Below are 144,179 nucleotides of genomic sequence, written 5' to 3' on the forward strand. Positions count from 1 at the left end.
CGTGAAACCCACAATTTAGTGAACGACTCTCAATCTATCTATTCTTCTTTTTACACGAGATATCGCCATTGAGCTAGGAGTGAAATCCACATCTAAATGGCAAATCTCAAATTTCAAATTCTAGTGGACCCTCGTCAACATGTCGAAATTTAAATTTTGACCCGACGAGTACCAACCACACTTAGGATACGAAATCGTCAAGATAGGGGTGAAACCCGCACCTTGTCGACTAGTTCCACTCCTTGATTTTTTTCATAAATCCCGCCAAGTCTCGAAACTTCGATTGATTTGGGACATGTAGTAACCGGAAGGGTAAATACCGTTAACCGACTTGTCGGCGAGAGTATTTTACCTATTAGGCCAAAGCATGCTCCTCAAATTCAAAAGACTTTTCGACCACTTTGGTTAGTCAAAGTTCCGTTTGGAACACTCCAAACTTTGGTCAAACATGTGTTTCTATTGTTCATTTTATACGATGCAATCTTTCAACCTCGAGTTTACCTTTGATTTCTCTTTTCACACGCACAACATATCGAACCTTTTCGATACATTTATATATGCATGATTTTCATATAATTTAAATTCATATTCCTTGTAACAACTAGTGGAGAGGTATCATCGAGATTGGAGTGACTTCCTTACCTTGACGATTGACTCCACCCCTATTCCCTTAAAACGACCTCACCAACGAGTTAGGGGTGATTCCCTTACTTAGGTGACCGTTACCCAAAACTTCTCTTTCAAAATATTTTATTATGCAAACCCGATCATGTTTTATACCTAAATCATTTATCATTATTCAAAATACCTACTTATACCGATTTCAAAATACATTGTTTATCAAACGTACTTCTTATTCTACCATCCATTTTCACTCAAATCATATACACAAGATTCTTAATCATGTCTTTACCGTTTTACTACATGAATTTCCAAACCTTACGAAATGCTACCTATCAATTTAATCGGTCTAATGAATCTCTTGCCCATGAACTTCACATCTGATTTATTAACTGAAACACGTTCACATTATATCATCATACTAGAGACTTCCACTCTTAATCGAAATCAAACTAAACTTTCTCAATTACTTATAAGACCTCATAGATGTTATATGACCGTTTACCAAATACTCTTTCCAACATCAATAAATCCTTTGTTAAAATTATTTTTAAACAATCACTAAGTTCTTTTACTAAATTTCTTTTCTTTTCTAAGGGTCGACGTTTTCACAAGAACTTTCAAAGTCCAAAATTTTCATGTTTTGATGCAAATGAAACAAACCCGTTATTTAAAAAAAAAAAAAAAAAAAAAAAAAAAAAAAAAAAACCTTCTCTACAACGCTTAACTCGTCATCCAAATTTCAAAACACGTGGGCTAGAAGACTTCATGGGGACCGACAATTTTCAACATACGTGAACTCCTTTTTTTTTAAACAAAAGTAGCATTTCAATCATTACAAAATACGTTAAGCATGACCAATGAGTACTTTATGTTCCTTTACATATACAAACTATATTCTACCTTTCAAACCAAGCTCAATCTAATTTTGATTCGGCAAACTCAACGTTTTGTTTAAACAACTATACATGCACATCATCATACACATTTTAGTCGATATCTCGCGATAACATCATTTATATCGTTCGTATCTACATACTTAACCTTTTTTTTTTCTCCGCAATGTCTCAACGTACACCATATACGCAATATTTATTTTTCATACCTACACCTATGTTCATACGTTTTATGCTTGTACTCATACACATACTACTTATACGTTTTACGCTTCTGCTTGTACACATACTACTTACATGTTTTATGTTTATGCTCATACATACATGCGTATTCATACTTAAACTTATGCTCATACTTTCATCCTTACTCATGATTCGTACATTCGTACCTATACGCGAGCGTAATCCGAGGGATTCGCTTACGTGGGTCCCATACATGCTTAAACATAAACATGCTTACATACGACATTCTTCTATGTACACATTCTTATTTTCAAATTCATGTATACCTTGATTCATACATAACTAGTACAAGCTATGTGGATCATGCGACAATCAGTATAATCGCGGGTGCACACGGGATTATAGTGATAGGCGTATGAGAACCATAGAGTGTACTACTGTGTATGGTAAGACACGGAACGTAACATGACCCCGAGTAACGAAACGGACGTAATGTGGTTAAAACATGGTGGATACGCCGCTGGTACTTCCTATATATAAGTGTTTTCACCATGTTACCAAACTTTCGTAAAACGTGCCATGAGAAATTCAGTGTGTTGCAGACCTTTTGGACCTAATACAACTTCACGCAACTCACAAACGCATTATATCCGATTATTCATGACGAGACTTCATCCTTAACACACTACGTTCATCTATCCAACACTTATGCTATTCACATACTTGTACTCTTTAAGAGCCATTCGTTCATTCTATACTCGTATTATTTTATACAAAACTCGTTCGCAATCCAGCTTGTTTAAACATTTGAGTCCTAACTTACCTCATTACCTATAAAATAGCCTCCCTATTCTTGATTCTTGTGTAACTATACTTAGTATCTCTCTATTGCTTTATTTAAAGTAACAAACCTTTTCGTCCCTCTCAATAAACAGGTTTTACGAAAGTATGATTTTTTTATACTATCCTTAAAAACTTCCCCTTGCAAATCTACCTTGATGTTCTCCAAAATTTGGTACTTTTCAAAACTTTCAAACTTCCCAAGTTTCAATTCTTAATGATCACCTTTATGCCAAAAACTCTTTCAAGCCTTCCTCTTGAATAAATTTCGGGACGAAATTTCCTAAAGGAGGGGAGACTGTAACGCCCTGCGTTTTCAAACTTCCTACATTTAGAAACCTTACGTGAAATTCTAACTTTGGAAATCTTGTGTTCTTATAACCATTCTTTCATTGTAATCGTTGTAAAATACGGAACTTGCTTCGTAAATAAAACTTGTACGTTACACTTTTTACCTAGTTAAATCATGTTTTATTTCATATTTCACCTTGTTACAAGTTAGGGGAAACATTGTTGCATATTATTACACAACTTAACTAACAAAATTACTCATTATAATGTTTTAAAAAAATAAAAAAATAAAGAAATATGGCAGCCCAAATTCAGCCAAATTCAGCCCCATATAGTTGGGTTTTGTGGGCTAGTTTCAAGGTGTAACCCCTTCTAAACACTTCCAAAGCCCAACCCATTGAAACCCTAATCCTTCCCCCTATAAATACCACTTATAACCAGCCTCCATACCACTTTTGCAACCCTAAAAACTCACAAAACATCCACCAAACCGTAGCTGAAAGTAAGGGTTCGAGTAGATTGACACCCCTTCACGAAAATGGGCATAACTCACTCAATTCTTATCCGATTCACTCGATTCTTTTTCCTACTTGCTTGTATAATCATGGGGTTCGATTCCTAGACTTCTCCTTGGAGAAATCAGACCTGGAAATGCCCCGAAATAGTCCATAAACTTTCTGTTTGTTTTTATGTTCATCAAAAACTTGTTTAAACCTATGCAACTTGTGTCTAACACATCTCATACCTATGTCCTAATGCTTACAACTTATCCCATGGTTGGTTAAGCTTAAAAACAAGGTTGAGACATTTAAAATCAGAGGATTAAACCTCATAAACTTGGTGTTTTGTTTAGGGTTTTTAACCCACAAGTCATGTCAAACATTGTCTTTGATACATGAGTGATTATGGAACAACTTGGGTTGTCCAAACATACAATCCTCACATGATTTGATGATTTCTCTTAGTTAGTGTGTATATTTCTTATTCTTTATTGTATGTTCATGACCCTCCTTGGTTGTTTTTTTTACATCAAGTGTAGTGGTGAACACATAGAGGTGCCTAAATGGAAGACTTGATCTTCCTACCTCCTACATGACTTCTATGACATTTAGAGGTACCAAAATGAAGATTTTAATCTTCTACCTCATGCTTGAACTATTGGACATATATTATATAACCTAAATATATTATTCGAATAATCGAATCTTTGATGATGAACTAGTGTTCATATGTCGGGGTACTAGATTACATCATCCTAGACTATGATAACTTGTCACGATTCTAATGGAACCTTGTTCCATGAAAACATCTAAACTCCTTCGAGTTTCCTAGTGTCAAGAACAAGCATCATATGTACTAAATGATTATTTTCCATGTTATTCTCATATCTTATTTTTATGTTGTTTTAAACACCGAATCTCGACTCTAAACATACTTGAACCTTAACCCTTATACATTCGGACTCTAAATCTCTACTCGTCAACAACTGGATAATCGGAAAACATATGCAAACTTTGTGAGTATACTCGTATTTCCCCCTTTTTACTTTTACCACTTTTGGGGTGTAACATGTTTACCTATTAACTTACACATGAACACTTTGTTAAACACATGAACGTTCCTATAACATGCTTGTATACGTGATGACTTGATACGTTAAACTTGGGTTATTCTTATGTGTTGAACTTATCATTAACTTCGTACGAGCCAAACCTTGACATATGTAGCGCTATAGGATTAACGACCCGCCCGTAAACTTGAGGTTATGTCTTGAGCATATTGCGTTTTCTTGGTTTGATATGTTAGACACATGCCATGTTTAAATGTTTATCTTGAATCACATGCTTGCTATGAGGAATTGTTCAAACTTATCTTTTGCTATGTACGTATCAAACTTGTATACTCGCCTTTGCTTTTGCATTGAACTTTATTTTAAACATGTTACAGGTTGAGGACGATGATGCTATGAAATGAAGTAGCGTTGATGCCTAGATACACATATAGACGTTAGGGTTTAAAATGTTGTATCAAAATTTTGTTATGTTATCATGTTGTTATGTTAAACTTGTCGTATTTGAATTTCTTGTAATGTTGACTATTTGAAGTTATGAAATGAAATGAAATTTGGATTTTCTAAATATTGTCACAAATAGCGTTATGATGTCTCTAGCAATCTTCACACTTCGTCTCATCCCGATGTTTCCGCCATTGGTTGGGGTGTGACATAGGAAAAATATCAGAGTTTAGAAACACCGGATTTTATTTAAATGGATGGAATAAATTCCAATTTTTACAAAGGTAGCTTTTAATGAAAACAATATTTCTTAAGTTGATTTAATTAATAAAATAAGCCACTTTTTGAAGTCTTTTAGTGCCGGATCCAATCCTTACTCCAATCTACTGTAATTACCTGAAACGCGTTTTAAAAAGGTTTTGTCAGCGGGAAATACTGAGTGAATCATTCATTTTACTGAAAACGACACATTTTATTGTAATTCACAGTGTTAAGATCTTTTACAATGTTTCTGATATCAACCAACTACCCACAGTACTTTACCACTCGACCCATTGGCCCACCTGTCCAATGGTGTCTGTGATTATGGTCATATCACCCAATGGCTGCCCCAATGGTGACGATTATCAAGTAAAGTGCACAATACCCCACATACCGGTTGTAACTTGGTGATTACATAAACTTAATCACTGTAAGTTATAATTCTGAAAATAATTTGGAGTATTGTAAAACAGTTAACGACTCACAAACTATGAGAAAAGAGTTTATAAAAGAGGAATAACTCACTAATCATCATGCAGGATTGAGTTAACAAACTTCTTGATTCTACTTTTCCTGATAATTAAGCATGCACTTTATTATTCTGGATCTTCTGATGATTTAATAGTTTGTTTGATTGTAAGGGTGTAGTTGGGAGTATTTTTGGTAATTAAATACATAGTTTAACAGAATGGAATACGTATTGGTGTAAAACCCAAATCAAACCTTAACGGTAGTCATGAGATTCGAACCTTAACGAATTTCACAAAAACCGGGTTAATGATCAATACAGCTTTTACGATAACTCACGAGATCAAATTTCACAACGAAGGACAAAGTGCGATACTTAAATTCATTCATCGAATTAACGACGAACGACAAAGTATAACCCTAATGTGGGCGGCACTTAAACATTCTTTGGATATATTGATCGCTCGGAAAATGAATCGTAATAGCGATTGAGTGATTATTGGTTAGAACACCAACGTATAGAGAGAAGAAGAAAAGAAATGAGCAAAGAAAAATGAATCCTAAGCTTCTTATTTATAGCAAGCAGGCAAGCACCTCAATTCATATTCTGTGGGATAAGTTGACGTGCCTACCTACCTGCTTGACGTGCTAGCTAGCTTGCTTATATATATTAATTCAGCTGCTTCACTCGTTTTTCTTGCATAACTTTTAAAATATAACGTTTTATAAAACGACGAATATGTCTTTAGAACAAGCATATTTTTATCTATGTTTTAACCTAAGTTTCATTAAAAACGGAGTAAGGAAAAAAAATAATATATTTTATTATTAATATTAAACGTTCTTATACGACCCCATATATATCTATTTTTAATAGACCTTACTTAGCTTAATTAATCTTGTTAGCTTAATTAATATTGATTAACTGATTAGTTAATCATACTAAACTTAATTAGGGTTTCCTTATTGCATAATTATCATACTAAATATTAATTTTAGTGAGGGTTGTTACACATAGTTACCAACCATTAATACTCAAAGACTAAAATAGAAATTTACTCTAACCCGGATTACCAGTGTTTTGAAACCTGGACCGGACTGACTGTTCGGACTGGGAACCGGAGGTTGGGCCGGTCCGAGTCATGGTATCGGACCAGAGATGCATTGAACCGGAGGTTGAACTGGCGAACCCGCGGTTGGACCGAGAAACCGGCTTTAAAAAAGTTGGACCCGTTTAGTTATATATTTTCAAATTTACCAAATTAATTTTTATAATATATACGACCCCCCTCGATTCTTACATCTGGTCAAGGAGACCGGTTCGACGTCTGTCCGGTTCTGAAAACATTACTAATTACTCTATTCCTAACTTTTACGCCACTTTGTCTGCCACGTTGTTTTAACAATGATCAATAGATGTGTGTAAAACTGTGGGAATTCATAGCGTTTAATATAGATCTGGGTCATATTGTTTACCATTTCTTGTTCATATAATATATTATATGAATGATTTTATTCTTGATTTGTTAGCTAAATAGCTTCATTATATATATTTGTTGTGTAAAAATGTGGCCATTTATAACGTTTTAATAATGGATGTGTGTAAAACTGTGAGGATTATTACGTGGATCTAGGTCATATACGTTACCATTTCTTGTTCATGTCTTCATCTAAATGATTTTATTCTTGATTTGTTAACTAAATAGCTTCATATTCTATATTTAAGTTTGTTGCTTAATCAATTGCAACATTATGGCTTGGAATATGTGGAATATGAATCCTTTTGATAGGTTTAATATTGATTAACTCGTAGAGAATGTGTTCTTAAGACTGGACTTCTTAGACCTTTTTAATATGAAAAAAAAGTTGTCAACGTTTTGAAAATTTCAAAATGGGTGACAATTTTATGAGAAGGTGTAATCAAGAAGGGCATAGTATGATTTGGAATTTCACCTACTTTTCTTCGGATGCGAATGGGTTTGAAGTTGAACATTGGATATTAGCCATACGAGAGAGCGATGGGTGAATTAGAAAGATTTATACTAAATTTTGGTACAATGGAACTTGATTTAATTGATGTTTGGGGGAGTGTGTTTGTATTCCATCATTTAAGAACTGGGTGTTAACCTGGGTAATCAGAATTCAACTGCTAAAGCAGCAGATTAGTCAACTCTGGTCCACTAATTGAATATGCAGAACAGAACACAGAGGAGAATCTGGACAATCGACTCTTTTTATTTGATTAAACTAAAAACAATTACAAAATCAAAATGCTAAGGAACACGTATTTAAAGTAACCAAACTTGCGCAACAAGTGTCCTAAGGTAATCAAGAAATCAAATCACATACCAACTACGACTCCTAGTAAAAATAATAATTAAACACAACTAATTATTAATTACACTTAAGACCCTAGACTATTGATCTCCACTAGACCGTCCCTTAGAATCAGGCCGAACCACCCTAGCCTTTAATCAATTAGCTATCTAGAATCAGTATTGAATTTTTCACACTAGGGAGGGGTTTAATCTTTATAATCTATGGATAGACTTTAGAATCTATATTCTATGTGAGTTTTAATTTGGGACTTCCGCATTTGTACAGAAAGGAATAAGATGGCTGGGCATATGAATGACGACTTAAGAAACGTATTCACTTATGTACATGATGACGTTCCGCGGGTGGGGCTGAGACCAAGGGACCTGATAAAACTTCAGTTTATGAGTCATTCAGTTGTTCGGAATCTTTACTTCCAGACTCGTGATATCTCAAGGCTGGTCAATAGTTTAACCGCTCAACAAACTACCCATCTGGTATGGTGAGTTATGTTGGGTGAGCCATTTTTCGTTACACAACAGAAGGTCTGTCCACATGGAGAGAATAACAGACGGTGTTATGTGCGGTGATAGATATTGGGATCATTTTCTACAAGCTCAAGAAAAAGATATCCGGGACTAGGGTTGACACAAGGCATGTTCAACGCCATGCAGGGTATTTGGTTTTGTTAGAGTGGGGCACCTTCAAGATGTGTAATTGTGGTCTCAAATCATCCAAAGTGTAAGGTTCTTTGTGATAGAACGCAACCTGGAAGGAGGGTATGAGCTTTTGTCCGAAGTGTCTGAGAACATGATCCCGATAGAAAATAGGATTTATAGTTGCTACTACTTAAGAGAGTTTAATGAGATAGTAACATTGAGCATGAAGCTTTAACTGTTGGATGATGGGCTAGATCGTCGACAAGCTTTGATAAATAGGTACACAATCGCACTTAATACATGGGAATCCCATCTTGTCGATGTTACCCCCTTGAAGATCAGTTGTGGGCTGATTGTGACTTATTGGTACCAATGCAACGCAACGGAAAATTTTTGTCTAAGACTTTTTCTGAATAGGAACGCCTTTCAAACTAAGGTTCCACCAATTCCAATTGTGTCATTGCCAAAATACCTGAGAAAACATACTAAAAAGTGTAGATACAATGGTTGGTGAGTTCAGAAAGTTTCAAGATGCAAATTTAAAACAATTTTCCTTTTTAAAATATTTAAGCAAGATTTCGTCTCACAAAAAACTTCCCTTTCTAAAGCTTTTATTAAATTTAGTTTAACTAAGAATGTAAATTAATAAACCAAACTGTTTTAATCAATATACTAATAATCATTTAACTAAACAAACTCAATACGATTATAAATCTTTTCCTTGGAATTCTCGTAAGACATCCCTTGGATTATTTTAGAAAGTTTTATAAATCATTTCCCATAAATCCTTGAAAGGCATTCCCCAAAATAATTGAAAAACTTTGTAAGTCATTCCCTATTGTGCAAAAATCTTGGCACTCCTATCAAAATAAGTTTTCCATTATATCATAGGCAAATTATATACCAAAATTTCACATTAAGACCCTTAGGCAAGTTTACTACATGAAACTTCCTTTTGAAAACAAAGGCAAATATTATAAAAAAAAACAATATACTTTCTTGTTTTTTTTTTTCACAAAAAGTCCATTAACACAACTTTTGAATGTTAAAGTCCCTTTACTTATTAATTTTGAACAAAACTAAGATTTTTTTGAAAAACATAACTTTACATCGGTATGTGTCCGGTTGGTTTGCATACGTGGTCATTATTAAACACCAAAAACTCAGACATTTAATCAAAACTATATTATTTACATCGATTACTAATTCATCTTACTATAAGATTTTGTTAATTAGACCGAGCTCACTTTCATGTTCAACAAATTAAAAAAAAAAATTATGAAAAACAAATGTGGTTGAATTGGCTTCAGTTATCACCAACAATGGCAACTTTTCCATTGACATGGCACTTTGTCGATCAACATTTAGATCCGTATGAGCTTTTTATTTGTCTCAAACAGATGTAAAAATTATATTTTCCATTTACGATTTGCTTTCAATTTCTTGCTACCATTTCATCACAGGGAAACTACAGACGCTTAGCCAATTTCTTTGCTATCAATTAATGCGATTTCATTCTCGTGGAATCTTCACCACATGAACTATGACTTGCAGTTTCTTTCGAGTCGAGGTTTGAGACTAACAAAGACGAAGATTGAAGGAAACCTATCAAGAATCTATAAGCCATTTCCTTCACTTTTTTTCCTCTATTTCCTTTGTAGATGAATAGATGATTACGTTGTTTGGTTTGCTCTAGGTATAGATAACTTAGTCAAAGTGAAACTAGATGCCAAACTAAACATTTTTTCATCCTTAAAAAATACCATGTATGCAATCTCATTGGACACACCGGTTTCTAGTTTTGTTTTTCAAAAAACTCTCATTTTTGTTCAAAATTAACAAGTAAAGGGACTTTAAATTCAAAAGTTGGGTTAAGAGACTTTTGTGAGAAAACCAAGAAAGTATATTCGTTTTTATGGTATTTGCCCTAAAAACAAAGGCAAAGTTAAGCGCAGATTCCCTTTATTAACTTTTAGACCAAAAACTTTTCCTGATTTCCTTAAAAATGAAATTATATAATATCACACATTTGACTAACATGATAACTCTAGACCAACGTGTGACATCATAACTAGCTAAGAATACGATATATGTTAACAACCAAAAGTCCATAATCAAAACGAAACATAACCTTCTTCCCAACATTTCCTTTCCAAATATATTCCCTCGTACCTGTATTTGCCCTAAAAACAAAGGCAAAGTTAAGCGCAGATTCCCTTTATTAACTTTTAGACCAAAAACTTTTCCTGATTTCCTTAAAAACAAAATTATATAATATCACACATTTGACTAACATGATAACTCTAGACCAACGTGTGACATCATAACTAGCTAAGAATACGATATATGTTAACAACCAAAAGTCCATAATCAAAACGAAACATAACCTTCTTCCCAACATTTCCTTTCCAAATATATTCCCTCGTACCTTCTTCCCAACATTTCCTTTCCAAAGTTAAGCGCAGATTCCCTTTATTAACTTTTAGACCAAAAACTTTTCATGATTTCCTTAAAAACGAAATTATATAATATCACACATTTGACTAATATGATAACTCTAGACCAACGTGTGACATCATAACTAGCTAAGAATACGATATATGTTAACAACCAAAAGTCCATAATCAAAACGAAACATAACCTTCTTCCCAACATTTCCTTTCCAAATATATTCCCTCGTTTTTTTTTCCACCAGCGCTGTGGGTTGTCAAACCCGATAGCTCTATACCCTGTGCCCTACATCGAGTCTAATGATTATGCTGGCGGGGAATTCTCAAAAAAACATCCTCGAAATGATAAAATAACACCTTACTCAAGGCCAACATAGGTTAGACCTTTTTCGTTGTCCAATAATCATGTTTATTTTAAAACAAACGTGTTTTCCTCCAATACATAAATAAAACCTTCTTTAAAATGGGGTCGTGAAAACTCACGAGTAAAACATAGTATATTCACTATAACTTAATATAAGCATGTTTCTTCCCCAAAAGTTCAAAACAGTAAAATGGGGCTGCGAAACTTACCTTGAAATTCCTTAGCAATTCAAGTCCAATACTTGGACTAACCGGCCTCCTTTGTGAGAAAATAGTTTTTTTCCCAAAGACTTGTGTAGAGGTCCTCAAACCCCCGATCTTCACATGTATGGAAAGAAAACTTCAAAACGAGCTCGTTGGAATTTGGTCGGAATGTCGCCAAAGTTGGTATATCTTCTCAACCTCTTCGAATTAGGGAACATAGACCTTACCATAGTGTTTAGAATGTCAAACTTAGTGGGAAAGGGGTATACTTCGCTGAAAAACGACTACCGAAAACTCGCCGGAAAAAATCACCGGACCACCACCGGACCATTGCCAGAGGTTGGCCGGATTCTTGTTTTAGGGAGAGAAGTGAGAAAGAGTTGGGAGGTAGAGAAAGATATGAGAAAATGATAAGGATGAAAGAATGTGGAGGGGGTATTTATAGGTGATTATTGGGTTGTGGGCTTGGGCTTATGGGGTAGGCTCATAGAGTAGCTCGTTGCTCAATATCTCGTACACTACTTCGTTTCAGTATGTTCTCGCATAAGAATTCTTGTTTTCTCGAGCAGATTACAATGCAAATTATTTTATAATTTGAAATAGTTGTTTTTTATACTCGAAATAATAATATTTTTGCCAAGATGGGATTAAACGTCGCGCGCACTCACGTTGCACGTTTAAATTGCGTAGGTTGATTTGCTTGTAGATTCTTATCGTTGCAACACTTCGAAAGTTACTGTATCTTATGAAAATACTTTTTCAATAACATATAAATATTTATTATGATTTAGCCTGCGAATTCTTGCAATCCCATGCATGGTGTCGCTTACATGTGCGCTCGGAAACACTGCGTTAGAGATGAGATTTTTCCCCAAATACCCGCAACCGTACTGTACCCATACACACTCGTACCGATTTTGGGTATTCGGTACATGTATCAGTATTCCGTTTTATTGATTTCGGTATTCGGGCTTTTCAGTTTTGATACGTGTAAAATTGATACTGGCACCAAATTTAACTACAAATGAATTTGATATTAACTTTTATTTTTTTATTATGGTACACGTATCGATTTTAACTATTTGGTACCCGTATTGTATTACTATTCGTACTGATTTTACCATATTAGTACCTGTACTTTAATGGTACTCGTACTAGTTTTACCTATTTAATACCCATATGAGTGATTAAAAAATAGAAAAAAAATTGTACCAAATTGGGTATTGTACCGAAATTCAGATACCAATACCCGTACCGTACCATAATGATCAGTACGGTATTCGATGCCTAGTTTTGTTCAAATCAGTACGGGTACGGGTATTGTACCGATCTCATCCCAGCGTTGTGTATCGCCTGCGCTTGCATAAATCTTACGCCCTGAGACCAAAACCCCTTCTGTTATTACGCATAAATTAATTGTTCAAATAATATACAAGAACGAATCATGAGCGTATTATTTGTCTGACATCGGCCCATTTAACTGTTCAAACACGTACTAGTAACTCTTAAAACCACTAGACGTGTTTTACAACTTACGAAACAGGATTCTTAGTCTTTAAAAGACTTAGTTACTTTAAACGAGCCAAAAATACATTATGTCATCAAATAAGTTTATGTTATGATCCGAAATAGGGCTGGTATATCAGGTTAACCCGATCTGTTAAGACACGAACACGATAAGACACGAACCCGAAACACGTAAACATGAACACGACACGAAATTTTATCGTGTCAAATTTTTGAAACACGAACACGAACCTGTTAATAAACAGGTTACACGAAACGACCTGTTAAGACACGAAAAAAATTACCAGCGCATCATACGACCTGTTTAGGACACGAACACGACCTGTTAAGACACGAACACGAGCCATTTAAGACATGAACACAACCAAATTGGGAATGGTGGTGTTTACGAGAGAGATTTAAAAAATTAGGGTTTGGATTATGGAAAAAGAACCACGTGTTTTTGTGTATAATTCATCCCGAGCCCCACGACTGATGACCCTATGTCCACACCCACATATAATATATTTTTTTTAATTTTTAATTATTAAGATGTAACTAGCGGGTCTTAACAGGTTAACGGGTTTTAACCTGTTTAGACACGAAATCTGTTAAGGTCTTATCGTGTCGACCTGCTTTAGACATGAAACCTGTTAAAGTCAAACATGAAACATGATAACTTCGTGTAGGTTCATGTTGTGTTATCGTGTTCGTGGCAGAATTGCCAGCCCTAATCCGAAATTTATCTGATTCTTGCCTGGTGTCACATGGTAAGTGGTAACAAAAGTACTTTCCTTTTAATGTTTTTGTTGAAGTAGACAAGGTAAAATAGTAATACTTTGATTTTGTCATACTGATTGCATGCTTGATGTAGGGGTGTGCACGGTTCGGTTCGGTTATTAGCATTATCCGTAACCGTAACCGAAGTTATCGGTTAATCGGTTTGGTTAATTCAGTTAATTTGTCGGTTTTCGGTTCGGTTCGGTTAATTTTCGGCTAATAACCAATTCAAACAAGGGCTAATTTTTGTTTGCTTAGAAATACATGTAATGGAGGTATAAATACATGAAATAGATGTATAAATACATGAAATAGGTGTATAAATAAATGAAATGAAGGTATAAATAAATGAAATGAAGGCATAAATAAATGAAATAGAGGTATTATTACATGAAATAAAAGTATAAAACATGAAATACATGAAATAGAGGTATAAAAGCAAGAAATACATAAAAAAACAAATGATTTGGTTCGGTTCAGTTAATTTTGGTTAACCGATGGTAAAAAATATCCGTTAACCGACTTTCGGTTAATTCGGTTTCGGTTAATTTCGGTTCGGTTTTGTCGGTTTTCGGTTCCGTTTTGGTTATTGCACACCCCTACTTGATGTTATTGGTTTTGAACTTTGTAGTTTATGTCGTTGCTATTGAAGTTTGTGGTTTTGTTGTATGCTGATGCTGCTCTGGTTTTGTACGTGTTGAAGCTTTAAAATACAAGCTTAGTAGTATTGCTAATTGGCAGGATTGCTAAAATGGTGGAGACAACATGTTGCATAGCTCAACTTCTATTTGTGTCAAATTCCACATTGGGAGAAGTTCAATGACTATTTAGCGAGCTACACAAGACCAGCACTGAAATCACCTTGTGTTTTTTCTCTAACTGGCCAAATGATGTTTTCTCAGTCTCTCACAGGATAATTAATGCACAGAACCTCTTATATTATTAAATTTGACACACTAATTATTTATAGAAAAATCGACCCAACCCGTTTACCCACATGTAGTGGAGCATAAATCGGGTTTTCTGAATACCCGGAACCGGGTTCAGGTACGATCGGGTTCTACAAAATCAGGTATTGACAATACCCGGGTCGGGTCCCGGTCCGGGTTTTATATAAAAAATGTATACCTTATATACCCGGGTTCGGGTCGGGTTTTCAACAACCGGGTTTTATAATACCCTATTTTCGGGTTTGGGTAGGGTCGGGTATGGATCAGGTTGGGTTCGGATTTGGTTCGGGTATGCGTCGGGTGTTCATTTTTTTTGGATAAATCATAGAAATATAAAATGCAAAACCTTTTTATTTCATAAAACATAGAAATACATGACACCTAAATAATCATTGAACCGGATCGAATATGATGATGAACATAAATAGCTTCGAATAACTTGATCGTCTTCGTTTATTGTTCGTCATCAAAGACCCCTTTTATAGGGTATAGAGATACAATGTAAACCAAACAAATGATCACAATACACTTTCTAACGGCTATATAGCCGTTACCAAGGTACAAAACTCGAAAACACACAAAACAAAAAAAAACGAAAAAGCCTGAACTGGGTAATGGGAAACCCTGACCGGGTATTGAAAAAACCCGGTTCCGGGTTCGGGTTTTATAACAGAATTGCATACCCAACCCCTACCCTATGGGTAGGGTCGGGTGCGGGTATAAAAAACCCGGGTTTTATAATACCCGATTCCGGGTTTTATTTTCGGGTCCGGGTCCGGGTTCAGGTTTTTTGTGCACCACTACCCACATGTACCAAAAATACCTATGATCTATTACCCATGAGCCAGTGGCGGAACTAGAACATTAATTCAGGGGTATCCAAAAAAAAAAAAATTATCGTGCAATCATACAATATTAAAAGAAACAACAATACATAAAATAAAGTAAAACAAATACCTAATAGATTTTTCCTCTTCTTTTTTTCATAGCTTGAAATCGTTCCATCACATCGTCGTCTTTTACTTCACTTAATAAATCCTTTTCGACCACACAAACCATAGCATTGTTCAAGAATTCCGAACCGATTCGATTGCGTAAATCCGTCTTCACAAGCTTCAATTTCGAAAACTAATCAAAGTTTCAAACTGAAAGTCTGAATCAATCAACTAACAAACCTAATCAAACTTTAATATTCATAAAACTAATCAAACTATCAAAGATGAAAGAATCAAAGTGAAACAATCAACAAACAAACCTGCAAATCTGCGAGACTGTTCGAGTGTTCTGTGTTTGTGTTCGACAATAGCAAATCTGTGAGACTGACTTCAAGGGTTCTGTCATTTCTGTGTTCGTGTTCGACAACAGCAAATCCGAGTTCCAACTTCGTGGCTTCGAGTTCGACAACAGTAGTTCAGCCAATTCTGTTCCGCCTGTCGTGACCTTTGATTATCCCTGCATTCAATATGCCGCCCAATGCACTGTTGGGTTATTATTTTGTTATTTGGGTTAACTAGTATTGGGCTATCATTTGATTATTTTGGCAACATAATCAGAATAAATTGGGCTTAATTTCAGTTTGTAATTTTTTAGGGGTGTCATAGTAAAATTGTTGAGGGGTATCCTTAGTATAAAAAAAGAAAAAAAAATTTTACACTACCGGATAAAAGTTGAGCCGTAGCCCGGGCTACGCCTCGGACTACACTAGGTCCGCCCCTGCCATGAGCCCGACCCACTTGGCAAACCCAAAAGAACTTTTTAAACTGACTTTTTTTTATAGGAAGAGAAAGTCATTTTTGAGAAGTCTGACTTTTTGAGCTGCTTATAACTTTTCAAAAGATTTAAATGCCTGGATGGTCCCTGTGGTTTTGTAAAATAACACCTATAGTCCCAACTTTTGGAAATTACACTGGTGGTCACTGTGGTTTGACAGTTTGTTACTCGGATAGTCCCTGGAGTGAATGGGGGTTAGTTTTCTCTGTTTTATTTACCTATTGATTTTAGAGTTAAATACTTGGTTGGTCCCTGTGATCTGCAAAAATTGCAAACTTGGTCCCAATGGTTTACTAATTACACGCGTGGTCCCAAAACTTGTCAAAAATGAACTCGCTTGGTCCCCTGCTCTAACATCAGTTAGATTTCTCAGTTAACACACCTCATGTGCATGTCACATGAGGTAATCTTGTGTGAATTTACTTATTTACCCTTAAAGATAAAAAAATATAAATTATTATATTATAAAACCTATCTGGGCCTACTATTCTCTCTTAAAAGACTCTTATCTTTCTCTCTATCCTCTATCTCTCTTTGTTCCAGCAATCACCACCTCTACCTACCACCACCATCATTATCACCACTACCACCATTGCCACCGCATTTCCAATGGAGCCTACTGCAGGTGAAATTGTAGCCATGGCTTGTTGAATATGTTTTGATTATCTATACTAATCTTACCTAAATGAATGCAACTAAAGAACTTGTTGACAAACACAATGTGAAAGCCATTTTGGGAGCTCATACATGGGAAGAAGCACCTGCAATAGCCGAGGTTATCAACGAATCTCATAACAAAATCTCGTTTTTTCTCTCTTTAGCTGGCACAACTCCCCTGCACAATCCACGCAGATGAAAGCAGTGACTGCAATATTACACTCATGGAGCATAAGCTTAGTTACTCTCACATACGAAAGCTCACATCTAGCCTCCGGTTCAGCAGCAATCATCTCTTATCTCTCTAAAGCATTGCGGCAAACAGGGGTACACTAACCCACATCTTACCACTCACATTCGGTTCACATTCTGTAAGTGCAGAGCTTGAGATACTCAAGAGACAACAACGTAAAGTCTTCGTAATACATACATCTCTGGAACTGGCGGTTAGCTTGTTTCAGACAGCTAACAAAATGGAAGTGAATGGAGATGGTTATCTATGGATTGCAACCAGGTATGAGGTGGAGGAGATGAGATGGTGGTGGTGGTTTGGGGAAGATGAAGAAGGGGGTGGGGTGGGACCAACACCATGTATTTAACTTCTCTTTTTATAATTTTTAGAGTAAACTGCCATTTTGGTCCCTGTGGTTTGGTCACTTTTGCCACTTTAGTCCAAAACTCAAACCTTTTGCATCTGGGTCCCTGTGGTTTCAGTTTTATTGCCATTTTGGTCCAAAAATGAAATCAGGTCATATTTGTCTTATAAAATCCTGCTATTTTGTCTTTTTCCGTAGGGGCAAAATGGTCATTTCTTTTTTATAAATAAATACCAGATTTTATAAGACAGATATGACCTGATTTGCCCTTTAGGAAAAGGACAAAATTGCAGGATTTTATAAGACAAATATGACCTGATTTCATTTTTGGACCAAAATGGCAATAAAACTGAAACCACAGGGACCCAGATGCAAAAAGTTTGAGTTTTGGACTAAAGTGGCAAAAGTGACCAAACCACAGGGACCAAAATGGCAGTTTACTCTAATTTTTATAATGGGCTGGACTGAAATGACGAAATTACCCTCATGTGCCAAGCACATTGGGTGTTTTAACAGAGATATTTAACTGATGTTAGGGCTAGGGACCAAGTGAGTTAATTTTTGACAAGTTTTAGGATCACGCGTGTAATTAGTAAACCACTAGGAGCAAGTTTGCAATTTTTGCAAACCACAGGGACCAACCAAGCATTTAACTCTTGCTTTTATTAAAATATAAAAAATTATACACACATATATATAAACACTCACAAAAACACACACACACACACACTCTCTCTCTCTCTCTCTGAAAAAAAAACCCACCACCACCTACCGTCGCCAGGACCATCATCACTGCCACCACCCTCACACCACCATCCAACCTCATTCACTCTCTATTCCCTTCTGCATAAATACCTAAAAATCTTCCCATCGTTACCGCACCGGATCCAACCCCTAAACAACACAATGGCGAGAGTAGATCTCGACGGAAACGTCATAAAACCATTGACGATATGCATGATCAGTGTCGGATGATTCATCAGCTCGTATTTGTGCGAGAAGTTAATGTCGGAGACGCCACACGCGGTGTTGGCTATTGATGTGTATAATGATAAGATCAAGCATCTGCTTGAACCGGACTCGATTCCGTGGAATGGACGTATTCAGTTTCATCGGTGTAAAATTAAGAATGATTCTCGCCTTGAAGGACTCATTAAGTGCTCCGATCTGGTAATTTGTTTGTTGTTTGTTCTTGATTTGTTGTTTTGCAGTGAATATATTGTTGTTTAGGTGTTTTATTAGTCAATTGCATGATTAAGTTGGTTGATAGTTGAGGATTTGTTAATGTTAGTTTATTCTGGTAATTAGTTCATCATTTGTTTCTGATGAGTTGTTATAGAGTAGATATTTTGTTGTTTCAGTGTTCTTCTGAAATGTTTGTGTTCGTTTGGAAGCATGTTTTATTAGTTAGTTGCATGATTAAGTAATTTACACTGTGTTCCAGAGTTTACTAACGGAAGGAAAGGAAAGGAAACAGAAAGAAAGTAAAAATATTTTGTGTTCCAGAGTTTCATTTAAGGAAGGAAAAGAAAGGAAAATAAAACATGTCGTGTTCCCGAGTTTCATTTAAGGAAGGAAAAGAAAGGAAATGACAGGAAAACTAGGCTAAATTCTTTAATTTTTCTTTCCTTCCGATTTGGGAGGAAGCGGTGGGAAAGTCATCTTTTTTTTTTCCTTTCTCGTCCTTTCCTTTCTCACTTTTTCTTTCTTTTCTTATCCCTCGTTAAGTTAACTCGGGAACAGAGCGTTACCAGGTGGTGGTGTGAGGGTGGTGGCAGATAGTGGTGCTGGTGATGGTAGGTGGTGGTGGGGCTTTTCCTAAGAGAGAGAGATAAAGAGCGAGTCAGAGTGTGCTTGTGTTTTTTTATATTTTAATAAAAACAAGGGGTAAATAAGTAATTTTAGATGGACTTAACAGAGAAAATTAACCCCCATCCACTTCAGGGACTATCCGAGTAACAAACTGTCAAACCATAGGGAGCGCCGATGTAATTTCCAAAAGTTAAGAACTATAGGTGTTATTTTACAAAACCATAGGGACTATTCGTGCATTTCCTTTTCAAAAACAAAATTACCAAATTACCCCACACACACATTTGCCCTACGCATATCTGCTGTTACTTTTCTCCACAGCCACCAACATTTGTTCTCCACAGCGACCCAGAATCGTACAGTCTCAGTTCCGGCTGCCAGTTCCGGTCATCGCTTTCACGTCCCCTGCTCAGGTCAGATTGTTTGTTTGATTTGTTTAATTTGTTCAATTTCTGCTGTTTCTGTTGATTGTTCAATTCGTCACTGGTAGATCGTTTAATTGCTGTTACATCATACATCATGTTTCTGTAGATCATCAATTTGTTCATATGCTATCACTGGTATTTCGGCACAGGGAGATAATTGCTCATCACTTGCCTCCTCTATACATTAACGACGAGTATCATTCAAATATTGTTTTCTAAATTCGAGCTGTGAGACAAATTTACTTATAATATAAACTGGTGCCAGCGTCAGTGATCTTATCTGTCCGCGAGAAAGCTTTTGGATAACTCTTACAGAATTGTAAGTTGAAGTGATGACAACACATGATGTTTCTGTTGTGGGATTGAATGGTTATTCAGATGCTATTAACTCTTACAGAATTGTAAGTTGAGACTCCGTGTATCATGTATGTGTTAGATTGAGACTCCGTTTTTTAATCTGATGAAATACATTTAGATTAGGATTGTTGATCTTGTATAGTTGTATATGTATCAGATAATGGATGCATACCGCACAAATGTTGCTTATAAAAGAATGTCCCTTTTAGGGCATGTTTGGCTAAGCTTTTCAAAGTAACTTATTGACTTATTGGCTTAATCAAAAAGCCAATAAGTCATTTTAGTGTTTGGCAAATTGAAAAGTGCTTTTGAAAATGGCTTTTTGTGACTTCTTGGCCAGCTTATAACTTTTCAAGCTTCAAATTACCAATATACCCCTTATTTACCCTCTTATATCATGTAAGCTAAGCCAAACACTTTTTAAAAAACAACTTATTGACTTATTGGTTTTTCCCACCCCATAAGCTAATCCAAACACTTTTTTTAAAAACTCCTTTTCAAAAAGTCATTTTAACAAAAAGTTCTTTTTGAGTTAAATAAGCTTAGCCAAACAAGCCCTTAGGTCTCTATGTTAATTTTTCTAGCTTTACTTTTGTTTTCGATGAATCTCTGTTCGTAGTGATGATGATGAAACTACCTTATTTTTGCGTTAGTTATCTGCTTCATAGGTGCTCTAATTATAATTAAATATAACGTGCTTCGTTGTGTATTTTTGTGACATCTTGCTTATGTTGATAAACCATCAGTTAAGTTGTGCATGCATCAATTGCTCGTGTCTTGTCAAATGCGGTTATAAATCGTATTGTTATTATTTTTATTATTTTTTATTTTATTTTTACAAATTTGAATGGATATCAATGTTTGGATTATTGATTTCAGTTGAAGTAACATTCTCAATGAAGAAGAAGTTGCAAAAGGAAGCGCTTTCCGCTTGTTCTGCTGCTGTAGCCACCTCCACAGTTGACCTTAAAACCGTGATCCACGACCATGCTCTGTTCTTTGACAAACTAGTCGAATTAATCCCCGCAAAGTTCTACCTTCCAGTCGATGAAGATTCGAAACCCTGGTTTCAAGGTCTCAGCAAAGACAAAAAAGCATCTCTTAAACAACAAACGCGTGAAAACATCAAGAAATCCCGCCGTGATCGTCTGGACCCCGAGAAATCACAAACCACGACCCTGGATCTTCTAAAGAAAAGCATCAGTAAGGACACAAACGAAGATAAGGATTCAGACGAAGAGGACGACGATGACGAAGAGGAAGAAATTGAAATCAAAGTGAAACCGGTATCGGAGTTTGACGGTGAAACCAGTAACAGTCACAAGTCGGTTACATATGAGGAGTTGCAACAGAGACTGCATCATAAGCTTGAAATGCTTCGCGCGAACCGAGGCCAGGGGAAACGAACAATGATAATGAACGAGGTTAGAAAAAGGGATAATTATACCGACAAGAAACGTAAACGGGAAGATAAAGACAGTGGTAGTAACAATAGAGATGCCAGTGGTAGTGGTAAGGGAAAGGGTAAGATCGAGGCCGATTATGAATTCGGGAAAGTGAAATTGGGAGATGAAGATGGAAACAGGAAGAAAGCGAAAAAGGCTTCGAAACTGAAAGAGTTGGAGAAAGCGAAGAAGCTGCAGGAAGCGAAGAAAGAAAATGTTGTGGTGGCTACAAAGCATTCGTGGAAGGCTGCGACGGAAAAGGCGATGGGAGTGAAGGTTCATGATGACCCGAAGTTGTTGAAGAGGAGTTTGCAGAAGGAGAAGAAGAGGCGGGAAAAGAGTGCGGGGAAGTGGAAGGATAGGGTGGAGACGCAAGAGAAGATGAGGGAAGAGAAGCAGGCGAAGAGAAGAGGGAATATAGAAGAGAGGGCTAACCAGAAGAAAGCGAGGAAGATTGCTAAGAGAGAGAAGAAGCTCATGAGGCCTGGGTTTGAAGGCCGAAAAGAAGGATATATCGGTGAAAAAAGTGGTTAAAAGGTGCTAAATTTTTATCCTTGTTTGGAATTTTCTTTGTATTTTGCTTTAACCTTGGAATTTTTAAGTTGATTTTGATGATGGGAATTACATTAGTAGAGTGTGATCTAAAGCTATACGTTCTTGAAGTCGGACGTTTTTCAAGGTAGCCTGATTATAATGCTTTTTTGAATGAATTCGGGGCACACAATAGGCTGAGTTTCTTCAATCATAAATGTCTGTAACTCTTTTCATACGATCTCGAATTTGTAGAATTTTGAATTCCGATTGCTAGAAGTGTTTTATAATCGTTCATTCTTTTTATTTCTCCAGAATTTTGAACGTGGGTTACTGGTAGTTATCTTTCCATTCTATATGTGATCGCTTTTTATCGTTGAAGAAAGACGGTGGAAAGCTTAGGGCTCAGTGTGCAAAGTCGATGAAATTCAAGGATGGATACATGGTATCATCTGGTCAGCCGGTCAAAGAGTATATTGACTCTGCTGTCAGACATGTGCGACAGGTTTAGGAATTGACTTTACGCTTTTTAGATGTTTTTGGCTGACATTTTCAAGGATTACCTGAATTTGTTAATATCAAGCCGGGTGTTCTTGGTATCAAGGTTAAGATCATGCTTGACTGCGACCCAATTGGCAAGCTTGGGCCCAAGACACCGCTGCCCGACAATGTTGTAATTCATATGCCTAAGGACGATGTGGCCGCACTTCCACCCAAAGAAGTTGAAGAATACAGGCCACCACTTGTGCTTGGTGATGAGCCCTTGCCCATGCCGGTATCAGTCTAAATCTATGGTGGTCCAAAGACTTCCTAAGTTTTGGAAGATAAATTTTGGTTATCTTGTTGAATTTGCTTAGACAACACTTTTCTTTCTGGAACTAGTTCAAGCAGGTTTTGTTACTTTGGAGTGATATTGTTAGGTTTTTTTTTATTGAATTTTAATGGTTAATTATGAGTTAATTATTGTTTTCATCCCTTTGGTTTATCAAAAACCACTACTTCATTTCATTAGTTTAAAAATTGCGATTTCAGTCCATGTGGTTTCACTTTCGTAACCATTTCAGTCCACCTCGTAACTATTTCAGTCCCTGTACTTAACAGAATAATGGATTGAAATGTTTACGAAAGTGAAACCACATGGACTGAAATGGTTACGAAAGTGAAACCACAAGGACTGAAATCACAATTTTTAAACTAATGGACTAAAATAGTGATTTTTGACAAACCACAGGGACGAAAACAGTAATTAACTCTTAATTATATTTCAATTCTGGTTATTCTATTCCAAAGTTGTATTAAATTTGGAGCGATTTTTGTAAGGGTTTTTTTTTTTTTTTTTTTTAATTGAATTCTAATGCATAAACAGAAAAACCGTGGTTATTTCATTATAAAACTACAAATAAAAAACCAAACCAAGTCTGTAGTGACGGAACATTTGAACAAGTGGTTGTGCTCGGTAAAGACTGTCCGGGTTAAGTCATGGTCATTGATCTATTTTACTGACCAGAATCTGGTCTGCAACCTCTTTGAAATCTCAATCTAAAATGTTGACAAGGCACTTGATGCAAATGTTATAGGTTTGGTCATTCTTGTTAGGCTACATGTTGCCGGTTGGTTGGCGTCCCATGCTACCTCACCCGGTGATAAACACCAAAACGCCATAGTTAAATGTGGGCGCCAAGAGGGGAGGTGTTACCCTAACAGTCATGATAGATGGGGCCCATGTGCATTGTAATCCTTCAACTAGGAGTACTTTCGTTATTAAGAAATACATGAATGAAAAATATCAAGTCTCAAATTATCCTATATATTTAAAACACAATCTTGTGAATAGTCTTTTGTTGGCTTTTTTTTCCCTATACCCTTTTTAAGTGTGTGTATATATATCCATTTTCTTCAAAGTTAGTTAGATTATTGATCATGGTGGAGTGGTTTTGTCGTTGTATGTGTTTCGAAGAGACTCAAGTTCAAATCATGGGGTCTTTTTTTTCCATTTTATGCTTGTAGTGTAATTTTGTGTCCAAACTAAAGATTATACCGTGCTCATCCCTACCGTATCGTACCGAGCATTTTCGGTGCCGGTACCTGATTTCCATGATTTTCGGGATCGGTACTTTTGGTGCCATTATCGGTATCGAGCTCATCCAGATTTTAACGTGTTAGTACCATAACAACTGAACTGAAAACAACCAAATTTCCAACGTGTATGACGTGTGGGTACTACTATTATATATTAGATTATTTAAAATCGTTTTTTTTGTGACGGAGTGACTATCGCTACTACGTCATTTTTATCTGTGTTTTGATATTCAGTATCTGCTTGCTCTTGTCGGCACACGTTTTGCAGACACTGGATCCCCGCCGCAACGCGCGGGCGAAAATAACTAGTTCTCTTAAAATTTAATCTTGTTTCTCTCTATTTTCTTCCTCTGTTCTGTTGTATCAAGCAATGACAATACGAACGGAGACGTTAATGGTTATGTTCTGTAACTTCAGAACAGGATTCGGCCTACTCAACAAACATTGATTGATAGTCATTTCTAAATCTTTAAATCATTTCACGCGAGAACACACAAAACAACAATCTTTTAAGTCTTGTTTAAAATCTACTGGATTTAGAGGGAATACAGAACTTAGACGGTGATCAAGTTCAATTCTTGTTTTTGCCTCAACTCGTTAACACTTGGAGCTTACCAAGTAGTAAGCTTAACATGCATCACAATCATACTTGTGAACATTCGTAAGAGGATAGCTCATCCATTGCTTGGCCACAAGCGTTTACGAAAGCCTTTTGTACACGCGTATGGTGGAGGAATGCCTCAACACTTCAAGTGAATATGTAGAAATTCGAAGGGCGACTGTTACCTTAAGGCGTGAGGTCGAAGACACCTACTAGTGGTTAGAGAACACTGCTTTTAAACAGAAAACATTTAGAGCGCGTCCCACATCGGAGGAATGGTGAAGTTATAAGAGAGAATTCCACTATTTAAAGCAAAGCAGGTAGGTTGTTGAAAGACACGCAGCCACACAGTGAGTACAAAGCGAACTATTCTTTCGCCTTTTACTAAAGAATACCGTGTGCTCGCTGCTTTTAAGTGGCATATGCCTATTTTTGGAGAGTCCCTTTTTATTAAAGGGCTCCAACCAATTTTTTAGTTTAAAGTTTATTTATATTATGCAAGACTTTTATTATGTTTGTAGTTTTTGATGATTGAATTTATCAAACTGGCTATAATGATAAGCCATGAATAGCAAATCAGTCACTATGTTCACGAAATCATTCGTTGCACCCGTCAATATAGTTTTGCCAATGACGAGTAACTGAACCGGTTGATCGGTTTGGGTTTTATAAAACTCAATAACCCAATTTTCGGTTTGGATTTTGAATTAAAAATAAAAATAAAAAAATAAATAAAAAAATCCATTCACCAAAAGAAGGATTCCTTCGCACCCGGTGAAAATTTAATGGTATCAATTTGATTTGTTACGTTACCGGTACTGACTTTGCCTAAAAGAATATCGACACGTGTTTCACATCGATCGTAAGCCATAAAAACTGATACCGGTTCCAATAATACCAATACCAGTACAGATGATTGGTTCGTCATAGTACCGGTACGTTATTGCCGTACCGGGTTCAAACCCTAACCCGATTTGTGCACCTCTAGTGATACCACGCTAACTAACAATGGTGACTAGATTTATTATTATATTTCACCAGACATTTGAAGAGTTTCCTTTGTTCCTTTTTGTTATTTTTATTTCTTTATTTTGTCGAAATAGATTTAATCCTTAATTCCTAAGACATTTGAAGAGTTTTCTTTGTTCCTTTTTGTTATTTTTATTTCTTTATTTTGTTAAAATAGATTTAACCCTTAATTCGCCAGTAGATCATCGATCATCGATATAAATTTATCCTCTTTCTCAATATGGATTAGTGAGTAGAGAAAAAGCCTGAAATAACTATTGTATTAAGATAACAATCTTATATGCTTGATAATAATAAGTTCGAATACATTCTTGATATTTAATGTTGACCAAACTTTTAAACAATAATATTCATGATTCTACAAAAATAAACAAGCTCCCGATACCATAAACATGTATGACAATTTGAAATTTCACTATCTTCATCTAAACTCCAACCCCTCTTTTCAAAACGAATGGCGTGGTCTCGTTCTTGGCATTTTGTGTTGACTTTTTTCAAAGTAATCCGATTGTTAATCTACATTCGACTTAATATCGTATCAACTTTATCTCTACAGTCCCGCACATTCCAATGCCTTGCTCTTGAATATTTCATGGAATTCAAAAGTTTTAATCCTTCTTGACTCAGTTGATCCCCGCCTAAAAGAAGAATCATTCCGTACACATATGTCGCCTCTAAATGTCCCATCTCAACTGCCATTTTCAAAAGCTCTAGCCCAAATTTGACGTTAACTTCCTTAAAATACTCAATCTGTAAAAAAAAAAATCATTGTAGCTAATTAAAAGTTTGAATGATGATATTAATCAAAGAGTGTAAGATTAGAAGTGGGTTGTCGTCTTTGTACATCGAATTTTACACAACCCTAAACATATATAAATACTTTTAATTAGTCTTACCATTTCTTGTCTGAATAGTGACTCGGGATTTCCTTTTTTAAAGCAGTGAGTTAAGAAAGAATACTCTCTTTGACTTGGTTTAAACCAGTGAGGAACTGAAAATTTGTCGAGTGAAATATGTTGAAAGATATAGTCATCTTTTGTAGATTCCAGAAATTCCTTGCAACTGTATAACAACAAAATTAACTGGTTAAAATAGACAAAGAGATTAAAGCTAATACTTAAAATCGAGATAGCATAAAGAGAGTTAACGTAAAATTTGGAATGTCACGGAACGTAACTAAGACTTTTCCAAAGTAAATTGAAGTCCTTTCGAGTCAGGGAAACGTGCTTTGGCCTAATAGGAAAATACCCTCGTCAAGAAGCGATTAATGGTATTTACCTTTTCAGTTACTACACGTCTCTAGTCGATTGAAAGTTGAAACTTTGGCGAGGTTGAAAATCGAAGAGTGGGACTAGTTATCAAGATGCGGGTGTCACCCCTAACTTGATAACATCGTGCCCTAGTGTGGTTGGTACTTATCGAACGAATCAAGATATAATCTCGAGTTGTTGATAAGGATCCATTAGATTATGAAATGAAAATTTCCATTAAGATATGTGTAACGACTCGCCCAAAAATATCCCAGAACGCTCCGTAAGTGGAAACCCGAACCCCTGAAACCCTAATGTACATGAAAAACCAAGAAAATCAAGTTTTAGGCGGGCCGCGTAAAAGTAAACATAGGTTTACGCGGGCCGCGTCAACTTAAAATCATTCCGGATAAATAAGAAGGCTTCACACGGGCCGCGTAAAACCCATATTTTTGCTATAAATAGCCTGGACATCGAGCTTTCATTCTGTGTCGAAATCTCATTCTTAAAACGCCTCTATTCTGCTAAATTCGAATTTCCGCATAGGGAAACGCTGCTAGAATACTTAATAGCTAAGTAAACTTAATAGTTAAATAAACTTAGCAGTTAAGTTAGCTGAGTAGATTAATTAATCTGTTAATTAAGTTAAGTATGATTAATTAATCAGTTAATCAAGATTAATTCAGTTAATCAGGATTAATTAAGTTATTCAAGATTAATTAAGTTAAGCGAGATTAATTAAAAATCTAAGTAAGTTATTTAGTTAAATGGATAAGTAAACTTAATAGTTAAGGAAACTTAAGGAAACTTAATGGTTAAGGAAACTTAATGGTTAAGGAAACTTCCTAGCTAAGGAATGAATCTACCTTACCTATAAATAAGAAGCTTAGGATTCATTTTCCTTTGTTCATTTCTTCTATTCTTCTCTCTATACGTTGGTGTTCTAACCAATAATCACCAAAGCGATATTCCGTCCGATCGAGTCAGGAACCAACTAACGAATGCCAAAGTGTTGTACTTTGTGAATTTCGGTAAACGGAATCCGAAGTGCTATACTTTGTGAGTTCAATAAATGGATGCCAAAGTACTATCTGAATAAGACTATACTTTGTGAAGTTCGTTAAGGTTCGAATCTCGTGATCATCGTTAGGTTTGATATGGTTTTACACAAATACGTATTCCATTCTGTTAAACTATATGTTTAACCATCAGAATACTCCCAACTATACACTTACAATCAAAATGGATGCTTAATCATCAAAAGATCCAAAATAATAAAGTATATGCTTAATTAATGGAAGGAGTAGAATCAAGAAGCTTGTTAACCCAATACTGCATGCTTATAATGTGAGTCATTCTCTTTTTATCAACTGTTTTACAATACTCCAAATTATTTTCCAAAGTTATAATTACAGGGATTAAGTCTTTGTAGTCTTCAATTACAGCCGGTATGTGGGGTATTGTGCACATTACTACTGTTTTTATCATTTTAGGCGAGCGTGCCTAAATCATGATATACGTCACTTTTGGATGAACGGACCCAACAGTGATATGACCATAGTCACAGAAACGAGTCGAGTGACAAATACTGTGGGTAGTTGGTTGACATATAAACATTGTAATCGCTCTTACTACTGTGGATTATAACAATGTGTCATTTTATCAAACTGAATGATTCACTCAGTATTTTCTGCTGACAAAACCTTTTTAAAACGCGTTTTAGGCAATTACAGTAGATCGGAATAAGAGTTGGATACGGCACCAACAAGACTTACAGAAGTGGCTCATTTTATTAATTAAATTAAATTAAGAATTATCATTTTATGTATTCGGGTTTATCCCATATTAAAAGCTACCTTTGTAAAACATGGGTTTTATCCCATCTATTTAATAAATAAAAATCCGGTGTTTTCTAAACTCTGATAATTTTCCTAACTCACGGTCCTGATGAAATTTCCGCTGCAATGTTTTCAAAAATAACCACCGGTACCACTTGGCTGTTCGCGGCGCTCGATTCCGACCAGGGTGGAGTCGGGGGCCGTGACAATATGGATATCACTCCTGGCTTGATGGCGAATTTCATGCAAAATAACATGTAAGCGGATTGAAGGTCATCACCAAATGTGGGAATCACCCCTATTTTGGTGAATCATTTCGATTGTGAAATGAGAGTGTCTTCAAGTCTTCAAGTGTATATTGTGTTTACCTTAGGAAAGACATGTATATTAAAGACCAAAGAGAATATATAAGAAACAAGTAAGAGAGAATGCAAGTAGTTTTAAAGTACACACAAGAAAATGTTCCTAAACTATAGACTAGGTCAGAAGCATAGCAACTTTTCCTAATTCCCTATAGTTATGGATCTGATACCAATCTGTCACACCCCAACCAATGACGGAAACATCGGAGTGAGACGAAAACAAGATTGCTCGTAGCATCATAACACTAATAGTGACAATATTTAATTAATCAAAATTTCATAAATGTTAAAAGGAATACATTGTTCAACAAGATAAATACACCAAATTGTAGCAACATCACAAAACATAAATAATTGTTTATTTCATTAAGGAGAGGATCTATGTCCACCCTAATTGTGTTTCTTCATGTCATCATCTATCAACCTGCAACATGTATTAAAATATGATCAACAAAAATGTTGGTGAGTTTACAAGTTTGATACATAGCATAATAGAGAAAACGTTGAACTGTGCTCATATCCAACATGATAAATGTTTATCCTGTTACTAACATACTACACAAGTGTAAGCTATATGTCAAACCAGAGTTTAACGCAATCATGATTACCCAACATTGTCGAATCAAATAGGGTGTAATGGTGTTTTACTTAACAATACCACTAGAATACGGGCAGGGCGTTAGTCCTATAGCGCTATAATTGTTAAGGTAGGCTTGCAAAGTTAATGAGCATATAGACACGTGTAAACATAGCATGCGAGATTAACAAGTATCAACAAGTCTCATGTTTAATTGTGGATAGAGTGTGATTTGAAATATGTTTAATAGTGTTGCGTGTTTTTGTATAATCGTACATGTTGCACCCAAATTGTATAAAATTGAAAATGGGATCGAGTATACTCACAGTTTTGCGTAGATTTCCACGAAAACCGAGAGTGGATTAGACAAGAGCTGGTACACCGAAGTCACCCTGAAAAGGGTAAACGAAGGTGTGAGTATTCTGATGTGAATAGGTTCGGATCAGACTTAGTTATACAAAAAAATAAGAAACAAAACAAGTAACAGACCCTGCGTGCGAAAGGGGAGTCCTTTCGTGCGAATGGCAGTAGCCATTTGTACGAATGGGATCCATTCGTGCGACTGGTCTGTTTAAGCGAGGACTCGTGCGTAAAATTTGTTTGTAAACTGTTTTAACACAATGTAGTAACAATAGTTGTTATACAAAATGAAACAGAAAGTAAAATAGCCAAACAGTCAAGTAAGGACAACCCAGGTGTGCCAACTCAACATAGAAGGTGTGAACCAAGTGTTGGAGGCTGGACGGGGTCAACTTACTATGTGAGTAGCAAACTGTTTGGTGAACTGGAGTCGAACAAAAATGAAATAAAAAACGAAAGCACATGAAAACAGTCCCCTTTCGTGCGAAGGGGTTGCCCTTTCACACGAAGGGTATTGCCTATCGTGCGAAAGGTGCCAATTGTTGAAAAGCGTTTTTTATCCATCCCAAAACAGATCATTTCTTGGTGAAAATTAACCCTAACGCAAACCCACAACTATGGACTGAGTTGTGAGTCTGGTTGGTACCAAATTCCACCAAGTTTGTAATAGAAAATAAAATGAAAATGAAAGAACAAGTTTAAATCAAAGTTTATAATGTTTGAATCTCATTTGTGTTGAGGTTTCAATATCAGTTTACCAAGCAAACTCGTGAGAACCATCCGTGAGATATATTCAAACAATAGGTTTTGTAAAATTTAAAGAAACGAAGTTAAAATGCAAGAAAGTGTAAAAAAAATGAAAGAAAGAGATAGAAATTATACTGAAATGGTTTTGATCGCAAAGAGAGCTTTAGAGCGTTTGGGAGTAATTATGAGCGACTGGGAGGGGGAAATGAGTGAAGTAGCGTGCTTATTTATATCCTTAGGGTGAGTTTGGGGCGAGAGGGAGTTTCAGGCGATTGGAGGCTTGGGGCGACAGGCCCTTTCACACGAAAGGGAGGTCGTTTCGTGCAAAGGGTACTTCCCTTCCTCTCGAAGGTCCAAGTTTGATTAATTTGCGTGTTTTAGCCGGTTTTACGTGTAATAAGCCTAAATGTGTATTGTACAAGAATAAAACTTGTATAATGGTGTTTAACATTGATTTTGAGTATGAACATGTAGACAAGTATATAACATAAACATGAATAAAATGCATGAATTTCATTATGATCAATAGTCTCGGATTACAAAGTGAAAGGAAATAGAAAACAATACCAGTACAAGTTTCCAAAAATAGAATTTACAACAATACTTCCTAAATAAGGAAAGTACAAAAATGCGAAGCGTTACACTCGCTCTTCTATTTGTTTATTATCAAATGTTAGGGTTTAAGTACACTGGTGTCTCGTGCTGCTTTTAATCAGACCGAACCACCCTAGCCTTTAATCAATTAGCTATCCAGAATCAATATTGATTTTTTTCACACTAGGGAGGGGTTTACTCTTTATAATCTATGGATAGACTTTAGAATCTATATTCGATGTGAGTTTCAAATTAATAGGACTCCTGCATTTATACATAAGGACTAAGATGGTTGAGCATATGAATGACGACTTAAGAAGCGTATTCACATATGTGCATGATGATGTTCCACGGATGGGGTTGAGGCCAAGGGACCTAATAACACTTCAGTTTATGACTCATTCGGTTGTTCAGAATCTTTACTTTCAGACTCGTGATATCTCAAGGTTGGTCAACAGTTTAGCCGCTCAACAAACCGCCCATCCGGTATGGTGAGTTATGTTGGGTGAGCCATTTTTAGATACACAACAGAAGGTCTGTCCACATGGAGAGAATCGCAGACGGTGTTATGTTCGATGATAGATTTTAGGATCAATTTCTACAAGCTCTAGAAAGAGATATCCAGGACTAGGGTTGACACAAGGCATGTTCAATGCATTAAAGGGTATTTGGTTCCGTTAGAGATGAGGCACCTTCAAGATGTCTAATTGTGGTCTCAAATCATCCAAAGTGTAAGGTTCTTTGTGATAGAACGCAACCTGGAAGGAGGGTATGAGTTTTTGTCCAAAGTTTTTGAGTTAATGATCTCAATAGAAATAGGATTTATAGTTGCTACTACTTAAGAGAGTTTGATGGGATGGTAACGTTGAGCATGAAGATTTAACTATCGGATCATGAGCTAGATCGTCGACAAGCTTTGATATATAGGTACACGATCACACCTAATACCTGGGAATCCCCATCTTGTCGATGTTGAAGCTATCTATGGTGCCACATTCAGTCGCAAGTTGAAGATCAAGTCTGATGTTACCCCGTGAAGATCAGTTGTGGGTTGATCGTGACCTATTGGTACCAATTCAACGCAACGAAAAATTTTCGTCTAAGACTTTTTCTGAATCAGAACGCCTTTCAAACTAAGGTTCCACCTATTCCAATAGTACCATTCCCAAAATACCTGAGAAAACATACTAAAAAGTGTCAATACAAGGGTTGGTGAGTTCACAAAGTTTCGAAATGCAAATTTAAAACAACTTTCCTTTTTAAAATATTTAAGCAAGATTCCGTCCCACAATAAACTTCCCTTTCTAAAGCTTTTATAAATCCTTCCCTTGGAATTCTCGTGAGAAATTCCTTGGATTATTTTATAAAGTTATATAAGTCTTTTCCCATGAATTCTTGAAAGGCATCCCCAAAATAATTATAATTGGAATACTTTGTAAATCATTCTCTAAGAATATTTGTGCAAAAATCCTGACACTCCTATCAAAATGAGTTTTCCTTTATATCATAGGCAAATTATATACCAAAATTTTCCGATTAAGACCCTTAGGCAAGTTTACTACATGAAACTTCCTTTTGCAAACAAAGGCAAATATCATAAAAAACCAATATACTTTCTTGTTTTCTCACAAAAGTCCATTAACATAACTTTTGAATATTAAAGTCCCGTTACTTGTTAATTTTTGAACAAAACTAAGATTATTTAAAAGAAAAAAACATAACTTTACATCACAATATGTCCGGTTGGTTTGCATACGTGGTCATTATTAAACACCAAAAACTCAGACTTTTAGTCAAAACTATATTATTTACATCTATAACTAATTCATCTTACTATAAGATTTTGTTAATCAGACCAAACTCACTTTCATGTTCAACGCATTAAAAAAATTATGACAAATAATTGTGGTTGAATTGGCTTCAATTATCACCAACAATGGCAACTTCTCCATCGACATGGCACTTTGTCGATCAACATTCAGACCCGTATGAGCTCTTTATTCGTCTTAAACAGATGTACAAAATATATTTTCTGTTTACGATTTGCTTTCAATTTCTTGCTACCATTTCATCACAGAGAAACTACAGACTCTTAGCAAATTCTTGCCATCAATTTATACGATTTCATTCTCGTGGAATCTTCACTACATGAACTATGACTTGTAGTTTCTTTTGAGTCAAGGTTTGAGACAAACAAAGAAGAAGATTGAAGGCAACCTATCAAGAATCTATAAGCCATTTCATTTACTTTTTTCCTCCATTTCCATTTCCTAGGTATAGATAACTTAGTCAAAGTGAAACTAGATGCCAAACTAAACATTTTTTCATCCTTAACAAATGGCCACGTATGCAAACTCATCGGACACACCGGTTTCTAGTTTTGATTTTCAAAAAACTCTCAGTTTTGTTCAAAATTAACATGTAAAAGGACTTTAAATTCAAAAGTTGGGTTAAGAGACCTTTGTGAGAAAAACAAGAAAATATATTCGTTTTTTTATGGTATTTGCCCTAGAAACAAAGGCAAAGTTAAGCGCAGATTCCCTTTATTAACTTTTAGACAAAAACCTTTTCCCGATTTCCTTAAAAACGAAATCATCAAATATCACACATTTGACAAACTTGATAACCCTAGACCAACGTGTGACATCATAACTAGCTAAGTATACGATATATATTATACTACCAAAACTCCATATCAAAATGAAACATAACCTTCTCCCCAAAATTTCCTTTCCAAATATATTCTCACGTCTTTTTTCCACCAGCGCGGCTAGTCACAAGAGTGGGTTGTCAACCCGATAGATCTATACCATGTGCCCTAGACCGAGTCTAATGATTGTGCTGGCAGGGAATACTCTGGAAAACATCCTCGAAAGGATAAAATAACACCTTACTCAAGGCCAACATAGGTTACACCTTTTCGTTGTTCAATTATCATGTCTATTATAAAACAAACGTGTTTTCCTCCAGTACATAAATAAAACCTTATTTAAAATGGGGTTGTGAAAACTCACTAAGTAAAACATAGTATATTCACTATAACTTAATATGAGCATGTTTCTTCCCCACAAGTTAAAAACAGTAAAATGGGGCTGCGAAACTCACCTAGAAATCCTCGTGCATAGCTTGCAATTCGAGTCCAATACTTGGACTAACCGACCTCCTTCGTCAGAAAATAGTTTTTCCCAAAAACTTGTGTAGAGGTCATCAAACCCCCGATATTCACATGCATGGATAGAAAACTTCAAAACGAGCTCGCTGGAATTTGGTCGAAATGTCACCGAAGTTGCTAGATATTCTCAACTGCTCCAAATTAGAGAAAATATACCTCACCATAGTGTTCAGAATTTCAAACTTAGTGGGAAAGGGGTATACTTCGCTGAAAAACGGCTACCGAAAACTTGCCGGAAAAAGTCACCGGACCACCACCGGACCATTGCCAGAGATTAGCCGGATTCTTGTTTTGGAGAGAGAAGTAAGAAAGAGTTGGGAGGTAGATAGAGAGAGATGTGAGAAAATGAATAAGGATGAAAGAATGGGGAAGGGGTATTTATGGGTGATTATTGGGTTGTGGGCTTGGGCTTATGGGGTAGGCTCATAGAGTAGCTTGTTGCTCAATATCTCGTACACTACTCTGTTTCAGCCTGTTCTCGCATCAAAATTCTTGTTTTCTCAAGCAGATTATAATGCAAATTATTTTATAACTAGTGGTATTCCCAGCGCTCCGCGCGGGCTTTCGGTCGGTATCAGTTTGGTTTAGTTCGTCAAAGTATATGTATGATTCCGGCACTCAATATAGCAAGCAAAGATACATGCACGTCTGGAAAACCAAAAAAAATACTATAGCTTATTGGGATACGTCAGAAAAACCATATTAACAAATACTCCACCATTAACGATGTTCTTCAGACGGCAGCGGTTTAGTTCGTCATGGTAAAGAACAACTATACAGACACGTTCGAATTACACTTTTATCGAATAAAAGACAAAATATAAGCATGTCGTAAAGGTATATCGTTTAAGAAAAAAGAAATGCTTAAAAGCAATATAAATAATAATAACAATAATAATAAAATAGTTGAATACTAAAAAGAAAGAAATAAATGTAACAATCATTGTTCATGTAGTTCAATCTTATTATAGTATATAAAGTCGAATTTATATCGAAAAGCATTAGAAAGTTGAGGGGGCAAAAAAAATTTAAGGAATCAAATGTAACTACCATACACTGTCCGGTAAACAAATGCTAACCAAATAAGGAAAAAAACTTAAAACAAAAACTAATAAAAAAGAATCCAAAAATTTATTGTAAAAAAATAAATAAATAAAATCACTCACATAAAGGACAAAAGAAAGGTACTATTCATCAACTTGTTATGAATTAATATATATAAAGAATATGAAATAGTTGTTTTTATACTCAAAATAATAATATTTTTGCCAAGATAGGATTAAACGTCGCGCGCACTCACGTTGCATGTTTAAACTGCGTAGGTTGATTCGCTTGCAGATTCTTATCGTTGCAACGCACTGAAAGTTATTGTATCTTATAAAAAATACTTTTTCAATAACACATAACTATTTATTATGATTAACCCACGAATTCTTGGTATCCCATGCACGGTGTCGCTTACATGTGCGCTCGGAAACATTGCGTTAGAGATGAGATTTTTTCCCCAAATACCCGTACCCGTACGGTACCCATACACACTCATATCGATTTTGGGTATTCAGTACGTGTATCGGCACTTTGTTTTATTGATTTCGGTATTCGGTACTTTTAGTATTGATACAGGTAAAAATGGTACAAGCACCGAATTTAATTATGAATGAATTTGTTATTAACTTTTATTTTTTTATTATGGTATACGTAACGATTTTACCTATTTGGTACCCGTATTGTATTACTATTCGTACCGATTTTACATTATTAGTACATGTACTTTAATGATACTCGTACCAGTTTTACCTATTTAGTACCCATATGAGTGATTAAAAGATACAAAAAAAAAACAAAATTGTACCAAATCGGGTATTGATTAAAAGATAGAAAAAAAAATTGTACTAAATCGGGTATTGTACCGAAATACAGATACCAATTCTTGTACCGTACCATAATGACCGGTACGGTATTCGGTGCCCAGTTTTGTTCAAATTCAGTACGGGTACTGTACCGATCTCATCCCTGCACTGCATATCGCCTGCGCTTGCATGAATCTAACGCCCAAAGACCAAAACTCCTTCCATCATTACGCATAAATTAATTATTCAAATAATATACATGAGAAAATCATGAGCGTATAACTTGTCTGACATCGGCCCGTTTAACAGTTCAAACATGTACCAGTAACTCTTAAAACCACTAGACGTGTTTTACAACTTACGAAACGGGATTCTTAGTCTTTAAAAGACTTAGGGGTTGTTTGATGACTTCTGAATGGTTTAAGTGCTGAATCAGTAAGAGGTCTGAATCATTAAGTGCTAAACCAGTAAGATGTCTGAACCATTAAGAGCCAGTATAATGCTTAACCGTTCAGAGGCAAATGTCTGACCAATTCAGATTAGAGGTCTTAATCATTCAGACTCAGTATAATACCTAACCATTCAGAGGCAAATGTCTGAACCATTCAGACATCTGCTCGCGAAACAAACAGTCTGAACCATTAAGTGTTGTACTAGTAAGAGGTCTGAACCATTAAAAAACTCGTTAAGAGGTAAACAAACAGCCCCTTAGTTACTTAAAACAAGCCAAAAATACATTATATCATCTAGATTAAGTTTATGTTATGATCCGAAATTTATCCGATTCTTGCCTGGTGTCTGTCTGATAACAAAAGTACTTTCCTGTTTTATTGTTTCTGTTGAAGTAGACTTGCTAAACTGTACTTTGATTTTGTCCTTGTTGCATGCTTGATGTTGTTGGTCTTGAACTTTGTAGTTTTGCTTTATGTTGTTGCTATTGAACTAGGGTGGACATATAGTACAAGTAATCTATGCTTAGGCCTAGGGGCTTCAAGAATATAGGGCCCCAACTTAAAAGAAAATTAATATGCTAACTATAAATGTTAGTGTAAACTTATTGTTTTAGATTTGTTTGATTTCTTATACAAGTAAACCGCTCTCTGTTATAGCTGTGCTCTTCTTGCTTGGTTCCAAGTATGGATAAAGAAGTATCGTTTGTAACAATCAAAGAAGGAAAAGGGCCCCAAGATTTTATTTCGCCTTGAACCTCCAAAAAGGTTGGAACGGCCCTGTATTGAACTATGTGGTTTTGCTGTATGCATGCTGCTCTTCTGGTTTTGTACCTGTTGAAGCTTTAAAATACAAGCTTAGTAGTAAAGTATTGCTAATTGGCAGGATTGCAAATGATGGAGACAACATGTTGCATAGCTCAACTTCTATTTGAGTCAAATTCCACATTGAGAGAAGCTCAATGACTAGATAGCTACACAAGACCAACATTGAAATCACGTTGTGTTTTATCTCTAACTAGTCAAATCAGTGGCAGACTTATAGTGTTAATAGGGGTAGCACGGGCTACTCTTCAACCCCGTCTTCGTAGTGTAAAAATACCCCTTAACTCCATTTCCGTAGTGTAAAAATACCCCTCAACTCTGTTTCTGTTATATAAAGGATACCCCTGATCCTTAAAAAAAACTAGGATACCCCTAACTTTTTAGGCTAGTTCCGCCACTAAGTCAGATGGGTGATGTTTTATCCGTCTCTCATAGAATTAAACGGGTTAACAGAAACAAAATGTATTATCAATTCATAGAACCTCTTATATTATTAACTAGTAAAATTCCTAGAAGCAAATAAAATGGTTCATTAACTAGACAAACATTGCAAAAATGTAATAAAAAACATAACATCAAATACATCAATATCAGTATCACTCACTTTAAACCTGAACCAAATACATATAAATGAACATAAAAACAAATCATAGAACCCAAAAAGAGTTTCAGTTACTCAACATTAACAGCAGTCTTGCTTCCAGCCAAATGATGAAGAAGCACACCCGCCGCAACGCTAACATTCAAACTTTCAACCGCAACAAAAGACTGAGGGTCTACATCTTCTAACCCTGCACTCAAATGTACCGGAATATTCCCAGGAATTTTAACTAATTGAGTACAAGACCGCTCAACCAGCGGTCGCAAACCCGTGCCCTCGCTCCCCAACACAAGGATTGTGGGCGCACCGGTCACCACCTCGTTTATATCCACGGCTCGTGAAGAAACCGAACCACCGAGAACCCTCCAACCGTTTTCAGCTGAAGAAACCAAAAACTGCATCATGTTCTTACACGAACGAAGCTCGGTTAGCTCAAGTGAACCGGCACTCGCTTTACTTACAACCCCACTAAGCGGTGCGGAATTCTTTGCACAAAGTACAACCCCCGATGCACCGAAAAAGTATGCCGACCGGATAATCGCACCCAGGTTTTGTGGGTCCATAACTTCATCTAACGCCAACCAAAGTCCGGCTCCTTCGTTTTCCACTACGCGATCCAGTTGACGTATGTTCACCATTTCCAACGGTGAAGCGTCGAGAACCAAACCCTGATGCGGTCGGTTATCCGCAAACATGTTAAGATCGTGTTTTGATATCTCTTTCGTTGTCAGTCCTATTTTATCGGCAAGCTTCAAGACTTTTTCGAACGCTTTCTTGTCCTTTTTCTTTTTATTGTTTCCGGTTAAATCAATACCTTCTTGAACATACAAAACATAAAACTCTCTTCGGTTCGCTGATAACGCAGCTAACACAGGACCGACACCATACACGCATTCACCTATCATTTTCGGTACGCTAGATTCGCTAGCTTCTTTCCATACTTTCCTGCCCCAATTATCTTGCCGGTTAAATCTATCGTTGCGTTCCACACCCGCAACCTTATCAAACCTATCGAACCGCTCTTGAACCTTATACCACTTCGGGTTATCCGTTTCTTCACTTTCGATATCCGATTCATCATCCGATACATTCCTTCTTTCTCGATACGCACTCCGTTCATCAAATCGCCTACCCCTTCCGTTACTCTCAACACCATTTCTCGAAAACTTTTCCGCCGATTCTTCCCAAGAAGACCGATTAACTTTTCTCGGCGCCAACTCATCTTCCGAGACCTTACTTTGTTTAAAATCCTTTCTCCTAACCTTCTCCCTACCACTTTTCGTAAACCGCTCAGCCGATTCCCCCCACGAAGATCGTCTCGTTACCGATTTTTCAACCTCTTTTACTTCACCATCTTTATTTCTAGCTAACCAAGGAAGAGACTTCACAGACTCACTACCTTCAACCGCTTTACGCGAATACGAAAAAGTCGAAAAATTTCTACGTTTTAAGTAAACCCCATTTGAAAAGCATTCATCTTTCTTCCCAACATGTTGATTTATACCAACTGAACCTAATAACTGACAATACTCTTGTGTGTTTTCAATGAATCCAATTGGGCTAGTTCTAAATGTTCTAACCCTAGAACAGCAAATGGGTTTTCCCCGATTTGAAGTGGGTAGCAATTGTGAGGGTTTAGGGTTTATGTAGAGCTTTAAAAGGCATTTGGGTTGTTGCGAAGAGGCTCTAACAATTGGGATTGCATGACACTTTGTGAAATTACAGTACATGTTAACAGCAGCAATTAAACGAGCTATACACAGAGGATGAGATTAACCTGATTGAAGAAGAGTGACGAGTCTTCTACTCTGGGGTTGTGAGGATTTGGGCTCAATCTGAATCCGCCATGAATGGGTCTTCGAAATAGCTTCGTAAGGATAAGTTGCGCGGTATGTCACTGTTACGGTGTGTTCCCGAGTTAAAAATCCCTCCCCTTCCCTCCCCTCCCCTCCCCTCCCCTCCATGTCTTTCCAAATTGGAAAGACTATTTTCAGGCAAAAAAAACCCCATTTTCCCTCCCCTCCCCCTGTTAAGTGGATCTCTGGAACACCATTTTCCCTCCCCTCCCCTCCCCTCCCCCTGTTAAGTAGATCTCTGGAACACAGTGTTAGGGTTTATTCAACCAATCCGTAAAGAGGGTTGATACGACCGAAACCCGACACGAAAAAACAGGTGTGGGTTGACTAGCACGACTCATTTAAATAAATATAAGTTGGGCTCGGATTGACCTGTTAACCCGTTAAATATATAGGAAAAAAAAGTATTTTTTTTTTCAGTTTCTGCTTTACATGGTTACTTATAATATTAGTTTTGAGACATTATATTTTTTACTTGTTACACTCATATCCACCATTAAATATGTTATTGATACCCTGCTTAAAACCAAACAACGCGTGTATAATTCGTAAACTTGTATGGCTCGTTAAAAATACGAGTTAAACGGGTCGTGTTTGGAGTGACCTGAATTTATATGTTTGCGGGTTAGGGTGGAAATATTTGACCCGAATAATAATATGGGTCGGTTTGGGTTGAATATATCAATCCACCAACACGCAACTCGTCAACTCATCAATCCAACTCGATTGACACCCCTAGTATCAAATTCTCTTTATTCAGCCCGTTATGAAAACTATGATTTTTTCTTCTACTTATACTCACCATCAGCATATTTAAAACAGAGATAAGCTTTAAAGAAGAGTAAATTGCTATTTTAGTCCTTGAGTTTTGTCCAAATTTGCCAGTTTAGTCCAAATAGTTTTTTTTGTGCATCTGGGTCCTGACTTTTACATTTTGTTGCCATTTTGATCACTTTGCCTAACTCCATCCAAAAACTCCATCTTTAACCAGGGGTATTTTGGGGATTTTCATTTTAAATGTTTTTAATTGCCATTTTGATCCAATTCAAAAAATCAAAAAAAATCCAAAAAATAAAAAAAAATTCCAAAAAATAATAAAAATTCTAAATGATTGAAAATTGATTTAAATGCACAAGGCATAAATATTTTTATTAACTTGGGATATTTATAAGATATAAACTTGTGAACGAATTACATGCACTCATATCTCTGGTGGCCCGGGATCTGCTGTCCGGGCTAGAGATTAAATGACACACCACATTAAAGAGTTATACACGTCGGGTGTACGCCTACACCCCGTGCTCTGGTCGTGGCCATCTCGTAAGATAATGCCAAGGATATCCGGGACACGGTCAATAACCCCCCAAAGCCTTTAAGTAAGACAAGACTGTTTAAACGAAGTCGCACAAGCTATTCAAGACTGTACACCCATAAGGCGCAGGACTTGTGCGCCCGATCAAGCGGTATTTTAAATACCGTACCCCAAGCCCGTATAGGGAAATTAAGTCAAAATGTATTTACCTGAGCAAGTATAAGTCACAATCGGTAAGTGTGGTAGCTTTTACTGGGCCTCCTAATCTGGAACAAAGGTTTATAATTAACCTATTAGATTCCTAACGGGTCTTTTATTTAAACCTAAGCTTTGACCGGTTAGCTTTAAGAGTGATACGGTTTACGCATGATTAAGCGAAAGACCGGATAGAATGTGATTTAGACCCGACAAGTTTGAATACTTGTATAATATGGGTATACTAAATACATTCTGGATTTTGAGACAAAAATGATAACGTTTGACCCGTTTCGGTCAATTTACGCAAACTAGTTACGTAAACCGAACCGAACGCAATAAGGGCGATACGGGTAGAAAAATGATTCAAATGCAAGTTCCCTGATATAATATGCTTAAAATATGATATTATATCAGTAAGTTATGTTCTATATTGCCCGGAATAATTTTAAACTCATTTTATGCCTTAGAAGGGCATTTTGGTCATTTAAAAGATACTAAAAGAGTAAAATTAGGAATCTGAGTTTCGGGTCTGGTTCAAACAGTAAATATACTTAATATAACATATTATATCAGTAGGGTATGACCCATATATCAAATTTATCATTTAAACCAAACTATGCACCGTAGGGGTATTTTAGTAATTTCACAAGGGCTAAAATGCCAAAACTGGAAATCTGAGTTCATATACTTATACTTACTGTTATTATATGAAAATATGCTAAACAAGTAGGTATAAGTCTTATATGTTTAAAAATGGGTATAACGCTTACTATGCGCTTAAAATGCTAAAAATGCGATTTAAGGGCGTTTTCGGGTTTTCACGATAAATCTGAGATTTTTATATTTCCAGAATACTTAAAATAATTTATTTAACTTATAAAATCAGTAGAAAAAGGTTTCGGGTCAAAAGAATGTGTAAAACTCATTTTATGGCTTAAACGGTCAAAACCGACATAACCCGAAATAACTAGGCGATCTAGGATCCGTTCAGCCAAAAATTAATTAAAAATCATCAAAATTCCCAGAATATTATAACACATCAGTTGGTAAAAAGTTTTGTACCAAAACGTGGCCAGAAATGGGTTATACGCGAAAAGGACCGTTTATGTAAATTTATAATATAGTTTTACGCTAATGGCCATAACTCACAATCTGGACCATCAACTGATCCGAAATTTTCGGTGCAAGTTTATATATTAGAAATAAAGATTTCTACTCTTTCACTTTTCCAAAAATCACGTTTTATATCAAAAAGGGCAAAATAGTCGACTTTATACATAAATCGGAAACATGCATTCGAATCGGCTAAGCATAGACTTAATCAACAAAAATTCCAGAAAGTTTAACCAAAATAAAATGGTCAAAAATGCTTTCCAATACAGATCTCGAACATGCATGTGCGAATCCGAATCGATAGTCTACGAGATGATCGTTTTACAAGACTTTCGGTTCCGATTCGTGTCTATACTATATATTGTCGAGTTGATGATGGTAAAACACATTCTTATATGTATTATAAGTTATTTATGATGATCAATCAGATTGCATGTCTAATATATTAACATTCAAGCTTATTTTTGCAAAAATCGCTTCTGTTGACTTTTTAGAAACATGTTTGACTCGACAATTAGCATGCATATAGTGGGATTCAGATAGTACCCTTTAGAGGGTTTGTTTCCCACATAAATACCAACATATATCAGGTTTCAATTCGAGAAATGACTGAAAGAAATCCGTTTAATCAGAAAGTCAAAGCTTAAGAACAAACAGTTTGACTTTTAGCAATAATCAAAGTAAGAACGGATTAGAGAACGAATTGGAAGCTTACAGAGGTCCTATAGGTGCTTAGTGAACACTAAAAATCGGCCTTGTTGATCAGATTAGCTCCAGGAAGTCTGCCTTGAAGGTTCTTGCAAATGAGAGCTTCTTGGTCAATTGCAAATGTCCAAGAATGAGATGAAAATCTGATTTAAAGCTGGAAATCCATGGTTACTGCTTGCCTAGCCATGCATGGCATTTGATTGGAGCAAAAGGAGGCGAGAACCAGCTGTTTATCACTCAAATTCGGACCCAATTCGACCCAATTCGCATTTTCTGTCGCTGGCAGCCCCACGCGGCCCGCTTGGGTCAGACCAGGCGGGTCGCCTGACCCCTGATCAGCCAAACTTGCTTTCATTTTGGCAGCTTTAGTCCCTGAACTTGCGCGCGATGTTTCGGCTGCTTAATATGACCCGTAAACCCCCAAACTTGGTTTTTAAGAACCTTGGGACATTTACCAACATGGTAATGTCCTCGGATAACTTTGCGCTCAACCGAAAAGCCATGAAATTCGACGTTGACGCATTTAGTCCCTTAAGTACGGTTTTGGCCATAACTTTCTCATACGTTGACGAAACTTCATGAAATTTTAACCACATATTCTAGTGAGTATATTTTAGCTTCTCAAAGCTTCGGGTCTGCCAAAAGTTCACTCAGAGGTATAAATTAAACATGTTGACACTTTTAGCCCCTATAGTTGAAATACTTCACTTTTGTGCAATTTCCGCGTCGTATGATCCATGAACCATCCGTTTAAGGTTATGAACATTATGTAGGGTTATCATAGAGCCTATTTATCCATTGTTGACACTTTGGACCCTTACGTTCCATAGTTTTCACTGTTTGTCACTTTTAGTCCCTCTAAAGTATGTTTTCACATAACGGAACCTTATGACACGTGTCAAGACATTATTGGACGAATTTTTTTTTCGAGGTGTTACATCCTCACCCCCTTAAAAGAAATCTCGACCCCGAGATTTATTCAAACAAATGGGGATATTTTTCCTTCATCGTGGATTCCACTTCCCACGTATATTCGGGACCTCTACGGGCATCCCACTTGACCTTAACAATAGGCACGTGCTTCCTTCGAAGCTTCTTTACCTGTCGATCCTCAATCGACAAAGGTTTTTCTATGAATTTCAAACTTTCGTCTATGTGTATATCTGTATGCGGTATAACCAGTGATTCGTCAGCGAAACACTTCTTCAAATTACAGATGTGGAACACATTATGAATAGCGCTAAGCTCTTCAGGCAAGTTTAACTTATAAGCAACTGACCCGATATGTTCGATAACCTCGAAAGGTCCTATGTATCTTGGGCTTAGCTTGCCTTTCTTTCCAAATCGCATTACACCTTTCCAAGGTGATACCTTAAGCAACACTTTATCACCTACATCGAAGTGAAAGTCTTTGCGCTTAGGATCCGCATAACTTTTCTGCCTATCCCTGGCAGCTTTCAAACGATCACGGATCTGAACGATCTTGTCTGTCGTCTCGAAGACGATATCTGGTCCAGACAACTGGACGTCCCCAACTTCTGCCCAACAAATGGGCGATCTACACTTTCTACCGTATAGGGCCTCAAAAGGCGCAGTCTTTATGCTGGAATGGTAGCTATTGTTGTAGGAGAATTCAATCAGTGGTAGGTTCTTATCCCAACTACCACCTAAGTCGATCGCACATGCACGAAGCATGTCCTCCAAAGTTTGAATCGTACGCTCACTCTGACCATCAGTCTGAGGATGATAGGCCGTACTAAAATTCAAACGAGTGCCCAACGATTGTTGGAAACTCTTCCAAAAATGCGACGTATACCTCGTATCTTTATCAGAGATAATAGATACAGGTATACCATGCAATGCTACAATCTTATCGACGTATAATTGGGCTAACATATCTGAGCTATACGTCTCCTTGATGGGTAGAAAATGAGCTGACTTAGTCAGTCTATCTACTATGACCCATATGGTATCATTCCCCTTTTTCGTCTTTGGCAACTTGGTGATAAAATCCATTGTCACCATTTCCCATTTCCACTTGGGAATTTCAGGTTGCTGAAGCAAACCTGACGGCTTCTGATGCTCAGCCTTGACTTGCGCACAAGTCAAACATTTGGCCACATACTCGGCTACGGACTTTTTCAAACCAATCCACCAGTAGTTGGATTTCAAATCCTGGTACATCTTATCAGCTCCAGGATGAACGGAATATTTAGAGCTGTGGGCTTCCTGGAGGATAACATCCCGCAGTCCTCCATATACTGGAACCCATATTCGTCCGTTTAGTCGTAGCATTCCATCTTTGTCGTAGGATAACTGCTCCTCAGTTACTCCTAATTTTTCTTCAGGATAGTTAGCTTCCAGCACAGCCTCCTTCTGTGCAGCTAACACCCTTTCATTCAAATTATTTCTTATTTCAATGCGCTTGGCATTGATTCTGATCGGTTTAACCCTTTCTTTTCTGCTTAAGGCGTCGGCAACCACATTAGCCTTGCCTGGATGGTATCTTATTTCGCAATCATAATCATTTAAAGTTTCCATCCATCGCCTTTGTCGCATGTTCAATTCCTTCTGATTGAACAAGTGCTGAAGACTCTTGTGATCCGAATAAATTATACACTTGGTTCCATACAAGTAGTGTCTCCATAGCTTCAAAGCAAATACAACCGCACCCAGTTCCAAATCGTGGGTGGTGTAGTTTTTCTCGTGCACCTTGAGCTGTCGAGAAGCGTAGGCAATGACCTTGCCTTTCTGCATGAGTACACAGCCCATGCCAGTATGTGATGCGTCACAGTACACCACAAATTCCTCTATACCATCGGGCAATGTCAACACTGGCGCATTGCTCAGCTCCTTCTTCAGAATATCGAAGGATTCCTGCTGCTTAGGGCCCCAATCGAACTTAATCTTCTTACGGGTCAACGAGGTTAGGGGCACAACAATTCTTGAGAAGTTCTCGATAAATCGCCTATAATATCCTGCCAATCCGAGGAAACTGCGAATCTCAGTAGGCGTCTTCGGCTCCTGCCAATTCATGACTGCTTCGACTTTAGCGGGATCTACTTGGATACCACGCTCGCTTACTACATGTCCAAGGAACTGGACTTCTCGAAGCCAAAATTCACACTTCGAAAATTTGGCATAAAGCTTCTCCTGATGCAGAAGTTTGAGAATACAACGAAGGTGTTTCTCATGGTCAGCTTGGCTCTTCGAGTAGATAAGGATGTCGTCAATAAAGACGATGACGAATTTATCTAGATAGGGCTTGCAGACACGGTTCATGAGATCCATGAATGCGGCTGGTGCGTTAGTGAGCCCAAAAGGCATCACTAGGAACTCGTAATGTCCATAACGAGTCCTAAACGCTGTCTTGTGCACATCTTCTTCTTTGACTTTCAACTGATGATAACCTGACCTGAGGTCAATCTTTGAGAAGTAGCTTGCTCCTTGCAGCTGATCGAACAGGTCGTCGATCCTGGGTAACGGATACCTATTCTTGACAGTGACCTTATTAAGCTCACGGTAATTGATGCACAGACGCATAGAACCATCCTTCTTCTTAACGAACAAGATTGGCGCTCCCCAAGGAGATGAGCTAGGTCTAATAAAACCTTTAGCTAGCAAATCATCCAACTGCGTCCTCAACTCCTTCATCTCCGTTGGTGCCAATCTGTATGGTGCTCTTGCTACAGGCGCAGCGCCTGGAATGATATCTATCCGAAACTCCACTTGCCTATCCGGTGGCAAACCGGGTAGCTCTTCAGGAAATATTTCAGGATATTCCGAGATAACGGGAATATCCTCAATCTTCGGCTTCGGCTCATCAATGGTGACTTGTGCCATATAAATGACACATCCTTTCTGCATGCATCTGGATGCCTTGAGCATGGACACTTGCTCGGGCAATCCATGCTGGGTATCTCCTTGAATAGTAAGGGACTCACCAGACGGAGTCTTAACTATTACTTGCTTTCTGTTGCACAGAATCTGGGCTTGGTTACTCGACAACCAATCCATGCCTATCACTATGTCGAATCCAGCTAGCTTAAAGGGAAGCAAGGATAACGGGAATGAATGATTCCTAATGGATATAACACATCCATCTAAAACAGTCGAGGCGGTTTCTATGGTTCCATCGGCTAATTCCACCTCATATTTCACGCTTAAGGTTTTAACAGGAAGTTTTAACAGTTTACAAAACTTATCATCAACAAACGACTTATCGGCTCCCGAATCAAACAAGACTCTAGCAAAAACATCATTTACAAGAAACGTACCGGTAATGATGTTGTCGTCAAGGACTGCTTCCTTTGCGTCCATTCTGAAGACTCTCGCATTAGTCTTCTTCCCATCCTCAGCTTTCCTCGCATTCTTTGGACAGTTGGGCCGAATATGCCCTTTCTCGTTGCAACCAAAACAGGTTGCATCCTTCATTTTCTTGCAATCCACAGCTTTATGATCTGTGGACTTGCAGATTCCACATCGCTTCTCCGAAGACTGGGGTTTTGTTTCTAACCGACACCTCCCAAAGTGGTGCCTCCTGCAGATCTTGCATCTGGGTTTTTCACCCGACTGATGATCACTTTTCCTAGACCCCGACCCTTTCCTGTGGTCGTTGTTCCCTCTATGTCGCTTCTCAGACCTTCGTGAGGTGTCATCCTCACGTTTCCGTTTGTTCTCCTCAGAGCTCTTCATAGCTCTCAATCTTACAACATCTTGTGTGAGGGAGAGGGACAGATCAACCACTGACCTAAATGTAGTAGGCCTTGAAGCCTTAACACTCGCCTTTATCTCCGGTGCCAGACCCCCAATAAATCGAGCAATTCTTCGCGGCTCCGGGGTCACCAGATAAGGCACTAAACGAGACAACGTGTTAAACGTAGTAAGATACGCTTGACAATCGAGGTTCTTCATAACTAAGGATACAAAATTCGATTCAATTCGTTCGACCTCGTGCTGCGGACAGAAGTTCTCCTTGATCAGTGCTACAAACTGATCCCATGACATGCTATACAGAGCGGTCTTACCGGCAGCTTGTAGAAGTGACTTCCACCATGCTAACGCATCTCCTTTAAAAGACTGAGATGCATACTTCACAACGTCTCTATCAGCACACCCGCTGATATCAACCACAGTGTCCATTTCATCAATCCACGTCATACAGTCGACGGCTCCCTTCTCCCCAGTGAAATCCCTGGGTTTGCAAGACACGAAATACTTGTACGTACAGGACTTGCTGTGCGTATCACGATTCAGCTTGATCTCTTGCTTTGGGATGCTGCTGTGGTTGGAGGAGTGATTATCCTCATCATTCCTTGGCCCACTCTTTTTAGATGGCGGCTTACTATGAGCCCCTGAGTGAGTCTTAGACTTGACGTGCGTCACTGTGCGGGTTCTACTCTGAGTACCACTAGATTCCTTGAACTGCCTATCCATAGCCTTGGCGACAGCATTATCTATCAGTGATTGCAATTCTTCACCAGTGACGTGAATCCTGGTATTGTCTGGGTGCTCCCCAGAATGACTGTTGGTTTCCTCCGATTTGGCCATTGTAGCTTTAAGCTACAATAAAGGACAAGGTCTATTTAGAACCTAACAGTATTATCGTTCTAGACGATCTATTAACCATGGTATCAAGAACCTTAGCAGTTAATTTAACAATTTCATCCGAGCTCTTATTAGCAATCAAGGAATGAAAATATATATATTGGCACCATAGGCCTAGTCACATGGACCATTACTAAATTATAAATTTAGATTTTTATAGGATTATAAATTGTATAATTAGACAAATAACCCTTTACTAGGCAGGGAGTTATAAACCACAACTGTCACTATATGACATAGTTATAACCCGTAGGTATCAAGTCATTAATAGACTTGTATACAGATAAAATCTGTAGATATTTCTTTACTAGGCAGGGAGTCATAAACCACAACTGCCACTTATATGACATAGTCATAACCCGAAGGTATCAAGTCATTAATAGACTTGTATACAGATATAGTCTGTAGATAATTTATTAAAAAGGGTGGCTTGTGTGATTTTACAGATCACGCTTGGCCAGGAATGTTAACATGTTTTCAGATGTTAACAGGGAGTTGAATCTTTTCAACCAGGTTTTACCGTCACGGCCAGGCCTGTTAATAAGGCATTCAAGCTAGGTTATACCTTACTAAGATTCTTATAAATGGCAAATCAAATAAATTGATATTTTATTTTAATATTATATTCATGCACATAATTAAAATGAGAAATTCAAATTAACCATTTCAAATTTTAAATAAAGTACTAGTACATCTTTGCCCTAAACGGGACTTTGAAATAACATGAATAGCATGAATAACATGCCCGCGCAGGGGCTAAACAAATAACAACAATAACAAAATAAAATAAAGCAAACCTACGCAGGGGTTAACAGAACCACATACCCACGCAGGGGTAGAATGAGATAAATATACCCACGCAGGGGCAGAGTACAAGAATAGATGTCCACGTAGGGACATGAGTAAATGAGATAATAATCGAAGGATTCAATGATCCTTCTTGCTCTTACCCTTGAGCAAGTCAAACACTTCTTGAACATGCCACTGGTGCGACGGCGATCAGCTCGCATCTCGTGTTGAAACTCTCGTCGCATGCTATCAATCCCATGCAAGATTTCCTGAACCTGCGGCGGCGACATCATAGGCGCCGGTGGTGGTAGTTGGTACTGCTGCGGCTGCGGCGGCTGGTATTGTTGCGGCTGCGGTGGCTGCTGGTAACCCGGAGGGTAACCAAAAGTAGACGGCCCAGCAGCCCAAGGGTCTCCAAGTGGACCACTAGGTGGGAGTGAGCTGTAGTTGGATGCAATCCAATACGGGTCTCCCGTGTAGTCGTAGCCCTGAGGGTAGATCTGGGCAAACGGGTCGAATGGCGCTGAGCTGGCGAAGGCTGGAATCGGCTCCCCGAAATTCTGCGGCGGCAGAGGCGGAATCGGCGCTGAAGTGACCCCCGATACGGGATGCGAAGACTCTCCCGTCTCGGACTCCTCATGAAGAGGCGTGTAGCGGCTGCTACCCACATGTGGAGGGGTGCCTATGCGAATCCCTCCGCGCGTAGACATGCGCGCGTTCCTCCTAGGCCTCTGAGGCGGAGGAGGTAAGACTGGTGGCGGCGGTGGCGACGGAGTGATCACGTCGCGCCATAGGGCCTCAGATAGGTCCTGCTGTAATGGCGGCTGCTGCTGAAGCTGCTGCGAGTGGTGCTGCGAGTGCACCGGTGAACCATGGAGTGATTGGAGCATCGGAGAGTTGTGGCTAGGAGTGTTATACCAGTCATGCTGCCGAAATCTCTCCTCATAACTATCCACACCATTAAATGGTGATCCCCTGAATGGTGACCCATCCGATATCTCAATCGGATGGTTAGGCGTACCTGATGGTGGTAGCGAAGGGTCCGTATCCTCGTCGACGTCCATCTCGTGACCACCAGAAAAGTGGTCTTCCGGTCCTAGTGGGTTATGACCCACCGGCTCGTCCAAGTAAGCATCAGGGTTATATAGACCCTGGTAGACTGGTGCGGGATACTGGTGCGGTGACTGGTGCAAAGGTATGTAAGATCCGTGCGAACCATGGGGCCCATTCTCCGAGTGGGGCCCAAACGTTTGGGGTAATGACGGTGAAGTGCTCGCGGATACCGAGTGTCTAGCAGGCTCGGCGAAAGACCTCCAAAGGTCATTGGCTGCTGTGTTGTGCGTGGCGGATGGAGCTCGCCTATGTGAGGGCCCTGCCTCATGGTCGTGAGATGTAGCAAATCCTCCTCGACCTCTCATACGGGGCGGCATAGTGATCCTGTCAAACGTCAAACAAGTCGCACAACAAAATATATAAGACAATGCAATAATAAATAAAAATAAATTAAACGAAATGTTGAACATTTCCTAAGTTCTTTGTCTAGACTCGAAAATCGAGGAATGTGCAATTGTGTAACTGAGATTAAACACATTAGGATAGTGTTTAATTCACTCAGCGTTGGCTCTGATACCAACCTGTCATACCCCGATTTCCACTTGAGATAGGTCATGAAACCTCTGGACGTATTCTGCAACCTTTGGTCCATCCATCTTTAGGTGCCAAAATTCAGTCTCCAACCTTTGAATTTCTGCGCGGGAACAGTACTTCTTGCGCATAAGCTCTTTCAATTCGGCCCAAGTCAGGGCGTAGGCGGCAGCTTCGCCTAGTGTTTGTACTTGTAAGTTCCACCAAGATAGGGCTCCGTCTAGAAACAGCCCTGAGATGTAAGTGACCTGCTGGTCGAGCGCACATTTGCTCATGCGGATGGTGGAATCAGTCTTCTCGGCCCAACGAGTAAAAGCGATAGCGCCTCCGGTGCCATCGAAATTGGTGGGCTTGCAGTCTAAGAACTGCTTGTATGTGCACCCTGCACATTCATTGCAACATATGATAGATATTAGCTTTCTTGCTAAGGAAATCCGTTTAGGTCATGGTACGTCTTAATGACTTAAATATTACCATGTGGTGGATTATTGTTGCCCTGGTTAATACTTCCGCTTATTCCGGGCTGAGATGCTGCATACTGTGCTATGGCAGCGGCAATGATTTGTTGCAGTTCTGCCTCGTTAGTGGGCATGCGCGTATCGCGTCTGGGCGGCATCTTCTAAAAGATGGTTTAAGTTGGTTAGGCCATAGTAACGCTCCGTTGTTATAATACGTAAATCAGTTCGTAATATAGTGTACATATATAACGGTAGTAATAGTATAATCACATAACATCTCATGTTATCACACATCACAATTGTCAATTACACAACATCCCATGTCATAAAATATAAACAAGTAATCAAGCGAATCCAGATATGGTGAGAAAACTGCGATTGCCATATAAATGAGACCACATCATAAGTGTATACATACAATCATCAATCACTAGGGGCTACATCACCCCTGTCAAAAGCTACATCAGTATCAATACAACATCAAGTACATAACAAAAGTCAAGTCATAACGTAGTCTCCCCAAAATGCTGTGTAGACAAAAAGCAATCGCCGCCTTCTCACTTCGCCTACCCAAGTGGCACCGATGAGCTCTAAGCAGATGGTGGTGGAGGAGGGGGAAAATGGGTATAAAACAAACGGCGCAACTGTAACCAGTCTGCCTCCATCGCCTGCTGTGTCCGCATAATGGAAGCAATCTGCTGCTCCAAAGTCAAAAGTCGAGCAGCGTAATCAGGAGGTAACGATCTGTATGGCTGAAAGGGCGAAGAAGTCTGTCCATGACATGGACACGGCGGCAACTGAGCTCTCTCGAGCTCCTGGAGTCGCTGTGAATGAGACTCGTGCTGGTGTACAAACGACATCAAGAGATCCTCAATAGTATGGCCCAAATGAAAAGGGTGGTATGGATCTGTAGGTGGCATGGCAGATGGGGTCGACCAAAGCAATGGCGTGCTGGCAAGGTCGAATGGTGCAACATGAACAGGTGCAACAGAAGATGGAATAGATGATATCTGAGGCATAAAAGGCATGGTCACCGGTACATGACCGAAAGGGTGGGCTGAAGAGCCCTCTCCAGGCCTCGCTGGAGGAACAAATGGTGGGATCTGAAATGAGAAGTCAGCATGATGTGCGCCAGTGTGATGTGGGGGAAACGGTGGAACATCCTCGTCCGCCGGTATCCACCCATGCTGTGCCTCCTCATCTGGAGGATCCATGTGCTCCGCAAAAAGAGCGTGCTCGGGCTCGATGGGTAAAGGATCGATAGGAGCAATAACGGGGTCAACAGGTGCAATATCAGGATCAACAGGATCAATAACAGGATCAACAGGTATGTCACCAACGGGTAAAGGAACAATAGGATCAACAGCAACATGATCGCCCTCGATCACAGGAACATCTACAGGGGGATCAGCATCAACAGGCTCAAGAGGAATATCAGCATGAACAGGGTCATGCTCAGGTAACGGGTCTAGAGCAGCTGCCTGCTCTGGGGCTATGGCAAGCTCTGGGTCGTCAAACGCCATGTCAAAATCAAAATCTGGATCGATAGGATCCACTGGGTCAACAGGGTCTACTGGATCCTCCATAAACTGATCCATCGGAACAAACTCTAAGTCACGATCGGGGTCGAACCCTGGGGGAAACATAGGGTCGGAATCCTCCACGTCCTCGTGGTCGAAAGTGAAACTGGGTATAGGGGCAACAGAAAAAGCCTGGTCAGAATCGGACCCATGGGAGAGGTGTTGCGCACTATGAGCATGTGTGGGTACAGAAGCCACAGACTCAAAGGAGTCCGCGACTGGAGAGTGAGCAGGTGACTCCGCGGCGGGAGCGTCTGCGATCAACAAGGGATCGGCGGCAGGAAGGGCCTCGCCCTGAGCATCCTCCTCGAAAGGCTCCTCCTCAAACATGTCGATGTCATCCTCCTCGTCGTCGATAGGCAAATCGTACGCAGGAAAAGCAGCTAAGGGCATAGGAGCAGGGATCAATGCCAGAGGTAGATCCCCGGCAATAGGACCAACTGGGAGCTCATCAACGCCATCGGGTAAGGCGAATGGCTGAAAGTCATCCTCATCTGTGCTGGTGAAGTCTGACGTATAAACCTCATGCTCTGAGGACTCCAGGTCATCCGATACAACACGCCTGGGGTCGGTGGTGTCTGAACCACCTGAATCAGCCGAATCCATATACCTGTAACATAAACACAAGTATGCACAAACAGTCAATCACATAATCAAATAATCACATAAGTCACCAAGTAAGCATTCAAACCATCCTCCTAGTCCCACTGGTCAACACTCCTAGTCCCACTAGCCAACACTCCTAGTCCCACTAGTCAACACTCCTAGTCCCACTAGTCAACACTCCTAGTCCCACTAGTCAACACTCCTATTCCCACTAGTCAACACTCCTAGTCCCACTAGTCAACACTCATAGTCCCACTAGTCAACACTCCTAGTCCCACTAGTCAACACTCCTAGTCCCACTAGTCAACATTCCTAGTCCCACTAGTCCGAACCTCAGCCTCCCAGACTGAGCCTAGAATAATGAATAAAATGTGCTTCAACATTTGTTTGTAAAAAGTTTGTGGATCTGGGCTTAAGTGGTATGCAGAAAAATGTTTTCGTGAGAGCCCTAGTGATCATAGTCTAGACTCAAGAAAGAATCCTAGTTCGCTATGATCAGAGCTCTGATACCAAGCTGTCACACCCTGGCTTTGCGGAAGCGTGGTTAATGTTGGTGTGACTTCTTAATACCATAGCTTAACCATAACAAGCTATATGAATTTAAAAACCATGCAAGTCATCCATTAAGTTTTTGAAAACATCATACAATACCATTGTTTTTAACATGCAACCATAACCTTGTTTAGTAACATTACAACTTATAACAAAACATAAACGTGATTTAGGGATTGTGTCTTGTCCAGGTAAGAGACACAACCCTAAACCCTGATGACTTCATGACCGGTGCAGCGGAAAACGTTCCATACCGTGCCAGATCCGTTTAATTTCTTGAAATACATGTGAGTTGAAAAATCAACAATGATGTTGAGCGAGTTCACGTGTAAGTGAGTATGTAAAACATTTGTGAGTATAAAAATAGTTGTGGTATGTAGCAGTGTAAGAGGACTTGTGATCACCAATGGTTTGCAAGGCCACTGACATATGTGAAGTGCAAATAGGGAGACTCAAACCTAGCAGATTTCGCCACGGCAAAGTATGTGGACAAAGTCACCCCACGGTCCGTTTCTAGTTTGGCCGGGGGCTGGGCTCGCTACACCCAGATAGATCTACCGCTCCTGTCCCTCGGTCCCTCCATGAGGACTAATGGCCCCATGTTGTTCCTATCCACTCACATGATCGTATAACACCTCCTTACGTTAGACATACCGTTGTAAAGTACTCGTAAATCATAGTAACATGTATTTCACCCCCGCAGTTAAGTAAACTGAAAACAGTTAGAGAAAAGGGGGACATGAACTCACAGTGAATGCGTATCTCTACCAAGCGTCTCCAATACAGTAAGCTGTGCAACGACCTACAAGTGCTAATTCTATTAGACGGACGGCCGTGCTTTAGCTTTACAGTTTATGTTCGCGGGAAATAGTTAGACAACTATTTCGTGTTACATTTTGTATAAACTTGGTAGTTATTTTCCTTCCCAAGGATGGGGGATTTTTAATACATGTGCGTATAATTCTTCATCATTAAGTCTCACTTAATCTTTATATATATCCAACCCCAAAATGAAGGTATTTATCCAAAATACGTTGTTAAAGTACGCGTTCATAAATATTTCCGTAAGTGTGTAAGTTACGTTTTTACATACGAGAGGTAATAAAATTACCGGTGTAACTTAGATATTTATGGTGAAAGCGTTTGTATTATTTTGGGGTCATTATCATTCGTAAACATTATTTTTACCTTAAAAATAATATTTATGTAGTTCACAAAATAATCATAAACAGTGTGTGAAAATATATATTTATCACGTTAATATTTTGTGAAAATCCCACCTCCGAATATTTAGTAATAAAGTCTTGGCGAAATTTATGTTTCGAAAATATGTCAAAAATGATTCTAACACTTGTAATGCAAACCAGTTTAAGTGTTAGGTTTTTAGGGAAAGTCTTGGCGAAATTTATGTTTCGAAAATATGTCAAAAATGATTCTAACACTTGTAATGCAAACCAGTTTAAGTGTTAGGTTTTTAGGGAAATTTCGCCAGAGTTTCCTCTGTAACTGGAGGTGGCCACGCTTTTAAGCGTATCATTTTCTTTTAATAATCAAATCAACAATTGTTCCCAACAATTTCAGACAACCTTCCTACATGCTAACTAGTCAAATATGGACCTAATCGTAAAAATACACAAACTTGTGGTTTGTCTAAAATCCCTTTACTTTTGGTGAATCTTGTGTGTAAATAATCCGTTTTAGTGAAAACCCCGTTTCTAGAGAAACTTGTCTTTACAACTTCTAGTCACATTTGACAAAACTAGCTTCTTGTCGGATCTTTTCATTTCACAAGTGCTTACACACTTGTGGTTTGTAAAATCATGTTTATTAGTACAAGATCTATCCTTTAGAAAATACGATTCTTTTAAAGTGTGGTCCTTCAAAGATACCACTTGCGGATACGTAGATCCGCTAGTTTTAAACACCTTTGTACATGTCAAATCACTTTTACACAAGTAAAATATTTTTACACAAGTTTATGCTTTAAGTGTGGTAGAGTTTCACCTTTAACCCTTGCATTTAGTCAAAAACGAGCTTATGTGAAGATACATGATCTTACAAATTCGGGTTAAACGATGTTCCGAGCTACCACATCATAGATCGGGTCTCAATAATCACATATTTCAAGTCCTACGACTTTCACACAAGTTATATGTCATTAACCACCACTTTAGTGTTTTTACTAGACTTTTAAAGCGTCAAAACGTATGTTTTTGATATTTAACCGACAAACTTCCTTTTAACCACTTTAGATATGCCTACATATGAGTTTTAAACAATATACCTCTAGCTCAAGGCTAGGGAAGAATCTTGATGAAAATCGCGTGGATAAAAGCTAACGGTAGAGGTCCTTCGCGTTCCGAGTGCACCAAGGCTCCTTATACGTGACCCGTGAAGCTTGAATGATCTTGGAATGGGGTGAATAAGAACCGAAAATGGGTGGGTGCTTGTAAGGGGGTTCGGCCGAGAGTGGGTGGGCAAGAGAGAAGGGTAATTTTTGTGGTGTTGTTAGTGATAAACTCTCAAGTGTTAATGGGTATTATTTATAAACAATTTAGATGTTGTTAACCAATGGTTAGTATGCCCCCAAGATATTAGACAAAAATCACCAATCAAATCCACTAAGTACCATGTGTGTCTCCCAAGGTTAGGGGACGGTTATGATGGTGGGGGGGGGGGGGGCTGGTTCGATTGTAACTAGTAATTAGGAGTTTAGTTTTATTAAACCAAGTTAAGTTAAGCGTTAAACTCCGTTAGTTGTATGTTACACGTTATGGCGGGTGTTAGGGTAATCCGAGACCCTGACTGGCTCAGAAAAATATAAATAGTGAAAATACTAATATTTTCATGTTCCGGGTAAAGTCCGGGTGTTCGGTTGGACAGTAATCTGTTAAAGCCTTTTGTAACGCTTTAAAGTGTCGTTATTAACATTTTTAGTGACACATTTCATTTCTGACACTTTGGAAAGTGTCTAGTGTTATTTTTCTCATGTTCTGGCACTTTACTAGTCAGCTAGAAGCTGGGTTATTTATTAAAGTGCTGTGTTTTGTACTTAAAGTACGTTCTTAGGCACATCCAAATCAGTGTATCTTATTCCTAGAGACGCAGTTCCACAATCCTTATAACCCTACACTCACTACCAGTGTAGTCAAAATATTTGAGGCTCTTAACAGGCCTTAGAGGCAGTGTCTGCCTGATGCTGGTTATATCAGCATGTTGTTTAGTGCTACTGTGCTTCTTGTGCATCAAGTTTGTCACTAAGGCTCAACATGTAAATAGTGTAGTGACAGTATGTAAAGTATGATGCATGAATATACAAGTATCAACAGTCAAGCAGCAGTTCATCAGCAATTTCAGTTAAGCACAGTAACTAAGCAGCAATTAATAGTTAATTAAATCGTACGGATACCTGGTTTAGTGAGGGTTGTCACATAATAGAAGATATCTTACTGATGTCACAACATATTTAAGGCATATTAACTTAGGAAACCTGCATATGACTCATTTGGTTACCCGTTACGCACTTTTCGCGTTCGGATCGGCTTATGTGACTAGTTTGCATATATTAGCCGAAACGGGTCAAACCATATCGTTTTCATCTCAAAATCCAGAATGTGTTTAGTTTACCCATATTAAACAAGTATCCAAGCTTGTTGGGTCTAAACCACATTATAATCCGGTCTCCGCTTAATTATGCTTTTTCGGACCGTATCATCTTTTAAAACTAACCGGTCTAAGTTTAGGCTTAATTAAAGACCCGTTAGGATTCTAATAGGTTATTAAAAACCTTCGTTCCAGATTAGGAGCCCGGTAAAAGCTACGTGCACTTGCTGTTTTTTATTTATACTTTGCTCAAGTAAATACTCTTAACTTATTTTCCCAATACGGGCTTGGGATACGGTATTATAATAATACCGCTTGGTCGGGTATGTAGTCGTTTAAATCGGATTGTGATTAATGCATTACATATCTCGTTTAATCTGTATTATTTGGTGTATGGCCCTTGGGGGTTAAATGACCATGTCCTTGATATCCTTGGCATCATTCAAAGAAATGGCCACGACCTAAGCACGAGGGGTAGGCGTACACCTGACAGTTGCATTATGTAAAAACTGGTAATTCACTTAAAGGAATCAACCTTGTGGGCATTATACCTGTGGCGTGCCAGTTAATCTTGTCCGGCCCTACAAACCGACCCTAATGGACGACAAATAAGTAAAACTGTATACAAGTTTATTTTTAATAATTGTCCCAAGTTAATAAAGAAATTTTTGCCTAAGTGCATTCAAATAAATTTTCAAACTCTTTTCAAAATAAGTCAGTTAAGTTGTATTTACCAGTGTAAACTAACGTATTTTCCAAAAAGGCTAAGTGCAGGTACTATACGTAATAGGTTGGCTACTCCAGGCATTAATAATCAAGTCTCGCAAGCTCTAGATGTTAAAGTCTGTTGAAAATTTTCCTTTTTCTTTCGATCCTCCTGTGGATCTGTTTCAACTATTTTGTGATACTTAATATTACAATTTATTCAGTTGAAATAAATCTATCTTTTGCTTCCGCTGTGCATTTAAATTTGTGTTGTTTGACTATGATCAGTGGCGAAGGATTTAAGGGGCGGGGAGGGGCGCCCGCCCCCCCGAACTTTTCGGTCAGTAGTGTTATATATGTACGTTTCGTATAGGATTTTGTAGGTATATACGTTTTCGACCCCCCGATTTTATAAAAAATTTAGGTATATACGTTTTCGACCCCACGGTTTTAATTTTTTTTATTTATATAGCCCAAATAAAATATTTAATTAGTCTAAATATTATAGCCCAAATCATTATATTTGGTAGAATACTAGAATGTATATTATATAACCCAAATCAAATCATTATAACTTAAAAGCCCACCCTATCCAATCTTCATAAGGGTAAAGGTTTGTGTTTTTTATCTTTAGGTTCAATTTAGGGCTACAATTTATATGATTTATGTTGAAATTAAGGGTGAAATTGTTCCAAATTTTTGCCCTAAACTTGTTGAATCTTTCTGTAACTATGTCTAATTTTATTTGTTTAATCTTATTGTCATTTAATTTAGATAGAAACTAGAGTTTGAAATTTAAGGTGATTTGTTAACTTGTTTTGTTATTAGATTATGCTAATAAGAATAAAATGATAACTTCTTTTTTACTGTTTGAGAACGTTTTTTATTTGATATTATTGTTTGACCCGACCCGAATCGAATCACCGACGTCCGACCCGAACATACAACTCAAAACTACGCGATAGAAATTATTTTTAGGTCTGTTACTTTCCGACCCCCCAAACTTTTTTTTCAAGCTTCGCCACTGACTATGATGATATCAACTACGTCACGATACTCCCCACCGGGCCAACCGGTAATACGTGGAAATATCAGGGTGTGACAAATACAATGATTCTAACCCCTATTTATACTGAAATAAATCTTGCTAAACAAGTCTCCTAATCCTACAAGGAAACAAATAATAAATAAATCCCTAACTAGCATTTTTATGTCTTTCGTTTTATATCAAATTCCACTTTAATTTTTTAGCCTTTATACACACTCATACCGATTTTGGGTATTCGGTACATGTATCATTGTATCGGTACTCTGTTTTATTGATTTCGGTATTCGGTACTTTCAGTATTGATACAGGTAAAAATGGTACAGACACCGAATTTAATTAAGAATGAATTTGAAATTAACTTTTATTTTTTATATGGTACAAGTATAGATTTTACCTATTTGGTACCCGTATTGTGTTACTATTCGTACCAATTTAAATTATTAGTACATGTACTTTAATGGTACTCGTACCAATTTTACCCGTTTAGTACCCATATAAGTGATTAAAAGATAGAAAAAAAAAACAAAATTGTACTAAATCGGGTATTGTGCCGAAATACAGATACCAATACTCGTACCATACCATAATGATCGGTACGGTATTCGGTGCCCAGTTTTGTTCAAATTCAGTATGGGTACGGGTACTGTACCGATCTCATCCATGCATATCGCCTGCGCTTGCATAAATCTTACGCCCGGAGACCAAAACTCCTTCCGTTATTACTACGCATAAATTAATTGTTCAAATAATATACATGAACGAATCATGAGCGTATTATTTGCCTGACATCGGCCCGTTCACTGTTCAAACACGTACCAGTAACTCTTAAAACCACTAGACGTGTTTTACAACTTACGAAACGGGATTCTTAATCTTTAAAAGACTTAGTTACTTAAAAGAAGCCAAAAATACATTATACCATCTAAATTTAGTTTATGTTATGATCCAAAATTTATCCGATTCTTGCCTAGTGTCACATGGTAAGTGGCAACACAAGTACTTTCATGCTTTATTGTTTCTGTTGAAGTAGAGTTGCTAAAATACTAATACTTTGATTTTGTCCTTGTCGTACTTATGCATGCTTGATGTTGTTGGGCTTGAATTGTGTAGTTTTGCTTTATGTTGTTGCTATTGAACTTTGTGGTTTTGTTGTATGCATTCTGCTCTGGTTTTGTACATGTTGAAGCTTTTTTATCTCTTAAGTGGCCAAATGGGTGATGTTTTATCTCTCTCACAGGATTATTAATGTATTATCAATGCATAGAACCTCTTATATTATTAAATTTGACACACTAATTATTTATAGAGAAATCGACCTGGCCCATTTACCCACATGTACCAAAAATACCTGTGATCTATTACCCATGAGCCCGACCCAGTTAGAGATTAAGCATCTGTTTCTTACAGACAAAATTTAAGAAATAACGCACCCTTTCTTATCCGGTTTTCATATGAGTGCAATGCAAATGTTTGCTTTCAAGAGGATGGTTGAAAATAGCAACATGAGTTATTGTTTTATTTGATATGTTCAGATCACTAGCAAGAGGATGAGTGAAAACAGTAACAGGAGGTGATATTATATGGGCATCTGAAAAATAATCTAATCTAATCTAACTTATAATAAAAGACCTCCAATAAATGCCACATGTCAATTTTTCCTACTTTTTTCTCAATTTATATTTTATAACTATAAAAATCTAATTTTTTTTTTCTCAATTTATAAGTATAAAAATTTAAGTTTTAATAAATGATTCCAACTAATTTATATTATTTTGTTTTGATTTGTATATTTCAAATTTTAAAGATCATATTTATATGTACAATCATCCATATCCTAAATTTTCACTTTATAATACTAATAATAATAATAATAATAATAATAATAATAATAATAATAACAATAATAATAATAATAATAATAATCGTGATGCTTTTCTTTTTCAATATCTCATTCTTAAACGTATTGTAAATATTGAATTACAATCTCTTGAAGCAGTAAATGAATCACGTGGTGACTTTGAGTTTTTATTTTTCTTTTATTTTATTATTATAATATAATTAATTTTTAACCTATTTTATTTTTTATAACTTTAAAATATTATATGTTATAAAATTTTAAGTATAGTGTTGCAATATGTTTATTTTAACTTACGTTTGATATAAGTTTTATTTAAAATTCTATTATGAATTACACGGGTTTAAGGATAAAAATTTTATAATTAAATAATGTATCCACAAATTTACATAACTATATAATTTTCTTACATACAACTTAACTTGAGAGGTAATAAATGTAGCAAGCCAAGAAACTTTATTTCTGGTTATGACCTCTTCTAAATGTTAATAAATAATGAGTATAATTTCATAAAAATCACTATGACATTATGGTCTTTATATGTGAGAAAAATAAAATATACATATAAAAAAGTTACAAGAATACAAGTAAACTATGATTAGGATAATGGTATGACAAAGCAATAACAAAGAATATAAGTAAACTATGATTAGGATAAAAGGGAATGAGATTTTACCTAAAGTTTCCGAGATCACCGATTCCAACAATGAATGGAAGATAGAACAGGAACAGCCATGGAATCTTGTAAAAAAAGAAGCTCCCGCGCACACACACTTTCATGGCATAGGTTTGTAGCTTGCGAGGAGGCCGGTCCAAACGCTAAAACCGTATGTGGTTAAGAAGATCAGAAAACAATCAGTGTGATAGACGTTGGAGAAAGAAAGAAAGACAACCAATTTGGTAGTATGATGTTCAAACAAGCTTGAACAACGAGGGATGCTATTGTGGATGGCAAGTCATGTGGGGAGGAATTTAAAGTGTGAAAGTAGGTTCTTCTAGTTAAGTACCGGATACATCAATGCAGTCACGGGTGAATAGTTTTTAGTAGATACTTTGGCAGCTTTCATTTAAATGCATTGATGGATGGTCTGGAAAATTCAATACATGCATTGATAATTGAAGTAAAAGGATGCACATTGTCAGCAATGGGTAGAGTAAAAACAATTTATTATGCACAAGTTGGTGGAGTAGGAATCTAAAATTGCACCAGTAGTAATTGTCGTGTGTTTGGGAAACAAACAAATGAAAGTTATGATCTAAACACCTGTGTTCTTTTTTTTTTTAACGGTAAATCTGGATCAGACCACTGGAGTATCATCGTGCCATCAGCGAAACCACCAGATCATATCCATCTCCACTAGTCATAATGTCATACACAAATTCAGGAGAAAACCCAATAAATTGGGAAAACCCCCTTGTGGGAATCGAACCCAGGACCTATTGGTCTCAAAGCCTTATCCCACCTCTAAGATGCCACTAGGCTATAAAGCGATGGGCTAAACACTTCTAGAAGCAAATAAAATGGTTCATTAATTAGACAAACATTGCAAAAATATAACAAAAAAAACATAACATCAAACAGGGGCGGACCTTTAGTTATGTGGGGCGTAGCCCGGGCTACGGCTCAAGTTTTTACTAGTAGTGTTAAATTTTTTATTTTTTTCGATTTTTATACATAGGACACCCCTGAACAAGTACGAGGACACCCCTCAATTTTTTTTTTTTTTTTTTACAAAATAATAAGATGTTGGTAAGCCCAAAAAGTAAATAATAACACATTAGGTAAGCCCAAATAAGTAAATAATACACATTTGCTAAACCCAAATAAGTAAAGAATAGCCAAAATTGAATGATTATTGATTTGGGCAATTGGGCGGCATGTTTTTTTAATATTGTATGATTGCACGATAATTTTTTTTATGGGATACCCCTGAGTTGATGTTCTAGTTCCGCCACTGACATCAAATACATCAATATCCGTATCACTCACTTTGAACCAAATACGTATAAATGAACATAAAAATAACTCAAAAAACCCAAAATAAGTTTCAGTTACTCGGCATTAACTGCACTCTTGCTTCCAGCCAAATGATGAAGAAGCACACCAGCCGCAACACTAACATTCAAACTTTCAACCGCAACAAAAGACAGAGGGTCTACATCTTCTAACCCTGCACTCAAATGTACCGGAATATTCCCAGGAATTTTAACTAACTGAGTACAAGACCTCTCAACCAGCGGTCGCAAACCCGTGCCCTCACTCCCCAACACAAGGATCGTGGGCGCACCGGTCACCACCTCGTTTATATCCACGGCTCGTGAAGCAACCGAACCACCGAGAACCCTCCAACCGTTTTCAGCTGAAGAAACCAAAAACTGCATCATGTTCTTACACGACCGAAGCTCGGTTAGCTCAAGTGAACCAGCACTCGCTTTACTTACAACCCCGCTAAGTGGTGCGGAATTCTTTGCGCAAAGTACAACCCCCGATGCACCGAAAAAGTAAGCCGACCGGATTATAGCACCCAGGTTTTGTGGGTCCATAACTTCATCTAACGCCAACCAAAGCCCTGTTCCTTCGTTTTCCGCTACGCGATCCAGTTGACGTATGTTCACCATTTCCAACGGTGAAGCGTCGAGAACCAAACCCTGATGCGGACGGTTATCCGCAAACATGTTAAGATCGTGTTTTGATATTTCTTTCGTTGTCAGTCCTATTTTATCGGCAAGCTTCAAGACTTTTTCGAACGCTTTCTTGTCCTTTTTCTTTTTATTATTTCCGGTTAAATCAATACCTTCTTGAACATACAAAACGTAAAACTCTCTTCGGTTCGCTGATAACGCAGCTAACACAGGACCGACGCCATACACACATTCACCGATCATTTTCGGTACACTAGATTCGCTAGCTTCTTTCCATACTTTCCTGCCCCAATTATCTTGCCGGTTAAATCTATCGTTGCGTTCCACACCCGCAACCTTATCAAACCTATCGAACCGCTCTTGAACCTTATACCACTTCGGAGTATCCGTTTCTTCACTTTCGATATCCGATTCACCATCCGATACATTCCTTCTTTCTCGATACGCACTCCGTTCATCAAATCGCCTACCCCTTTCGTTACTCTCAACACCATTTCTCGAAAACTTTTCCGCCGATTCTTCCCAAGAAGACCGATTAACTTTTCTCGGCGCCAACTCATCGTCCGAAGCCTTACTTTGTTTAAAATCCTTTCTCCTAACCTTCTCCCTACCACTTTTCGTAAACCGCTCAGCCGATTCCCCCCACGAAGATCGTCTCGTAACCGATTTTTCAACCTCTTTTACTTCACCATCTTTATTTCTAGCTAACCAAGGAAGAGACTTCACAGACTCACCACCTTCAACCGCTTTACGCGAATACGAAAAAGTCGAAAAATTTCTACGTTTCGAGTAAACCCCATGTGAAAAGCATTCATCTTTCTTCCCAACATGTTGATTTAAACTAACTGAACCTAATAACTGACAATACTCTTGTGTGTTTTCAATGAATCCAATTGAGCTAGTTCTAAATGTTCTAACCCTAGAACAGCAAATGGGTTTTCCCCAATTTGAACTGGGTAGCAATTGTGAGGGTTTAGGGTTTATGTAGAACTGTAAAAGGCATTTGGGTTGTTGCGAAGAGGCTCTAACAATTGGGATTGCATGACACTTTGTGAAATTACAGTACATGTTAACAGCAGCAATTAAACGAGCTACACACAGAGGATGAGATTAACCTGATTGAAGAAGAGTGATTAGTCTTCTACTATGGGGTTTGAAGATTTGGGCTCAATCTGAATCCGCCATTGTTGGGTCTTCGAAATGGGTTCGTAAGGATAAGTTGCGCGGTGTGTCACCGTTAGGGTTTATTCAACCAATCCGTAAAGAGGGTTGATACCACCCGAAACCCGACACAAAAAAACAGGTTTGGGTTGACTAGCACGACCCGTTTAATTAAAATGAGCCGGGCTCGGGTTGACCTGTTAACCCGTTTAACTATATAGGAAAAAATATATATATTTTTGTTTTTTTTTTCAGTTTTTATTTTACATGGTTACTTATAATAATATTAGTTTTGACACATTATATTATTTACTTGTTACACTTATATCCACCATTAAACATGTTATCGATACCCTGCTTAAAACCCAACAACTCGTTTATAATTCGTAAACTTGTGTGGCTCGTTAAAAATAAAATACGGGTTAAACGGTCGTGTTCGGATTGACCTGAATTTATATGTTTGCGGGTTAGGGTGGAAATCTTTGACCCGAATAATAATATGGGTCGGTTCGGGTTGAATATATCAACCCACCAACACATAACTCGTCAACCCATCAACCCTACACGATTGACACCCCTAGTATCAGATTCTCTTTACTTAGTCCGTTTTTTTTTTAACTAAAATGAAAGCTATGATTTTTTTTCTTCTAGTTATACTCACCATCAGCATATTTAAAACAGAGATAAGCTTTAGAGAATCTACACTAGTTATTAAGATTCGTTATTCATCTCTAAATGTAATTTTGTGAGTGTATAATTCCGAGAACAACAATAGAATGTGTTTATAAAAAGTTATGAAACCAAGTGATGTAATGTTTTTAAAAAAATTATTCATATTTGATTCAGTTCTCAAACTTAATAACGGGGATGAATTCTGGTTCGGTTTGGTCTGAGTAAAACCTGAAATATGAAACCACTTAGCATAAGAAAGCAATTATATTTGGTCCTGGCCCAACCCACGACCAGCCTAACTCAAAATGACTAAGGCCAACCCATCATATATCGATCTGATCTTTAGTTTTGATTTTTTTTTTTGGCCCAAAAAGATTAAATATCATTCCACACGAAAAAGGGCAATTACAAAGCAATGGCAGGTAGTCGGGCAACAAGTTGCGCCGCCACCCCTTTTGAATAGAAAAACCAATTCTACTAAATACAAAGTTTGAAACCTTTAGCGACGAAGAATTGCTATTAACGACTTTTTGAACCCGATTCAAAAGTCGCACAGCGTCAGGACCAAGGCCACCAAAGGTATCAAACGCAAACGGGACAAACACATGTTGATTCTCCAGGCAGGCTTTCTCATATTTTGCCACTTTGCTCGCCTCTGCCTTGAGCACCGCTTGCCCTACGACAAAGCCCTTGTCCTTGAGCCCGACAAGGGGGGAGACTCCAGTTAGGTCTACACAAGCGTGTTTCCCCCTTCCTATCCAAACACAAGGATGTCCGTCAAGCGTAAAATGGACCTCCCCTCTAAGGGGTCCTTCAGGATTTTTTTTGGAAATTTGAGCTTTGAATTTAGCCTGGTTCAATTCGGTCTGATTTGGTTTCAACACCATGCAATAGTCTGTGCAAACTAACAATCAAAATTTAATATCCCTTAAAAAAGTCTTAATGACACTAGTTACGCTATCATTTTAAAGTCTACTTTTGATGCATTCATGTTGTGAGGAAAAGTCTTCTGTGACATTAATTACAACTAGTTTAAAGACAACATGTTGACCGGTGCATGTTGTGATCGTTTCCTACTGAGGCATGGTTCGATCCGGAGGGCAACCCGGTTTTTACCCAGCTGTTACTTCTCGTGTGGAGGTAGTATGGTTTCCAGGCGAAGGTCAGTTTGCGCGACGGCCGGGGCCCGATAGAACATCGCGTCCGGAGGCGGGGCTGACGGGGGATTGTCTTTGACAAGAACTCGGTGACCACTAGGTCCTGTACATAGAAAATCACCCTTCAAAAAAAATGATCGTTTTAGCTTCATCTTGTTCTTTAGGTTGTGTGTTATGGGCGTGGTGGGAGATGCCAGGCCATTAGGCGCAGAACACCAGCGCACTGTGAGACACAATCATGGGGCGAGGGTCTGGTCATTGGCGTGGGGCGGAGAAGGTGGGAGTTGATTGGCTAGCGAATGATGAATTGCAAGGGGTGGGTGCATTGGGGGTGTGATTCACTACAACATAGCTTATGTAGCACTTTTTTTTCATATTTCACGATACAAAGTCTTACATACAATAATTGTTATAAAATAGATTTTAATGTAATTTATATTGCAATTACAGCAACAAAATAATATTTTTTTCTAACACTAGCTTACAATACAAATCAAGCTTGTAAAAAACATCTCCTCAAAATCAAAATATCTAATTGAAAAAACAACAATTATAACGGACTAAATGGCAACGTAATATGTATTTCAAGCCCATTTCAATTCTTAAACAAACAAAACAAAATAAAACTAACTAATAGAAAACCTTAATTCACAATTCATGAATTATCTCAAATCAAGGTTATTATCTAAAAAAACATCCTTTGTGGTTGTAGAATTTGTGGAGAGGGCGACTAGATAAGATAACGATTGCAGTAGATGTAAGTGAACGATAATTTTAATCAATAGCGATCCAGTAATAGAAAAATGGGATATTATTTGTAGAAATGATAATATAAGTACTTCATTACAATATTTAATTTTCAAGGTAACCTAACTAAAAACATAAACATAGTTTGTTACCCAAAACAGGATCAACATATACACATCATAATCAAAATGATATGTTATCATTTTAACTAGGTATTCTTTACCCTAACTGAAAAAAAAAAAAACCAAAGATGGATTATTCTTGCAATTTGTCAAGATAAAAGAATGTTAACTAATCAAAGAAAAGCATATAAAGAGTAAACTGCAATTTTGCCCTCTGAGGTTAGGGGTCATTGGCACCCTTACCCCCCCCCCTAACGAAATAATTGCAATTTTACCCCCCTACTGTTAACTGTTATGTCGCAATTCTACCCCCCGGCTTCAATTTTCTTGACCGGTCAACATAAACATGGGAGGGTCAAAGGGTATAAAAGTAATTTCACCAAAAATTGTACTTTATATATTAAAATAACCCCTAAACTCAACCTTACATCACAACCTTACCCCCTAAGTTTCCCCCCACTCTTCATCTCTTCCGGCGAAATTACTTCCCTCCGGCTACTTCACCGGCGACCTCCACTCCATTCTCCTTCCCTCCGGCGACCTCCACTCCATCTTCTTCACCACTCCTTCTTCTTCACCACACGAGCACAGGATGACTGAACAGAATGCCATTATGCATCCAGTTCCACCGGCTGAACTAGGGCCGGCGACCACACCACCGGCCACCATCGATCCAGCTGTGGTCCAGAGATCCTCCATTTTCTCGCAATTTTCAGGTATAATCAAACAACTATTTTGATTGTGGGGTAAAATCAAACAACTAGTAATGGATGTTTGTGTATTTGCAGTGGACATGAGGATTCATGTTTCACTATGATCGATTATGGTCTCATTGGTGCTCAAGATGCGAGGCCGCCCGTTCCTGCATTTCCAGTTTCCGCCTCAGCAGGAAATGGTTGTGTAGGATACTTAAACTCTAATCTTCTAGGTTCTTTTGGGTTAATATGTAGTGTAGGATACTTAAACTCTAATCTTCTAGGATCTTTGGGTTAATGTGTAGGATCTTATGTTTGATCATATAACACATTGACTGATTGGTTATATTACTCAGCTGTTAAGTTGATGGTATATTTGACTGTTAAGTTTGATTAAATTAGTGGTGTTTGGTTTGATCATAGAACAGTGGTATTTGGTTTGATCAAATTGGTTATATTACTCTGCTGTTAATTTGAGTTTATGTGTAGGATCTTATGTTTGATCATAGAACACATGTGTAGTAATAATGGTGTTTGGTTTGATCATAGAACAGAACAAAGGTTCTGGTGTTTGGTGTTTGGTTTGATCATAGAACAGAATGTTGGTTATATTTGACCATTGTTAAGTTGCTGCTGTGGGTTAATGTTGCTGATGTGGGTTAAGTTGCTGCTGTGGGTTAATGTTGCTGCTGTTAAGTTGTTGCTGATCATAGAACAGAATGCTACTGATTTAATGTTGCTGCTGTTAAGTTGCTGCTGATCATAGAACAGAATTCTACTGATTTAATGTTGCTGCTGTTAAGTTGCTGACTGTTAAATCAGAACTATTGTTGTGTGTAATGCAAATGCAAATGCATTACAGAAGGTTTTACATGCCAGTTGTGGCTGATGCAATTGAATTTTAGCAATGGTTTTAAGCTGTGGCTGAAGGTAATGGGACCTTGCATATTAAATTGTTACAACCTTCTCATTCAATCATGAATTCAATCTTTGCATCCCTAATGCTTTGGTTGGTTAAAAGTAAGAATTCAGTCAACATATTTGATGCCAGGGGGTTTATATGGGTGGTTGAATCGAATATGGATGGTGGCGGGAAAGGTTTTGGAAGGTGCAGGGGGTAATTTTGCTTCTAAACACAAATTATAGGGGGTTATAAGAAAGGGTATTTTAGTAATTTACCCCAAGTCAACAGATCAGGCAACATATTTGATTCCAGGGGGTAAACATGCGACATAACAGCAAACGTTGGGGGGTAAAACAAAAGGGTAAAATAGTCTTTTCACCCCCAAGTCAACAGACCGGTCAAGAAAATTGAAGCCGGGGGGGGGGGGTAGAATTGCGACATAACAGTTAACAGTGGGGGGTAAAATTGCAATTATTTCGTTAGGGGGGTAAGGATGCCAATAACCTCTAACCTCAGGGGGTAAAATTGCAGTTTACTCGTATATAAATTATAATTATAAAGTACTTTCATGTGGATTTCATTTAACACTTTATTCTAACGATGTCAAAGTGCCCCTCAATCAAGTGATTAACAATCCAATACTCCGTTTGGATATAGATGTATTTTTTAGGGTGTATATGAGATCATGCTTAATTTACAAACACTTTCCAATACAGGGGCGGACCTACCTTAGGGGAAGGGGTAGCCTCCGCTACCGCTTGGCGCTCCGGCGGTAGTGTAAATTTTGGAAAAATTTGACCTTTTTGGACGTTTTTCCGATTTCGTTACCGTTTTTTATAAAATGTTGCCGCTACGAAGATTTTCTAGATCAGCCACTGTTCCAATATTTTTTTTTAGTTGTATTTTATTTTTATATCATTAATCAACCACTATCTCATCACCAATTATAAGGTTTTACTATCTATAACAAAATTAATTGATAGAACGGATACTTGTTGATGTTACTTGTGGTTTCAAATGACTTGTGTTTTTGAAGACTTTTGTTTTGTTTCATACTTTGCACGGTACAAAATAATGTGCTTTTAAAAGGAAAGCCATACATCAAGTAAAAAGACCAAAGTGTCATTTTGTACAAAATAATGGTTTTTTTTTAATCAAACTCACACTAAAGACAAAAAAACAAAAAAAAACACACTTAAGATTAATCTCAGCCACTCATTTCCTTTAGATCAATGGCCATGATTAGTTCTCATAGTTTTCAAAACTCAATCATTTCTCATTTTAACCATTCCTACATATATATAATGTTTGGTGAAAACTAAATGAAAAGAATATGTTAGTAATTGTAGGTTTCTTATTTTAATTCTTTGAATAGTTTTCGAATCGTGTTTGGGAGTCTGTATATGAAATCAATAATTGGATAAAAAGAAAAGTGTTTTGTAAGAAAAATATGTTAATTTATGTGAAATCAAAATTGAAAAACTCGTGTGTTGAAAAAGACCAAATGTTTTCTTTTATATAATTGAACCATCACAATGGTTGAGGTAAAAATTATATCATTTTATAAAAGAGTATGGCATTTCGGGTGTAGCTACAATAGTTGCATCAATGGATACTTTAGTAGGAACTCCATAGAGTTGCTACAAGTCAATACTTGTCATGCTCATAGATTTCCATTGATTACTTATTACCACTACTTAGTATTAACACATAGTTCATCCGGTACTGATAAGTATCCAACTTATCTTAGTTACCATTGACGATCAATAGTAATTCACTACTGATAATAATTTAATACATACTTGACATTATTTTCCATGCATTTTTCATCACCGACCCGCGCTATAGCATTCTGTACTTCTGCCCCTTGGACCTTCCCATGGTATAGGGCTTCACCCGTAAGAAACTTTGAGGTTCAATGGTGCTTGAAATCATAATAGTTTGGATCGAGCATGTACTTTATACCTTCTAACTTGTATCAATGTTTATTATAATTTCTTATTTTATCATTTTCTGCCCCTTGGACCTTCCCATGGTATAGGGCTTCACCCGTAAGAAACTTTGAGGTTCAATGGTGCTTGAAATCATAATAGTCTGGATCGAGCGTGTACTTTATACCGTCTAACTTGTATCAATGTTTATTATAATTTCTTACTTTGCCTTTAAGAAAATCTCGATTATCAAAAATAGTTTGATAACACTACCGGTAATCTATTAACTCATTCACATATTCAATTAATTAATTATCTCTTAAATCTATTCTCACCTCTACTGAAATTTAATGGTGTTATGTGTCGGTAAGACTATTGAAGGGGTATGGTCCTAAATCGACCATCACCCGTATCAAACAAACCCCCACCAGTAATGAACCGCACCCATGCGGTCATATCCTTTGAATCCAATCGGTCTGAGGATGAGAAGCCTTACCTTATATGTAGAAGCAGATGAACATAACGATGCGGCTGGCACCGCATCATATGGGCGTTTTCGTCACGACAAGGCAGGGGCGAATCTTAGTTGGTGCCCGGGGGTGCACCCGCCCACCCCAATGTTTCGGTTAGAAGTGTATATATTTCGATTTTTCGTCCGGAAATTTTAAAAATTATATAGGATCGCCTCCCCCAATTATTTTTCCTAAATATTTATACAATATATAAATTAAAGTAAAGTTTGTTACAACTTTGTATATAAGTGATAGGTAGTTTTGTAAATATATTTTAACTCTTATTTGTTTAACCTTAGATTACCCACCACACAATAAACTTAATCGCAAGTTTTTATGTGTAAGAATGGGTCCTTTGAATGAATGGATTTTTTTAGTTGAATTTGGAACTATTATTATTTGACATGACCTGAATCGATAGCCGACCGGACCCGAATCATAACGATAGGAAAAAAAATTTGGGTCCCGACACTTTACGCCCCCTCGAAACTTTTGATCAAGCTCCGCCACTGCGACAAGGGATGCAGGTAACAGTCTCCACGGACGACGATGCGGCTGACACCGCATCTCGCGTATTTCTTGATCACAAGCAAGAGACGCGGTAACATCAGAAGTTACCGCAGACAGCGATGCGGCTTGCACCACATCCTGTGCGCTCAACAAGTGGGACTGACACCACAGTGCAAGTAGCACTAATGACAGTCACCTGTCAGGTCTACGTAAGCCACAGACTGACGTGGCGTTACCTCCATACCCGACAAGCCTGACACACCTGCAAAGGTGCAGCACGTCGTCAGTCTGTCCATCATCCTCCTCCTTCACTCCTCGGCTATAAATACCAACCCCAAACCAGGTTTGAGGTATCTCTTCACAACTCTCACACTACTACTACAATCATACTTTGCTTCCCAAGCAGACTACTGATTCTCACGCCGGAGAGTGGTAACAAGGAGCACCCCCCACCCCATCCTCCTTGTTACGAGTCACGGTTTGTTTCCTTGTGCAGGAGATCAATCCACCGGTGATCCAGCCAGCGATCCTCGAGAGGAAGGGATTAACCCTTCTTGACGAGATCAGTGAGTTAACCCTGTCCGATTAACCATTGTTTCATCAACTATCTATTATGGACCATATCCAGAGGAGAAGAGTCTCTTGTACAATTGCTCACATTGCACATAGGTGAGGCTGGCATTTATGTTTCGTATAAAAGTTTTAGGGGTTAGTTTAAACTACTCTATCTAATTAAGGGCAAATTTGTTACTTGTTAGTATTGCGATCTTTATGTAGGGTAGATTTCCTATTGGAAATAGGATTAAGATAAATTAAATCTCGTTTTAATCGGCAATAAAATGATTATACAAATACCTATCCTAATACAAACGTTAATAAGGAAAGAACCAACCTTAACTTTCGGAAAAAGAAAAAGATAAAAAAGAAAATAGAACAAATATCTTTATTAGTTATTACATAAGCACATCTTGTGCCTTCACTTGCTTCACACTCGTTCTTGTTCCTAAATCTATTCAGATCATCAAAATCTATCCCCTTTTCATAACCCACAAATCAAACTCAATAAAGTTCAAATCTTTACCATCAAAAACCCAATTAAACCCAAAAAAATTCAATCTTTTTTTCAATTTCTTTAATTTGAGATCATGGGTAAGGTAGCGGTAGCGGCGGCGGTGGTGGGTACCGCCGCGGTGACTGCGGCGGTGGTTCTGGTGGTGCGTCACCGGATGCAGAACTCCGGCAAGTGGGCTAAAGCAATGGATATTGTTAAAGAGTTTGAAGAGAAGTGTGCAACTCCGGTTTCAAAACTCCGGCAGGTTGCTGACGCCATGACGGTGGAGATGCACGCCGGACTTGCCTCTGACGGTGGTAGCAAACTCAAGATGTTAATCAGCTATGTTGACAATCTTCCCACTGGGTATGTATATATATATATATATATACATAATTTGTTGTATCTATATATCTGTATATTGATCATTGATTGATTGCTGATGTGAGAATAGTTTTGGAATTTTTGATTTTTTTCAAGATTTTCAAGATTTGGTTTGAATTGGTTGTGGTTGGTGGAGTTGACTTTTTTTACTGGTCAAAGATTTGGGTGTTGCATTTATCTTAGATGAATTAGATTCATTCAGACAACCTTAATATTGATGAATTAGATTGATGCAGACAACCTTAATATTATCAAGATGTCTAAGTTTGACTAGTTTGCTTTGACTTTTGCTTAGGGTTTGTAAGTTTAAAACTTTTTTGGTATGTTAAATGGACCAAGATTTGGGGGTGCATTTATCTTTAGATAAATTGGATTTGTTAAGACAATTTAATTTTTTTTCAAGATGTGTGTTCTCTGGAGAATCTAGGTTAAGTTTGACTAATTTGCTTTGACTTTTAATTTTTGGTTTAGGTTTGTAAGTTTAGAACTTTTTTGATGTGTTAGCATAATAGCATGGTTGCAAAAGTCGCTAGGCGCTCCCTAGCCGGTCGACCGGGGAGTTGAGAGTACTCGGCCTAGGCGGAGAATACTCGGGAGTACTCACACATGTTAATTATAAAGAGATTAGTTTTCAGAAATTAAATATATGTCAATTAACATAAATTTACTAATATTTATATTTTATAATAAAATACGTGAAAATGATATTCATTCTTTGATATAATAGGCATAGAAATTATGTTTTATTTTTTTTTAAAGTCAAACACGACCCGAGTTAACCTACTAGATCTGATTCTGGCCGAGGTTGACCACGTTGATCGATTCCGAGTAATTAGCAGGAGTTGAAGAGAGTCGCATCGGCAGCGTACCTTGGAGCGATTACTCAGGGAGTACTCGGCCTTTGAGACCTTGTTTTACAACCATGCATAATAGTATGGCAGGATATCAATTATGGATACCTACACTTTAATTTGGTTTAAAGTTGAATTATTAGTTTCGAGTTTTTAGGTAAACTCATTGTCATTATGAAGTTAGATTTGGACCTTTAGATAAGGTTGGTTGTAAAAGAACTCTTTTTCTTCTGATAAATGTATGATTACCTAACCATCCCTAGCTTTAAGCAATAGATTGTCTGATTTTGATTTATCATGCCCGAATAATAATTTTTTAAAGAGCAATAAAACGTGTCGGTTTTTAGTTTTCAAAGGATACTTTTGGAAGTTTGATGATCTTCATTTAAAATTCTGTTCCAAAAGTAATGAATTTTTTTGCTTATTGTTAGTTCTAGAATTACTTTATATTTTTTTTATGATTTTGATGGTTAATTGAAAAGAAGAATTATATGAGGGTTGGCATTTATTGAATTATACTTGTTAAAATGCTTTTTTCATGCAAAATTTTTCGGTTGGAAAAGACGTTTTTGTAAAGAATTACCTTACACTACTAGTTCTGTTCCTGATATTTCATTTGCAACTTGTTGCCCGACTACCTGCCATTGCTTTGTAATTGCCCTTTTTTGTGTGGAATGAGATTGTCTAGATCTTTTTTGTTGGTTAAAAAAAAATAAAAAATAAAAAAAATAAATAAATTTGGAAACCGAAAAGAAAAAAAGAATATTGGGTTTATTGCAACGCGTTGTGTTTTACTCTAGAGGATTCTTTCTAATTGTGATTGAACCCATACCGTAGAGGTGTAAAAATCTAAACGAAATCTTGATAAAAAGCTTACAAATAAAAAAAAAAAAAAAACGCTTATCGTGAATGTTTATGTGTGTGTTTTCACAGTGATTATTGTGATTTGAATACTTAAATCTGATAATCAAATAATTTGAAAATTAGTTGCTTAACTCTAATGACAGGTAGGTATGTTTAATTTTTACGTTTATCTCATTACTAAATTCTTTTACAGCAACTTCTAACACACTTGTCGAAATCCGATTATTTTTACCGTAAATATTTAAAAACTATAATCATAATAGTTATTTATGAAATTTAATGACTCCATTTTCTCTTCCTATAGGGACGAAACTGGAGTTTTTTACGCTCTTGATCTTGGCGGTACAAATTTTCGTGTTCTTCGTGTGAAATTGGGTGAAGTTGATAATGTGAAAAAAGAATTTGAAGAGGTTTCAATTCCACCAAATCTCATGATCGGGAAATGTGAAGTAAGTACACACACATATATATAGGGGAAGGTTAACGTACAATAGACCCTTAATGTGCGACAGTACGCGACGGTGCGAACTAAATTACGCATGTTCATTTTTAAAATAGGCACGTTATAATACATAATTACGCACGTTATTTGCATAATTACGTATGGGTTGGGTTAAACCCTAATTACGCACGTTATTTACATAACTACGCATGGGTTGAGTTAACCCTAATTAGGCACGTTATTTGCAAAATCACGCACGTTATTTTGGTGGTCGCGTACCGTTGCATGTTAAGAGCTATATATAATTATATATATATGTAGAGAAAGTGTACTGTACAAATGCCCTTATCGTACAATACGTACGCATCAATCTCAGCCGTCAGATCTTTCATCCCGCATTGAAATCGTATGTTGGTTTTTTGTAACAATTTCGCATGTGATAATTTTTGATGAAATCGCATGTTGGTTTTTTGTAACAATTTCGCATGTGATAATTTTGATGAAATAGCATGTTTTTTTGTAACAATTTCGCATGTGGTAATTTTGATGAAATCGCATGTTAAAAAAACATGCGAAATTGTTACAAAAAACCAACAAGCGATTTCAATGCGGGATGAAGATCTGACGGCTGAGATTGACGCGTACGTATTGTACGATAAGGGCACTTGTACGTTAACAACCCTATATATGTATATGTTGCCTTTAACAATAAAATCTTATCACATTATTTAAAAGATTTTGTTTAATTGGGATATTTTGGTTCTTAGGATTTATTTGATTTTATTGCTGGAGAACTTGCAAAATTTGTGGCTACAGAAGGTGAAAATATGCAAATTCCAGCTGGCACACAACGGGAGTTAGGGTTTACCTTTTCGTTTCCTGTCAAGCAATCGTCAATCGCAGGAGGGACTCTTGTTAGATGGACTAAAGGCTTCAATATTGAAGATGCAGTGAGTGTTAAATACTTATGTTATTTTACCCTTTTGTGTACTCTTAGTATAGACCTCAGAAAAACGAAACGAAAATAAAGAATATTTTCTGAAAGAATTAACTGCGGTTTTCGTCCCTGTGGTTTGGTGGAAAATGCCACTTCGGTCAAAAAAAAAAATTGCTCCAGTTCCGTCCTCAACATTTTTGAAACGTGCCACTTCGGTCCAAAAAGATAACGCTTTGCGCCAGTTCCGTCCTCAACGTTTTTAACGGCGCGTTACTTTTTGTACTGAAGTGGCACGTTTCAAAAATGTTGAGGACGAAACTGGTGCAATTTTTTTTTTTTGGACTGAAGTGGCATTTTCCAACAAACCACAGGGACGAAAATGGCAGTTAACTCTTTTTGAAAATGACAAGTGAGACAATTTTGTTGATGAAAGATATTGTTAATATAGACAATTTTGTTAAAAAAATACACATTAACCCGTTCTCAATGTTTGGCAACGGTATTGTTATTGTACACAAGATCCGTAAGGGTAAAATAATCATTTTACAATTGTCAAACAAGGGTTTTGGTTATGAAGTTTTATTGGTTTGTTCTTGTAACAGGTTGGGCAGGATATCGTCGAAGAGTTGACAAAAGCAATGGAAAGGGTCGGCCTTGATATGCGTGTTTCGGCTTTGGTAAAAAAAAATTCTATAAGTTTGATATTGTGACGTGTGGGGTGTTTAAAAGTAGTTATGTGATTTTAAATCATAATCAGATAAGTAGCGTTAACAAAACGGGTTTTATATATTCTACCATATGTGAATGTGTTTAACAAAATAAAGAACGTTAATGAATCAAATCGAGTAAATCGTCAATGTTTATAATTTCTTGAAATACAGGTCAATGATACAGTTGGAACTTTAGCGGGGGGACGATATAGTGATCCGGATGTAATTGCTGCTGTGATATTGGGTACCGGAACTAATGCAGCATATGTGGAACGCGCAAATGCAATCCCTAAATGGCAAGGTCTACTTCCGAAATCAGGGGAAATGGTTAGTAATTTTCTTTTCTTTGAGTGGGTTGATATTGGTTGTGTAGATTTTTTCCTAAAATTACCCCACCAATTATTTATAGAGTAAAATGCACGGATAGTCCCTGTGGTTTGGTGAAATTTCACCTTTAGTCCCCAACTTTTTAAAATTACACTCATAGTCCCTGTGGTTTGACAAGTTGTTACTCGGATAGTCCCCAAAGCGGATGGATGTTAGTTTTCTGGTTAGGTGGGTGTGAAATGACAAGGACTATCCGAGTAACAACTTGTCAAACCACAGGGACTATCCGAGTAACAACTTGTCAAACCACAGGGACTATCCAAGTAACCTTCATCCGCTTTAGGGACTATCCGAGTAACAACTTGTCAAACCACAGGGACTAAGAGTGTAATTCTGAAAAGTTGGGGACTAAAGGTGAAATTTCACCAAACCACAGGGACTATCCGTGCATTTTACTCTTATTTATAAAAAAATTTGAAAATTTGGACAAGGTGTTCGGTGTTCCTAGTCAACTTGTACAAAAATTACACTTTTGACCCGTTACCCAATCTGTATTTTACATGGATACATAACGGTTGTTTATATGTTAAAGGTTATAAACATGGAATGGGGCAACTTTCGGTCATCACATCTTCCTTTGACCGAGTATGATGAAAATCTTGATAGTGATAGCTTGAACCCTGGAGAGCAGGTAAAGAATTTCGATCTTTTCTTTTTCCGGTTACTTATTTTTTTACATGTTATGGGTCCCACTTGAAATCGAATAGATATGCAAGCAAGCATGCATGCATGCTTGGGGTCATTTGTGTTGTTCATGATGTCAGTTACAATTGAGGACCACATAATGATTATATGTTTGGTTCACAAAGACATATTGGAGTTATGTTTTTTCCGCACTAAAATCTATGTGTGGTTATAATTTATAAAAAGTTTGTTCATAAAGCTAACAAAGATTGAGAGAAGGATAAGTTGTGAATATAGCTTTGTGGATGAACATTTTTTATTATTTAATATTTTAAATTAAGGTTTTATTACAACAAAATGCAACTTACGTTTATCTTCAAACGATTTTTCCACTGTATGTAATTGTTTTTATTTTTTATTTTTTTCCATTGTATGGAATCTTCTCCAACAAGTAAAATAGTGACATGACTAACTGCTACATCACAAAAAACTGGTGCTACATCACCACTTTTGCATGATATAGAAGCTCGCTTAAAATGGTAACAAAATAAAAATATAACCATGTTAAATACAATAGAAAAGTACATTTTTTCTTGCATTCTCCAAAAACAAAAAAGTGAGTTACGTTTTAGGGTAATTAACCCTTAAATCAGTACTATTAATAATTATATTAATTGTAATCATTTTTAAACAGATATATGAGAAGATGATTTCTGGAATGTATTTGGGAGAAGTCGTGAGGCTAGTCTTGTTGAAGATGGCTGTAGAGGCTGAGTTTTTTGGTGATACCGTGCCATCCAAACTTGAAAAGCCTTTCGTATTAAGGTACATTGTTGTTTCTTATAATCATGTGATACTAAATATAGTCAATTAAGTTGTATAAGTTATTAGTTTACACGTACAGATTTTTCATATATTGCTTGTATTTCTAAATTTTTCATAAATTGTTCACTATGTGGATTCAGGACACCTGATATGTCTGCAATGCATCATGATGCAACCCAAGACCTCAGAGTGGTTGCAACCAAGTTAAAAGACATACTAGAGGTACATATTGTGATGATTTTACCCTTTGCTTTGCACACGAGTTAAATTTTGTAACCTTTAGTTTGCATTTCTTTGTTTACTCATAAATGAAAATACACGGTTTGATTTGATTGCAGATATCTAACACTTCTCTAAAAATGAGAAAAGTGATTGTGGAGCTATGTGAAATCGTTGCAACGCGTGGGGCTCGTCTTTCGGCTGCAGGTATCCTAGGAATTCTCAAAAAAATCGGAAGGGATACCGTTAAGGAAGGGGAAGAAACCCAAAAATCAGTAATAGCAATGGATGGCGGGCTCTTTGAACACTATACTAAATTCAAAAACGCGATGCAAAACACAATGAACGAGTTGTTAGGTGAAGAAGTTTCTAAAAACATCATAATCAAGCTATCCAATGATGGGTCAGGTCTCGGGGCTGCTCTTCTTGCAGCTTCTCATTCTCAATATCGCGAATACACCGAGTCCACATAGACTTGTATTGTTTTTGTATATTTATTTCGGCCTTTTGGTCTATGGTTTTGAGAACTTTTTGTTTTCGGATACCTGTTAAAAAGAGTCCCCATTGAGTTATGGGGTGTGCAACGTAATGACTTTGATGAGGTCTTCTTGGGTCACACGGAATTGTATGTTGCTTTTAAGATATATTTATAGCGAATAAAGCAAAGGTGTTAGAACTTTTGAAAGGTGTTTGTTACATAAACATTTGTTTGCATTTTTAGAAATTTATAAACAATATTTTTTCACGTGTAGGTATGCAAACATTTGTTTGCATTTTTAGAAATTTATAAACAATATTTTTTCTCGTGTAGGTATGCAGAGCACAAGTTAAAATAGATGGCTTGCTCATTCATTTCAACAAGTTGAAACTTTGAATTCGATCTCGGATCGTAAAAAAAGAGCTCGAGCGAGCTCATGTTTGCTCATTGAGCCAACTCTTGGCTCGTTGAGGCAGTCTATTTCTTAACGATAGGCAAATTCATTAAAACCAGAAAATATCCTAGCAAGGGGTTAAGCCCCAAACTAACAATTAAGCCCCAAACTAACAATGGCAGGAATAGGGATGACAATGGGTCGGGTTTGGGACGGATTTAGGTAATCCCAAACCCAAACCCGGTTAGATAAGCTTGTCCCAAACCCGTCCCAAAATCCGTCGGGTTTCTAGCGGGTAAATACCCATCGGGTATATCCGCGGGTTTCGGGTAAACCCGTTAATTTAAAAAGATTACCCGTTAGGTATACTCATCTCAAAACCCATTGGGTATTTATCGGGTAACTACTGAATGGTTACATTTTGTATTGTCATTATAAAAATATATATTAAATAACTACAATGTATACGAAATAGAATACCTATATGTGTAAAAAAATGGATGTATCATATATATACATATTTAATAATATACAAAAAATTATATTGGGTATACAATCGGGTAAACGGGTACACTTTATCAGGTAATTGGGTCGGGTAAACGGGTATATCACTAAATCCCAAACCCATCCCAACCCCGTGAAAAAAATAAAAACTATTCCCAAACCCGTCCCAAACCCGATTAACCGACCCCAAACCCGTCCCAAATGTGTCGGGTTTTGGGTTTACCCAGCAGGTTCAGGTTAGATTGCCATCCCTAGGCAGGAACAAAAAACCCGAAAAGACAGACCCCAAAATTAGAATTTAATATGTAACTAAAAATCAAACCAAGATTAGCCATTAGGCTAAAAAGGCCTACAAAGAAAAAATTAAATGTGCTAAAAATAAAAAGGGTCGTTGATTTGATTTTCGGGGGTTTGGTTTTATAGCCACTCCATCCCCATTCATGCAGCATCGATGATTCATGTGAGAAGCTAATTCTCATTTCTCAATAATTCTCATTTCTCAACTTCCTATATGCAAATTCTTCAATTAAAATTAATATAAAACATTGACCCGCGCACACAACGCGCGGCCAACGAAATTGACATGCTGTCAATCAGATTCACAAATGTGTTAAAGATGTTTTTGTCAGTTAAGTCTGTATTACTATCTGATACAAATAAATAATTCACCAAATAAGCTCAATACAATTAAAGGTATCATAATTACTACGTTACATGACTTGTATCCATATAAATAACCTATCGTATTAAGCTGCTCGTGTTGCGGCGGGGGCGTAAAACCGTGACAAATAGCACCAACATCACACTATAGCCATCGACCACCAACATTGAAGTTGCGGCGTCTTAACGTGGAAAAATTAGACCGACATATAAAACATAGAAAATAATAACTAACTCGATTCAGGACTCGCGCGTTGTGACGAACTTATTAAACGGGAAAAAAATAGACGACGTAAATACACTGAACCACACACGTACGTTGTCTCATGTTAACTCGCAAAAATAGACCTTATCTCTACCCTGTAAGATAGAGAGGCTGCTTTCAGTGAGACCCCCGACTCGATTGTAGTTTTGCGTTAAACCTTGAATATAAGACACATAATACTTAGCAATCGGGAAAAGACCGATTGATGCATATACCGCTTATCTTTCAGCTATCAATGTCACTATATTATGCATTATTTAACCGTCTTATCCCTTTTAACGTTATTTTCACGAAATGTACACACCGGAAACGGTGCATAAATAAACCCAACCACAATAAAAAAAAGGTTTTGGAACTATTGGATAATAAGACAATGAGAACCAACTCACTCATCCGTTCACTCTACAACATCAAATTCCACACCCACACCCTCTTCACCTTCACCATCACTCCCCTCCACCACACGATGACCACCACCACCATTACCGAACCACCCATAACCCCATCCAACACCCGCATAGGCTGGATCGGCACCGGCGTCATGGGCCAATCCATGTGCTCCCACCTCATCAAAGCCGGCTACACTCTCACCATCTTCACCCGCACCCAATCCAAAGCCCAACCCCTCCTCAACCTCGGAGCCAACTGGGCCTCTTCCCCTCACTCCGTCGCTTCCCAATCCGACGTCGTTTTCTCCATCGTCGGCTACCCTTCCGACGTCCGCCACGTCCTCCTCCACCCCACTTCCGGCGCCCTCTCCGGCTTCTCTGGCACCGGAATCCTCGTCGACATGACCACTTCCGACCCTTCACTCGCCGTCGAGATCTCAACTTCCGCCGCTGAAAAATCCTGCTTCGCCGTCGACGCTCCGGTCTCCGGCGGGGACCGCGGCGCTCGTAACGCCGCCCTGTCGATCTTCGCCGGCGGTGATGAAGCTATAATAAAACGGTTAAATCCCCTTTTTACCCTTTTGGGGAAAGTTAATTACATGGGTGGACCAGGTAAAGGTCAATATGCGAAATTAGCGAATCAGATTACTATTGGTTCAACCATGGTTGGGTTAATCGAGGGTATGGTTTATGCGCATAAAGCTGGGCTTGATTTGGGTGTTTATTTGGATGCGATTTCGACCGGTGCGGCCGGGTCAAAGTCGCTGGATTTGTATGGTCAACGGATATTGAAAAGGGATTTTGAAGCAGGGTTTTATGTGAATCATTTTGTTAAAGATTTGGGGATTTGTTTGAGAGAGTGTGAGAAAATGGGTATTGCTTTACCTGGGTTAGCACTTGCTCAACAGCTTTATGTGTCTCTTAAGGCTCATGGTGAGGGTGATTTGGGGACTCAAGCTCTTATTTTGTCACTTGAAAGACTTAACAATTTGAGTCTTGAGTAGTGTTTGTTGTTAGATGTTTAAAGCTTTGATGTTTTCAATAACTTCTGTGGTGTTATGTGTTTCTATGATCTTGAATTAAACTCTGTTTTGTAATGTAATGTATTAGAACATTGTAATGTGTGTTGTCATTGCTACATCACCTCCAAAAAATTGACACCAGCGCATAGGGATGGCAAAGCCCGACGGGTAACGGACTGAGTATGAGACACGGTACTTGTCACATCATACAAGTGTACAACCCGTATGGGTCATACACGCCTTATAGATAGACGGAAAAAAGGTTATATGAGTAGTATGAGTTATATAACTATCACATCATTCATTTCTTTGTCAGGTTGTACATTCTTCATACAGTACGCGTAGATAGACGGAAAAAAACCATATGAACCTGAAGAAACACCAAGCTTAAATCTAAGGGATTTATCCTTGTGGGAATGGTCTCGTCAAGAATGATAATCCTTAATCTTTCCTCGATGACTTTCTGAGTATGATCTGCAAAACAAAACACCGTAAGACTCGTTACAAGGAGAGGTGGGTGGTTCTCATTGTAACCACCTTCATGCGTGAGAATAATTATCGTTTAAGAAGAGTAAACGAGTGTCTATTAAGAGTAAGAGAGTGAGAGAGCCGACCATTAAACCTGTGGTTGAAGGCTGGAATTTATAGCCGAAGAGCAATATTTTAAAAACCGGTAAATACCGGCCGGTTATACCGATATTACCGTTTCCAGATGTAAATCCGGTACGAAACACCCCGGTATATAAGTGAAACGGCATAAGGTTTGTACCGGCGGTAAAATCCGGTATACCGGTTTGAAACGTAACACCGGTACCGGCCCAGGGTTATTTTAGTTTGGGTTGTTACTTATTTTTATTATATATGTTACTTATCTTACGTAATTTTTATACATTATGATTATTCATAACTAAAAGTTCTTATTTAATATTGTATGAAACGAAAATAGTTGATGTATTCAACACTCAAAAGGCGTAAACATATCGTACACTTTCATTTAAAAGAGCTTGTTGGAAAACTGAATGGTTTTCGATTATCTTTTGAATTATTTTTTATTATGGATTTACTTATCATTTTTTAATATGTAATCATACATTTTTAGATTAACTTTTGAGTTGATGTTGTAATTTATGAAATTATAGAATTAGCTAGGCAACCCGGTTGAACCGCTCGGTACAACCAGGTTCAAACAGTTGAACCATTTTTTAGCCTAATCCGGTTTGATTTAAAAACCGGTTTTTAAAACATTGCCGAAGAGTATGGAGAAGGAGATGGGCTGATGGGCTTTGGGCCGGACGTCGCCATCAAGGAAATATCACGTTTGTCTCCTTTGACACGACCGTTGGTGTGAGCATAGGATTGAGGAGTTGGCGCACAGTGATTGGAGCCACGTAGCCTGATAGTTGTCCTTTATATCGAGTCTGTCACCAGCTGTGGTTGGAGATCTTGGAGTAGTGAATTGTGCGACCTGATTGGTTACACGTCACTATCCTTTTGTAGAATTTATCTCCTGCACGATTGTTCATCATGGGAGTTGTCTGGTCAGGGTCTAACGCATGCATGTTGATTGGCCACACCTCCTACCATATGTACTATTTGTTCTCGTATTAGCTGTCGCGGTGTTGGGTACGCCCAGTGGCGGACCCAGGATTTTTGGACAATGGGGTCCCATTTTTCCGGTGTTCAAATTTTTTTGATCGGTCGTTGTTTGGGTCGGGTCGGGTCGAGAAACATAATAGAAAACAATATCATAACTAAATTACAATTGTTTCATTTACTACACATTCAGCTAAATATAGGTGAGAAAAAATTGAAATAGGGAAAAAAATAGAGTGATTAATTTAAAATCAGGTTTAAGGAAAAAAAAACACAAAAAAACAAAACAAACAGGTATCAAACCGAAGACCTTTTGTGTGTAAACAAGGGGTTTTACCACTGCACCAGACTCACTTTCATTGTTATGGGGTCCAACTAAATTATTTTATGGGGTCCATAGAAAATTTTATATACCGCTTCAACTACTTTTTAAAAAAATATTGGGGTCCGGGGACCCCGTTCCGCTTAACGTAGGTCCGCCCCTGGGTACGCCGTTGAGAGCTTACGTGCACGGTCCAGTGATCATCAAGAATTATTTTGCTAAGTCTGAGTATGGTCCTCTGCGCCGCGTGTTATAACTTCTCGTGCAGGATTCGAGATGATACCCGTTCATTATCTGATATAACTAATTTTAGAAATTATTTTACGAAGATTTTCTTAAACTACACTGAAAATATAAGAAATGCAACTTACACTTTTATGAAATTCATTTTTATGTTTCTGTTTAGATCATAGCGACATAACCAAAAGAAAATGTTGGACGGTGAAATACTCTTTTTGGTGTTGTTAGTTGGACCCATTAGCTTATCAAACACAGGTTCGCTAATTTTGGGCTTATGCTTAGACTTGTAGTCTACTTGGATCCAACAAGACAAGCTTAAAAGCAAACGACATTTGCTTCACCGAAAAAAAAAAAAAAAACATGCAAAAATGGTAGAACAGGGCCCGCTCTATAGGCTTGGCAATCTAGGCACGGGCCTAGGGCCACCAAAAAATAAGGGCCTCCAAGTTTTAAAAAAAAATTATATATACTGTATATATGTATTAGGCTCAAATAAATACATTTATTTCAAAACTAAACTGATTTTTCATTTAAAGAGTCCAAAATAAATATTGTTTAGCAAACAAAGGTCAAGTTTCAAAATATTTCGCCTTGATTTCCAACTATTACAACACAACAACCATCGACCTAATCATCAATATTTAGCAACCTAAAGCCCCTAAATACAATCGCAATCATCGTTCCCACTACCCATCGCAACCTGCTTTCAATTTCTAGGCTAGAAGCCATCACTAGACGAAAAAAGTAAGAGCAATCAATCACCCATTGCGCCGGGATTGGAGGAGAGTTTATCGGCGAAATTAGGGTCCCTACTTCATAGTTCGCTTAGGGTCTCCAAAAACGTAGGAACGGCCCTGTGGTAGAACATTAACATAGAAATAGAGATATAGGCATGTAGCAATGCATTTAATTCCCAATCTATTTCATAGTTGTGCTTGAAGGTTTACTAGGGGTGTAAACAAACCCAGACGCTCGAGAGCTACTTGTGAATCGTGATCGACACAGATAAAAGCTTAAACGAGCCAAGCCTAAACGAGCTCAAGTCTGAAATACAAAACTCGCTAAACGAGCTCAAACAAAATTGTAGTTTTTTATATATAGCATAATAATAATGATGATAACATTGGCGAACCGAGCTTTGGCTCGTTTAACCGATATTGAAGTGAGCTCGAGCCAAGCTTTTAAACTCGTTTGAAGTTGTTCTCAAAATAGCTCGAGCTTTGGGCTCGAGTTTTGGGTTTTACTCGCTAGCTGAGCTTGAGTTCAAACTGAGCCGGGCTCGAGCTCGAGATCCATTAAAACATGACGAGCCGAGCTAGAGCCTAGTCGGGCTCGGGCTCAACCCGGCTTGTTAACACCCCTGAGGTTCACATGGCCCAGCCCGAGGCAAAGAAACACATAGCTAGCCTTGTCACGAGGGTAAGTAGGAGTAATATTTATAGAGAGAATCGTATTATTACTTATTAGTGTAGTAGAGAATATCTTTCTTCCCAAAGGGAATATTTAGAGGCTTACATATTGAGTCGTTACAATTACCCCGTTACATGGTTCAAGACTTTAATACCACAAGTCGAACGCAAACAACACTTTCTCAAAAACGTAAAAAGATTTTCTTCAAGTATATCGCCGTCGAAGGTAGAATCAATCAATTTACACAAAGTGGCAAGTTTCAAACAAAAACAACACTCGAAAGAACCTATACAGATCAACACGTAACATTTATTTAAATCAAACACTCACCCACTCTGTAATTCTACCCCGATCATTAGATGTGTTAAAGTACAACACCTAACATCATAACCCACATAAGAAATCGTGGATTCGATGCCTGAATCACCTTCCAAACCCCGATATCACTTTAAAAAAAGATCATATATACATCCATGACGATGACGAAAGTATTACAATTTGATCCATTCGGAACCATCAATGAAGCTAAGTGAAAGAAAAGGCTTGGCTTCTTCATCAGTGAGTTCTCTTGACCATGACACTCTCCCTGCAAATGTTGCCCCTGGCCCACTACACTTGTATTGCCCATAATACACAGTCCTGCAATCACAAATTTATTCATTTTTAAAGTCATAATTAAATATAATTTATTTATTTAATAATCATTTTAGATCAGCTAATTCACACACTGTCTAATCCTACTCCTTAATCTACACATTTGTTCACCATAGACCTAGAAACCTCAATTACCAAGGGGCCCACCCCTTTCGTGTACGCTATCGTGTCAGACACGACCTGTTAAGATACGAGCTCGAAACAGGTAAACACGAACACGACATGAAATCTTATCGTGTCAGTTTTTCCAGACACGAACCTGATAATAAACAGGTAACACGAACACAACCTGTTAAGACACGAAAAAACTTACAAGCGTATCATACGACCTTGTAAGACACTAAGACATGGACACGACCTGTTAAAACAAGGTTGGAGAACTCGCTAGTCGCTAGCGGGTCGGTGAGGTAGGGACTAGCGACTACTCGGGATTACTCGGGATTAATCGGGATTAATCGGATCGGACTTTTTATGTATAATTTTAAGTTTTTATACATATATTTTTATATGTAATTTTTTAAGTGGACAAGTTTTGACCGGAATCTGGGAGGTTTTGGCCGGAATATGTGTTTTTTTTCCGAATTTTTCTGATTTTTTCCGATTTTTTTTGTTTTTTCCCGATTTTTTCCAATTTTTCCCGACCGACTAGTCGCGATTAGGGCCGACTAGGGCCGACTAGGCCGACTAGCGATTTTTTTACTGATTAGCTGAAAATTACTCAGTTGATGGGCGACTAGCGACTAGTCAGCGATTAATCGCCGACTAGTCGCGATTTTTGCAACTATGGTTAAAACACAAACTCGCCCTGGAGGGGTGGAGTATGGAGTCTAGGGCTAGCATATCGTGTCAGACACGACCTGTTAAGACACGAATAGGGGTGTAAACAAGCCCAGAGGCTCGAGAGCTACTCGTTATTGGCTTGGTTAAAAGCTCGAACGAGCCGAATTTTAACGAGCCCCAGCCTGAAATAGAGCTCGTTTAGTCATCAAGTCCGAGCTTGAAATACCAAGCTCGTTAAGGCTCGCGAGACTAAACGAGCCCAAAAAAAAGAAAATTATATATAGTATAATCATTATAATGATGATAACCTTGGCGAGCCGAGCTTTGGTTTGTTTAAGCGATGTTGAAGCGAGCTCGAGCTGAGTTCGAGCTCAAATAAGTAGGCTCGAACTGAGCCGAGCTCGAGCTTCACAAAAACATGACGAGCCTAGTCAGGCTCGGCCCAGCTCGTTTACACCCCTAGACACGAACACGAAATAGGTAAACACGAACACGACACGAAAATTAACAGTTCTTATCATGTCGACCTGTTTAAGACACAAAACCTGTTAAGGGTCAATCACGAACCTGTTAAGATCGTGTCCTTTCATACTTTCGTTTCCGTGTCAAAAATTACCAGCCCAACTTAATACCCCTACTACACTATAACACATTTATTAAACATTAAAAAAAGTAATTTATTTATATATTAATTACAATAGTGCAGAATACCTAAATCCCAACCTACAAAACAGGACAAGACAAAACAAAACAAAAGCCCCCATTGAGGACTTTCGTCGAACACGTAGAGTGCATTCACACAAAAGCACAACAACCACCGCCCATTCCATTACAAAACCACCCACCGCACAACCCAAACATACACACACACACTCTCTGAAAAAGAGGCTTCCACTAAATCTGGTCTAACCAAATAAGCCTCATATAGTCATACTATCACTTTCTTTCTTTAAAAATAATATCAAACAAACTAGAAAACTTACATTTCACGATTAGGGTCACCCCAATTGTACCAGCCTTTGGGGATAATAATATTATCCATGTATGTGTAAGCAAACACGACTCTTGAGAAGGGGCCCCATGCCCGACCCAGGTACAGTGCACCGGACCCGGTGACCTTACATCTTAAGAAAGAGAAGCCTGTGTCCTCTAACAAGCTGCTTCTTCCTTGTGCAGTTACTGCACCTGTTACTGGTGCTATTGCATGCACTTGACAACCCTGTTGTGTGTTTAGCATCCAAATTAGAATACTGAGTTACTGACATTTGTGTTGTGTTGTATTCTCGGTTGAAGTGAAAATCACATGTGTGCTTTGTTACTTGTACTATGTGCAAACAAATCATGATATTAATTTATGAGTTAAATGTAATTTTAGTCCATGTGGTTTGGGCTATTTTGTCTGTTTGGTTTAAAAGATTTATTTTTCGCATGTGAGTCCGAAAAGGTTTCACCGTTGTTATTTTAGTCCACTATGTTAACTTCATTCATTTTTCTATTAACGAGAAGGGCAATTCGGTCATTTTATATGTAATTATGTGAACTAGAAGTGCAATTCGGCCATATAAAATGACCCAACTGTCTTTCTCGTCAACAGAAATAATGGATGAAGTTAATCCAGTGAACTAAAATGACAATACAGAAACCTTTTTGGACAGAAACCTTTTTGGACCCACATGCAAAAAATGACATTTTTGGACTAAACTGATAAAATGGCCCACACATAAAGAGTAAAATTGCATTTAACTCTTAATTTATTAAAGTACTAATGGGTAAAAAGTACTAAAGGTGTAATAAGAAAAATATGAGTGTTTTGTAAGCAGCCGAAATTGACTTGTTAAAAGTGTGGATCAAGCTTGAATTTGGAGATGAACTTATGACAAAGCTCGTTTAATTAAAGGAGTTTGAGCTTTACATATTGGGACTAGGCTCGTGAGCTTATTATTTATATAATTACTCTATTATTAAAAAACCAAGCTTAGGAATAGTTAACTTTTCATTTTCCCAAATTGACCACACATTATTGTTTTTTTCACATTAACCACAAAGTTTTGTTTTTTTTTTTTTCAAATTGACCGCACAAAATTTACATTACTCTATTATTAAAAAACCAAGCTTAGGAATAGTTAAGTTTTCATTTTCCCAAATTGACCACACATTATTGTTTTTTTCACATTAACCACAAAGTTTTGTTTTTTTTTTTTCAAATTGACCGCACAAAATTTACATTACTCTATTATTAAAAAACCAAGCTTAGGAATAGTTAAGTTTTCATTTTCCCAAATTGACCACACATTATTGTTTTTTTCACATTGACCACAAAGTTTTGTTTTTTTTTTTTTTTCAAATTGACCGCACAAAGTTTACATTTTATTTAAAAGAATTTAGGAATAGTTAACTTTTCATTTTCCCAAATTGACCACACATTATTGTTTTTTTCACATTGACCACAAGGTTTTTTTTTTTTTTTTTTTTTTTTTTTTTTTTTCAAATTGACCGCACAAAGTTTACATTTTATTTAAAAGAATTATCATTACTCTATTATTAAAAAACCAAGCTTAGGAATAGTTAACTTTTCATTTTCCCAAATTGACCACACATTATTGTTTTTTTCACATTAACCACAAAGTTTTGTTTTTTTTTTTTCAAATTGACCGCACAAAATTTACATTACTCTATTACTCTATTATTAAAAAACCAAGCTTAGGAATAGTTAAGTTTTCATTTTCCCAAATTGACTACAAATTATTGTTTTTTTCACATTGACCACAAAGTTTTGTTTTTTTTTCAAATTGACCGCACAAAGTTTACATTTTATTTAAAAGAATTTAGGAATAGTTAACTTTTCATTTTCCCAAATTGACCACACATTATTGTTTTTTTCACATTGACCACAAGGTTTTGTTTTTTTTTTCAAATTGACCGCACAAAGTTTACATTTTATTTAAAAGAATTATCATTACTCTATTATTAAAAAACCAAGCTTAGGAATAGTTAACATTTCATTTTCCCAAATTGACCACACATTATTGTTTTTTTCACATTGACCACAAAGTTTTGTTTTTTTTCAAATTGACCACACAAAATTTACATTACTTTATTATTAAAACACCAAGCTTAGGAATAGTTAACTTTTCATTTTCCCAAATTGACCACGCATTATTGTTTTTTTCACATTGACCACAAAGTTTTATTTTTTTTTTTTCAAATTGACCGCACAAAGTTTACATTTTATTTAAAAGAATTATCATTATCATAATCATCAATCAATATATTAAAAGACAAAGTCAATGGATAGTGGTTAGCCCATTAAGAAGTTGTCACGTGACAACTTTTTATATTTTTTTATTTATGCTATATAATTTTTCTCCAATAACCCGCGTTCGTTAACTCAAAAAAAAAAAAAAAAAAAAAAAACTAAATCCGTAACTTTACTTATCTTTTCAGGCGTTTCGTTGTAAATTCTGTTAAAAGTAGAGTTGCATTCAAAATAGGGTGTACATTTTGTTTTGTTTTTTTGTTTTTTTTATATATATATGCTATATGAGTGCATACCAGTATCGTGGTGGTACTGGTACCTTGACTAACCGAACCGATTCCTAACAAACAATTGTTTTCAATCAATGTAGATCACGTGTTGATATTCTTTTGATCATATCACAATTTTATTATTTATTTATTTTTCCTTTTTAGTTGATATAACGAGCGTCGGTACTATAACATAACAAGATAAAGCGATACCAATCAAATTCCTGTCGTGTACCATGGGGAATCTATCGGCGCAACGTGCCAGTTTTGATACCACTAGTTATAATAATTTTTAATAAATACTATATGCATATAATTATATGTAAAATAACTAAATATACATTTTATAATATTAGAGATGTGCTCGCGCAATGCGGCCGGAACACCAGACATTGATAATCACGTAACATGTTAGTTTTTTTTTTAATTTAAAAAAAAAAACTATAACAATACCACACTTAAATTAAAAAGAAAAATGCTCGTTTTTTTGGCGTAGTTATATCATAAAATATTAACGCATAAAAAAGCTATGGTCATTTAATATCATGGGAGAAGTTAGTTTAAAAGTCAGCAATATATATTCTAAAAATTATACCAAATGTTTCAAAAGTAGTAATATCTTAAACTGTTAACATTATATAAAATTACCCTTTTGTTTACCGTATATGTTTTATATTACAATACAGATAAATAAAATTACAATTACCTTACTGTTATAGATATACAAAAATAACTAGGCATATATATAAACACGATAATAAATAAATAATAATTTAGTCGAGCCTGAGCTGAAATCAAGCTTTAAATGTAGAATTTGAAATGAGTTGAGTTTAAGCACATGCTCGACTTGACTCGACTCGTGGACCCGTCAACTAACGAGTGTTTTAACCTAAACGTAACTAACTTTTAACTTTTGCTTCAATTGGGCTAGTGAAATGAACATTTTCCTTTTTTGGGTGTTGACATGAATTAACTTGTGATTTTGGGCAATTATTTGTATACATTGTTTGTAAATTACAACTTAATGTTTAAATAAAGACTATAGAGATATAAAACAAACCTCGAAAAGAGAGAGACCGTTGCCAAAAATGAAGTCGACGGACCCTTCGATATAACACTCCTTGTAGTAATGCCTACCCAATTGATCATAAAGTGTGTCTTGTGCACCTAAAAATCGGCACCCGACAAACGCTGCAGTGTCCGCTGATATCCTAAATGCCACCGCTTGCTTCCCTACCGCCCCTGGCTTTGGCACCGGTGTCGTGTTCTACATAAATCACATACTTGCACATTAATTAAACTAGTCCTCGTTTATTTTTTTTGTATCTCGTAATAATGTATGTATTTTTTGTTACCTGGAATGTAATATTCTTGGCAATAAAATAGGGTGAATTGACCGCAAAAGTGGCTGACCCATATGTGCCAAGGGGTTGACCTCTAGCACCAATGGTTTGAGCCGTGTCACCCCATTGCACAATTGTTTTCTCAGCACCCGCACCCTCTATGGTTATGAATGATTTCAATGGAGGTATATTTACCTTCTCCCTATATACCAACAAAAAGTTAATTATATATTATATATATTTCATATACTAACTCAAGTTTATTTGTTTATTTATTTATTTAAATTTAAATATAACCCAAAAACTGTACATCATAAAAAAACTAATATAATAGAAGAAAAAGGACATTAATGAATGTTTGACTAAAAGTTTTTTGTAGCAACCGATAACGTTATTTTTATGAACTGGTTTCTAGGTATGCAAATATTCTTTTACAAAAGTACAAATATGTGAGTTGGTATGTAAACCGAAAAATAACTTGTTTTGATTATAAACTTTTTTACTTTAAGAAAAAAATACCACATGTTTAATGATTTTTCTACGGTTAAGGTATATAATATTTTTAGAGTAAACTTCCGTTTTGCTCCCTGTTGTTTGGTCATTTTAACGGTTTTGCTCCAATAGTTTTAAAATAACCATTTTCCTTCCTGATTTTTCTAACTTATCTTCATTTTGCTCCCAGCCTCTAACTCCATCAGGGAGGAAACTGGCGACAAACTCGAAAGATTAGAGAGCAAACTGGCGACAAACTCGAAAGATCAGGGAGGAAAATGGCTATTTTTAAACTATTGGAGCAAAACCGTTAAAATGACCAAACCATAGGGAGCAAAACGGAAGTTTACTCATATTTTTATATAATAAACTAAAAACAAAAGGTGAAATGGTGTGGTAATTAAAAATCATCTATGAGCATGAATTCATAGTGATTTTTTGAAGAAAAAAAAATCTTACATTTATCTTGAACATCTATTTACAATAATAATAATTACGTAACAACATGCAGTTTTCGTATAAGATTATATCTGACATACAATAATTTTCATCAACCATTTAATTATTCAAAATTTGTAAGATGGATGATGATGATGATGATGATAAAAGTTGCATAATCCAAGTAAAAAAAGTACATGTTAACAATACATGCTTGTCGTAATCTAAAAGTATGTGTTGTATAATTTTATACAAATTATATTCCAACATTTATTACTTTTGTATATGTATATAATAATGTTATTTTGTCTTCATAGAACTTCTGCATGTATTACAAAATTCCCATGATAAATAAATAATAAGAAAAAGACTATCTTTCATATATGTTTGTTGTTCAATATTCATCAAATCTCTATGCCATTATTGAAGTTTGCCATATGTCGATCAACAATTAAAATTAAGTTATTTTTTTAACGGCAAATTTGGATCACTGGAGTATCATCGTGCCACCAGCGGAACCACCCGATCATATCCATCTCCGCTAGACAATAATGTCTATACACTAATTCAGAAGGAAACCCAATAAATCTGGGAAAACCCGTTTGTGTGATTAACAAAGTTGAAACCATTTAAGATTCATTGAATTCTTGATCAAAATTGTACAACAAAAGAAAAGATTCAACCACACAATGTTTAGGTTATCCTATCCAGATTCTTTGAATTCTGATCACAAGTATCTTAAACCTTAAAGAATTTAAAAACACAATGAAAAAAAAAAAAAAAACTTACTTGTAAACTCCTGCATGAACTTTAATGACAACTCTAACAAGATTCACAAAGGGTAGAGAATCTATAGCTTCTTGAATGGAAGTAAAGTCTCCGGTGGCCGGATTCCGGTCAACGGTGAGTGTATAAGAAGGAAAAAGCTTGTTTTTGGCTGTGGAGAAAAGGGAATGCTTTAAAGTACCAACAAAATTGACCCATTTCATGAATTGTTGTTCTGAGTATTGAACTTGTGTCAAATTTACACCATATTGCTTCCATGGGTTTCTTTTGGGTCTTAAGCCTTTGGTATGACAAAGTGTTTGTGTGGAAGCATCAAGAACAAGTAAAAGAATGAAAATAGAGCAAATGTGCAAAAATTTGGCCATGAAAATGCAAGTGGAAACAAACCAAAGGGAGTAGAGAGAAGAATGTAGGGGTCACAAGACAAATGAAATTGGTTTGGGTTTGTGGCGAGGGGGTTATGTGTGCATTTATTGTACAATTGGTGAAATATTATAATCCCAAAAGGGTATATACACACAAACACTTTGTCATACCAATTAATTTAAGGTAACTTAATTTTCGATTAAATACTTATGATTGTGATGGGGAATATTATACATAGGTGATAGGTAGGTATGCACACGGGAGTGATCAATTCACAACATAACAAAACTAAACCATACATTTTTAACTATATAAAAGTATACAAATAGCGGTTATTTTTTAGGAAAATTGGTAATTAATAAACCAATCTTTTACCAGTTGGTAAAGAATAATCCTACCTACAGAATTGGTAAATAATAATACTACCTTTCAATATGTTGGTACTCAATGGACCTCCGTTAGTTTTTTTTAACTGAAGTTAGTTTTTAACTTTTATTTATTACACAAACAGTCCCTGTAGTTATAATTTACTAGTTTTAACTATGAGTTAATAGCCAAAATGGTCCCTGAGATTTGCACCGCCACCACCACCACCACCGCACCGCCACCACCACTACCACACCACCACCACCGCACCGCCGCCACCACCACAGCACCGCCGCCACCACCAAAGCACCGCCGCCAAAAGAGTAATTTGGTAATTTACTCTATATGTCAAATCCCTCTATGTCTCTGTCTGTCTTTAAAGTCTTTCACTCTCTTTTTATCACACATTTTAAATATGTTTGTTCTCTTTCTCATCTCTTCAAAACCAGAACTCTCTTCCTCATTTCTTCAAACCCTAATACCCTGAGCTGCCGACACCCCTTTCTCTCCCTTCTCGTTTCCTGTCCGGCGACCGGAGCTGGTGTTTCTGTATACCGAATCTGAAACACGTAATCTGTCGCCGACCCTGATGTTGATGAAATCGCCGCCGACTAAGGATGAACTTACCGCCGACCCCGGATGAACTTGTCGCCGACCCTCTCTCTCTCCTTGCTCACTTTACCGGAAATCAGATGTTTTCTCAGATCTCTCTCTCCTTGCTCACCACCGGAACCATAGGTGGTGGTGGTCAGTTGAGATCGGTGATGGTGGTGGTGTGGGGTAGAGGTGGGCGACGGTGTTGGTGCTGGTGCCACTGAGGTTGATGGCGGTAGGGGGTTTTTGGTGGTGTAGGGCAGAGGTGGTTGACGGTGGAGGGGTAGGTCCGACGGTGGTGGCGTTCCGTTCTGATGATGTTGGGCCGACCACATAAGGTGTGATTTTTTATGCATTTTTGTGGTCAATTTGATGATGGGTTTTCTTTGCTTTTTGTTTAAAGTCCGTGAAAATACCTTCTGTGATGAGTTTAAGCACATTTTGATGATGGGGTGTCTTGATTTTTTATGATTTTTATGTTTGGTGGCGGTGGGGGTCTGTGTTCGTTGGGTCTATGTTCAAGGTTGCTCTGTGTTTGGTTCATATGCATAGTGTATAGGTGTATGGTTGGTCTGTTTGGGTCTGTGTTCATTAGGTCTCTGTTCAAGGTTGGCCTGTTTATGGTTTTGTGTTTCATGTTTGATCAGTGTATGGTTCATAATGTTAAATGGGTCATTATGTTGTTGCAACAGGTTGTTAATGCAATGTGCAATTCAGTGTGTAATGACTTATTAAAGTAATGGGTCATTAGGTCATTTGGTCTATGTTCATTGACTAATTAAAGTTCACGAGCAATGCAATGTGTATGGTTTGACTGATTATATGATTTTGGTGGTGGCGGTGCTGTGGCGATGGTGGTGGTGGTGGTGGTGGTGGCGGCGGTGCTGTGGTGCGGTGGTGGTGGCGGTGCGGTGGTGGTGGTGGTGCAAACCTCAGGGACCATTTTGGCTATTAACTCATAGTTAAAACTAGTAAATTATAACTACAGGGACTGTTTGTGTAATAAATAAAAGTTAAAAACTAACTTCAGTTAAAAAAAACTAACGGAGGTCCATTGAGTACCAACATATTGAAAGGTAGTATTATTATATACCAATTCTGTAGGTTGGATTATTATTTACCAACTGTTTAAAGGTTGGTTTATTAAATACCAATTTTCCTATTTTTTATCACAAATTTCTCCAAAAATGAAAAAAAAAAAACAAATTATTTGAATTGTTTGTTTATGTATATAATCTATACATGAGTAAGTAATACGTGATGCACGTGTATTAGTAATATTACATACATATGTAGGTATATTATGTAAAAATTTAAAAAAAAATGAACATATTAATTATGTAGTTTTTGTTATGTATGTATGTTATACATGTGTGTCTCTATGGGTATAAAATTTAAAAGATATGAACCATATATATATATAGAGAGAGAGAGAGCAAGAGAGATCGGTTCAAACAAAAAAATATTTAGAACTATAAGTGAACACATTATATTTAATGATTTAACAAACAATGTATTCATAGGTTGAATACATACATGTATTCATTATGGGATATAATAGTTAATGATAATTTATAATATTTTGTGGCTCTCAACGAAAGCATATATAAGTTAGTTCAATCGATGATAAGGAAACTATAAACGTTGTATGCAACAGCTATAAGGTGTCATTAGTTTTAAGTATATTCTTATTTTCATAATTAATAGTTATTTCATTAGTTTTGTTTTATATTCAAAATTATGAAAGTGGAGGCATCGTTATACAAAAAACAAACAGGAAATGGATGCACTACGTTGTGAAAATGAGTGGACATACGTTATATATTTATGACTCAAAACTCGTCACAACAGTAAACTAAATTTGAGAAGCGGTAGCAAGGACGTAACATGGTAGTGAAGGGGTATGGTCCCAAAAAGTCGCGCAAACCTCATAACAGGTTGCACGTGAGACCATACTCCTTAGCATAACAACTTGATAATAACAGCCTCGCGCAGCTTACGTCACATTATGACTTAGCCCCGCGCGAGGAAGAGCACATAATGAAGTCAGATAGCAACACTTAGCATGAAAACAATGGTATAAGTGAACACACTAGCCCTGCGCGGGTTAGTTGCCACCAAGCAAAATCCTCTCCATAAGAAGACGCGCTGTTACCTACAGAGGTACACAGGGTACGAGTGGCAGGAAAAAGAGCCAATGAACGTCCAGCAGGCTCTGTTCAATCGTGCGCCACGATCTTCTGACGATAAGTACACAAGGACGCCTACATGGCACCAATCAAGAGACGGGGACAACTGTCCCACGATCTCCACTTGTCTGCTGATGACGGAAGGGACAACAAGGCCGACAACAATGACACGTGGCTCCAATCAAGGTGCGCCAGCACCGACGAGCATCTAGAAGCCACTAAGCAGTCGAGGCCAGCGAGGCAAAGAGCATATTCGTTGTTGTCCGTTTCTGGCCCAAGGCCCATCAGCCCACAACCTCTTACACCACTCTGGCTATAAATAGAGAACTTCATCCCTCAGGTTATTCATTCTATTCTCTCGGCTCTCACTCTTTACTACTTAATTACTCTCAAAGCAGTCGCTTATTCTCACGCCGGAGCCCGGTTAAGAGGGAAACCCCCACATTCCCCTCTTAACGAGTAACGGTGTTCTGTTTTGCAGGTTGAGTAACCAGTCGGAGCTCAAATACCTAAAAGAAGATTAACCTCTATGAAAGGAACATAAACCCACCTAATTAATACCTTAATTAGATCAGTATTTCTTCATTGGCGCCCACCGATTTTTTCTATAACCACCCTCATCTTCTTTATTTGAGCCTTTGACATCTTTTCATCCTTCGACTATGACTGGTCAAGGAATCTTTCCAGAGTTCGGCTTCGGAGCCAACTCCAACACGGCCTTGGGTGAAGGAGTCCAAAACCTCCAAGCCCAAATCGAAGAGATAGGTGAAGTTGAGATCACCAACACGGGGGGTCAGCGCGGGAGCGTTACCCGTATCACACAAATGGCTACCCCAGGTAACAACGGCGAAGGACCGTCCAACCCGGTGCCACCTCAAAATGTATCTGCATTACTTGGCTTACCAGAGGGCGAAACCCCAGCCTCGTGGTATGCCAAGAACATCGCCACTATCAATGCAGCATACCAATCGCTCATCGCGCAGCAAGCAGTGTTGACGGCAGAACCGTCCTTGGTCACTCCTCCTAGTCAGGGGGTGCGCCAAATGCCACCACCAGCCAATCTTCAAGGCAGAACCAACAGGCCTCCCCCTACAAGACGTGTAAGCGTACAAGACACGCGCGATACAAGAGGGGAAACGGATAGTCACTATGAATATCCGTCGAACCTTCAACGAGGCCCTGTTCACAGCCGGCTCACGCCGCGCAACATGAACAATGAATGGGAAGAAACCGACCCATATGATCCTACATGGGAAGGTGATGAAGAGTCGTCAGTCTTCAATCGTTTACCAAAAAACCACGAGTACTATAAGCCAAGACAACACATTGGCTATACAGAAGAGGCTGAAAGAGATTTCCGCCTGGCTTACAGGCCAGCGGAAGCTGCGGAACACTCCAAGTTTATCCCGAAAATCGCACTCGCACCACTCCCACGAGAGAAGCTACCCCCAACCGTTGGGAAATTCAATGGGTTGACTGACCCAGACGACCACGTCAGAACATTCACGAGTGTGGGCTGCATGGGAGGTTGGAACATGCCCATGTGGTGCCACCTGTTCATTCAAACGCTGACCGGAGCGGCTCGCGCCTGGTTTGACAGCCTTCCGCCCGGAAAAATTAAGTCATGGACAGACTTCAAGACACAATTCTTAAGCTATTTTAGCCAACAACGTCGCTATCAGCGTGATACGGCGGAAGTAGAAGACATATGGCGAAGGGATGGTGAAGGTCTGGAGGACTTCATCACGCGTTTCAACAAAGAATGTTTAGAGATTGGCGGCGTCAGTGAGCAACTCATGCGCTGCCACTTCAAGAAGGCTATACGCTGTGATAGCCTCATTAGAACCATCACAGGCAAAGATGGGATGCCAAAAGAGTGGGATAAACTGATGGAAGCAGCAAAGATCGTCGCGCAAACCGAGGAGTCCCTTGCTGGTGGAAAGGGTTATTACTCCGAAGATCGATTTTCAAGAGCAAACGAGAGGCCGCGCGACAACAACAACAACAAGCGCAACAAGTACAAGAGTCATGACTGGAAGTCTGAGAGACCCAGAGGCCGCGACGACAGGCCACGTTACAGAGAAGATGCGCGAGATACGATTGACCGAATCGGTTACAAGAAAGCAGTCAGAGACGACAACCGCGACAAACACTGGACTCCGCTCACAAAAACTCCAAAAGAGGTGTTGATGACGGAGAATGTCGATTTCAAGGCACCAAGGCCGATGACAAACAAGAAAGGGCAAGACCCTAACTTATACTGCGATTTTCACAAAGATTCGGGGCATTTGACCGATGACTGCTACAGTTTGCGCCAGGAAATCGAAAGAGCGCTCAAAAGCGGCAAGCTAAGCCATTTAGTGAAGAATGTGCGCAAGGACACCCGTCAACTCCAGCGTCATGATGAAGGCAGCCACAAAAAGGTGAGACGGCTAGAGACTCACATGGTCAACGGACCAAGATACACCGCGAGAGAAAAGGGCAAACGGCCCTACGAGCCTTCTTGGCAAGAACAGCAAGTCATATTCCCAGTAGTGCGCGGCGGTCCTCGCGCTACACGACCCGTCGTCATTACTGGTATAATTGGTCACTATGAAACAGAGTACATCTTCATCGACCCAGGAAGCACAGCCGACATCATCTACGAACAATGTTTCAATCAATTCGATGAAGAAGACAAAGCGAGACTCGAGCCAGTCGATTATCCTTTGTCCGGCTTTTGCAACGAAATGGTCTTCCCTCTCGGCCAAATCAGTTTCCCTGTCACACTCTCTGACGGGAAACATTCAAGAACAACAAATGTGAACTTTATGGTAATGCCAGTGAAATCAAGGCATGATGTGCTTCTTGGAAGGGAAACACAAGGCGAACTAAACATGGTGACTTCAACACCTCATTCTGCCATAGGTTTTCCTACCAAGACAGGCGTCGCAATCATATACGCCAAGAAAGAAGTGATGTCAACTGAAGAGCTGCGCCCAATAAAAGCGGCGAAGGTCTCTACGACCGAGCCAGAAAAATGGGTCCTAAACCGCAAGTACCCAGAGCAGACAGTGACAATTGGCCACGCCATTTCGTCAGACATCAGAAAACATTTAAAGCAACTGCTGTTCCGCAACATGGATATTTTTGCCTGGACCCCGTCAGATATGACCGGCGTCCCGCGCAACTTAACCGAGCATTGCTTAAACACGTACCCTTCTGTAGAACCAAAAGCCCAGCGAAGGCGCAGCCTAGGCGCGGATAAGACAAAAGCGATGAATGAGCAAGTATGTGAGTTGCTCAAGGCTGGAATCCTGAGAGAGGTAAGATACCAAAGCTGGGTCGCGAACCCTGTGATGGTAGAAAAATCAAATGGCGGATGGCGCATGTGCGTTGATTACACTGATCTCAACAAGGCGTGCCCAAAGGATTGCTATTCCTTGCCTGAGATCGATAAAAAAATTGATTCTCTCGCGCCATACCGATGGAAGTGCTTTCTGGATTGCTATAAAGGATACCATCAAGTGCAGATGAAGCTAGAAGATGAAGACAAGACAGCCTTCAGGACTGATCTTGGAATATTCTGCTACACCAAAATGCCTTTTGGTTTAAAGAATGCAGGCGCGACCTATCAACGCTTGATGGACAAAACCTTCGCAGGTGACATCGGAAAGCACATTGAGGTTTATATCGATGATCTAGTGGTGAAAAGTCCCGAAGAGGACCAAATGTTAAAAGACATCGAAAAAACGTTCAACTCATTGCGCAGCGTAAATATGAAACTAAATCCAGCCAAGTGTTCCTTTGGCATGGAAGAAGGAAAGTTTCTGGGCTTCATTGTCACAAACGGCGGTTTCAAGGTGAACCCAGAGAAGGTACAAGCTATAGAACGAATGCCCTCGCCAAGAAACATCAAGGAAATGCAACGACTAGCCGGCCGGCTGGCCGCGCTAAATCGATTTCTTTCCAATCACGCCGCAAAGTCGTATCCCTTCATTAGCACGTTGCGCAATTGTGTGAAGAAGCAAGAGTTCAAATGGACCCCGGAAGCCGAAACAGCTTTTCAACAAATGAAAGCGTGTCTGATCGAACTCCCTACGCTGACGGCACCGTTTGAAAAAGAGCCCCTTGTGCTGTACTTGTCCTCCTCGGATAAGGCAGTAGGGTCAGTATTGTTGGTAGACAGGAACGGCGTGCAAACCCCGATCTATTACGTCAGCAGGATACTCACAGACCCAGAAACAAGATATTCCACAATGGAAAAGCTGGTTCTTGCGCTACTACACGCCTCCCGAAGATTGCGCCGATACTTCACAGGCCATGTGATAACTGTGCTTACCAATTTCCACATTGGCACTATACTTCAGAAGCCTGAGACATCAGGCAGATTGGCAAAATGGGCCATTGAACTGGGCGGCCATAACATCTTGTATAGGCCGCGCCCAGCCATTAAGGGGCAGGTCCTCGCCGACTTCATCACAGAAGTGCCGGCTGATAAAATCAAGGAGTGCGAGATGGTAGAGACGCCCAAGGAAAACACAGCAGAGGAGATTTGGATGCTTTACACTGACGGGGCATCAAATGAAGATGGCGCGGGAGCAGGTTTACGTCTAGTGAGCCCAGAAAAGCACGAGTTTACTTACGCCATTAAGCTCGACTTCAAAAACACCAACAATGAGGCTGAGTACGAGGCCTTCTTGGCAGGCTTACGCCTCGCCATCAAGATGGGAGCAAAACACGTGCGCGCACATGTGGATTCACTCCTGATAGCCAGTCAGGTAAATGGCATATACGATGCGAAGGGTGAAGTCATGGCTTTATATCTGGAACAAGCGAAAGAATTGCTCCAACAATTCAAAACCCACGAAGTCATACATATCAATCGCTCAGAAAACAAGCCCGCAGATGCCCTGAGCAAGCTCGCATCGACTTCCTTTCAACATCTCGCCAAGGATGTAAGGATAGAGGTACTCAAGAACCCATCAGTTTTACTGCGCCAAGTTAATGTAATCGAAACAGGGCAGACATCATGGATGACCCCCATCATCCAATACTTGCAAGAGGGGGTGCTTCCCGAGAACAAAGCGGAAGCAAGAAAAATCCAAAACAAAGCCCTGCAGTACGAAATGAACAGCGGTATCTTATACCGGAAATCCTTCCTGGGACCACTACTGCGCTGTGTGGACCCCCAGGACGCGAATTATTTGATAAGGGAAATCCATGAAGGGATTTGCGGCATCCACTCCGGACCAAGGATGGTTGTCGCGAAGATCATGAGCGCCGGTTACTACTGGCCTGGTATGCATGTTGACGCCATGAAAGAGATCCGCAAGTGTGACTCTTGCCAGAGACACTCTCCAAAAACACTGCGTCCTAAAAACGATCTCATTCCCGTGTCCACCGCATGGCCCTTCCAACAATGGGGAATTGACATGGTGGGACCCTTCCCGGATGCACCCGGCGCCGTAAAGTTCATCATAGTAGCTGTTGACTACTTTACAAAGTGGGTAGAAGCCAAAGCCCTTGCATCCACCACAGCTATGATTGTGCGCAAGTTCATATGGGAGCACATCATATGCAGATTCGGCCTCCCGCTTAAGATCGTGACAGACAACGGCACCAACTTTGCTTCAGACGATCTTAAGAACTGGATGAAGGAGATGAACATTGAACACACTTTCACCTCCGTTGCGCACCCACAAGGCAACGGACAAGTGGAAAGTGTGAACAAATGCATCGTCGAAGGGATAAAGGCCAGATTAGGAACAAGGCGGCGCGGATGGGTCGATGAGCTCCCAAGCATTTTATGGGCTCATCGGACCATGCCAAAGACGAGTACCGGCGAGACCCCTTTCAGCCTGGTCTATGGCTCAGAGGCGGTAATCCCGGCGGAGATTGGCCTGCCTTCGCCGCGAATGACCACGGTCAACACGGTTGACAATGAAGCGGAAAGGCGTCTAGACTTAGACTTGTTAGAAGAACGACGCGAAATCGCAAGAATCAGAGAGGCCAAATACAAAACCCAACTGGAAAGGTATTACAACACAAGGGTTCGCATTTGTACCTTCAATCCAGGGGAGTACGTCTTTCGCGACAACGAAGCATCAAATGCGGAACGCCCAGGGAAATTGGCACCTAAATGGGAAGGCCCATATCTGATTCATGAGGTCCTAGGCAAAGGGGCCTACAAACTGCGCACCTTAGATGGCCACATCTTACCAAGAACTTGGAATGCGCAACAATTGCGCAAATGCTATATGTAATCTTTTCGGCCTTGCGCCATTTTTCAATTTCGCCACACCGGCTACGAGCCATTGGCAAATATGTATGAAGGCCTAAGAGCCAACTTCTGACTTGAATGAAAACATACGACATGTTCTATTACATTGTTTTTTCGTTACAAATGCATGTTAAACTTCTGATTAACGCGAAAACACTCCAGCATTTTGTGATGGCCCAAACCACCTCCAAGGTCCTCCGCAAACAAGGCGCGAGACCGGGTGGCCACCCTATACTTAGAAAACGCTTCCATTTATTCGAGCTAATTTAACCTAAGTTTTTACAGCAATGCAATAATTGCAACAGAAAAAACGAAGACATTTCATTGTCATTAAAACTGCGCAAAAGCGCATCACTTACAATCAAGTCAGAAACAAAGGCACAAACGCCTATCAACAAACTAACAACCTACTCTATTTGTCTTCTTTCTTCTCACCATCATCATCTTCGTTCCCTTCACCATCGTCGCCATCGTCATCACCTCCGCCATCATCACCAGCTGCTTCCTCATCAGATGATTCAACAGTAATCGGTGGATCAAGGATCGCCTTGAGGCGCTGACACCAATCATCCTTTTTTAAGGCACTAACAACCAAGTCCATGATGGGCAAGGAGAGGTTGTCATATGAGTTCTCAGCACTGGCCAGCGCAGCATCAGCTTGTTCCGTCACTGAGCAATGACTTGTATCGAATTCTTGTCCCAGCATTCGCTCAACGTGATCAGCACACTCCAGGTAACCTCCTCGATGACCAACTGCACGCGCCGCATCCGTAAGAGCAGCAACAGCGCGATCTAGCTCGCCGGCGTTCAGGATGGAGTTGGCGACCTTCATCAAAAGAGGAGCATTAAGAATAAACTCTTCAACATGTTAAAGAAAAAGGTAAGGCAAAAGGGACTTACCAGCACTATTCCCCGAGTGCGCATCCATTCTGCTTCAGAAACAAGCGTGTCCACAATGCCTTGGGCCTCAGAATAATTTGTCTGAGCCACGTTAAGCGCCGCAGTGCTGACAGCACGCGCCTCCTCAGCATCGGTGGCCTTGACCTTCTCTGCCCCAAGGTCGATCTCCAGGGACTCACATTTGTCGATTTGTTCATCCAAGCGACGTTTGAGCTCCGCAATCTCAACGTCCTTGGCCTGGAGATCTTTGTCCTTGGTGGACAGCTGAACCTTAGCTTCAGACAACTCAACCTAGAAGTTGGCAAATGACTTAGAAATTTTATAAACAACAAAGGAGAAAACGAAAGGAAAATCAACTAACCTCCATCTGTTGTTTAGCGGCTGTCTCAACCTGCGCTTCCTCCACCTTCGACGTCAGCTCCGCTATCTTCGCCTCAAGACCAACAATTTTTTGTCGAGCCGCATAGGCGCGCTCGTTGTCCTGGGCGCAGATGCGCTTGAACTCGGCCTTCTCCTTGGCCAGTTGCTCTTCCACATTATGAAGTTTCTTTTGCAGGCCCTCGCGACCCCACTCTTCAGCTTTCCTATCAGCCTCAAACTTGGCTTTCTCCTCATCAAATGTGGCCTTAGCCTTCTCAAATTCACCAACACGTTTTAGCACACGTTCTCGGTAAGCCTCCCAGTCGGCGCGCTCTCTGACCATTGTTCGCCATTCACGAACTATCTGATGGTTAGCAGATCGAGCGTTGGCCTCGGCAAGAATGTAAGTGCGATACAACATTTCATGCGGCTTCGCCTTTTGACGGTTAACTTCGCCAGGAGTGAATTGGTTCAAGTACCAATCGCGAGAAGGACCAAATTCAACAAATGTATCCTTCTGCCTTAAGCTCCAAGGGGCTTGATGAGGAGCATCACCACGTTCCTCTTCAGTATAAGTTTTATAATATATGTCCCCGACGGTATCCTTCGCACCTATCACATTGGGGTTATAGCCCCCAGCTCCTCCAGAGCTTGCACCACTAGACACATAGCGCCCTAACCCCTTAGAGGTAACAATCGGCGCAGCAGGGGGAGGTTTTGGGACACCAGACTGCCCTTGAACAGAAGACTGATCGGCAGCTCTTTCTTTCCTCGCCTCTTCCGCCTTCCTCTGCCTATCCGCCTCCTCCCTCAGCTTTCTCTCCTCTTCCGCTTTCCTCTTCCTCTCCGCCTCCAGCTTTCTCTCCTCCTCCTCCTTCCTCTTTTTCTCTTCCTCTTCTTTGCGCTTTCGCTCTTCAGCCTTCTTCTGCGCAGCAATCCTACTCTCTTCTTTCTTCCGATCCTCTTCTGCCTTTCGCTGCGCTTCAGCAGTTTTCGCAGCATCACGCGCAGCAGAATCGGAAGGTTCAGTGGCAACCTTAGGTTTTTTCGTGCTGGGTTCAACAAACTTAACCCCCTTTTCAGGGGTCTTCTTCTTGATCTCTACAAGAATAAAGCAAACGCACTTGAGCAAAAAGAGGTTAAATTATAAAGAAGGGAGATAAGAGCATACCAGGAGAAAACTGGTATAACGAGCGCAACTTGCTCTTCTTCCCAACAACGGGAATAACAACTGAAACAGGCGCAGAGGCCACACCAGTTGTCGCCTCGCTTCTACCCCTCTTTCTTCCAATCAACGGGGCAGTCTCTTCTTCCTCTTCTTCTTCATCCTCAGGTTGAGATGGAGTTGCGTCAGCATCCGGGTTACGAGAACCCGCGCTCCCAGAGCCCTTTGACCCACCAGCGCCAGTCTTTCCCATAGCTGCATATGATAAACCTTCATAAGAGTCACTGATTATCACGTAATCGTCTAAGTCACGTTGCCGGAGGCGAAACGTACCTTTGACAGCAGCAGTAGTTGCGCGACTGGCGCCAGGACCCTTGCTGGTCACTTCAACATCCGCCTTCTTTTTCTTCTTCGAAGGTTTCTTCTTCTTCTCCTCTGGGTCAACCCCCAGATCGCGCAACACACCTGCAAAGATTTTAGGCAACGAACTTAACTCGCCATTCGAAGACCCTACTGACTCCTCGCTGGAAAGATAGAAAGTCTCTTTCCCAGCAGAAGTCACAGAGCGCAATGGACGAGGTTTAGGATATTGCGCACCTTCAGTTGCATCCGGCGGCGAGGCGAAGGCGTCAGCAGGAGGAAACATGAAGTTCCCTTTTATCTGGTCATACCAGCCTTCCTCATCATCGCGCAGAGGGCGAACGCCCATGGAGCCACCAAAGGCTGGGAAGGCAGCCTGATAGAGTTGCGTCTCTACACAACAAAAACAAAGTATAAGAAACCAGTTAAGTGAATGTACTCGGAAACAAAACAAAAAGGGGGAAAGTATCTAACCTTGCTCCCCGATCTTCAAGACCGGGAGTTCCCTGCTACTAGGTGACCACTGGTCACTCATCTTGGCAGCAACCAGAACATTCTCCCCAAATACCCGGTTAGGGGTTGCGGTAAGCTGCTGATACCACCGAGCAGACTTCGGTATAGGAAGGTCCTCCTTTGGTATAACCTCGGTCCATTCCCTAAACGGCATAGCTATTGGCAAGACTTCCTCCCGGATGAAGAAGAACTTGGGTTTCCAGTCGTGGAAACTCTTGGGAGGATTCAACAAAATCTTCTTAGCCGTACCACGGCTAGCAAAAGAAAAGAACCCCATTGTTCTTTGCAGTTGATAGAAGACACGAAACTTATTCACCGTCGGCTCAATGCCGTGAGATTGACACAAGAACTCAAAGTGCCTCACCCTCACCATCCCAGGTGGGCTTAACTGTGAAATATGAAACTTGTAGTAGGACAATATGCTACCAAAGAAGTTAGTCGCCGGCAGCCGGAAGTTTCCTTGAAGGAAGAAGTCTTCGAACAAAGTAATGTAACCGGGTGGGGCATCAGCCGCGGTCTGACCCTGAGCAGGGTACCGGGCATCCCACTCCGGTGGAAACCTAAAACTTCGAACGATCTGTTCGAATAAACCTAAGTCCCATCTCAGGACTGGGACTGGCCCCTCCTCACTAACAGGAGCTTCTTGATGTTCTTCACTCATATTTCAAGAAAAAGCTGGAAAAAACTTGAAGAAAGTTTGAAGATTTGAAGAAATCTTGAAGAAAACGAAGAACACTTTGAAGATTCAAAGAGTTTTGAGAGGAAATTAGAGAAGAAACGAAGAGAAAGTGAATCCCTCACCCTTCTCTTCGGATATTTATACCCATCGCATTTAATGCGATGGGTAACCGTGCCGCACTAGCCGCAAGGGCAACCAACGAGAGGTTGCCACGTCGAGCGGGAAAACAGGGACGACGGTTACCACGCGCGCGTGGCACCCACTCTCCTGACATGAAGTGCAACCGCCGCAGGCGGCATGATGACACCCGTGCCAGGGGTCAACTCAAACGTCGCCCTCAGCGACTTATCTCACCAACCTGTCAGAGGTTCAAATTTCGAAGTTTCCCGCCATTAAACGTGCAAGTAACTTCATGCAGAAGTCACAAGAGTCGCGCCAGATATACGTAAACTACTAACACCTCGCGCGATTAAAAGGACAAACAAGATATCACTCGACACCTGCCTAGTACCTGCGCATCGAAAACTACAGTTTCCTACATGCGCCTTACAAGTCAAGACCAAAAGGACAACTTCCCCTTCTCTTATTTTTATCAAGTCCAGAGCTCCAACCACTTGCGTTGCGCATGGTGCAGCACTGGACTGGGGGGACTTGAAGGGGTATGGTCCCAAAAAGTCGCGCAAACCTCATAACAGGTTGCACGTGAGACCATACTCCTTAGCATAACAACTTGATAATAACAGCCTCGCGCAGCTTACGTCACATTATGACTTAGCCCCGCGCGAGGAAGAGCACATAATGAAGTCAGATAGCAACACTTAGCATGAAAACAATGGTATAAGTGAACACACTAGCCCCGCGCGGGTTAGTTGCCACCAAGCAAAATCCTCTCCATAAGAAGACGCGCTGTTACCTACAGAGGTACACAGGGTACGAGTGGCAGGAAAAAGAGCCAATGAACGTCCAGCAGGCTCTGTTCAATCGTGCGCCACGATCTTCTGACGATAAGTACACAAGGACGCCTACATGGCACCAATCAAGAGACGGGGACAACTGTCCCACGATCTCCACTTGTCTGCTGATGACGGAAGGGACAACAAGGCCGACAACAATGACACGTGGCTCCAATCAAGGTGCGCCAGCACCGACGAGCATCTAGAAGCCACTAAGCAGTCGAGGCCAGCGAGGCAAAGAGCATATTCGTTGTTGTCCGTTTCTGGCCCAAGGCCCATCAGCCCACAACCTCTTACACCACTCTGGCTATAAATAGAGAACTTCATCCCTCAGGTTATTCATTCTATTCTCTCGGCTCTCACTCTTTACTACTTAATTACTCTCAAAGCAGTCGCTTATTCTCACGCCGGAGCCCGGTTAAGAGGGAAACCCCCACATTCCCCTCTTAACGAGTAACGGTGTTCTGTTTTGCAGGTTGAGTAACCAGTCGGAGCTCAAATACCTAAAAGAAGATTAACCTCTATGAAAGGAACATAAACCCACCTAATTAATACCTTAATTAGATCAGTGTTTCTTCAGGTAGACACATCGTTATATAGACACACATCATTGTAATGCGGAAGGACACAACATTAGATACAAATCAAACCAGAAAAGTTGATGCATCATTGTAATTGGTTCGACACAATGTTCTACACATGCATCTAAACTCATTAAAACATCGAATTAACATGAAATGTGGATTCATTGTTGTAATAAGCTAGACACAATGCTATATACTTGTACATCAAAACCAACTATAACAACAAACTAGTAATGTGGAAGGACAAAGTGATATATTAGGGTAAACGCACGGTTTTATTCACGTGTTATATACTTGGAATTAGGAATGTATGGTACCCCACTTTTTTGGTTTTTTTTTTTAAATAGCATGATGAAACTCACATCAAATTAAAAAGTAATTTTTTTTATTTAATAGTAAAAATTTGATATAAAAACCAAAGTAAGGTAATAGGATTTAGAAAGCGATAAATTGGATTTTAATCCGATTTATAACACATTTGCCGGTAATAATCTATATTAATAATGTGGCCAACACGACTCCTAACTTTCACTTTCATTGTCAATAACAATGTCACTCTAACAGAAAACCTCATATACCCTTGATTTTCATTTATAACGTTTTAAAACAATTTACAATATTCTAATTAGGCTAAATTAGTTATTCTTACATAAATATTTCACTTAATACTAAATACAATTTATTTTTCACAATTTCAGCTTTAGTCATTAATATGATACAAATAGTGGTTAAATTCTTTTTCTGTGTATTCATATAAAAAGGTTTTTTGTATGATAATTCGATTTATATATGTAACATATCACATGTTTTGGTCATCAATCGTTACGTAGGACCATTAATGGATTGCTACATCACCTTCTTGTTTCATCCACCATGAGTCCTATGGATTAAACCTTGGCAACCATGAACCTCCTTTCCTTATTTAATATTTCCTTTTCTTTTCACTAAAATAAATTAAAATAAGATAATAGTGGTTTGAGTTATGACCACACCCTTAAGGTAGAGGTTTTGGATGATGGATTAGAAGTATGTGACGTGACGCTGATGTGGAGGGTCATGGTGATCATGAAGGTCATGACTACATCTTATAGCCTTATATAAGGCCGGAGGGTATGGGGGCGCTACCTCCGCCATGTCACCATCTATGGCGCCGGTGGGGCACCACCACCCATACCCTTACATTTAAGGAGGGGGCGTCATTGTTGTGGCTTCAACATGGTAGCGGACGTTTACGTTTGATTGAGGTAAAGGATTGGTAAAAGGAGGGGGGCGCTATAGCTTGAAGGGGCTTTATCCCACACTCTGCAACTTAAGAGGAGAGACCTTAAAATCCCTGTGTGATGTAGTGTTGACGTGCCATTAATAAAACTCCCACCATATCCTCCAACCTAAGGATCTTGATGTGTTACATGTCTCCCTGTTTGATTGAGAATTTATGTCTCCCTATTTGATTGAGATTTTGGAGAGAATTTTCTGGACATACACGTGTAAAAACAATTAAACATAAATATTTGGATATTTTCTCTTTATCTTAATACAACTATTTTTGCATACAATTCTCTCTCTCTCTCTTTGAACCTAATGAAACTCCATATGTTTTGTCGGCAATTCAAAAGTATTTTTTTTATAAATAAATGGAACTAGAATTAAGACCCGTCGCAATGCGGCGGGGATTCTTTAGTGATAACTAAGTCGATTTAGTGCGCGCACGTTATGTTGAACCTATCAAACAGGAAAAAAATAGACGATGTAAAAACGTTCACCCGCAAAATTTAGAACGAAACGTAAAAACGTTAAACCAAAGACGCACGTTGTGGTGTGTTAAGTCACAAAATTGAGAACGAATGATAAAGCTAAAAATTTACGGAAAATGAAAAATATAAAGGACCAAAGTTGAAAGTAAAAAAAGTTGTGAGGATAAATTGCAACAGATAAAAAGTATTGTGTTAAAAGTAAAAAAAAAACAAATAGTTTTGGGTTAAAAGTAATTTATAAAATACTTTTGGGTGAAAAGTAAAAAATCAATTTTTTTTTGAAAAACCCCCAAAGCCAAGGTTACAACAACCATATGCATAACCATTTTTTTCTTTAAAAAACCCCCAAAGCTAATATTACAACACATAAGTAAAAAAAAATCAAAGTGGTTAAATTGCAAAAGATGGAAACTTTTGAACTAGAAGTGAAAAAATCAAATTAATCAAAGGGGTTAAATTACCAAAGATTAAAACTTTAAACTTAAATTGTCAAAGATTAAAACTTTAGGGTTAAAAAGGAAACAAAAATTAAAATTTTAAACTTAAATTGCCAAATACTAAAACTTTAGGGTAAATTGTCAAAGATTAAAACCTTAGGGTTTAAAAGGAAACAAAAATTAAAACTTTAAACTTAAATTGTCAAAAAATTAAAAGTTTAGGGTAAGAAAGGAAAATTTCTATTTTTTTTTTTTTTTGAAAGCCTCCAAAAGCTAAAGTTACAAGATATATATGCACATATAAGTTGCTTCTTTATAAGGTTTTAATATTATGTGAGTATTCAGATTTTTATGTCAAAAAGTTAGAAATAAATGTTTTATTTGTGTAAATTGTTTTTATAAACTTTTCGTGTTTATCACATTTAAAGTTTTAGAAAAATGTGTTTATACTTGTGTTACACTATTTAGCTTCTAGAACTTTATTTTAGTTAAATTTGAAATATATAATATTTACAAACCAAATTTACATAAATTGAAAATTTTAGGCATTATAATATGATATAATTTTATCTTAACGATGATTGATTGCCTAGTAGTATACTATTATGGTATTATGGTATGTCACACCCTCAAAATTCACATGCAGAGTACTACCGCGAGGTGTGTGACTGACCAGGATCCGGCCATCAATCATACTGAACAATAATAGTAGTAGTGTTTCAGCTCCTTGCTGACTTTATATATATATATATATATATATATATATATGTATAAAGTGTGTTTGCCGTTAAAAAAAATAATAGTAGTGTTCACCAACCATAAAGGTTAGTAATAACCATAGTTTAAAATCCAAAAGTTTTTAAGTTCAAAATAACAGATTAAGTAGCGGAAGCATAGTAGAACAGTTCAAACAAAAGTTCATGTTTCAAGATTATTTAAAGAACCCAACACACGGGTTTAGACGTCCACTACACATCCCCAAGCTGCAAGCTCCTGAGTCACTGAGTACCTGCAAAGCATGCAGTAGGGTGTCAACACAAAGATGGCGAGTTCACGAGTTTGTCCAGTTTTTAATTTCCAAAAAAAAAACTTGTTTCAGTAGTTAATTTACTCATTTATATCATGCGATGGGGAACTACCCCATATGTAAGCTATTAAACTGTGTTATACCGAATCCTTACGACCATACGTTTCCGTAGAGTGCCCCGTTTGTCAATGTTTATCATCATTGACGGTTGCCAGAGTCTATTAGTTCACGCATGTCCTCCTCCAGAGGCACGGTGTGAGGTTGGTGAGACCTAAATAGCTCTATCAACTAATAACCCGTTCGCCAGGCCCCGACGACTAATCGGTATCATGAGTAGGGACTTGAGTGATAGAATTTCGTATAGTCTCGCTTGTTGCATCTAATATAAATAGTAATAACTGTATGACCCGCACAAGGGGAGAAAAGTAAGTTTGTACCCCACACAAGGAGGTAGCGTTGTTTGTATCCCGCACAAGTAGATAGCGTTGTTTGTTCCGTTTCCCAACCACTGGGAACGCATACTTTTAGTAAAGGTTGTGAACTCACCTCGGTTTGCTCGGCAGACAGTTTACTTGGTCAAGTGAGCTGGTCAACCACGTCCTAATATGGTTACCAGTATAGGTCAAGTTTAGGTATAAATAAGTTACGTATATCCTACATGTTTCTAACACATAGCATGCATGTCATACTAATATTATTGGGCCTGTCCTATCATACAATCAGTTTACACAGTAGCAGCATCACACAGTCCTGTTTAAATAGTAGCAGGAATACACAGCCCAAACATGTCATTACTTAATGCTGCCCAATAACTAAGGCAAGCAGCCCAGTCGAGACCAGCGAGATCATGGGGTCTCGAGTCGCAACCAAGAGGTCTCGGGTTGCAAACAGGAGGTCTCGAGTAGTGTACATTTGAGTCGCAACCTATGAGGTCTCGAGTCCGTTCTCGAGTCCTTGAAGTGTGCTGGTTAGTCTCGAGTTGTCATCTTTGATGGTCTTGAGTCGCAACCAGGGGTCTCGACTCGTACACCTGATGACGGAATCCTTCTAGAACCTTTGCCAACTTTTTGTACTATCCAATCAAATTGCATAAACATGTTTCCAATTCCATACAGGTGTGAAATCAGATCAAAACATAGAAATTTTCAAATATTTATCACATCTTCAAACAATTCATCATGTTCATATTCCTGAATAGATCTAAATCAATCATCATCACAACATTATTTCATTCTAACACATATATAACCATTTAGCTCACTATTTATGGATCATCAACATCCTTTAATAACTATCATACATTTAACATGAACATTTTTCACCAAGAACACACTAAGCTATCCTTATCATGTTAACAAGGAACAATCTTAAAATCAAATGGCCATCTTGTTCATACATGATTATCAAACATAGCATGGGAACATCAACATTGAGTCTCAACATTCGTACAAACCATTCAAAGCAAAATCATCAATAAGCATTCAAAAATCACCTAAGGATCCTAGTAGACAACAAGGCACTAACCGGCTAGATATTGAGGGTATGGAAGATCGATGAAGGAACTTCCGAATGATGATAATGAGCTAATTCCGAGAGTCCTTGTTGCCATCGACTGATCCGAGAGAGAGGAGAAGGAGAAGGACGCTTAGTTTAGGGTTTTCTAGAAAGAGAAAGCTAGAGGGAGAGGGAGAGGGGAATAAGGAATGTTTCTAGGGATTTGAGATGATGATTATTCTTGCCAAAAGGGGAATGTCGGCTGTATTTGAGGGATTTTATACCCTCCATGATGGTGCACCCTAAAAGGGTTTCGAGTGGGCTTAAGGGAGGATTGGGCCGGGAGGGTGAGCAGCCCACATGTTTGCGGGTCAGCGGTCTCGAGTCGAGACCTAGTTGTTTCGGCTCACACTTACACATAGTTTATATTCCCTATATATATATATGTGTGTGTGTGTGTGTGTATAAAAGACATAATACACATAGCACATCAAGAATCATTTAATGCACCGAAAAAATAACGGGTTTCATTTAATATCATATACGTACACATAACGTTATTACATAAAAAGGTTGCTCGGGAAAACCCGAAGCGTCACATTATCCCCAAGTTTTAAGAACTTTCGTCCCGAAAGTTAAAGCGTAGCCACTGACAAACTAGTGTGTACGAGAATGTTTCTGCCGTGTGTCACATCATCCCCCCGTTAGTTTGGAATTTCGTCCCGAAATTCCATTGTAGCTTCAGTGCTCGGAGTTTCGTTTGCAAACAACTGGGGATACTTGCGCTTCATCTGGTCTTCCCGTTCCCAGGTAAACTCTGGGCCATGGCGCGAGTTCCAACGAACTCGTACTATAGGTATCTTGCTACGTTTGAGGGTTTTGGTTTCTCGATCCGTGAACTCGATCGGTTCCTCAATAAAGTGTAGTTGATCGTCAATAGTAAGTTCCTTAAAAGGAACGATGGGTGTTTCATCTGACAGACACTTCTTCAAATTAGACACGTGGAAGACGCTGTGCGCCGCACTCAGCTCCTCAAGCAGATTCAATCTGTAAGCTACCTTACCGATCCTTTCGGTAACTTTGAATAGTCCGACGTATCACGGATTAAGCTTGCCCCGTTTACCAAAACGAACCACACCCTTCCAGGGTGAGACTTTAAGTAGAACCCGGTCCCTGACCTGGAATTCTAGAGGTTTTCTACGCTTGTCAGCGTAGCTTTTCTGACGGTCACGAGCTGCCGTCATGCGTTGTCTGATCAAGGCAATCTTTTCCGTTGTGTCGATTACAAGTTCCGGGCCGGTAATTTGACTTTCATTGACTTCTGCCCAACATAGAGGTGACCGGCATTTACGACCATACAATGCCTCAAAGGGTGCTGCCTGAATGCTAGTGTGGTATCTGTTGTTGTAAGAAAACTCTACCAAAGGTAGGTGTCGTTCCCACCTGTTTCCAAAATTAATGACACATGCTCTAAGCATGTCTTCGAGCGTTTGGATGGTTCGTTCAATCTGACCATCCATTTTGGGTGGTAAGCAGTGCTCATATCTAAATGTGAGCCAAAGGATCTATGCGTAGCTTGCCATAACTCAGACGTAAAGCGGGGGTCACGATCGGAAATGAGAGAGATTGGCACTCCGTGCCTAGCAACTATTTCCTTTAAGTAGATAGCAGCAAGCTTCAAATACTTGTATGTTTCCTTGATTGCGAGGAAGTGTGCAGACTTGATTAAGCGGTCCACGATCATCTAAATGGTTCCCGCTTTGGGACCTTGGTAAGCCTGTAACGAAATCCATGGAAATCTGCTCCCATTTCCATGTTGGCAACTCTGGCTATTGCAATAAGCCCGACGACCTCTGATATTCGACCTAGACCCTAGCGCAGGTCAAGCATTTGCTAATGTACTTAGCAACGATGACTTTCATGTTAGGCCACCAATACAGGGTCTTGAGATCGTGATACATTTTATCGGCGCCAGGATGTATCGAGTAGCGTGACTTGTGCGCTTCGTCCATCACAAGTTCTTGAAGATTTCCATAAGATGGAATCCAGATACGGTCCGCAAAGTAATGAATACCATCGTCCTTGAGTTCAAGTCGTTTCTCCATGCCCCGTAGGGATTCAGCTAGGAGATTTTCCGCCTTCAGTGCTTCAGCTTGAGCGTTGCGGATCTGACTAGAGAGGTTCGAGTGGATAGTAAGCTCTAAGGCACGAACCCGCTTAGGTTTGGTTTCCTTTCGGCTAAGGGCATCAGCTACGACATTAGCCTTGCATGGATGATACTTGATCGCGCATTCGTAATCGTTAAGGAGTTCGACCCATCTGCGCTGCCGCATGTTCAACTCTTCTGGTCCAGAATATGCTGGAGACTCTTGTGATCGTTGTAAATCATGCACTTGGTACCGTACAAGTAATGTCTCCAAATTTTGAGCGCGAAAACGACTGCTCCGAGTTCCAAGTCATGCGTCGTGTAGTTTCGTTCGTGAATTTTGAGCTGTCGAGAAGCGTAGGCTATAACTTTATCGCGTTGCATCAACACGCAACCGAGTCCTTGTATAGACGCGTCGCAGTAGACGACAAAGTCGTCGGTGCCTTCAGGTAACGAAAGAATGGGTGCACTACAGATGTTCTCCTTCAGCTGCTGAAAAGCAAACTCCTGGGCATCATTCCATTTGTAAGCAATACCCTTCTGGGTAAGAGTTGTGAGGGGTTGAGCGATCTTCGAAAATCCCTTGATGAATCTACGATAGTACCCTGCCAATCCCAAGAATTGGCGAATTTCGGTCGGAGTCTTAGGTGTAGGCCAATTCTTAATGGAGTCAATCTTAGCTGGATCGATGTGAATCCCATCCTGATTGACTACGTGCACAAGGAAATGGACTTCTCGAAGCCAGAAGTCACATTTCGAGAACTTGGCGTACAGTTGTTCGTTGCGTAGAAGTTCGAGAATGAGACACAGGTGTTGTTCGTGCTCCTCTTGGTTCTTCGAGTAGATCAGAATGTCGTCGATGAAAACGATCACGAATTTGTCAAGGTAGGGTTTGCATACTCGGTTCATGAGATCCATGAAGACCGCAGGTGCGTTGGTCATTCCAAAAGGCATTACAAGGAATTCGTAGTGACCATAACGAGTCCTGAACGCAGTTTTGGAGATGTCCTCGTCGCGGACTCTCAGCTGATGATAACCCAATCGTAGGTCAATCTTGGAGTAGTAACTCGACCCTTGCAACTGGTCGAACAGATCGTCGATTCATGGGAGTGGGTAACGGTTCTTGATGGTAACCTTGTTCAACTCACGATAGTCGATACACATACGGAATGTGGCATCCTTCTTCTTGACAAAGAGCACTGGTGCTCCCCAGGGTGACGAACTAGGATGGATAAAACCCTTATCCAACAGTTCTTGCAGTTGCGTAGAAAGTTCTTTCAGTTCAGCTGGGGCTAGCCGATAAGGTGCACGAGCAATGGGTGCCGCTCCGGGAGTTAGCTCGATTTGAAATTCGACCTGACGGTGAGGAGGGAGTCCAGGTAATTCCTCAGGGAATAACTCGGGATAGTCGCGCACAACAGGAAAGTCTTCAATCCTCTTTTCCTTCTCCTGTGTGTCGGTGACGAGTGCTAGGATAGCGGTACGCCCCTTTTGCAAACACTTCTAGGCCTTTGTTAGGTTTACCAACAGTTTAGACGAAAAAAATAAATTAATTAAAGAAATTAGCTTTCATCCTCTTATAGTGGATTGAGATTTGTGACGATAAGACATGAATGTTTCATTACTGTTTCATATAATCACACGCTAATATTAATTTAATATAATATTATGTATACTATTAACTCTAAAGAATATGAGGACTTTATTATTTAGATTTTTCTCTCTCGACTGCTGTAGCGAGTGTCGATATCGTAAGGAACTAAACAGATACTGATCGAATTTCTGCATAGTTCTTTTTATAAAAATGCACCTTCTGACTTAATATATGAGTTGCAAATGAATAATCCAATGAGTTAAATGCCATTTTAGTCCCTGTGGTTTGGGTCATTTTGTCAGTTTAGTCCAAAGGTTTCATTTTTAACCTGTGGGTCCAAAAAGGTTTCGCAGTTGCCATTTTAGTCCACTTGGTTAACTTCATCCATTTTTTCTATTAACGAGAAGGCCAATTTGGTCATTTTGTATGTAATTCTGTTAACTAAAAGGGTAATTCAGCCATATAAAATGACCGAATTGGCCTTCTCGTTAACAGAAAAAATGGATGAAGTTAACCCAGTGGACTAAAATGGCAACTGTGAAACCTTTTTGGACCCACAGGTTAAAAATAAAACCTTTGAACTAAACTGGCAAAATGACCCAAACCACAGGGACTGGCATTTAACTTATTTTAATAATGGTTTCTAACTTTTGTACGGATAAAATAATCACATATATTAAAGATAATAAAAGTTGCAATAATTTACTTTATTTCATTTAATCTTATTTACTTTTTTCAAAAAGTTTTGGTAAGTAGTAGTTAAGTTGGAAGTTGGAAACTAACCTGAGTGAATGGGATTAGAGAATGCAGAATCACGGGTGTTGGCACCACTGACATTTATGCAATCACAGGGGTGAATTTTAGGCCACAAGTACACCTATTCATAATGCACTTTTTCCCTATTAACTTCCTTCTTGGTGGTGCCCGTGAACTCTCCCCTTATCTTTTCTTTTTTCTTGAAGAATATATTCTTTCAAAATAATGTGATGATCATTTACTACTTAAATTTCTTTTCATTTTTTAAACAACACCTGTATTTTATGTGTAAAGATTATATACAAATGAGTTTGAGAAGTGAAAGAAACTTTTCTTTTTCTTTTTGTATTTTTTTTCCTACTACATAAAAATGTTGTTTAGTTATAAAATGTAAAAAAAAAAGTGGTTTTAGAGTAGTAGAGTAATTATTGAGGGTAATTATAATTACCCTACAATTTTGTAGAGTAATATTAATTACTCCATAAAATTACACATTTCTCCTACTAGTGTAAATTCATGATTTTTTTTTTATTCTAGGACTAAAATATGTGATTAATAAGATGAGAAAAAAATTAAAAAAAAATCTTTTCTTCACTTCTCACGTTATTTGTACAATAACTTAACCCTATATATATATATTTTTTTATATTTTATATGATCAACTTTTAATATGTCTTTTGGATATTTGAAACTCTGTGTGATTCGATTTATTATATTTTATATGATCAACTTGTAATAGTCTTTTGGATATTTGAAAACTTTGTGTGATTCGATTTCAAAATAATTTCGTGGTATTTAAAAAAAATACGACCAAGTTCTTGTTTTATGATAATACTAGGTTATAACCCCGTGTATTACACGGGTTGAATAAATAAATTTTATATAACAAATAATCATTATCTTTTTAAAAGCCTCATTTATTGCACGGGTTGAAAAATATGTAATTTTATATATTAAATAATAAAATAAGTTATATCTATAAGAACCATATGTATTGTACGGGTTGAATAAATGTAATATTATATACCAAATAATAAAAAAAATTATATCTTTAAAACCATTTATTACACGGGTTGAATAAATGTAACATTGTTTACCAAATAATAAAAAAAGTTATATTTTTAAAAACCCCCGTGTATTACATGGGTTGAATAAATATGATTTTATATACCAAATAATAATAAAAATATATTTAAAAAAATTAACGGATTTTTTTATATTTAAAGTACGATAAGATTGAATATTAATCTTTATTTATTTAGTTAATATAAGATTGAAAAATCATATGATTGAATAGGTGGGAGGTTGTATTATGATAAATCGGTTAACCGTACTACTACTGAATGATAAAGATAATAGTGATTTTTGAACAAATTAATTAATCGAATTTAACAGAAACATTTGTGATGTTAGGCGGATTTTTTTTAATTATTTGAAAGTTAATATCAACTTTGGAATTAGTATGAATTCTTATTATATTTGATTAAATATTATTGATAATAAAAATTTGTATTAGATTAGATTTTAGATTTGATTAAATATTATTAATAATAAGAATTTGTATTAATTTAGATTAAATATTATTATTTTTAGTATTGTTAATAATTTTAATCAATTAAATGAGAGAATGACAAGTGTCCCGAAACAGGTTTCTTTTATTATATAGTATAGATTTGTTTAATAAAAGCAATGAACTTTTGTTTTGTATGTATATTTAAATTTATTGTGCTTAAGATGTATGTTTTATATTATTGTATATGATCATGAAAATTCAATGGCTGTTTTATATTATTACATATATATATATATATATATATATATAAAACTTTTTTTAGTTATGATATTGCAATATTAGTTCAAAAATTTATTATAATGTTATTGCCTTTTTTAAAAAAAAAATAAAATTAACAAATAGGGCTTGAATGATGCATATGATTTTAAGATGAAATTGACATTTGAAAACTGAACCATACATGGGAAAAAAAATCAACTTTAGATTTGATTAAATATTATTGATAATAAAAAATTGTATTAGATTAAATTTTAGATTTGATTAAATATTATTAATAATAAGAATTTGTATTAATTTAGATTAAATATTATTATTTTTAGTATTGTTAATAATTTTAATCAATTAAATGAGAGAATGACAAGTGTCCCAAAACAGGTTATTGTATATGATCATGAAAATTCAATGGTTGTTTTATATTGTTACATATGTGTGTGTGGAGAAAGTATAATGTACAAAACGCCTTAACGTACATTAACGTACGCGACAACATATATAACTTGCGTGATTTTTTTTTGATCAACTTTAACGTGCGTGATTTGTATCCCATGCGTGATTATAGGGCTCCCATGCGTGATTTTGTACCCCCTATGCGTGATTATCACACAACAACTGATCCATGCGTTATTAAGCCCTGATCTGATGGTTATGCCTGTCGCGTACGTGAAGTACGATAAGGCGTTTTGTATGTTAACCCCTCTCTGTGTGTGTATATATATAACTTTTTTTTAATTATGATATTGCAATATTAGTTCAGAAATTTATTATAATGTTATTGTCTTTTTAAAAAAAAAAATAACAAATAGGGCTTGAATGATGCATATGATTTTAAGATGAAATTGACATTTGAAAACTGAACCATACGTGGGAAAAAAAATAACTTTAGATTTGATTAAATATTATTGATAATAAAAATTTATATTAGATTAGATTTTAGATTTGATTAAATATTATTAATAATAAGAATTTGTATTAATTTAGATTAAATATTATTATTTTTAGTATTGTTAATAATTTTAATCAATTAAATGAGAGAATGACAAGTGTCCCAAAACAGATTTCTTTTATTATATAGTATAGATATGTTTTGTAAATAATAAGGAAAGATTGGCTAATAAGATATAAATTACATACTTTTTTTCACAAGGAACTTATTTTTCATAAAAAGGGGACGACGTAATTATGAAAATCGAATTCGAGTTATTAGCAATAGATCGTGTACCGGATGAGTAACATATCATTATACTAACAATCGAATTCTAGTTATTGTCAATAGATCATGTACCGGATGAATAACATCAACATCATACCAACACGTGGGGTTCATCATCTCATTCTAATTTTCTATCACACACACGATATTATCTATATAACAATTATCAACTTTTGTAAATAGTAAATTTGACTTTTTTTTAGTTTCAATTATACACCTTATAATATAAATAATATCATTTTGTATCCCTATAGTTTATGACAGTTACCAACTTGCATGAACGGTAACTTTGACTTTTTTTTTAAGTTTCTATCACACATCTTATACTATAAATAATATACGTTTTAATCCCGTAGTTTTGGTTTTTTCCTATAACTTTCGTTCATTCGTTTTTTATAAAGACTAAATATACGGTTGCGTTAAATTTTTTCTTGGATTCAATATTGAAATGTTTATATTATTGGTAGAGTCGTTTGGAACTTTTCACCTAACGATATATATTATAGAAATAATTTGGATTTTCTCTTTTGGTTGCTTTATCGATTGTTGTAATCGTACCAATTTCGTAACGAAATAGTCACTATTCATAAGACCTTTCATTAATTGTTATACTAGTGGGATTCCTGCGCGCTTCACTGCGGAACTTCATTCGTTATCGTTCAGGTTAATTAGGATACCCAGATGATACTGGCACTCGGCATAAAAATCATTGCCAATCGATACGTGTTTTACGTCGATTGAAAACAATAAAAACGCCTACTTGTACCGGCAGTCGGTATCATACAGACACTCGATATAACAAAATTGGTACTGGTACAGTTACCATTGTTGTTTCGTCGGTATATGTTTGGTTTGTGATGATAAAAAAAGTGAACTATATATGGCATGTTCGAATAGAACTTTTATTGAATCGTACATAACAATACGCACATGATGATGCTAACAATAAAAAAACTATACCAATGTTATACGACACGGTACCGATGTTGTACAACATCAGTAATATTAAAAAAATAAAATCAATAAAATTTAAAATTAAAAAAAATATGTTTAAGATTAAAAGTAAATATAAAAAGTATGAAAAAAAACTATATATATTATTATAAAAAACAAATTACTATTAATGATTACTTTCCGATTTTAAAAAACAATAATATGAAGAAGAAAAAAACTATATACTATAAAAAATAAACTTATTATTCATACCATAACAGCAATAAAAAAAGTTGTGTGAAAACTAGGAGATTAAGAAAGACTTCTGTAAATAAAAAACCATGTATTGCAAAACTTTTCTTCTATAAAAGACTTGTATCATTTGTCTTTGTAATTAGTCACATTCCAACTCACAGAAGACATAGTCTCTCTTTGGAATCACATGAACAAACCTTCACATGTGATGGCCAAAAGAAACAAGAAGAAATTTCCAAAGCATAAATTATAAAACAAGTGACACGTTCATCAATTGAGTGCACTTTTAAGTTTGTGCTTTTTCTATCTAAAACCCATAAAAAATTGTATATCTTACACACATATAAATACCTCCATACATTGCCTTAAATTGTCAATAAAATGCTAATTTATGTTGTAAAATAAGTTGGAAAAAGATAATAATAATAATAATAATAATAATAATAATAATAATAATAATAATAATAATAATAATAATAATAATAATAATAATAATAATAATAATAATAGATGTCAAAGTAGGTGAAGCATCATCACATGAACAAGTAATGATACGTATTATTTCTGAAATAACCAATAAATCTGGACACACGTAAAGAACACAAATGGAGTGACATAATCATTCATTTTTGGCTCTAGATTCCAAAATAATTCCTTGAATCTTTTTTAACGACCAACAAAGCATTTTCATTAAAAACGGCACGTTAACGAAACTATTAGACGGTCAAAAACATACAAATTATTACAGCCAAACAGAGAACCAAAAACATACTGTTTAAAAGCCCAACCCTTGTGTAACGTCCGGCTCTTTTGTACTTTCCATTTATAGAAAGCTTTGTTTGTAATTCTATTTTTGGAAACCTTGTATTCTTGTAATCGTTCCTTTCTTTGTAATCGTTATCAAACCGAGACTTGGATCATTAATGAAGCTTGTATTTTGTTACACTTATGTTATACACACTCTATGTATGCCCGTATGTTCGATTTGGTGAGTCAATCGATGTTTAATCGTTATTCTTGGAAACTATGTGCGAAACTTGTAATTAATCTAAACTTATGCAGTGAACGTGTTTTGAACGAGAACGATACTTGGTTATGACATTTATACGCTTAAACATACTTTGGTTTTGATTATCATGCTTAACTACACCTTATACTATGCTTTTATATCAAAACAAGTCCCTAAACTCTCAACTTTGCACCTAAAGGAACCAAATATAAACTTCAGGGGCCTAAGTGTAATAAAACGAAAGTCAGACAACCCCTACCCGCCGCGTGACGCGAGGGTCCTAGACGTCACGCGACGCCCTTGTTTCGGCAGAAGGTGTGTTTCTTTGAGCTGCATGCACGAAATCCAACTCTCCAACCTCACCCAATCACCTTTAATCCACCTCTAATCACCTCCAATCATCTTCTAACTCCTCCATTATAAATACCCACCTTCTCCAACCCATTTGACACTTTCACAACTCTCTAATCTTCACAAATTCACTCTCAATCTGCAGTAAATCTGAGTTTTGGACAGATTCTTGTAACTTCACTAAAGTGAGTGTAACTTGCTTATTTCTTAACCAAATCACTTGGTTCTTCTTCCTATTGCTTTGTTATGCCCTTGGGTTTGAATCCTTGGTTTTTCCTTGAAAGAATCATGCTTGGATTTGCCCTAAAATGGACTAAAACTTTCTGATTTGTTTATTATTAATCAACAACTTGTTATTTCTTATCCAACTTGTGTCTAACACATCTCACACCAATGTCCTAATGCTTACAACCTCTCCTATGGTTGGGTAAGCTTAAAAACATGGTTGAGACACTTAAATCAGAGGTTAAAACCTCACAAACTTTCTGTTTTAATTAGGGTTTTACCCACAAGTAGTGTTCAAGTGTGAAACTTGATGTATGTGTGATGGTAGGTTTAGCCTAGGCTATCCTTCATAAGAATCCACTCATTACTTGATGTTTTTCTATAGATTAGTTGTTGTTATTACCTTAATACTTGTATGTTCATGACCCTCCTTGTTGTTTATAACAACAAGTGTAGTGGTGAACAATAGAGGTGCCTAAATGGAAGCTTGTTCTTCCTACCTCATGTATGTATTCTATGACACAAAGAGGTACCTAAATGGAGACATTAATCTCCTACCTCATGCTTGAATCATAAGACTTGTAAACTATATAATATCTAAGTTATTCTATATGTATACATCTAAGTAACTAAGACTTGATGATGACTTAATAGTTATTTGTTAAGTGGACGTTACATCATCTATGACCATGCCCTTGTTACGACTCTAATGGATCTTAGAATCCATGAAATCATACCAACTCTTTTGAGTTTCAATAGTGTCAAGAACAAGAGTTATGTGTACAAGATGATTATTTTCACCTATGTTACTTTCTATATATTTTAAAAACTCCGAATCTATAATCTTCCGTTATACGCCAAACTCATACACCTTTGCTTTCCCGTGTAGAAGGACAAGGTGCTCCAAACTAATCCATCCACCAACTTGCTCTCGGATTCTCAAGTTTAAAGACTTGCAAACCGTGAGTATACTCGTACTTTTCCCCTTTTTACTTTTACCACTTTTGGGGTGTAACATGTTTACCTATTGAAACTTACACATGAACTTTTGTCTAAACACATGAACATTCCTATAACATGCTTGTATATGTGATGGCTTGATACTTTAAATTTGGGTGATTCTTATGTGTTGAACTTATCATTAACTTCGTACGAGCCAAACCGTGACATATGTAGCGCTATAGGATTAACGACCCGCCTCTACTGAAACTTTGGTTATGTCATGAGCAAGTTGCGTTTTCTTGGTTTGATATGTTAGACACATGCCATATTTAATGTTTATCTTGAATCGCATGCTTGCTATGAGGGATTGTTCACACTTTTATCTTATGCTATGTATGTACCAAACTTGTATACTCGCCTTTGCTTTTGCATTGAATTGTATTTTAAACATGTTACAGGTTGATGATGATGAAATGAAAGAGGTAGCACGATGCCTAGATACACACTTTAGACGTTAGGTTTAATATGTTGTATCGAATTTTGGTTATGTTGGTTTGTTATTTTGATTAAACTTGTTGTTAATTAGGATCTTGTATTGATGACTACTTGAAGTTTGGAAATGAAATTTGGATTATTAAATTATTGTCACAAATAGCGTTATGATGTCTCGAGCAATCTTCACACTTCGTCTCATCCCGATGTTTCCGCCATTGGTTGGGGTGTGACAGATTGGTATCAGAGCCATAACTATAGGGAATTAGGAAAATTGCAATGCTTTTGCCCTAGTCTATAGTTTTAGGAACTTTGTCTCTTATTTGTTGTTTAAAACATTTGTACTCTACCTTACGTGCTTCCTAGCTACACTTCTTGTTATTAAAATTATATGCCTTTCCTAAGGCTAACACGAATACACTTATGCTATTTTATACTCTTGTGACATCAACGAGACAACTTTACCAAAATAGGCGTGAAACCCACAATTTGGTAAACGACTCTCACTCTACCTTTAATCTATTTTTGCACGAAATTTCACCATTAAGCTAGGAGTGACATCCACAACTTAATGGTAATTTCCATTTCAACTCTAGTGAACCCTTGTCAAAGTGTCAAAATTTTATTTTGGCCGACAAGTACCAACCACGTTTAGGGTACGAAATCGTCAAGTTAGGGGTGAAACCCGCATCTTGTCGATTAAGTCCCATTCCTTGATTTTTATTCTCGCCAAAGTCCCGAATGTTCCAATCATTTAGAGATGTGTAGTAACCGAAAGGGTAAGATACCGTTAGTCGCTTCTCGACGAGAGTATCTTACTTATAGGCCAAAGCACAATATCTCTAAATCGAAAGGACTTTCGACCCACTTTGGAATTGTCGACGTTTCTCTACCCGAAACATTCCTATGTTTTATTGAGCCTCTCTTTTATGTATCTCAATTTATATGTGATTTTATACTTGAACGTTCATTCGTTTCGAAATGTTGTTTTAATCATTTCGCACGTTACCGCAATCACAAACAATAATAATCCTCGTGAACAAACTAAATTTATACCCCTTTACACAACTTATGTGTTATACTTATCGAATGTATGTTGGAAACTTATGCTCTGTGTGAACTTTACTTGGTACATGAACATTTACTTGCTTTTACATACACAAACCTTGTTTTCGATTAATGATCAAAGTCTCATCCTTTCCTTCTCTTTCAATCTTTTAGATGTCATCTAGTTCCTCCAAGAGACTCAAGTCTAAGAAGGGTTCGACTTCCTCCGCCATGTCTCAAAAAGATTGCATGAAATTTATGGCCAAACAATTTGCTAAAGTCCTACCCGACATCGTTAGCAAGATTCAAACCGATTCACCGCATGGCTCTGTTGACTCAAAGGCAGACAAACCCAAATCGACCTTCCAATTTAAGCACTTCATGGCTTGTAAACCCTTAGAATTTACTGGCAAGAATGGCGCTACCGCCATGATGAACTGGTTTGATGCCATCGAGCTTACCTTCTTGCAAAGTGGCTGCCCTGACGAACTAAGAACCTTGAATGCAACTGGGGTGTTTCGTGAAAAAGCACTCGAGTGGTGGACGACTGAACGCAACAAAAGGGGAAACGAGGTTGCACATGCTATGCCTTGGGACGATCTCAAACAGCTTATGAAAGACCACTTCTGTCCTCCTCATGAACTCCAAAAATTGGAGAACGAATTTTGGAACCTTACTCAGAAGGGGAGTGACATGGATGGCCTGATTACGCGCTTTAAATAACTCAGTGTTCTCTGTCCTGGACAAGTTGAAACCGTACCTAAAACCGTAGCCAAATTCGTCCGTTGTGTTGCACCTTCCCTAACAAACCACCTTGCCTCTGCCAATCCCCAAACCATTGAAGATGCTTTTCGTATAGCCACCGAACTTAACAACAACTGCGTTCTTCATGGAACCTTTGACAAGGTTTCAACAAAGAATGCACACCAAGCTACTGTTGACTCTTCTGATGAGCCCAAACCCTCCCAACAGTCTAAGAGGAACCAAGGCAAGAAGCGGAAGGCTTCAAGCCAAAACTGTGCGGTCGTCACTCCGCCAAACCCACAACCTCTACAAACTGTGCCTGCTTTTACCAACAATGAAACTCCACGCAAGGTGTATACTGGAACGCACCCAAAGTGTGACAAGTGCCGATATCATCACCCTCTAAACACTCAATGTCGGAAGTGCAACAGGTGTGGCCGAGGTGGGCATACCGCCCCATTCTTCCGCTACACCACTCATGTCAACCAAAACCAAGCTCTCTTAGCTCCAACCCAAGTCGCTCCTGTGCGAGCATGTTTCACGTGTGGTGATACCAACCATATGGCCAATGTGTGTCCTCAACGATATCAACCACAACAGCCTCGACAGCAACTACCACAGCCACAACCCCAGCAACAACAACAACAGGTTCAAGAACCCGCTAGGGGTCGAGCTTTCCTCCTCACCACAGCTCAGGCTCAAAACGCAAACGACGTCATTACTGGTACGTTTCTCGTTAACCATGTCTATGCTTCATGCTTATTTGATACTGGCGCCGATAAAAGTTTTGTGTCGTTAGAATTCGAGTCCTTGCTCCAGTGTAAACGCTCTAAGTTGCCAAAATCTTTCGCTGTCGAAGTCGCTAATGGTAAATCCGTCACTGTCGATTCCGTTCTCTCCAATTGTTCATTGATTCTCAACGATCATACGTTTTCGATCAACCTTATACCTATGCAAATGGGTAGCTTTGACATCATAGTAGGCATGGACTGGCTTAGGCGAGTTCGTGCTGAAGTTGTTTGTTCTGAAAAGTTTATCCGCCTTCCTCTTCCAAACGGTGATTCTCTACACGTCTATGGTGAGAAACCTTCTCAAGCTTATGTCGTGTATCCAAGCGAACAAATGCTTACGCAAGGGTACCTTCGCTTTTCTTGCCCACGTTGTGGAAAAGAAGGACAGAGGCCCAAGTATAAGCGATGTCCCTATCGTACGTGAGTTTCCTGATGTATTTCCCGACGATCTTCCTGGTCCGCCTCCTGCTCGTTCTGTCGATTTTCGCATCGATTTAGTGCCTGGTGCTACACCTGTCGCTAAGTCCCCCTATCGTTTAGCACCCTCTGAGATGCAAGAGCTCTCGAGTCAACTTCAAGAGCTTCTTGACAAAGGCTTTATACGCCCTAGTACTTCTCCTTGGGGCGCTCCCGTTTTGTTTGTCAAAAAGAAAGATGGATCATTTCGTATGTGTATAGACTATCGTGAGCTCAACAAGCTTACTATCAAAAACCGATACCCTCTTCCCCGCATTGATGACCTCTTCGACCAATTGCAAGGCGCGACCTGCTTTTCAAAGATCGATCTTCGTTCTGGGTATCATCAACTTCGAGTACTCGAAGAAGATGTACCTAAAACCGCTTTCCGTACACGTTATGGTCATTACGAGTTCGTGGTCATGCCCTTTGGTTTGACCAACGCACCTGCGGTCTTCATGGATTTAATGAACCGCGTGTGCAAAGCATACTTGGACCGTTTTGTGATCGTCTTCATCGACGATATTCTCATCTATTCTAAAACGCAAGAAGAGCATAAGCGACACTTGCACCTTATCCTTGAACTCCTTCGTGCTGAACGTCTATACGCCAAATTCTCCAAGTGTGAATTTTGGCTAAAAGAGGTTCAATTCCTTGGTCATACCGTCAACGAACATGGAATTCACATTGACCCCGCAAAAATCGAAGCTGTGAAAAATTGGATCGCACCTAAATCTCCGTCTGAAGTTCGCTCGTTTCTTGGTCTTGCTGGTTACTATCGTCGTTTCATCTCCAACTTTTCAAAAATCGCTGTTCCTTTGACCTCCTTGACTCAAAAAGAGAGACCTTTTGTTTGGGGTCCCGAACAAGAGGAATCTTTTCAAACGCTCAAGGACATGCTTTGCAATGCTCCTATCCTAACGCTACCTGATGGTAACGATGATTTTGTCGTGTATTGCGACGCTTCAAACCTTGGCCTTCGTTGCGTCCTTATGCAACGTGACAAGGTTATCGCTTACGCATCAAGACAACTCAAAATTCATGAGAAAAACTATACTACCCACGACCTTGAACTTGGTGCAGTCGTTTTTGCATTGAAGATTTGGCGACACTACCTCTATGGTACTAAATGTGTGGTCTTCACCGACCATAAGAGCCTTCAACACATCTTCAACCAAAAAGAACTGAATATGCGTCAACGTCGTTGGGTGGAATTGTTAAACGACTACGATTGCGAAATCAAATACCACCCAGGTAAAGCGAATGTAGTAGCCGACGCTCTTAGTCGTAAAACTCACGTCAAGAGTATCCGTTGTTTCCAACTCGTCCACGATCTTCAAAATCGCATACGTAACGCTCAGTACACATCCGTTAATGAGGGTAACCTCTACAACGAGATGCAATGTGGTGCCGAAAATAGTCTCGTGTCCAAATCTGATGGCATTTTATACCATCTCAATCGTATCTGGATTCCCGACCGCGATGATCTTCGCAAATTCCTGATGAAGGAGGCCCATAATACGAAGTATTCTATTCACCCTGGTGCCGACAAGATGTACCATGATATGCGTACATCCTATTGGTGGCCTGGAATGAAGAAGGATATAGCCACTTTCGTCTCAAAATGTCTCACATGTTCCAAAGTGAAAGCTGAACATCAACGTCCCTCTGGCTTACTCAAACAACCCAGGATTCCTATCTGGAAATGGGAGAGCATTGCCATGGATTTTATCACTAAGCTTCCTCGCACTACGGCTGGTCATGACAGCATTTGGGTAATCGTTGATCGATTGACCAAGTCAGCTCACTTCCTCCCTATTCATGAAGATTTCAAAGTCGAGAAATTGGCTAAGGTCTACATGAAGGAGATAATCTGTCGCCATGGTATTCCCATCGACATCATTTCTGATCGTGATGCTCGCTTTACGTCTCGTCTCTGGCAAACTTTTCAATCTGCTATGGGTACTAAACTCAACCTTAGCACTGCCTTCCATCCTCAGACTGACGGTCAAACCGAGCGTACTATCCAAACCTTAGAGGATATGCTTCGTTCATGCGTAATAGATTTTGGTGGCAACTGGGATTCACACTTGCCCTTGGTCGAATTCTCGTACAATAACAGTTATCACGCGAGTATTCAAATGGCACCTTTCGAAGCATTGTATGGTCGTAAGTGCCGTTCGCCTATTTGTTGGCACGAGATTGGTCAAGCCCAACTCACCGGTCCCGAGCTTATACAAGAGACGACGGACAAGATTTTACAGGTTCGAGACAACTTATTGAAAGCCAGGAGCCGACAAAAGAGTTACGCTGACAAAGGACGCAAACCTATGGAATTCGAGACAGGTGACTTCGTGCTTCTCAAGGTATCCCCTTGGAAGGGCGTGGTTCGATTTGGCAAGAAAGGGAAACTCGCACCTCGCTACGTCGGTCCTTTCAAAATCCTCGAGAGGATTGGCGAGGTTGCGTATAGACTAGATCTGCCCGAAGAACTCAGCAATGTACACCCTGTCTTCCACGTATCCAACTTAAAGAAGTGTCTAGCTGACGAAGGACTTCACGTTCCCCTCGAAGACTTGCAAGTCAACGAAACGCTTCACTTTGTGGAAAAACCGGTCGAAATCATGGACCAAGGGACCAAGCAATTGAGGCGCAGTCGAATTCCTATTGTCAAGGTTCGATGGGAAGGAAAGCGTGGCGCTGAATTTACTTGGGAGCTTGAAAGTGAAATGAAGTCGAAGTATCCTCATCTTTTCCCCGAGTCTTCCTAAATTTCGGGACGAAATTTCCTAAAGGAGGGGAGACTGTAACGCCCGGCTCTTTTGTACTTTCCATTTATAGAAAGCTTTGTTTGTAATTCTATTTTTGGAAACCTTGTATTCTTGTAATCGTTCCTTTCTTTGTAATCGTTATCAAACCGAGACTTGGATCATTAATGAAGCTTGTATTTTGTTACACTTATGTTATACACACTCTATGTATGCTCGTATGTTCGATTTGGTGAGTCAATCGATGTTTAATCGTTATTCTTGGAAACTATGTGCGAAACTTGTAATTAATCTAAACTTATGCAGTGAACGTGTTTTGAACGAGAACGATACTTGGTTATGACATTTATACGCTTAAACGTACTTTGGTTTTGATTATCATGCTTAACTACACCTTATACTATGCTTTTATATCAAAACAAGTCCCTAAACTCTCAACTTTGCACCTAAAGGAACCAAATATAAACTTCAGGGGCCTAAGTGTAATAAAACGAAAGTCAGACAACCCCTACCCGCCGCGTGACGCGAGGGTCCTAGACGTCACGCGACGCCCTTGTTTCGGCAGAAGGTGTGTTTCTTTGAGCTGCATGCACGAAATCCAACTCTCCAACCTCACCCAATCACCTTTAATCCACCTCTAATCACCTCCAATCATCTTCTAACTCCTCCATTATAAATACCCACCTTCTCCAACCCATTTGACACTTTCACAACTCTCTAATCTTCACAAATTCACTCTCAATCTGCAGTAAAATCTGAGTTTTGGACAGATTCTTGTAACTTCACTAAAGTGAGTGTAACTTGCTTATTTCTTAACCAAATCACTTGGTTCTTCTTCCTATTGCTTTGTTATGCCCTTGGGTTTGAATCCTTGGTTTTTCCTTGAAAGAATCATGCTTGGATTTGCCCTAAAATGGACTAAAACTTTCTGTTTTGTTTATTATTAATCAACAACTTGTTATTTCTTATCCAACTTGTGTCTAACACATCTCACACCAATGTCCTAATGCTTACAACCTCTCCTATGGTTGGGTAAGCTTAAAAACATGGTTGAGACACTTAAATCAGAGGTTAAAACCTCACAAACTTTCTGTTTTAATTAGGGTTTTACCCACAAGTAGTGTTCAAGTGTGAAACTTGATGTATGTGTGATGGTAGGTTTAGCCTAGGCTATCCTTCATAAGAATCCACTCATTACTTGATGTTTTTCTATAGATTAGTTGTTGTTATTACCTTAATACTTGTATGTTCATGACCCTCCTTGTTGTTTATAACAACAAGTGTAGTGGTGAACAATAGAGGTGCCTAAATGGAAGCTTGTTCTTCCTACCTCATGTATGTATTCTATGACACAAAGAGGTACCTAAATGGAGACATTAATCTCCTACCTCATGCTTGAATCATAAGACTTGTAAACTATATAATATCTAAGTTATTCTATATGTATACATCTAAGTAACTAAGACTTGATGATGACTTAATAGTTATTTGTTAAGTGGACGTTACATCATCTATGACCATGCCCTTGTTACGACTCTAATGGATCTTAGAATCCATGAAATCATACCAACTCTTTTGAGTTTCAATAGTGTCAAGAACAAGAGTTATGTGTACAAGATGATTATTTTCACCTATGTTACTTTCTATATATTTTAAAAACTCCGAATCTATAATCTTCCGTTATACGCCAAACTCATACACCTTTGCTTTCCCGTGTAGAAGGACAAGGTGCTCCAAACTAATCCATCCACCAACTTGCTCTCGGATTCTCAAGTTTAAAGACTTGCAAACCGTGAGTATACTCGTACTTTTCCCCTTTTTACTTTTACCACTTTTGGGGTGTAACATGTTTACCTATTGAAACTTACACATGAACTTTTGTCTAAACACATGAACATTCCTATAACATGCTTGTATATGTGATGGCTTGATACTTTAAATTTGGGTGATTCTTATGTGTTGAACTTATCATTAACTTCGTACGAGCCAAACCGTGACATATGTAGCGCTATAGGATTAACGACCCGCCTCTACTGAAACTTTGGTTATGTCATGAGCAAGTTGCGTTTTCTTGGTTTGATATGTTAGACACATGCCATATTTAATGTTTATCTTGAATCACATGCTTGCTATGAGGGATTGTTCACACTTTTATCTTATGCTATGTATGTACCAAACTTGTATACTCGCCTTTGCTTTTGCATTGAATTGTATTTTAAACATGTTACAGGTTGATGATGATGAAATGAAAGAGGTAGCACGATGCCTAGATACACACTTTAGACGTTAGGTTTAATATGTTGTATCGAATTTTGGTTATGTTGGTTTGTTATTTTGATTAAACTTGTTGTTAATTGGGATCTTGTATTGATGACTACTTGAAGTTTGGAAATGAAATTTGGATTATTAAATTATTGTCACAAATAGCGTTATGATGTCTCGAGCAATCTTCACACTTCGTCTCATCCCGATGTTTCCGCCATTGGTTGGGGTGGGACACCTTGTATGTCAAACACCCTCCACTTTTTCCATGTGAGACCACTAGCTTTTGATCTGTTTTTAACCCACAAGTATGCTAGGGCCTTGATTTTCCTCCATTAACCTCCCAAAAATTACTTGTTTCTGCTGGAAAACTAGCTTGTTTCGACTACGCCAGATACACCAAATAGCTGTTTGCACTACGGTGTATATTGCCTTCTTCCACCTTTGAGACCCACTTATGAATCGATGAGCTTGAACCAAATCTTTTGCCGTGAAAGCATAAATGGTCGTACCTTTGCACCAATTAAATGTTGGAAATTTTATGAAAATAACAATTTTCATAAATATAGGAAATACATTTTTCCAAATTTTGGACTAGAAATAAATATAAGAAATTGAGGGGATTTTATATATTTATTGTGGGTTTGTGTTCTATGTTGGAAGAGCTTCACAACAAACTAAACCGCTTCCAAAATGGAGCTAAGATAGATGAGATATCGATGCTCAAAGGTTGGTATTTGAAACATTGAATGCTGAAATGATGGGAAAATAACACCTTGTCCCACATAGGAGGAGAGATGAAACTTAAAGAGGTATTTAAGTGAGAACACTCCTTCCTTATTGTTTCATGGAAGCACACACTAGTGTACTCCGCACCCTAACTCGCACATGCACGCTCGTGGTGTGGGCGCTTTGATGGCGCACGTTCGCAACGTCGCGAGCCGCTAGCCCGCTAGAGAGCCGCCTTTTTTCTGTCATTGACCTCGCGCACGTGGTGAAGCATAGGGGCTGCAAGGATCAGGTAGCAAGCAGGTCAACCTTAGCGAATGACATGGCAGGCGAGCGCACGGGTACATGGCACATGACCAGGCTGACCTGCGCGCACGTATGAAAGGGAGCCAAAATCGCGCATGCGCATCAGAGTGTCTGCGCGCGCGACAGAAGCTTCCCAGACTATAATGACAGATCAGTTTCACTTCAGCATTTGAAACAGACGAGTCAACGGCTTTAACTAAGAATTAAATGACGGGTTAAAGTGCATTGAAGACGTTTAATGCAATTTAATTCTCTCATTTAATTCGTTTTTGTTGTTTCAACTCAGATGCTGTATAAATAGAGCATCACATCCATTGCAGAAGACATTGAAAAAACACCAACAGCTAATGCACACAATTCTCTGTAGATTTCTGATCTTCTTCTAACTCTTCTCAAGGTAATCTTCGAGTTCTCGAGCCAGCTCTGGCAATACACACTGCTCCGACTGTTGTACCCTGGGAAACAAAATGAGTTCTTTTGGGAGACTCGGAATTTGTTTTAAGGGCCCTGTGTTAAACATAACCCTTTGCCTCGTATCTTTCTATTTTCATCTTTTGTTCTTGTATTTTAATTTATCTGAGTTGTAAAAGTGTAGAAATTTCCTACTTTCTTTAATTTTTGTATTGTAATCATTTACTAAAATTATTTTATTTTATTTATACGCGAACGGTTCCTACATTAATCACCGAGTCCCAAACCTGCATTGCAAGTCTGCACCACGTAAATAGATGATCAACGGTTTCATTGTCGTCTCTACAAAAGCTGCAATATACGTCATCCAAGCCCAGTCCTTGAACTGACGTAACCTTTTCATAAAGGGTGTAAATTACAGTTTTCGTCCTTTATGTTTGTAGGAGATTGCAATGGATAGCCTTTAACTTCAATAGTTACAGTCATGGTCCTTTATTTGAAAAATCCATTACACCTTACGTCCTTTATCACTAACCCAGTTAAATTTATCAGTTAGGTCTGGTTATATGCAATGCACATAAGGGTATTTCAGTCATTTTATGCTACCCTTTTATTTAAAAGTATATCTTATAATTAAAGCCCCTTGTATCACATCAGTCACCATTGTCAGTGGTTGTGCTTAATGTTTGATGGGAAGGCTCGCACAAAGACGGTGCCGGAAATCTGCAAGTCTTTGCCAAATATATATAGAGAAATAAACAAATAACCCAATTTCTGTTTTTCGTTTAAACACAAATTTCACATTCCAAAATATTATGATAACTTTCAATCTTATCTTTATGTCCTACCATTTGATGGGTAAAAAAAATTGCTCTTTCAACTGCAAACACCTCCACTGAAGGTTATAGATCTGAGTCACCAGCCCTCAACTCTGGACACCGTTGTCGCCACGGGTTATAGATCTGTGTCACCACCCCTCAAATGTCTACACACATTACAGATCCGAGTCAAACGCGACGGCGATGCCGCTAATAGATCTGCGATTTTACAGATCCGAAAGGGTTCTTGTTGAAATATGGTTATACATACACATACTTCACTCACACATACCTGTAGGTTATATACACATATAAGCCGCAGTTGTAGTGGTGTACGGACGTATCGGAGATGCCGGTTATTAGTGGAGTTTGGTGGCAGTTGGATCTGATGAACAAGCAGATGTTGTTTCAGGCGGTGGTGGCGGCAGCCGCACAGACAGTGGTGGTTAAGAGAGAGTTTAGAGATGGGTTTTTGTGATTTTGAAAGGGAGGGAGAGAGGTGAGAGACTGAGGTGACTAAGTAGTGGTGGTGGTGGTGCTAGTGCTGGGTTGGTGGTGGTGGCAAGTGGAGAAGAAGATCAATCCAGAATGAAAGAGTTCTATCAATAAATATACAAGTAAAATTTCTGATCTACCCTCATGTGCAAGTCACATGATCAGATTTAACTTAAATTTTTAACCTGGTTAGTGTTAAAGGACGAACGATGTAATGAGTTTTGCAAATAAAGGATTATGACTGTAATTATTGAAGTTAAAGGTTATCCATTGCAATCTGTAACAAACATAAAGGACGAAAAGTGTAATTTACCCTTTCATAAATTAAAGAAGTTATTCCTAAGATAAATAGTGTTTCTTAGATAACCAATATTTAGTAGCTAGCTGAGAAGTGATTAAATTTATATTGTCCAAAGAGCATAGAAAGAATTCCACCGACTGTGCAATATGTAAATAATAAGAACACTAACACTAAATGAGAACTTTTAAATAGTTTAAACAGGGGCGACAATTCTTGACACAACCTGAAATCGACACAAAAAATAAGTTTTGAGTCGACTAACACCATCCGTTTAAAAAACAAGTTGGGTTCGTATTGACCTGTTAACCCGTTTAAGTCTTAAAAAAGAAACTTTTATATCTTTGTTTTTGGTTTCATGTTTTCTATTTTACATCGTTAGTTATAATAATGTTAATTTTGTCACACCATATTATCTACTTGTCCCGCTTATACTCATCATTAAACACATTACCGATAACCTGCTTATAACCCAACTACCAATTTATAACTCGTCAACATGTATGATTAATTTAAAAAAAGGGGGGTAAACGAGGCGTGTTCAAGTTGACCCGAATTTATATTTGTGGGGGTTAGGATTGAAACCGTTGACACAAATAATGATAAGCGTCGGGTTTAGGTTGTACATTTCAACCCGTTAACCCACAACCCGTAAATCCGCCAACCCAACACAATTTTTTTTTGAACACCACCTTTTATAAACCACAACCATAGCCTCTGCTAGCCAGAAGCTAGCAAGAGAATAAACAAAAACAGCTAAAAGCAATTACACATCAAAAGACCTCCAAGACTCCCAGCCATAGTTTACATTTTTAGCTCTACTCATCATCCAAAGATAACTATATGAAACCATATCCCTGCAAATATCTTCCACCTTTACCGACTCATTCTTGAAGATGACTTTGTTCCGCACTTTCCAAATACACCAACAAGCAATCACCATAATGGATTGGATGAGTCTTCTTTTCTGAACCGAGCCTTGAGTGAACTTGTGAACTACGAACAAGTCTTGAACCGAAAAAACGTAGATAGGAGGCGCTCGGCACCACGAACTGATCTTCTGCCAGACCACTGATACCAACCCAACAAAATTGACACCCCAACTTTTAAATACCAAATAAACTTGTAGATATGTTGTAATCCTCCATTAAATGTCTACTATACTATATTCCTATTTATTTGAAATTGCCTTTGAATATAAATTACTTCTAAACCAAGAACAATCTTTCATTCAAAAGAAAATTATAAGATTTTCAAACTGAATTTCCAAACAAACTCCTATTGATTTCTTTCCATGTTCATCTCCTTATGTTGATCTTTTGTTGATGAATTTCAATCCTGCTTCACCCTAACAATGGATTTTAAAAGTAAAACTAACATTTTTATAAATATTTCATATGTTTTGTCAAAAGAGTAAAACCAACATTATTAATCATTTAAATCTAATTGGGTGGTACATCAATTATAAAAAAAAATGCCAAATATGACAAAAGAAGGCACTAGCTTGAATAGAAGAGAAGGCCCGGCATTTGGTGGCAAAAATTAAATGAAAAGATTCTAAAAACATACTTTTCGATATTGAGAAGTAACAAATTAAACACTACCAAACACACTCGTTTTGACGTGCAAATGAGGCCAAAAAGAGAATAAAGGTGACAATCGTAGATCACCACTATATTATAATTTTAAAATCAAAAACCGGATAACGGTGCTAAATATTCATGCATTTCTAATCATTTGTTTATGAACGAATTTAATATTATGTATCCTTTCGGTCCTTTCATTAAAAAAACAACCATTAATGGGTTGTTAATTTTTTTTTAAATAGCCTCTCGTGTTTATTATAAGAAAGAAACAATAAAAGATACTTTCTTTAAATACATGTATTCATCAGGGTCAAATTAATCTTTTCACCTTGTACTCACGAAATGCGTAAATTTATTTTGTGTATGATTAATTTACTATATTATGAATTATGATAGATGGTAAACAAACAATAAACCGAACCACTACTTATTTTTGAATAGAAAAAGCTAAGTTTTTTAAAACTACGTCCATAGATCTCGGTGTCATATAATATTACTATGCATGAACCTTTGAACTCGACTAAGTAGGTCCATAGTCTTTGGCGTCAGGAAACCAAAAGTATCAAAAGCAAATGGGATAAACACGTGTTAGTTGTCAAGGCACGCTTTCTCGTGTTTGGTCACTTTCCCGAAGCAGCCTTTAAAGCAGTCTGACTCACCGTGAAAGCACTACCCCTAAGCCCACAAGCGGGGAAACCCTTATAAGATCAACACATGCATGTTTTCCTCCTACCCATCCAAATACCAAAATGTCGGCTGATCTAAGGTAGATCTTCCTTCTAATGGGTCAGTTAAGAATTTAACGGGTGCCTCTTTCTTATCAGAAATAACAGCGCGTCTGAATATGTCAAAAAGGACATCCCTAACTAAATCATGCCAGTACTTGAACCACGGGGAACTCTCTACAACGAACTGCATGCTCCCCAAAAGAATCCAAACACGCCTTATGACAAATAGGGCATATTTCATCAACTAGAAATAAAGGAATCATGAGACGATACTTAAGGATAGTACGGTACTCCATCGGCGACATATGCTAGCCTAACCCATCAATAGATATAGCAAGAAGAAAATCTTATGCATGTAGTATGATAGGTGGACACGGGTTCACACCAGATCAAGTTAAGTTGGTCGTATTTCAGTTCTCCCTAAAAGATTCAGCACGTGAATGGTTCATCTTCTTGCCTTATGCAAGCATTCACACATGGCAAGTGATGCAGCAGCAGTTCCTAGAAGAGTACTACACTCCACAAAGAACAAGATGGGAAGAGCCGCCCTTAGAGAGTTCCCACAACTTCCGGGTGAGTTGTTGTATGCGTCATGGAAGCAGTTCAATCAGTTGATCCGTAATTGTCCACATCGCGGTATTCCACGATGGGAGTCAATTACCGCGTTCTATGATGGGTCATCTAATGAAGATATGTGAGACATTAAGGCCACAACGGGTGGTACTTTTCTGAGAAATCACGTAGATGTAGACTGGGATTATTTGGATATTGTAGCGGCTGACTCGAAGAGGCAGGCTCAATCTGATAGAGGGAAGAAATATCCAATGGCTACATCAACTGGTATGGGAACCTCTATAGCTCGGGTAGCTCAGTTAGAGAGAAAAGAGGCGTTGAAGCGTCAGCTAGCAAAATTCAAGGGCCTTGGAGGAAAAGACTCGATACATGCTGCTCAGTCATGCCCGATTTATGACGCTTGTGGTGATTTAGGCCATGTTTGGGAAGATTGTCCGGTATAGCTCATGAAGAAGTCAACCAGGTCTACGGTGATCAGCAGATATATGATATGAATTCAAACACATATCATCCAGGTTTAAGGAATCGCCCAAATTTTAGATATGGTAATAGTGCTAATCAGTCTAATCCCAATTTTCAAGTACCTACTCAAGGAGCTCAGCCATATCAAAACAGACAGCCTGGTTATAACAACCAGAATTACACTCAAAGGAGTTATCAACAGGGTTCAAGTCAAGGAAGATCGAGTGGTCCAGCTGAAGGTTCAAACAATGAGATGATGGAAATTTTGAAGCCGATAAAAAGGATCAAGAAGTAGAAGCTAAGGCTTATCTAACCCCTACCAATCCTACAGTGTCACGTCAATTACTCCATTCAGTACCTTAAACTACCAAATTTGTTTTTTTAAATGACAAATTTCTTTTATTCCTTGTTGTCTATGGAACTTGAACCCAAGACCTCTCTCTCCCAATGTGTTTAAAAGTTTTCCCTTTTGACAATGGATCACCATCCCATTAATTGATAAAACAATTAACTACCAAATTTGTTGGCATCAGTGTCCTAATATCTTCTTTCTTTTTTGTTTTCTAAAAAATAATTTAAGCTTTTAAATATATATTATGTTTTTTGTTTTTTGTTTTATAAAAATACAAAACATTTATAATATATATAAATATTTAAAAAAACATAAATTAATTTAACCCAAACTTCATCTTCTTCCATCTTCAAAAACCTGCAATCCATCGCAACAACCATCTTCATCACCAACAAAAACCCATCTCCATAAAGCCATGCGTAATGAGGCATTATAGGGTATGAAGGGGCTTGATAACGCCCCCAACATCGCCCCCGGGCATTATAAGGGCATGACGAGGGAATTGTACCGTTACACAAAATGGAAAGTAATAATTGAGGAGCATTAAGGGGCGTTAACCGTTACACATTTTTTAAAGGGACATTATGATGCTGATGTGACGGAACTCATCCCTTAAAAGACATTACCCATTACGAATCGTCTAATCCAAAACCCCCAAAGCCTTAGAATAAAAAGTTATTTAATTATGGGGTCATATTGACATTCATGCACAAGAACAAAGGAGTGATAAATAGAAAACCATTCACATTCATCTCGCCATCGGGTTCTACAACACACAAACCCTACCCGCCGGCCACTACCCGCCAGACCGACGGCGGTGTACCCGCTCAGGTAACACCTACCCGGGGCCAAATCGGGTAGTGGCCCGACCCCCTTAAGGTTTTGTCAGTTTTACCTCCAGAGTCAAAAAGCCTAGCTTAATTGATGTAGCATGTGGTTTGACATTATGCTACCCCCACCCCCCATCCCTGTTCCCACCAAGCCATTTTAATAAAATATGCTACATCTTACCTCTAGTAGCCATATCACCAACTCCACATGATATCCGAATGCATGCTGCACTATTACTAACATGGTCACACCAATCAAACAAGTCCATAAACTTTGTCAAACGGTCTAGGAATTTAAAAGTAGTCCCACCACCATAGCCATGACACACTAAAACCTTTAACTTAAATAAAGAACTACGATAATCGCATAAATATTGTATCTTTTATTTTAATTGTAGTACAAAAGAGAATTATGTAACCGCACACCCATGTTCCTTCTCCCATTAAAACGAGTTAAAATGCTTTTTATATTGAACATACCTCTATATCAGTGTAGAAAACTAATTAAGATGATTTGTATTCTTGAAAAAAACTGCATTTGAAGCACGATTAATTCAAGAAATATTAAAACCGATCCTTTCAGCTATTTATGTTATCACAGACAAGTCTTTCCATCGAAAATTCTCACGAACAAAGTAAAAACTATAACTGATTAATGAAACATAATCGGAATAATTGAAGTCTTTAGATGTATGTTTAATTGTTTATGGAAGTCGGATCCAAAATTGTAAAGGAGATTGATTAATAATAATATGATTTGTTCGGTTTGGGAAGGGAAGGGAATAACCGGTTCAGTTTAGGTTTGATTG

The 144,179-nt window shown here is 38.2% G+C and overlaps 9 protein-coding genes and 1 non-coding gene across 18 annotated transcripts; 4 read left to right on the top strand and 6 right to left on the bottom strand.

Moving 5' to 3' along the window:
• Positions 1-18,575: 18,575 nt before the first annotated feature.
• LOC110908798 (ribosomal RNA-processing protein 14) lies at positions 18,576-23,348 on the top strand. Of its 9 annotated transcripts, none has more exons than XR_002574918.2 (5): positions 18,576-18,995; positions 19,959-20,050; positions 21,299-22,401; positions 22,495-22,614; positions 22,711-23,348. XR_002574918.2 is itself a non-coding variant. In XM_022153779.2 (4 exons), exons 1-3 carry the CDS (start codon positions 18,865-18,867, stop codon positions 22,396-22,398), a joined length of 1,323 nt encoding a protein of 440 aa, XP_022009471.1. In that variant the 5' UTR covers positions 18,576-18,864; the 3' UTR covers positions 22,399-22,401; positions 22,711-23,348. The 9 variants fall into 9 exon arrangements, 7 of the variants coding, with proteins under 7 accessions (XP_022009471.1, XP_035834758.1, XP_022009477.1 ...); XR_002574917.2 differs by having other exon boundaries at positions 22,498-22,614; XM_022153779.2 differs by lacking the exon at positions 22,495-22,614.
• Positions 23,349-25,416: 2,068 nt separating this feature from the next.
• Positions 25,417-25,535, top strand: LOC118483643. Its single transcript, XR_004870929.1, has one exon. It is a non-coding gene; the product is annotated as a U5 spliceosomal RNA (small nuclear RNA).
• A 1,085-nt stretch (positions 25,536-26,620) lies between these two features.
• On the bottom strand, positions 26,621-32,794 carry LOC110907001 (putative F-box protein At1g67623). Its single transcript, XM_022152042.1, has 3 exons — positions 32,781-32,794; positions 27,001-27,166; positions 26,621-26,854 (listed from the first exon to the last, which is right to left on the bottom strand). The coding sequence occupies exons 1-3, from the start codon at positions 32,792-32,794 to the stop codon at positions 26,621-26,623; spliced, it is 414 nt and encodes a 137-aa protein (XP_022007734.1).
• A 5,806-nt stretch (positions 32,795-38,600) lies between these two features.
• LOC110908797 (uncharacterized tRNA/rRNA methyltransferase slr0955) lies at positions 38,601-40,634 on the bottom strand. The gene has a single exon (XM_022153778.2). It carries the CDS (start codon positions 40,457-40,459, stop codon positions 38,801-38,803), a length of 1,659 nt encoding a protein of 552 aa, XP_022009470.1. The 5' UTR covers positions 40,460-40,634; the 3' UTR covers positions 38,601-38,800.
• An 11,506-nt stretch (positions 40,635-52,140) lies between these two features.
• LOC110883604 (pollen-specific leucine-rich repeat extensin-like protein 1) lies at positions 52,141-63,338 on the bottom strand. The gene is made up of 2 exons (XM_035978866.1): positions 63,040-63,338; positions 52,141-54,604 (listed from the first exon to the last, which is right to left on the bottom strand). Exons 1-2 carry the CDS (start codon positions 63,141-63,143, stop codon positions 53,005-53,007), a joined length of 1,704 nt encoding a protein of 567 aa, XP_035834759.1. The 5' UTR covers positions 63,144-63,338; the 3' UTR covers positions 52,141-53,004.
• Positions 63,339-64,231: 893 nt separating this feature from the next.
• On the bottom strand, positions 64,232-66,298 carry LOC110886933 (uncharacterized tRNA/rRNA methyltransferase slr0955). The gene has a single exon (XM_022134821.2). The coding sequence runs from the start codon at positions 66,072-66,074 to the stop codon at positions 64,416-64,418; it is 1,659 nt and encodes a 552-aa protein (XP_021990513.1). The 5' UTR covers positions 66,075-66,298; the 3' UTR covers positions 64,232-64,415.
• Positions 66,299-74,375: 8,077 nt separating this feature from the next.
• LOC110886932 (hexokinase-1) lies at positions 74,376-81,396 on the top strand. The gene is made up of 9 exons (XM_022134820.2): positions 74,376-74,834; positions 76,872-77,016; positions 77,777-77,959; positions 78,549-78,623; positions 78,828-78,983; positions 79,576-79,674; positions 80,362-80,492; positions 80,633-80,714; positions 80,831-81,396. Exons 1-9 carry the CDS (start codon positions 74,563-74,565, stop codon positions 81,182-81,184), a joined length of 1,497 nt encoding a protein of 498 aa, XP_021990512.1. The 5' UTR covers positions 74,376-74,562; the 3' UTR covers positions 81,185-81,396.
• A 1,952-nt stretch (positions 81,397-83,348) lies between these two features.
• On the top strand, positions 83,349-84,539 carry LOC110886931 (probable 3-hydroxyisobutyrate dehydrogenase-like 1, mitochondrial). Its single transcript, XM_022134819.2, has one exon. The coding sequence runs from the start codon at positions 83,386-83,388 to the stop codon at positions 84,403-84,405; it is 1,020 nt and encodes a 339-aa protein (XP_021990511.1). The 5' UTR covers positions 83,349-83,385; the 3' UTR covers positions 84,406-84,539.
• A 3,626-nt stretch (positions 84,540-88,165) lies between these two features.
• LOC110886930 (probable pectinesterase 53) lies at positions 88,166-96,546 on the bottom strand. The gene is made up of 5 exons (XM_022134818.2): positions 96,010-96,546; positions 94,303-94,492; positions 94,008-94,214; positions 90,406-90,641; positions 88,166-88,627 (listed from the first exon to the last, which is right to left on the bottom strand). The coding sequence occupies exons 1-5, from the start codon at positions 96,369-96,371 to the stop codon at positions 88,480-88,482; spliced, it is 1,143 nt and encodes a 380-aa protein (XP_021990510.1). The 5' UTR covers positions 96,372-96,546; the 3' UTR covers positions 88,166-88,479.
• A 9,649-nt stretch (positions 96,547-106,195) lies between these two features.
• LOC110886929 (eukaryotic translation initiation factor 5B-like) lies at positions 106,196-109,038 on the bottom strand. The gene is made up of 6 exons (XM_035978441.1): positions 108,806-109,038; positions 108,542-108,673; positions 108,215-108,463; positions 107,045-108,144; positions 106,684-106,974; positions 106,196-106,609 (listed from the first exon to the last, which is right to left on the bottom strand). Exons 1-6 carry the CDS (start codon positions 108,915-108,917, stop codon positions 106,196-106,198), a joined length of 2,298 nt encoding a protein of 765 aa, XP_035834334.1. The 5' UTR covers positions 108,918-109,038.
• Positions 109,039-144,179: the final 35,141 nt, after the last annotated feature.

Source organism: Helianthus annuus, chromosome 10 (assembly GCF_002127325.2).
Source record: "Helianthus annuus cultivar XRQ/B chromosome 10, HanXRQr2.0-SUNRISE, whole genome shotgun sequence".
NCBI classification, from domain to species: Eukaryota; Viridiplantae; Streptophyta; class Magnoliopsida; order Asterales; family Asteraceae; genus Helianthus; species Helianthus annuus.

Excerpts from the sequence above, each read along its gene's own strand:
- LOC110886932 (XM_022134820.2), top strand. The coding sequence starts at position 74,563 with ATGGGTAAGGTAGCGGTAGCGGCGGCGGTGGTGGGTACCGCCGCGGTG. Across the intron at positions 74,835-76,871 it reads GTTGACAATCTTCCCACTGG|GGACGAAACTGGAGTTTTTT; the intron begins GTATGTATATAT and ends CTCTTCCTATAG. Across the intron at positions 80,715-80,830 it reads AGTTAAAAGACATACTAGAG|ATATCTAACACTTCTCTAAA; the intron begins GTACATATTGTG and ends ATTTGATTGCAG.
- LOC110886930 (XM_022134818.2), bottom strand. The coding sequence starts at position 96,371 with ATGGCCAAATTTTTGCACATTTGCTCTATTTTCATTCTTTTACTTGTT. Across the intron at positions 94,493-96,009 it reads GTTCATGCAGGAGTTTACAA|GGAGAAGGTAAATATACCTC; the intron begins GTAAGTTTTTTT and ends GTTGGTATATAG. Across the intron at positions 90,642-94,007 it reads ACGGTCTCTCTCTTTTCGAG|GGTTGTCAAGTGCATGCAAT; the intron begins GTTTGTTTTATA and ends AACACACAACAG.
- LOC110886931 (XM_022134819.2), top strand. The coding sequence starts at position 83,386 with ATGAGAACCAACTCACTCATCCGTTCACTCTACAACATCAAATTCCAC.
- LOC110908797 (XM_022153778.2), bottom strand. The coding sequence starts at position 40,459 with ATGTACTGTAATTTCACAAAGTGTCATGCAATCCCAATTGTTAGAGCC.
- LOC110907001 (XM_022152042.1), bottom strand. Across the intron at positions 26,855-27,000 it reads CACTATTCAGACAAGAAATG|ATTGAGTATTTTAAGGAAGT; the intron begins GTAAGACTAATT and ends TTTTTTTTACAG.
- LOC110908798 (XM_022153779.2), top strand. The coding sequence starts at position 18,865 with ATGTGTATAATGATAAGATCAAGCATCTGCTTGAACCGGACTCGATTC. Across the intron at positions 18,996-19,958 it reads TCATTAAGTGCTCCGATCTG|CCACCAACATTTGTTCTCCA; the intron begins GTAATTTGTTTG and ends TTTTCTCCACAG. Across the intron at positions 20,051-21,298 it reads CTTTCACGTCCCCTGCTCAG|TTGAAGTAACATTCTCAATG; the intron begins GTCAGATTGTTT and ends TATTGATTTCAG.
- LOC110883604 (XM_035978866.1), bottom strand. The coding sequence starts at position 63,143 with ATGAAAGTGTGTGTGCGCGGGAGCTTCTTTTTTTACAAGATTCCATGG. Across the intron at positions 54,605-63,039 it reads GGTGATCTCGGAAACTTTAG|GTATATGGATTCGGCTGATT; the intron begins GTAAAATCTCAT and ends TTTATGTTACAG.
- LOC110886929 (XM_035978441.1), bottom strand. The coding sequence starts at position 108,917 with ATGGGCGTTCGCCCTCTGCGCGATGATGAGGAAGGCTGGTATGACCAG. Across the intron at positions 108,145-108,214 it reads GTTATACCAGTTTTCTCCTG|AGATCAAGAAGAAGACCCCT; the intron begins GTATGCTCTTAT and ends TTATTCTTGTAG. Across the intron at positions 106,975-107,044 it reads CCGCTAAACAACAGATGGAG|GTTGAGTTGTCTGAAGCTAA; the intron begins GTTAGTTGATTT and ends GCCAACTTCTAG.
- LOC110886933 (XM_022134821.2), bottom strand. The coding sequence starts at position 66,074 with ATGTACTGTAATTTCACAAAGTGTCATGCAATCCCAATTGTTAGAGCC.